The following is a 123,762-nucleotide window of genomic DNA, read 5'->3' as shown; positions in this document are numbered from 1 at the left end:
ATTATTTTGCTACCCCCCTTTTTTTGCACTGCAGTGCATTTTTCTATTTTTTGGAACACTATTTTTGTAACACTAATTTTGAACACTATTGTTTGTAGTATTGTTTATTAGTTTTTTGCTTGATGCACTTGCTACAGTTGTACTTAGGCTAATTCTGTTTTATTAGTATACACTCTTATTCTGGTGTACCACTCACACTGATCACCTGTTATTACCTCTGTTTTTATTGTAATTATCAGCTTTGGCCCTTTGAGCCGCTTCTGTAAGATATTCCTGTATTTGTAATTTTATTTATATGTGCTTTTTACATTTTTTATATATAGTCTTTTATTACTGATGCTTTTTAACATGGTTCATTAAATAATCTTCTTTTATCTCTCTGTGAGTATATTTATCCCTTGGCCTCTTGTTGGCGCTGTATTCACTTCTTACTACTTGTGCATATTTTTTGGAGGTTGGTTAGGATCTCTGTTTGGATACAGCTTAGGGATTACCTTAGCGCTTGTACACACACACCCTTTTTCACTCCTAGCGGTCCTAAGGCCGCGGGGTATAGCAGTAGCCCCTTACCTAGACGACATTCTGATACAGGCGTCGAATTTTCAAATCGCCATGTCCCATACGGACATTGTTCTGGCATTCCTGAGGTCTCATGGGTGGAAGGTGAACGAAGAAAAGAGTTCTCTATCCCCTCTCACAAGAGTTTCCTTCCTAGGAACTCTGATAGATTCTGTAGAAATGAAGATTTACCTGACAGAGGCCAGTTTGTCAAAACTTCTAAATTCCTGCCGTGTTCTTTATTCTACTTCTCGCCCTTCAGTGGCTCAGTGTATGGAAGTAATCGGCTTAATGGTAGCGGCAATGGACATAGTGCCGTTTGCCCGCCTACATCTCAGACCGCTGCAACTTTGCATGCTCAGTCAGTGGAATGGGGATTACACAGATTTGTCCCCTCTACTAAATCTGGATTAAGAGACCAGGGATTATCTTCTCTGGTGGCTATCTCGGGTCCATCTGTCCAAGGGTATGACCTTCCACAGGCCAGATTGGACAATAGTAACGACAGATGCCAGCCTTCTGGGCTGGGGTGCCATCTGTAACCCCCTGAAGGCTCAGGGCTCGTGGACTCAGGAGGAGGCACTCCTTCCGATAAACATTCTTGAACTAAGAGCGATATTCAATGCTCTTCAGGCTTGGCCTCAGCTTTCAGTCGGACAATATCACGACTGTAGCCTACATCAACCATCAAGGGGGAACAAGGAGTTCCCTAGCAATGTTGGAGGTTTCAAAAATAATTCTATGGGCAGAGGTTCACTCTTGCCATCTATCAGCTATCCATATCCCAGGAGTAGAGAACTGGGAGGCGGATTTTCTAAGTCGGCAGACTTTTCATCCGGGGGAATGGGAACTCCATCCGGAGGTATTTGCACAGTTGATTCAACTTTGGGGCAAACCAGAACTGGATCTCATGGCGTCTCGTCAGAACGCCAAGCTTCCTTGTTACGGATCCAGGTCCAGGGATCCCAAGGCAACGCTGATAGATGCTCTAGCAGCGCCTTGGTCCTTCAACCTGGCTTATGTGTTTCCACCGTTTCCTCTGCTCCCTCGTCTGATTGCCAAGATCAAGCAGGAGAGAGCTTTGGTGATTTTGATAGCACCTGCGTGGCCATGCAGGACTTGGTATGCAGATCTGGTGGACATGTCATCCCTTCCACCATGGACTCTGCCGCTGAGGCAGGACCTTCTACTTCAGGGTCCATTCAACCATCCAAATCTATCATAAGATATGGTGTAGATATCTTCATTGGTGTGAATCCAAAGGAGTAAGGTAAGGTCAGGATTCCTAGGATATTATCTTTTCTCCAAGAAGGATTGGAGAAGGGATTGTCAGCTAGTTCCTTAAAGGGACAGATTTCTGCTCTATCTAATTCTTTTGCACAAGCGTCTGGCTGATACTCCAGATGTTCAGGCGTTTTGTCAGGCTTTAGTTAGAATCAAGCCTGTGTTTAAACCTGTTGCTCCGCCATGGAGTTTAAATTTAGTTCTTAAGGTTCTGCAAGGGGTTCCGTTTGAACCTTTGCATTCCATAGATATTAAACTTTTATCTTGGAAAGTTCTGTTTTTAGTAGCTATCTCCTCGGCTCAAAGAGTTTCGGAATTATCTGCTTTACAATGTGATTCCCCTTATCTCATTTTCCATGCAGATAAGGTAGTGTTATGTACCAAACCTGGTTTTCTTCCTAAGGTGGTATCTAATAAAAATATCAATCAGGAGATTCACTATGTCCTAATCCTTCTTCAAAGAAGGAACGTCTATTACACAATCTTGATGTGGTTCGTGCTTTAAAATTTTATTTACAAGCTACGAAGGATTTTCGTCAAACATCTGCTTTGTTTGTGGTCTACTCTGGACAGAGGAGAGGTCAAAAGTCTTCGGCATCTTCTCTTTCTTTTTGGCTAAGAAGTATAATCCGTTTAGCTTATGAGACTGCTGGCAAGCAGCCTCCTGAAAGAATTACAGCTCATTCCACTAGAGCGGTAGCTTCCACATGGGCTTTTAAGAATGAGGCTTCTGTTGAACAGATTTGTAAGGCGGCGACTTGGTCTTCGCTTCATACTTTTTCTAAATTCTACAAATTTGATACTTTTGCTTCTTCGGAGGCTATTTTTGGGAGAAAGGTCTTACAGGCAGTGGTGCCTTCCGTTTAAGCGCCTGCCTTGTCCCTCCCTTCATCCGTGTCCTATAGCTTTGGTATTGGTATCCCACAAGTAATGGATGAATCCGTGGACTGGATACACCTTACAAGAGAAAACAAAATTTATGCTTACCTGATAAATTTATTTCTCTTGTGGTGTATCCAGTCCACGGCCCGCCCTGTCATTTTAAGGCAGGTGTTTTTTATTTTTAAACTACAGTCACCACTGCACCCTATAGTTTCTCCTTTCTCTTGCTTGTCTTCGGTCGAATGACTGGGAGTGGCAGTTAGGGGAGGAGCTATAAGACAGCTCTGCTGTGGTTGTCCTCTTGCAGCTTCCTGTTGGGAAGGAGAATATCCCACAAGTAATGGATGAATCCGTGGACTGGATACACCACAAGAGAAATAAATTTATCAGGTAAGCATAAATTTTGTTTTTTCCCTCCCTCTCTAGTGACTCTTGAGGGGAAGACTCCACATCTTGGGTATTGATATCCCATATGTCACTAGCTCATGGACTCTTGCCAATTACATGAAAGAAAACATAATTTATGTAAGAATTTACCTGATAAATTCATTTCTTTCATATTGGCAAGAGTCCATGAGGCCCACCCTTTTTATGGTGGTTATGATTTTTTGTATAAAGCACAATTATTTCCAAATTTCCTTTGTTGATGCTTTCTACTCCTTTCTTTAGCACCCCACTGCTTGGCTATTCGTTAAACTGAATTGTGGGTGTGGTGAGGGGTGTATTTATAGGCATTTTGAGGCTCATGGACTCTTGCCAATATGAAAGAAATGAATTTATCAGGTAAATTCTTACATAAATTATGTTATTTTGCCTCCTTAAAAGGTGTTATGGGTGAGTTCTTATGTTTAATTAACCACAGTATTTCACATGTATCTTTATTTATTGCAAAGCCTGTGAAGGCCTTAAAGGATTCTAAAACATTAATAATTATAGGAAGATTGTTTTGGAGGTTTTGAGTGAAGATGAGGTCATCCGCATATATTGCTTGTTAAATTTTATACTTTCCAATATCAATACCCTCCAAATTTTGCCTAAGAAATACAGCTAGTGGCTCTAAGGCCAGATTAAAAAGGAGAGGGGATAAGGGGCAGCCTTGTCTTGTCCCCCATTGTAGAATAAACTTATCCAATACTGAAGCATTAATAACCAGGGCAGCTAACGGACAGGAATATAATAATGAAATAATCTGAAAAAAATTACCTAGCATACCAAAGTTTCTAATAGCTGTAAACATATGATCCCAAAGTAAAGAATCAAAAGCCTTTTGTGTGTCTATAGATATAACTGCTGCATAAACTATTAAGGCTATGCCTACCTTATCCCTTGTTTCATAATAATTTATCGCTATTTCCAATTTCCTGATGTTATTCACTAGTGTCCTTCCTTTAATAAACACCGTTTGATTCGGATGAATGAGTGAACCTATAACCATTTGGAGTCTATTTGCCAGTATATGTGTTAAAATTTTATAGTCAACATTTAAAAGAGAAATGGGCCTATATGAGTCCATTAATTCCCTATTTTTTCCTTGTTTTGAAATTAAAATTATTCTAGATTCAGTAAAGTAACTAGAGGGGGAGTTACCTTCTATAAAAAAAGAATTATATACTCTATTTAGTAGAGGGGTAATTTCATCACCAATAATTTTATATAGTTCTCCTGGTAGGTCATCAGGACCTGGAGCCTTATTAAGCTTTAATTTCTTTATAGTTTTTTTAATTTCATCCTCCAGAATCAGCGACTTTAACAAATCCAAATCTTCCTTTGCTATTAAAGGTAGTTTAATTCCACCCCAAAACCGATCTTTCTTTTGTTGATCTACTACCTTATCCTGATAGAGTATTTTGAAATATTGATGAAATTCACCTGAAATATCTTGAGGGGGAGTAAGTGTTTTATTTTTTGTTTTAATAGATGTTATTACTTTGCTTGCTTTACGTGTATTCACCATTTTTGCAAGATATTTTCCTATTTTGTTACCATACTGCATAAAATTACTATTTATCTTCAACTCACTCTGGGTTTCTTTCAGAATATGCCAGGTGTCCCTTTGCTTTTTTGCTTCTAAGTATTCTAACCAATTAGTTTTATAATTATTCTTAACATACTTTTGATATTTATTTATAATCTGATTAGTGAGTTGAATCCAGTGGGTATTATTTTTCTTCTTTAATCTGACTGCAAACTAGTATCTCCCCCCTTATAACTGACTTAAAAGCTTCCCAGATAGTTTCTAAATTCGTAACTGAGTCAATATTCCTGTTCTAGTAATCAAGCCATTTAATAGCCTTTTACAGCAGCCCAGCTCGATGTCTCCAGAAAGGGGATTACTAGACCTCAGAGAAAAAGGAAACAAACACAAATACATGCAGTACATGTGTGAGGCTGTACGGCAAACAATTTATAATGAGACACAGATAGCGTCAGAATACTCACAAAAGTAGCGGCACTCTGTTGTGCCAAGTAAAGAAGTCTGGGCCTTTCACAGCAGCCCAGCTCTCTGTTTATACTTCAGGTCACCTTGTTCCAACTCAGCCCTAGTTACTTTATGAGCCACATAAAAGAAGAGATTTCTGTGCTCCCTCTATGTCTTCCTTCCTCCTTACTGCAAATATCCCCTCAGTCAGCTATAACTTAACGCAATTGCTGTCTGTTCCATGGATTGAGATGATTATTGTTTGTTACTAGCTAGCCCTTTCCCTAAGTAGGGTAAGTTAGACTGCCCCAGGCAAAGTATAAGTGGGGGGAGAAAAATGGGAGAGGACAAGACTCCACAGTCCCTATATATATTGGGGGGCTTAGGGCTGCATAGGTTGTAACCTGTGCAACTTAGTGGTAACCACGCATTTTCCAATTGGAAACCACTCCCGGCATGTTTGCGGGAGAGGGACAGCAACAAGGTAATTAAAGTTAACTCACTTTTCAAAATAACAAAAAGAAAACAATAACTTCACCTTGTGCTGTCTTCTCACTCAACCGCACCTCACCTAGGGAGTGTTCTGGCCCACTTGCGAGTGACTCATGGAGGGGGCTTTCAGTCTGCCGGCTGTGGATCCCGACTATCCAGACTATCCCCGTGCGAGCTTCGCCTAAATGCTGGCGTCTCGCCTAGTCCTTCCTTGGCGCAGCTCTCTAGCGCCTCCGTCAAGCGTGCACGTCAGTGCGTGGAACACGCCCCCCAGATAATCCCTTTATTACCCATTCCCCCGGAAATTAAAGTGTGTTAACTTCCATTTGGTTGCTCAGGGGTTCATTATTCTTATAATAGCCTAATGATTCCTATGTTAGCTAATGTTATGTTAGTGCGACTATATGGGCAGTTGCGAGGGTCAGACCATGCTGACAGGTCGTTTCCTTGCTTATGGCCACTTTGTCCCACTCAAGTCACTAAGAAGGAAAGCATTCTTAGCACTGGGAGGTAGGTCTTCTGGAAGGCGGTCTTTTAGCCTGTGATTGCGCGCTTTCTAAGATAGTGGTGCATTTTCTGATTCCGATCACGTGTCACGTTATTTCCTGTCAGAGGAGACCGGAGCGGGTGCGTTTCAACTGTGTCTCTATTGCTGCATCACAGTTGTGACTCCGCTGGTCAAGAGGGGGCAGGTAGGTGCGTCAGCTATACGCTGAGGTGTAGAGGTCTTGAATTCTGTCTAATTACTCTCCCAATTGTTTTTCTATTTTTAACACCTAAATTAGAATTTTAGTTGCCGCTTCCTTATTGAACCCTTTATGTGGACACAGATTGTCCTTGGAGAGCTATACTTCTTAAAGGGACAGTGCAGGATTAAATCCTTTTTGACATTAAAGTATTTTTATTTCAGTATGGACCAGGAAATTACTACTATAGATCAATGCAAGTTTTGCTTTGATAACCAAGTTGAACCTCCCCTGCCTTTCTGTTCCTCATGCATAGAGAGGACTCTGTTACATAAAGATAGACTTTTTGCTCCTGAGCCACCATTCTCTCAGGGTGATGCTGTTCAGGCAACACCACAGCTTTCTCCTCCATCGTCCCAAATCTTAATGGCGTCCAATGCAGTGCCATGCGGTTCCTCTCAATCTCCTGGAGGAGTCTATTTGCAAGCAGAAATTGCCGCCCGGATATCTTCTGCAGGATCTGCGGTATTAGCTGCTATTCCCATGCTACAGTGAAAACGCAAGAGGAAATTTAGAGATTCAGATAGAAATGTTTCGGCTACCCAAGTTGCTCTCTCTCATAAGTCTGATGAGGAAGATACGTTGGTAGCCTCTGAGGGTGAAATCTCAGATTCAGACAGTAATTCCTTCATCTGAAGCTGAAGTTGTATCCTTCAGATTTAAGCTTGAACACCTCCGTGTCTTGTTAAAGGAGGTTTTGGCTACCTTGGATGACTCCGATACCTCTGTCGTTGTCAACCCTAGGAAATCTAGTAAACTTAATAAGTACTTTGATGTTCCTTTCTCTGTGGAGGTGTTTCCTGTGCCAGACCGTGCTACGGAAATTATTGCACAGGAATGGGAGAGACCTGGGATGCCTTTTTCCTTGTCTCCGGTGTTTAAAAAGATGTTTTCCTGTGGCAGACTCCATTAAGGAGTCGTGGCAAACGGTGCCCAAAGTGGAAAGGGCAATTTCTACTCTGGCTATGAACTACTATTCCTATTGAGGATAGCTGCTCCTTTAAAGATCCAATGGACAAAAAGGAGGCTTATTTGAAAAGGATGTATGTTCATCAAGGTCTCCAATGGCAACCTGCGGTGTGTATTGCTACTGTGACAAGTGCGGCAGCCTATTGGTTCAACGCATTGTCTGAGTCTCTTCAGGGAGAGACTCCCTTGGAGGAGCTCCAAGACAGGATAAAGGCTCTTAAGTTAGCCAATTCCTTTATTACTGATGCTTCGTTGCAGGTTATTAAGTTGGGAGCCAAAATATCTGGTTTCGCTGTATTAGCGCACAGAGCCTTGTGGCTGAAATCTTAGTCATTGGATGTTTCATCTAAGTCCAAGCCTTTTGGCGATTCCTTACAAGGAGAAGACCTTGTTTGGACCTGGTGTGGCGGAAATTATTTCCGATATCACGGGTGGTAAAGGGTCTTTCTTCTATAAGGTACGACGAGTCCACGGATTCATCCTTTACTTGTAGGATATTATCCTCCTGCTAACAGGAAGTGGCAAAGAGCACCACAGCAGAGCTGTCTATATAGCTCCTCCCTTAGCTCCACCCCCCAGTCATTCTCTTTGCCTACTCTAAGTACTAGGAAGGGTAAAGTGAAAGAGGTGATAAAATATTAGTTTTTAATTTCTTCAAGCAAGAGTTTTTTGTTTTAAATGGTACCGGTGTGTACTATTTACTCTCAGGCAACAGATGGATGAAGACTTCTGCCTGGAGGATGATGATCTTAGCATTTGTAACTAAGATCCACTGAAGTTCCCACAGAGGCTGAGGGGTACAGGAAACTTCAGTGTGAGGAACGTTTTCATGCTATACAGCAATGAGGTATGTTCAGTCATATTTTCTGTAGAGACTGTGTATTTCAGAAAGGCTGACAGTATCCCCATGAGGGTAAGGGTAAGCAGTAATCCTAAGAGCTATAGAAGGGCATTACTAAGCTTGCATAAGGGGCTAATTAAAAAATGGTTGACACTCAGTTTTTGAATGTTCGTGGGCAAACGTTTTGTGAACTGGGAGTGCTGTTAGCGTTTTTTGAGCAATATCGTTTTGTGGCACTTTATTGAGGGTACACTTGGCTTATTTTTTGGGTCTCAGACCCACATGGCTAGTTTAAAACCGTTCTGGTGCAGTTCTTTGAGGCTGTAAAGACATAGAGTGTGATGGGCAGGGCCTATTTTCACGCCTCAGATGCACAGTTGTTATCTCTCAGCAAGCAGCAAGCTCCAACTCCTGAGGGCCCTTGTGGATGTTTTGGGCCATATCGAAGCTTTAACCCCATATTTACAATCCCTAAGGGCAGGTAGGCGCCACAGCAGGGCTGTGGCAAGGTGCTGGGGGTGTTTTTTCCGGATTTAGGTCTTATTTTCAATCCGGTTTGCACAATAAAGGGTTAAATGTTAAATTCTCTCGTGGGGCAAAGTTAACTACACATATTGAGTCTGCTGTCAAAAATTTGAAAAATTTGGTGTATTTTAAAGCAGTTTTGCAGAACGTGTATGCTTTTTTTCTCTTAAAGGCGCAGTACCGTTTTTTAAGATTATTTTTTCACTAAATAAAGTGTTTTCATGCTTGTTTGTGGTCATTACTAGCCTGTTCAACATGTCTGACGTTGAGGAAAGTCAATGTTCAATATGTTTAGAAGCCATTGTTTAACCCCCACTTAGAATGTGTCCCTCATGCACTGAAAGGTCAATAAATTGCAAAGAACATATTTTAGCTACTAAAAGTATGTCGCAGGATGATTCTCAGTCAGAAGGGAATCAGGTTATGCCATCTAATTCTCCCCAAGTGTCACAACCATTAACGCCTGCACAAGCGACGCCAAGTACTTCTAGTGCATCTAATTCTTTCACCCTGCAAGATATGGCCGCAGTTATGAATACTACCCTCACAGAGGTTTTATCTAAGCTGCCTGGGTTGCAGGGGAAGCGCAGTAGGTCTGGTGTGAGAACAAATGCTGAGCCCTCTGACGCTTTATTAGCCATATCCGATGTACCCGTACAATGTTCTGAGTTGGGGGTGAGGGATTTGCTGTCTGAGGGAGAGACTTCTGATTCAGGAAAGATGTTCCCTCAGACAGACTCAGATATGACGGCTTTTAAATTTAAGCTAGAACACCTCCGCTTGTTGTTCAGGGAGGTTTTAGCAACTCTGGATGATTGTGACCCTATTGTAGTTCCAGAGAAATTGTGTAAAATGGACAGATTTCTAGAGGTTCCTGCCTACACTGATGTTTTTCCAGTCCCTAAGAGGATTTCGGACATTGTTACTATCCTTAGTAACTCCTGTGGGATAGACCAGGTATTCCGTTCGCTCCCCCTCCCTAAGGTGGAGGGAGCTATTTCTACCCTGGCTAAGCATACAACTATACCTATTGAGGACAGTTGTGCTTTCAAATATCCTATGAATAAAAAATTAGAGGGTCTCCTAAAGAAAATATTTGTTCATCAGGGTTTTCTTCTCCAACCTATAGTGTGCATTGTTCCTGTAACTACTGCAGCTGCTTTTTGGTTCGAGGCTCTGGAGGAGGCTCTTCAGGTTGAGACCCCATTAGATGATATTCTGGATAGAATTAGGGCTCTCAAGCTAGCTAATTCTTTTATTACAGATGCCGCTTTTCAACTGAATAAATTAGCGGCAAAGAATTCAGGTTTTGCCATTTTAGCACGTAGAGCGTTATAGCTTAAGTCCTGGTCTGCTGATGTGTCATCAAAATCTAAGCTTTTAGCCATCCCTTTCAAAGGTAAGACCCTATTCGGGCCTGCACTGAAAGAGATCATTTCAGACATCACTGGAGGGAAAGGCCATGCCCTTCCTCAGGATAAGACAAATAAGATGAGGGCCAAACAAAATAATTTTCGTTCCTTTCGAAACTTGAAGGGTGGTCCCTCTACCTCTTCCCCTGCTGCAAAATCAGAGGGGAATTTTGCTCAATCCAAGTCAGTCTGGATACCTAACCAGACTTGGAATAAAGGTAAACAGGCCAAGAAGCCCGTTGCTGCCACCAAGACAGCATGAAGGGGTAACCCCCGATCCGGAACCGGATCTAGTAGGGGGCAGACTTTCTCTCTTTGTATAAATAGACAATAAGATAGGAGCGCCAAAGGAGGCAAGGCCAAAGGTTAAGGGAATAGATGGTATAATGTAGTCAGAATTAGAATTAGGATTAGAATTAATCCTCTATGATGGTGGACCACAAAGGTTGTGTTAGTCCTACCTAATGTCTTAGTAAATTCGTTAAAAGCGTGAAGTCCAAGCGTTTGGCGCTTTGGATTGGGGGGTAGGGTCACATGTACTGTGAAGACATATATAGGTGCAGGTCAATTTATATTACAGTGGAGAATTGCTATATATGGGAATACTAAATGACACAGAACATACGTCTTCCAAATAAAATATCACAGTTTAATACAGTTTCATACAATTCGATACAAGTTACACAAGAAAATATGGATCCATAACAGTGTTAAAAAGGTTTAAAAACAATATGGCGGTAAAATCCTAAAATTCTAAAACAATTAGAAATGGGTGAAGTCTATCTAACAAGATCTCCACGTATGTGAGGGGGAGGGCAAAAAAAAGGAACAGCTGTACAGCATATATTAAATATTCTAATAGAATAACAATATAAATATGGCGGTGAAAAAATAATAATGATGATAATACAGAAATGAACAAATGATAATACACAAATGAACAAATATGTAGTTAGAAGAAATGTGATCTCTAGACAGACGTGAAGGCAGTCCAAATTAGTGTAAAGTGGTTCAATCCGTAAAAGAACACAAAAAAGTTCAATGGTTATTTAGAATAAAGTTCACAAAAAAGTTTTCCAAGGTGTATAATCCTTTTTGAAAAAAACGTGATGTCTCAAAAAGATGATAGAAAAATATCCAAAATATAAAAATATATAAATGTGACTGGTGTGTGCACAAACTAGTGAACGTGATCACTGAAAAACCAAAAATTGTTTAAACTTCAAAAAGCCTGTGGTTCTTGGTAGAGTGCACAAAAATATAAAAATCAAAAATGTAATGCAAAAATTAGAAAAAATATATAGAAAAGAACTTGGGGAATCCTCAAAACCTGTAAACAAAAGATAACAACATAGTGTGATATTGTTATAAATAAGCAATAGTTAAAAGGGATAAGGCCTTTCTCAAGACTAACATATGGTGTGGGTGAGCACCAACCTTTATACCTTTTTTCTATCCAATCGTGATCTTCCAAAATTGCACCAAAATTTTGCGCCAAAATTTTGGCGCCAAATAATTGTTGTTCCGGGATTGTGACCCGGTAGTGTTACCCCGGAAGTGTCTTGTGGACCTTACTTTTGTTGTTTGTCCAAATAGAGTAATATAGTAATGAAGGCCTATTTGTGCTTTTAAAGCTCTTATGTGTGACCATTATTGTTTTCATTATATCGGTGTAACCCCTTTTCGTTTAGAAGTCTAAACCGCTTCCTGTTGGTGGGTGTGTTTGCACCGGATGTGGTATTACGTAAAACCGGAAGTCGGGGAATCGTACACTTCCGGTTCGGTCGTTAGACCTTTTGTTGTTGTGTTTAGACCTTGGTCATGTTGCATTAAAGCGGAAGTGAGGATTTACATACTTCCGTTTTGGTCGTTAGACCTTTACTGTTAATTTCTTCCGGGTAATAATAAATTTTGTATTTTATTTTATGTTTTGAGACTTTGATTGGTTAGAAAATAGAAAATAGATTATAGATTAGAGTGCCATTATGTGGCTAAATCTAACCTTAGCTCCATAATTGGAGAGAAGAATTTTTTGGAAGGTTGTTCTGTTTTTCTATGGCGTACAAAATTCCTTTGGACATGCAAAAGGGGACTGAAGACTAAGAACTTCCTCTCTCACAATTCCAATAACAAATACGAGATCAAGAACTTGATAAGATGCAGTACTAAAGGTGTGATCTACATAATACAATGTAGCTGTGGCCTCCAGTATGTCGGTCAGACCTCGAGATGCCTAAAAGACAGAATACGAGAACATATATTACAGATCGAACATGGCAACACCGACACTACCCTATACAACCATTTTTCCATCCACCATAGAGGGAACATCAAGGACCTCAGATACTACGGAATACAGATAATAAAACCCAACTGGAGGGGAGGCAATTATGAAAGAAAACTCTTGATTGCCGAATCAAGATGGATCTTTGACTTAGACTGTCTTCATCCAAAGGGTCTAAACAACAAGGAAGACCTTTGCCATCTACTAAGTCTAAAGCAATAACAACACAAAGAGAAAAAGACATCCCCCCAAGGTCTGATGGAAGTCCCCCTCTAAAAAAGCAAGCGACACAAACATGAGGGACCCAATCAGAGAACTTACTCTACTGTTTCCGCAACAATTTTTAGATCACCATTACACATAGGACATGTGATACTATGCTGTTAGCCTATAGTAACACAGGCCACATTATTGTCCAGTTCAACACACCTACACTTACTGCATAGCTCCAGGAATATCAGAAAGTCTCACATAGGAATAGTATGGTAGACCTCCACACACAGAACCACAATCTTTAGATCGAAATATCTATTAGACACCTCATCATGTGTTCAATAACACACAACCCAATCCTCCAATCCTCACCCAGTACACATAACGACCTAATTTTCCACCATCTAACAACTTCTCGCTCCACCTCCTACTACATAGGTTGGGCTTATGCTTAAACTAAACCCAAATACTACATACCACAGGATTTTATGATCAAACATATTATTTTATGATCAAACATATTATTTTCAATATGTGACTTTTTAAGGCATATAGGTGCAGGCAGAATTCCTATAAGTCCAAAGGAATTTTGTACGCCATAGAAAAACAGAACAACCTTCCAAAAAATTCTTCTCTCCAATTATGGAGCTAAGGTTAGATTTAGCCACATAATGGCACTCTAATCTATAATCTATTTTCTATTTTCTAACCAATCAAAGTCTCAAAACATAAAATAAAATACAAAATTTATTATTACCCGGAAGAAATTAACAGTAAAGGTCTAACGACCAAAACGGAAGTATGTAAATCCTCACTTCCGCTTTAATGCAACATGACCAAGGTCTAAACACAACAACAAAAGGTCTAACGACCGAACCGGAAGTGTACGATTCCCCGACTTCCGGTTTTACGTAATACCACATCCGGTGCAAACACACCCACCAACAGGAAGCGGTTTAGACTTCTAAACGAAAAGGGGTTACACCGATATAATGAAAACAATAATGGTCACACATAAGAGCTTTAAAAGCACAAATAGGCCTTCATTACTATATTACTCTATTTGGACAAACAACAAAAGTAAGGTCCACAAGACACTTCCGGGGTAACATTACCGGGTCACAATCCCGGAAGAACAATTATTTGGCGCCAAAATTTTGGCGCAAAATTTTGGTGCAATTTTGGAAGATCACGATTGGATAGAAAAAAGGTATAAAGGTTGGTGCTCACCCACACCATATGTTAGTCTTGAGAAAGGCCTCTACTGCAGGCCGAAACGCGTTGACAAGTATATGGTGAGCATTATCCCTTTTAACTATTGCTTATTTATAACAATATCACACTATGTTGTTATCTTTTGTTTACAGGTTTTGAGGATTCCCCAAGTTCTTTTCTATATATTTTTTCTAATTTTTGTTCTAATTTTTGCATTACATTTTTGATTTTTATATTTTTGTGCACTCTACCAAGAACCACAGGCTTTTTGAAGTTTAAACGATTTTTGGTTTTTCAGTGATCACGTTCACTAGTTTGTGCACACACCAGTCACATTTATATATTTTTATATTTTGGATATTTTTCTATCATCTTTTTGAGACATCACGTTTTTTTCAAAAAGGATTATACACCTTGGAAAACTTTTTTGTGAACTTTATTCTAAATAACCATTGAACTTTTTTGTGTTCTTTTACGGATTGAACCACTTTACACTAATTTGGACTGCCTTCACGTCTGTCTAGAGATCACATTTCTTCTAACTACATATTTGTTCATTTGTGTATTATCATTTGTTCATTTCTGTATTATCATCATTATTATTTTTTCACCGCCATATTTATATTGTTATTCTATTAGAATATTTAATATATGCTGTACAGCTGTTCCTTTTTTTTGCCCTCCCCCTCACATACGTGGAGATCTTGTTAGATAGACTTCACCCATTTCTAATTGTTTTAGAATTTTAGGATTTTACCGCCATATTGTTTTTAAACCTTTTTAACACTGTTATGGATCCATATTTTCTTGTGTAACTTGTATCGAATTGTATGAAACTGTATTAAACTGTGATATTTTATTTGGAAGACGTATGTTCTGTGTCATTTAGTATTCCCATATATAGCAATTCTCCACTGTAATATAAATTGACCTGCACCTATATATGTCTTCACAGTACATGTGACCCTACCCCCCAATCCAAAGCGCCAAACGCTTGGACTTCACGCTTTTAACGAATTTACTAAGACATTAGGTAGGACTAACACAACCTTTGTGGTCCACCATCATAGAGGATTAATTCTAATCCTAATTCTAATTCTGACTACATTATACCATCTATTCCCTTAACTTTGGCCTTGCCTCCTTTGGCGCTCCTATCTTATTGTCTATTTATACTACAGCATACACCGCAGACTTTTTTGGGGATCCGCTTTAGATAGGAGCCACAGGTCACCCTATACACAAGCGCTAAAAGTAAAACCAATTTGCTCTGACTTTCTCTCTTTGCTCAGGCTTGGGCAAGAGACGTTCAGGATTCCTGGGCTTTAGAAATCGTAACCCAGGGGTATCTTCTAGATTTCAAAGATTCTCCTCCAAGGGGGAGATTCCATCTTTCTCAATTGTCTGCAAACCAGACAAAAAGAGAGGCGTTCTTACGCTGTGTAAAAGACCTATATACCATGGGAGTAATCTGCCCAGTTCCGAAAGCAGAACAGGGGCAGGGGTTTTACTCCAATCTCAAGATCCTAAACAAATTCCTCAGAGTCCCATCTTTCAAGATGGAGACCATTCGGACTATTTTACCAATGATCCAGGAGGGTCAATATATGACCACCGTGGACTTAAAGGATGCGTATCTACATATCCCTATCCACAAAGATCATCACCAGTTCCTCAGGTTCGCCTTTCTGGACAAGCATTACCAGTTTGTGGCTCTTCCCTTCGGGTTGGCCACAGCTCCCAGAATTTTCACAAAGGTGCTAGGGTCCCTTCTGGCGGTTCTAAGGCCGCGGGGCATAGCAGTGGCGCCTTATCTGGACGATATCTTAATTCAGGCGTCGACTTACCAACTAGCCAAGTCTCACACGGACATCGTGTTGGCTTTTCTAAGATCTCACTGGTGGAAGGTGAACGTAAAAAAGAGTTCACTTATCCCTCTCACAAGAGTTCCATTCCTGGAAACTCTGATAGATTCGGTAAACATGAAAAATTTTCTGACGGAGGTCAGGAAATCAAAGCTTCTAACCACCTGCCGATCTCTTTATTCAATTCCTCGGCCGTCAGTGGCTCAGTGTATGGAGGTAATCTGACTAATGGTAGCGGCAATGGACATAGTTCCGTATGCTCGCTTGCATCTCAGACCACTGCAACTATGCATGCTCAAACAGTGGAATGGGGATTATGCAGATTTATCTCCTCAGATAAATCTGGATCAAGATACCAGAGACTCTCTTCTTTGGTGGTTGTCACAGGATCATCTGTCCCAGGGAGTGTGTTTCCGCAGGCCAGCGTGGGTCATAGTGACGACGGACGCCAGCCTATTGGGCTGGGGTGCAGTCTGGAATTCCCTGAAAGCACAGGGTTTGTGGACTCAGGAGGAGGCTCTCCTCCAGATAAATATTCTAGAACTGAGAGCGATTCAACGCGCTTCAGGCGTGGCCTCAGCTGGCTTCGGCCAGATTCATAAGATTCCAGTCGGACAATATCACGACTGTAGCATATATCAATCATCAGGGGGGAACAAAGAGTTCTCTAGCGATGATAGAGGTTACCACAATAATTCGATGGGCAGAGACTTACTCTTGCCATCTATCAGCAATCTATATCCCAGGAGTGGAGAACTGGGAAGCAGATTTTCTAGGTCGTCAGACTTTTCATCCGGGGGAGTGGGAACTCCATCCGGAGGTGTTTGCACAATTGATTCAGCAATGGGGCACACCAGAATTGGATCTGATGGCGTCTCGTCAGAACGCCAAACTTCCTTGTTACGGGTCCACGTCAAGGGATCCTCAGGCGGTACTGATAGATGCTCTAGCAGTACCCTGGTCATTCAACCTGGCTTATGTGTTTCCACCATTTCCTCTCCTTCTTCGTTTGATTGCCAGAATCAAACAGGAGAGAGCTTTGGTGATTTTGATAGCACCTGTGGGGCCACACAGGACTTGGTATGCAGACCTGGTGGACATGTCATCTCTTCCACCATGGACTCTGCCACTGAGACAGGACCTTCTGATTCAAGGTCCGTTCCAGTATCCAAATCTAGTTTCTCTGCGGCTGACTGCTTGGAGATTGAACGCTTGATTTTATCCAAGCGGGGTTTCTCTGAGTCGGTCATAGATACCTTGATTCAGGCTCAAAAGCCTGTCACTAGGAAAATTTATCATAAGATATCGCGTAAATATCTTTATTGGTGCGAACCTAAAGGCTACTCATGGAGTAAGATCAGGATTCCTAGGATTTTGTCCTTTCTCCAAGAAGGATTGGAGAAGGGGCTATCAGCTAGTTCCTTAAAGGGACATATATCTGCTTTATCAATTCTTCTACACAAGCGTCTGGCGGATGTTCCAGACGTTCAGTCGTTCTGCCAGGCTTTAGTTAGAATCAAGCCTGTGTTTAAACCTGTTGCTCCACCATGGAGTTTGAATTTAGTTCTTAAAGTTCTTCAAGGGGTTCCGTTTGAACCTATGCATTCCATAGATATTAAGCTTCTATCTTGGAAAGTTCTGTTTTTAGTTGCTATCTCTTTGGCTAGAAGAGTTTCTGAACTATCTGCATTGCAACGCGACTCGCCTTATCTTGTTTTCCATGCTGATAAGGTGGTTTTGCGTACCAAACCTGGATTCCGTCCTAAGGTTGTTACTAACAGGAATATCAATCAGGAAATTGTTGTTCCTTCTCTGTGTCCTAATCCTTCCTCTAAGAAGGAGCATTTGTTGCACAACTTGGACGTGGTTCGTGCTTTGAAATTTTACTTACAAGCAACCAAAGATTTCCGTCAAACATCTTCTTTGTTGTTGTCTATTCTGGAAAACGTAGAGGTCAAAAAGCTACGGCTACCTCTTTCTTTTTGGCTGAAAAGCATCATCCGTTTGGCATACGAGACTGCTGGACAGCAGCCTCCTGAAAGGATTACAGCTCACTGTACTAGAGCGGTGGCTTCCACATGGGCTTTTTAAAATGATGCTTCTGTTGAACAGATTTGTAAGGCTGCGACTTGGTCTTCGCTTCATACCTTTTCCAAATTTTACAAATTTGATACTTTTGCTTCTTCGGAGGCTATTTTTGGGAGAAAAGTTCTTCAAGCAGTGGTGCCTTCTGTTTAACCATCTGTCTTGTCCCTCCCGTTCATCCGTGTCCTGTAGCTTTGGTATTGTATCCCACAAGTAAAGGATGAATCCGTGGACTCGTCGTACCTTATAGAAGAAAAGTAAATTTATGCTTACCTGATAAATTAATTTCTTCTATGGTTCGACGAGTCCACGGCCCGCCCTGTCATTTTAAGACAGATTATATTTTTTTATTTTAAACTTCAGTCACATCTGCACCTTTTAGTTTCTCCTTTTTCTTCCTGTACCTTCGGTCTAATGACTGGGGGGAGGAGCTATATAGACAGCTCTGCTGTGGTGCTCTTTGCTACTTCCTGTTAGCAGGAGGATAATATCCCACAAGTAAAGGATGAATCCGTGGACTCGTCATACCATAGAAGAAATTAATTTATCAGGTAAGCATAAATTTACTTTTTCTTCCACAAGATAAGAATAAGTCGAAAAGATGTCAGAGTAATTTTCGTTCCTTTCGTAACTTCAGAGGTAAGCCTTCCCCTTCCAAGCAGGAACAGTCCAAGCCTTCTTGGAAACCCAATCAGTCTTGGAACAAGGGGAAGCAATCAAAGAAACCCACAGCTGACTCTAAATCAGCATGAAGGGTTTGCCCTTGATCCGGGAGCGGATCTAGTGGGGGGCAGACTTTCCCAATTTTCTCAGACATGGGTACGGGATGTCCCGGATCCCTGGGCCGTGGGCATAGTATCTCAGGGTTACAAGTTGGAATTCAAGACTTTTCCTCCCTGGGGCAGGTTCCACCTCTCAAGGTTATCTGCAGACCAGATAAAAAGAGAGGCGTTCTTGAAATGTGTATAGGATCTCTTCTCCCTGGAAATTACAGTTCCAGTCCAGGAACAGTGTCTAGGTTTCTATTCTAATCTGTTCATGGTTCCCAAAAAAGAGGGAACTTTCAGACCTCGTCTAGACCTGAAGTGTCTAAACAAATTTCTTAGAGTACCGTCCTTCAAGAAGGAGACGATCCGTTCCATTCTTCCTTTAGATGCGTACCTTCATATTCCCATGCACAGGGATCATCACAAGTTCCTGAGATTTGCCTTTCTAGAGAAACATTTTCAGTTTGTGGCTCTTCCGTTTGGCCTTGCCACAGCTCCCAGAATTTTCTCAAAGGTTCTGGGGGCTCTCTTGGCAGTAAACAGGTGTCTGGAATTGCAGTGGTGCCCTACCTGGACGACATATTGGTTTAGTCGCTGTTTTTTCAACATGCAAACTCTCACACAGAGATCTTGTCTTTTTTTCTAGGTTCCCACGGATGGAAAGTGAATCTGGAGAAGAGTTCCCTTGTTCCAGCTACAAGTGTGGTTTTCTTAGGGACCATAATAGATTCCCTATCAATGAAGATATTTCTGACGGAGGTCAGAAAAACAAAGATTCTTGCCTCTTTTTACAGTCTACTGTTCGGCCATCAGTGGCTCAATGTATGGAGGTAATTGGTCTGATGGTTGCTTCCATGGACATCATTCCCTTTGCTCAATTCCATTTGAGAGCTCTGCAGTTATGCATGCTCAGTCAATGGAACAGAGACTATGCGGATCTGTCTGAGGATAGATCTAGATCAGTCGACAAGACTCTCCCCCATGGTGGCTTTCTCAGGAACATCTGTCTCAGGGGACATGCTTTCGGACTAAACAATATAAGAAATTAATAATAGTGTTTTATAGTATTTCCACTAGACAACCACACTATATCAATAAAACCTAAAACAATTGATATTAGAGAAATGTGGGGAATGTTGAAAGCGTGGTTGCGCCTATAAATGCTCGCCCTTACAAAACCAGCAAATAAGTCTAAAAGTGGATTAACTAAAACTACAACTAAAGAGAAATAATATAATTAATAAATTTAATACCTATATAGATTTGCAAAAATGTATCAGATCACTAACTTTAAAGAGGTATTTTTCTAAAACACCAGTTGAAAAAGCTATTATAGATACAACTGTCCAACAGACAAATAAGATTAAACATTCAGGACTCAAAAAGAAATCAACTTTCTATCCAAAACATGAAAAGGGTCCTTTTCTGGAAACCTTTGAAAAATTAGTTTTAGATGATTTAAAAGAAATGAAAGAACAGAAGATAAGTCAGAAAGACTATATTTTAAATAAAAGACAAAGAGATACACTTGAATCTTTGGAAAAAAAATAGAGAAATAATCATTAAACCCGCGGACAAGGGCGGAGGTATAGTCCTACTCGAAAGTTTACAATAAAATCTGTAGAGATCTCATAGGGGATACTAATACATATAAAAAATGTGTAAGAAATCCAACTAGCTTTTATAAATTAGAACTTAAAATGATTCTAACTGAAGCAAAAAATAATGACATCCTAAATGACCAAGAATTCAATTATCTTTTACCACAATACCCGAAAGTTCCATTGTTTTATATTTTACCCAAAATCCATAAGTCCATAACAAACCCACCAGGACGACCAATAGTTTCTGGTATAGGTTCACTAACTTCAAATCTATCGGAATACATTGACCTTTACTTTCAGAAACATGTAACCAATTTGGATAGCTACCTTAAAGACTCGACACATGTAATAAAACTTTTAGAACAAATTACATGGGAGGAGAATATGTGGCTTGTGACGTCACGTCATTGTATACTTGCATCAGACATATAGATGGTCTAAGAGCGGTAGATTATTATTTAGAGTCAGACGAAGATTTAATTTTACCACACAGAAATTTTATCTTGGAAAGTATTAAATTTATTTTAACACATAATTATTTTAATTATGAAGACGCTTTTTATCATCAAATTTGTGGGACAGCTATGGGGACCAGGTTTGCTTCAAGTTACGCAAACCTTTTTATGGGTTTTCGGGTAAATTATTTTCTTTCCAATGCGTCAGTTGGAGCGAACCTGGTCTCCTATAAAAGATATATAGATGACATTTTAATTATTTGGAGAGGACAAACCCCCAATTCGAGTCCTTTTTAAAAAAAAAGATGAATGAAAATGATTTTAGTTTAAATTTTACATATGATATTAATAAAGCAAAGATAATATTTTTAGATTTAGAAATTTTTATTGAGGACAATAAGATTAACACAAAAACACATTTTAAACCAGTGGACAGTAATAAGTATATTCATGCAGATAGCTGTCATCTGCACACATGGAAAAACAATATACCAAAGGGACAATTTTTACATATAAGAAAAAATTGCACTAATGAAAAAGATTTCTTGGAACAATCAACAATTCTTAAAAATAAGTTCATTGAAAGAGGATATGTGTCAGGGTTTTTTCCCTGTTGTGTTTGCCATGTGCTGCTGGCAGCCATTTTACTCACCTTTCTTCCTGACTATGGTGCATTGTGGGAGATGCTGCTCAATTCCTGCACTTCCTTTTATGGCCATACTGATGTTCATCATTCATGTGAGACATGATGCAGTCTCAGAATTGTGATGTCATCACTTATTATTTAAAGGGCCTCTGTTCAGTATGCTTTGCCTTTGCGTTGTCTCAGACCTGTTTGTGAGAGTTCCTGTGTATTACCTGGCTGCCTGATGTCCTTCCTGGTTCCTGATCCCTGGCTTGTTCATGACTCTGCTGTTTTCCTTGTTCCTGATTCCGGCTCGTCTGACTATTCGCTCACACCTAAGGTCCTGTTGGGGGCAGACCTTGGGTGGTTTATCCTCGTCCCCGGAACCGCTTAAGGAGAAATCTTTGGTCACGGTTGTCCTTTCCTGGGTGGACTCCTCCATAGTCACCCAGGCTCTTGTTGACTCCGGTGCTGCGGGTTATTTCATTGACAGTGCTTTTGTATTAAAGCACTCCATTCCTGTTTTGCCTCAGTCCATTCCGCTTGCTATTGAGGCCATTGATGGCAGGCCCCTTCAGCCCGCACCCGTTACTCACGAAACTGCTCCGTTGTCCATGGCTGTTGGGGCTCTCCATTTTGAAACCCTCCAGTTCCAGGTGATAAACTCTCCGTATTTTCCGGTTGTTCTGGGTTATCCCTGGCTCCAAAAGCAAAATCCCAGTCTCGACTGGCGCAGGTCTGAAATTTTGTCGTGGTCCCCGCAATGTATTTCCACTTGTCTTTGGAAACCAGTTAAAGTCTTGTGCACTTCTTCAGTATCTCAATTGCCAGAGGAGTACCGAGAGTTCCTAGACGTGTTTGACAAGGTGCGTGCCGGTACGTTGCCTCCTCACCGGTCTTACGATTGTGCCATAGACCTGCAACCCGGAGCCATTCCTCCTCGGGGCCGGGTGTACCCTCTGTCTTTTGCAGAGAATTGTGCTATGGAGGAGTATGTTGCCGATGCTCTGTCGCGGGGGATCATGCGCAAATCCTGCTCTCCTGCAGGGGCTGGCTTCTTCTTTGTGAAGAAAAAGGGTGGTGAGTTAAGACCATGTATCGATTATAGGGGTCTTAATCGTCTTACCATTAAAAATGCTTAACCTATTCCGCTTATTACGGAACTCTTTGACCGCCTCAAGGGAGCTACGGTCTTTTCTAAACTTGATTTGAGAGGAGCGTACAATCTTGTTAGGATTAAGGAGGGCCACGAATGAAAAACAGCCTTTAACACCAGGAGCGGGCATTATGAGTATCTGGTAATGCCCTTTGGCCTATGTAATGCTCCTGCTGTTTTTCAGGAATTTATTAATGATGTCCTATGAGATATGTTGCAACAGTGTGTTGTGGTGTACTTAGACGACATCCTCATACACTCACCCACACTTGAGGCTCATCGTTCTGATGTTACATGGGTTCTTCAGAGACTACCTGAGAACGGCCTGTTTTGTAAACTCGAGAAATGTGAGTTCCATCAGACTCAAGTAACCTTCCTAGGTTATGTTATCTCTGTAGCAGGGTTCTCCATGGATCCTGACAAGTTATCTGCAGTTCTGCAGTGGCCTCGCCCAGTTGGTCTTCGGTCTATTCAACGTTTTTTGGGGTTCGCCAATTACTATAGAAAGTTTATTAAAAACTTTTCTTCCTTGGTCAAACCTATCACAGACATGACCCGTAAAGAGAATGATCCACTCCATTGGTCACCTACTGCCATTAAGGCCTTTGATAGTCTTAAGCCTGCCTTTGCTGCCGCTCCAGTTCTGGCTCATCCTAACCCTGTCCTGCCTTTCGTTCTTGAGGTCGATGCATCTGAGACTGGAGTAGGTGCCCTCTTGTCTCAACGTCCTATGCTTGACGGTTCCTTGCATCCGTGTGGTTTCCTTTCTAAGAAATTGTCTCCAGCGGAGTGCAATTATGAAATTGGCGACAGGGAATTACTGGCCATAATTTTTGCGCTTAAGGAATGGAGGCATCTTCTCGAGGGTACTAGCGTGCCAGTGCTCATTCTTACTGACCACAAGAATTTAACTTATTTATCTGAAGCAAAACGTTTGTCGCCCCGACAGGCCAGATGGGCGCTATTTTTGTCTCGGTTTAATTATGTGGTCTCCTACCTGCCTGGTAGTAAGAATGTTAGGGCTGATGCCCTCTCTCGACAATTTTCACCTCTGACCATATTTTTGCTACCATACATACTATTTTGACTTCTCCCTTGGGGGTGGAGATCCTGGCTGCACAAACCAATGCACCGCCTGAGAAACCTAGTGGTAAGTGTTTTGTTCCTGAGAATCTTCGAACTAAACTTTTGCACACTTACCACTATCCTAAAGCCGCAGGTTACCCAGGCAAGAACCAAATGATTTGGTCTGTCACTCGACAATTCTGGTGGCCAGGTCTTCGTTCTGATGTTGCTGCATATGTTGCCTCCGGCTCAGTTTGTGCACAGAATAAGACTCCTCAATGTATTCCTGTGGGTCTTCTTCAACCTATTGCTAATGGTGAGCGTCCTTAGACACATCTTTCCATGGACTTCATTGTCAAGCTCCCTGTTTGCAATGGCAATACTGTTATCCTTATGGTGGTTGACCATTTTTCTAAAATGTCACATTGCATTCCCTTGATGAAGCTGCCTACCGCTCAGGAGCTTGCTTCAATTTTTGCCCGGGAGGTCTTCCGTTTACATGGGTTACCCAAGGAGATAGTGTCAGACCGGGGTAGCCAGTTTGTCTCCAGATTTTGGCGTTCCTTTTGTGCTCAAATGGGGATCCAGCTTTCCTTTTCCTCTGCATATCACCCTCAATCCAATGGGGCTGCGGAACGGTCTAATCAAGCTCTGGAACAGTTCCTCCGTTGCTATGTCTCAGATCACCACAATAATTGGTCTGAACTGTTACCTTGGGCAGAGTTTGTTCGTAATAGTGCTATTAATGCTTCCTCCAAGATATCCCCGTTCATGGCGAATTATGGGTTTCAACCATCCTTGTTGCCCGATTCATTCATGTCTCAGGGTATTCCGGCTTTGGAGGATCATCTCCGGCAACTCCGTTCCACGTGAACCTTCGTGTGCCTTCCAATAAATTTGCTCCCCGTTATGATGGTCCTTTTCGAATACTCTGACGGGTTAATCCTGTGGCCTACGCTCTTGACCTTCCTCCTGCTTTGCACATCTAGAATGTTTTTCATGTCTCCCTCTTGAAACCATTGGTTTGTAATCGGTTTACCACTGTGTTGCCTCGTCCCCATCCTATCTTTTTTTACAACCATGAGGAGTATGAGGTCAGCAGCATTATTGACTCTCGTATGTCCAGGGGCCGTGTACAGTATTTGGTTCACTGGAGAGGCTACGGTCCGGAGGAGCGTTCTTGGGTTCCCTCCTCTGATGTTCATGCTCCCGCCCTCCTCCGTGCCTTCCATGCCCGTTTCCCCAAAAAGCCTTTGTCCTCCCGCGGGGGAGAGGTCGTTGAGGGGAGGGTACTGTCAGGGTTTTTTCCCTGTTGTGTTTGCCATGTGCTGCTGGCAGCCATTTTACTCACCTTTCTTCCTGACTATGGTGCATTGTGGTTGATGCTGCTCAATTCCTGCACTTCCTTTTATGGCCAGACTGATGTGCATCATTCATGTGAGACAGGATGCAGTCTCAGAATTGTGATGTCATCACTTATTATTTAAAGGGACTCTGTTCAGTATGCTTTGCCTTTGCGTTGTCTCAGACCTGTTTGTGAGAGTTCCTGTGTATTACCTGGCTGCCTGACGTCCTTCCTGATCCCTGGCTTGTTCCTGACTCTGCTGTTTTCCTTGTTCCTGAATCCGGCTCGTCTGACTATTCGCTTTGGCTCCTGACTTGGCTCGTCTGACAACCAGCTCTGGTTTTGATTCCTGGCTTATTTGACTTTATATTATTTTTTGCTATTAATAAGGTGTGATTATCTTTGCACTTCTCGTCTCAGTCTGATTCCTGACACCCTGACAATATGAAAGTACTTCTATTGATAAAGAAATAAATAGGATAACTGAAAAAAATAGGAAAGACATTATATATGGTTTAGAAAAAAGAAAGAAAAAATAACTTTTGTACCGCTGGTAACTCAATATAATAATAATTACAAAAAAGTGGAAAGAATCATTAAAAAACATTGGAACATTCTAAAGTTAGATAAAAAAATAAAAGGGATAATAAGTGACACTCCAGATATTGTTTATAGAAAGGCTAATAATTTAAAGAACAGGCTAGCACCAACAGATCTGAAAAGACAAACAAATAAAAAGATAGATAAGTACCTACTTGGAGAAGACCTAAAAGGTTTTTTTCCGTGTCTAGCATGCAAAGCCTGCAGACATTCAGAAAAAAAGAAAAAATTTCACTCAAATATAACTGGTAAAGAATATGAAATTAAAACCCTAATAAGATGCACTGACAAAAACATTATTTACCTTATTAACTGTAAATGTGGGAAACAATATATAGGAGAGTCTACTAGACCCGTAAGAGAAAGGGTTAGAGAGCACATTTTATCAATTGAAAATGCGACAGAAAAAAGAAATGAAGATCTTCCAGTGCCTAAACACTTTTTAGCTTGTAATAATTGTAATTTAAAGCATTTTAAATATATAGCTATAGATAAACTAAATCCAGACTGGAGGGGTGGTAATGTACAAAATGAGCTACTTAAATTAGAATACAAGTGGATTTATGAATTAGAGACTAAGGGCTAGATTTATCAAAGCGGAGGCGTACAGGGGCACGTATACGCGCCCCTGTTCACCTCAGCTCGCCTGTGGCAGGGCGAAATTACCCGCAGGTAATCAACATTGCACACTAGCGCAATTTTGCTCTCGCGTGCAATCCCGCCCCCTGCCCACGCACAGCCAATCACGCGCGGGTAGGAGCTGTCAATCTCCTCAGTCGGACTCGACCGAGGAGATTGAATTTCGCCACCTTAGAGGTGGCGAAGAGCTTAGGGAAGCAGCGGTCTGGTGACCGCTGCTTGATAAATCACGGCAAGCAAGTTCATGTGAGAACTTGCAGCCGTAGGGGCTTGATAAATCGAGCCCTAAGTACCCTAAGGGTCTTAACATAGATTTCCACCTGACCCATTTTTTAGAATATATTTTTTTTTAAATTAGGTTATTATTTTTAAATTAGGTTATTTTTTGTCTATGTATTAGTACTGTATATTTTTTACTATGTTCCAGTCTCTTAAATGTGTGTATATAAAATTAGTTTGTGTATTTCTGTTGATGAATTAATGGATACGGTTATTACTGTTTTAAGGGGTTTTTTTGTTTGTTTTTTATATGTGTGGAAGTAGAATTTTGTGAGTTTTTGGAGTACATAATAGTTCCTTATTATATAGGAATATGCTGATGAGTATGCATGCTATATATTACTTATATTATGTATGCTATTGGTATAGATAATCGTATAGTTCGGTTATCGGTTTTCTATAGAATAGATGTAGAGAGATTATTCTCAAATTGTTCAATATTTCTCCTTTTTTCTTCCTCTCTACATGATTTAATTGTTTTAATTATTATTATTTTTATTTCTCTTGTAAAGGTGTATCCAGTCCACGGGTTCATCCATTACTTGTGGGATATTCTCCTTCCCAACAGGAAGCTGCAAGAGGACACCCACAGCAGAGCTGTCTATATAGCTCCTCCCCTAACTGCCACCCCCAGTCATTCTCTTGCAGCTCTCGACAAGAAAGGAAGCATCAAGAGATATGTGGTGACTTAGTGTAGTTTTTACCTTCAATCAAAAGTTTGTTATTTTTAAACGGTACCGGCGTTGTACTGTTTTTACTCTCAGGCAGAAATTGGAAGAAGACTTCTGCCTGGAGGTTTGATGATCTTAGCGGTATGTAACTAAGGTCCATTGCTGTTCTCACACATAACTGAAGAGTATGGAAAGAAAACTTCAGTTGGGGGGACGCTCTGCAGATTGCCTGCTTTGAGGTATGTTCAGTATATTTTTTTCTAGAGAGATAAGGTCTAGAAAATGCTGACAGAGCCTTGTATATTTGAGGTAAGCCTGATACAGTGATTTAACAACAACTGGGATCATGCTTACAAAAAGGGATAATATTCATGTTAAAACCTATATTACTTAGTGTAAAAACGTTTGCATGATTTATAAATAAAAACGTTTTTTCTCTGAGGGTGGTAAATCTTTATTTGGGGCCTAATTTCCACATGGCTTGTTAGATTTCTCCTAGGAGTACTTTTTTAAGGCCCTCTGACTTTGAGTGCATGGTGGGAGGGGCCTATTTTCGTTTTCAGTCTGAGACATCCAGCTTCCCTGAAGGAGTCCTCTGGCTTATAGGACCTCTATAGAGAGTTTTGTTCCTGCAAAAATCGTTTTTAAGGGGAGTGTGTTTGAGTGTTTGTTAACAGGTTTTAAGTTTTTCTAATTCGTTTTTGGGCCTGAGGGGTTAATCATCCATTTGCAAGTGGGTGAAATGCTGCTTTAGTCCCTTATACACACTGTAAAAATTTCGTAGAGTTTACTACTTTTTTTCACTGTTTTGCAGTTTGTGGTAGTTTTTTTCTCTTAAAGTCACAGTACTGTTTTTTATTATTGCTTTTTTCACATTTATTAAAGTGTTTTCCAAGCTTGCTAGTCTCATTACTAGTCTGTTAAACATGTCTGACATAGAGGAAACTCCTTGTTCATTATGTTTAGAAGCCATTGTGGAACCCCCTCTTAGAATGTGTACCAAATCTACTGACCTTTCTATAAGTTATAAAGACCATATTATGGCTTTTAAAGATTTATCACCTGAGGTTTCTGAGACTGACAAAAGGGAGGTTATGCCATCTAGCTCTCCCCACGTGTCAGAACCTATAACTCCCGCTCAAGGGACGCCAAGTACATCTAGCGCGTCCAATGCGTTTACTTTGCAAGACATGGCGGCAGTTATGAATCATACCCTTACTGAGGTATTGTCCAAACTGCCAGGGTTACAAGGAAAGCGAGACAGCTCTGGGGCTAGAACAAATACAGAGCTCTCTGACGCTTTAGTAGCTATGTCTGATATACCCTCACAATGTGCAGAAGTTGAAGCAGGAGAGCTTCTATCTGTGGGTGACTTCTCTGATTCAGGGAAGGCGTTACTTCAGTCTGACTCTGAAATGACAGCATTTAAATTTAAGCTTGAACACCTCCGCGTGTTGCTCAGGGAGGTTTTAGCGACTCTGGATGACTGTGACACCATTGTAGTCCCAGAGAAATTGTGTAAAATGGACAAATACTTTGCAGTGCCTGTTTACACTGATGTTTTTTCCAATCCCTAAGAGGTTTTCAGAAATTATTACTAAGGAATGGGATAGACCAGGTGTGCCGTTCTCTCCCCTTCCTGCTTTTAAGAAAATGTTTCCTATAGATGCCGCTACACGGGACTTGTGGCAGACGGTCCCTAAGTTGGAGGGAGCAGTCTCTACCCTAGCTAAGCGTACAACTATTCCTGTCAAGGACAGTTGTGCTTTCCTAGATCCTATGGATAAGAAATTAGAGGGTTTCCTTAAGAAAATCTTTATACAAAAAGGTTTTATTCTCCAGCCTCTTGCATGCATTGCCCCAGTCATTGCTGCAGCAGCTTTCTGGTTCGAGTCTCTGGAGGAGGCTTTACAGGTAGAGACCCCGTTGGATGATATCCTTGACAGGCTTAAAGCTCTTAAGTTAGCCAATTCATTTATTTCTGGCGCCGTTTTTCATTTAACCAAGCTAACGGCTAAAAATTCAGGTTTTGCCATTCAGGCACGTAGGGCGCTATGGCTTAAATCCTGGTCAGCTGATGTCACTTCAAAGTCTAAACTTCTCAATATCCCCTTCAAAGGGCAGACCCTATTTGGGCCTGGACTGAAGGAGATCATTTCTGATATTACTGGAGGAAAAGGCCACGCCCTTCCCCAGGATAGGTCCAACAAGTTAAGGACCAAACAGACTAATTTTCGTTCCTTTCGAAACTTCAAGAGTGGCGCAGCTTCATCTTCCTCTTCTACAAAACAAGAGGGAAATTTTGCCCAGTCCAAACTAGTCTGGAGACCTAACAAGGCTTGGAACAAGGGGAAACAGGCCAAAAAGCCTGCTGCTGCCTCTAAGACAGCATGAAGGAGTAGCCCTTGATCCGGGACCGGATCTAGTGGGGGCAGACTTTCTCTCTTCACCCAGGCTTGGGCAAGAGACGTCCATTATCCCTGGGCTCTGGAGATTGTTTCCCAGGGATATCTTCTGGATTTCAAAGCTTCATCTCCAAAGGGGAGATTTCATCTCTCACAATCATCTGCAAACCAGATAAAAAGAGAGGCATTCTTACATTGCGTTCAAGACCTACTAGTTATGGGAGTGATCCACCCAGTTCCAAAGGAGGAACAGGGGCAGGGCTTCAATTCAAATCTGTTTATAGTTCCCAAGAAAGAGGGAACTTTCAGACCAATCTTGGATCTCAAGATCCTAAACAAATTTCTCAGGGTCCCATCCTTCAAGATGGAGACTATTCGAACCATCCTACCTATGATTCAGGAGGGTCAATATATGACTATCGTGGATTTAAAGGATGCTTATCTACATATTCCGATACACAGGGATCATCATCAGTTTCTCAGGTTTGCCTTCCTAGACAGGCATTACCAGTTTGTGGCTTTTCCCTTTGGGTTAGCCACAGCACCAAGAATCTTTACGAAGGTTATAGGGTCCCTTCTGGCGGTTCTAAGACCGTGGGGTATAGCAGTAGCCCCTTACCTAGACGACATCCTGATACAGGCGTCAACTTTTCAAATCGTCAGGTCCCATACGGACATTGTTCTGGCATTCCTAAGGTCTCACGGGTGGAAGGTGAACGAAGGAAAGAGTTCTCTCTCACCTCTCACAAGAGTTTCCTTCCTAGGAACTCTGATAGATTCAGTAGAAATGAAGATTTATCTGACAGAGGTCAGGTTGTCAAAACTTCTAACTTCCTGCCGTGCTCTTAATTCCATTTCTCGTCCGTCAGTCCTCGTCCTCCTTCCGATAAACATTCTGGAACTAAGAGCGATATTCAATGCTCTTCAGGCTTGGCCTCAGCTAGCTGCGGTCAGGTTCATCAGATTTCAGTCAGACAACATCACGACTGTAGCCTATATCAACCATCAGGGGGGAACAAGGAGCCCCCTGGCAATGTAGGAGGTTTCAAAGATAATTCTATGGGCAGAAGTTCACTCTTGCCATCTCTCAGCTATCCATATCCCAGGAGTAGAGAACTGGGAGGCGGATTTTCTAAGTCGGCAGACTTTTCATCCGGGGGAGTGGGAGCTCCATCCGGAGGTATTTGCCCAGTTGATCCAACTTTGGGGCAAACCAGAACTGGATCTCATGGCGTCTTGTCAGAACGCCAAGCTTCCTTGTTACGGGTCCAGGTCCAGGGTTCCCAAGGCAGCTCTGATAGATTCTCTAGCAGCGCCCTGGTCCTCCAGCCTGGCTTATGTGTTTCCACCATTTCCTCTGCTCCCTCGTCTGATTGCCAAGATCAAGCAGGAGAGAGCTTCGGTGATCTTGATAGCCCCTGCGTGGCCACGCAGGACTTGGTATGCAGATCTGGTGGACATGTCATCCTTTCCACCATGGACTCTGCCGCTAAGGCAGGACCTTCTACTTCAAGGGCCCTTCAAACATCCAAATCTAATTTCTCTACGTCTGACTGCTTGGAGATTGATTCTATCAAAGCGTGTTTTTTCCGAATCGGTCATTGATACCTTAATTCAGGCTTGAAAGCCTGTCACCAGGAAAATCTATCATAAGATATGGTGTAAATATCTTCATTGGTGTGAATCCAAGGGTTACTCATGGAGTAAGGTCAGGATTCCTAGGATATTATCTTTTCTTCAAGAAGGATTGGAGAAGGGTTTGTCAGCTAGTTCCTTAAAGGGACAGATTTCTGCTCTGTCTATTCTTTTGCACAAACGTCTGGCTGAGGTTCCAGACGTTCAGGCGTTTTGTCAGGCTTTAGTTAGAATCAAGCCTGTGTTTAAACCTGTTGCTCCGACATGGAGTTTAAATTTAGTTCTTAAAGTTGTTCAAGGGGTTCCGTTTGAACCTTTGCATTCCATAGATATTAATCTTGGAAAGTTCTGTTTTTAGTAGCTATCTCCTCGGCTCGAAGAGTTTCGGAGTTATCTGCTTTACAATGTGATTGCCCTTATCTGATTTTCCATGCAGATAAGGTAGTGTTACGTACCAAACCTGGGTTTCTTCCTAAGGTGGTATCTAATAAGAATATCAATCAGGAGATTGTTGTTCCTTCACTATGTTCTAATCCTTCTTCAAAGAAGGAACGTCTATTACACAATGTTGATGTGGTTCGTGCTTTAAAGTTTTTTATTTACAAGCTACGAAGGATTTTCGTCAAACATCTGCTTTGTTTTTTGTCTACTCTGGACAGAGGAGAGGCCAAAAGGCTTCGGCAGCTTCTCTTTCTTTTTGGCTAAGAAGTATAATACGCTTAGCTTATGAGACTGCTGGCCAGCAGCCTCCTGAAAGAATTACAGCTCATTCTACTAGAGCAGTAGCTTCCACATGGGCTTTTAAACATGAGGCCTCTGTTGAACAGATTTGTAAGGCGGCGACTTGGTCTTCGCTTCATACCTTTTCTAAATTCTATAAATTTGATACTTTTGCTTCTTCGGAGGCTATTTTTGGGAGAAAGGTCTTACAGGCAGTGGTGCCTTCCGTTTAAGTTCCTGCCTTGTCCCTCCCTTCATCCGTGTCCTAAAGCTTTGGTATTGGTATCCCACAAGTAATGGATGAACCCGTGGACTGGATACACCTTACAAGAGAAAACAAAATTTATGCTTACCTGATAAATTTATTTCTCTTGTGGTGTATCCAGTCCACGGCCCGCCCTGTCATTTTAAGGCAGGTGTTTTTTTTTAATTTTTAAACTACAGTCACCACTGCACCCTATAGTTTCTCCTTTTTTTCTTGCTTGTCTTCAGTCAAATGACTGGGGGTGGCAGTTAGGGGAGGAGCTATATAGACAGCTCTGCTGTGGGTGTCCTCTTGCAGCTTCCTGTTGGGAAGGAGAATATCCCACAAGTAATGGATGAACCCGTGGACTAGATACACCACAAGAGAAATAAATTTATCAGGTAAGCATAAATTTTGTTTTTTTTTTTAAATAAAATGCAATCCCTCTAAGTGTATATACATATATATAAATAATTATTTTTAATTATCTTTAGGTATTCATGGACTAATAAATATATCAATATAAATAATCTTATCATTCTGAGTGTATAAACATATATATAAATAAATATTTTTAGGTATTCATTGACTAATAGATATTCTGTTTTATTATATGATATTAAATAAATTGGAGCCTCTTTAAATGTATCCTCTTTTTATTCCCTTGAGATGCATAAATTGATTACTTTCAACTTTTGGGCTTACAATTGTATGTCAAATAAGGCATATAGCATTCATCCGTTTTTTTAATAATATAGCAAATACACTGTTAACCAATCAGCAACGTTTAGATAAAATAAATAGAATCCACAGAGAAGACAATTTAGATTGCTTGAAAAAGGCTGCAGCAGCATCTGAAATGCATAGCGTTTATCTTTCCATTCAACTAACGAGAGAATCTGGGGAAACAGTTTTTAGGACACCCGGAAATTGCAACGAAGAGACGACGGAAGGATTATTGAACGGACCCCCCTGAGGTCTAAGCTCATTTCCGCCAGCGTGCCAAGGGACGCTACAAATAAACAGAGCGGAGTTAAACCGGCATCAAAAACCTAGAGGGGACCTACAGGAGATTGTTTCTTCAAACTGCAAAGTAAGACTTTGATTGCTATTATATAAACATCATTTAAGGAATTACGAAGAAAAAGCATTTATCTGCTGAGGTTTCTTCAAAGACTAATGTGAACACTATTTGTAGATCAAGTTTATGGAAAGTTTTGCCTTAATCTAATTACAGTGTCTATATTCCATATACACTATAAAGACATTGTTATTGGATTCTATAAGCCTTTATGTATTTATAGGTATCAGATCACTGTTTAATCATTCGTGGTTCTTTTACAAGTGTACTTGCACAGAATACTAATATAAGTGTCTTTTTCTATATTATAGCTCTAAGCGATACATTTTTTCGATTTTAAGATTCATTTTAGAATACCGTAGTGAGTGTTTTTAACTGTTTATTTTTGTGAGAAAATAGTGTATATATAGGTGTATCTAGTTATTTTATGACTGGCGAGTCATCCATTTATAGAGTAGTAATTTATTTTTAAGACATAAAATATTTGATATCATACAGAGGTTATATATAAAATCAAATTAAGGTGATACATGTTTTATTTTTACAATTATTTATTTTATTATGTATGACATATTTACATTTCTTATACAATAAAAATTTATTATATTATTTCTCTTTAGTTGTAGTTTTAGTTAATCCACTTTTAGACTTATTTGCTGGTTTTGTAAGGGCGAGCATTGACATGCTTTCGGACACCTTCCTGGGTGATTGTGGCCACGGATGCCATCCTGCTGGGCTGGGGAGCAGTCTGGGAATTGTTAAAGGCACAGGGACTCGGGAGGAGTCTGCTCTCCCCATAAACATCTTGGAGTTGAGAGCGATTTTCAATGCTCTGATGGCTTGGCCTCAGTTGTCCCTAGCCCAGTTTATCAGGTTCTAGTCTGACAACATCACCTCAGTTGCTTACATCAACCACCAGGGAGGATCTTGGAGTTCCTTAGCCATGAAAGAGGTGGCTTGGATTATTCAGTGGGCGGAAACTCACAATTGCTTTCTGTCTGCCATCCACATTCCAGGAGTGGCCAACTGGGAAGCGGATTTTCTGAGCAGACAGACTTTTCATCCCGGGGAGTGGGAGCTCCATCCGGAGGTGTTCTCCAGCTGGATCTGATGGCATCTTGGCAGAATGCCAACTTCCAAGGTACGGTTCAAGGTCGAGGGATCCACAGGCTGCTTTGTTAGATGCTCTGGTGGTCCCTTGGGATTTCAGGCTGGCAAACCTGTTTCCTCCGTTAGCTCTCCTTCCGCGAGTCATTGCTCGTATCAAACAGGAGAGAGCGTCTGTGATTCTAATAGCCCCTGCATGGCCTCGCAGGACCTGGTATGCAGACCTAGTAGAAATGTCATCTCTCCCACCTTGGAGACTGCCTCTGAGGGAGGACCACCTACTTCAGGGTTCCTTCATCCAAATCTCGTTTCTCTGAAGCTGACTGCTTGAAGATTGAACGCTTAGTTCTGTCTAAGCGTGTTTTTTCTGAGTCAGTCATTGAGACCATGATTCATGCTCGCAAGCCTGTTACTAGGATGATTTACCATAAGATATGGCTTAAATATCTTTATTGGTGTCAATCCAAGGGCTACTCTTGGAGTAGGGTCAGGATTTTGTCTTTTCTCCAGGAAGGTCTGGAGAAGGGTTTGTAGGTCAGTACCCTGAAGAGTCAGATTTCTGCTTTATCTATTTTGCTACATAAGCATCTGGCAGATGTGCCAGAGATGTACAATCTTTTTGTCAGGCCATGGTCAGAATCAGACCTGTGTTTAAGTCTGTTGCTCCTCCTTGGAGCCTTAACCTTGTTCTTAGTTTTGCAGTAGGCTCCGTTTGAGCCTATGCATTCCATAGATATTAAGTTATCTTGTAAGGTTTTGTTTCTTATTGCTATCTCTTCTGCTCGGAGAGTCTCAGAACTCTCGGCTTTGCAGTGTGATTCACCTTATTTTATCTTTCATGCCGATAAGGCGGTTCTCCGTACTAAGTTTGGTTTTCTTCCTAAAGTTGTTTCGGATAGAAATATTAATCACGAAATTGTTCCTTCTCTATGTCCTAATCCTTCTTCGCATAAGGAACGTTTGTTGCACAACCTGGATGTTGTGCATGCTCTAAAATTCTACTTACAGGCGACTAAGGATTTTCGCCAGTCCTCTGCCCTGTTTGTTTCTCTGGGAAACGTAAGGGTCAAAAAGCTACTGCTACTTCTCTTTCTCTCTGGTTGAGAAGTATAATTCATTTGGCTTATGAGACTGCTGGACAGCAGCCTCCTGAGAGAATTACAGCTCATTCCACTAGGGCTGTCTCTTCTTCTTAGGCTTTCAAAAATGAAGCTTCTGTAGAACAGATTTGCAAGGCGGAAACTTGGTCTTCTCTGCATACTTTTTCCAAATTTGATACTTTTCCTCAGCTGAGGCTTCTTTTGGGAGAAAGGTTCTTAAAGCGGTGGTGCCTTCTGTTTAGGTCTACCTGTCTTGTCCCTCCCTAGTCCTCTGTGTACTCTAGCTTGGGTATTGGTTCCCAACAGTAATTGAGGACGCCGTGGACTCACCATATCATAGGAAAGAAAACAAAATTTATGCTTACCGGATAAATTTCTTTCTTTCTGGATATGGTGAGTCCACTGCCCCGCCCTTTTACTTTAAGACAGGTTTTTTTACTAAACTTCAGGCACCTCTAAACCTTGTGTTACTCCTTTTTTTCTCCATTTACCTTCAGTCAAATGACTGGGGTTTGTGGGAAGGGGAGTGGTGCTCTTTGCCTCCTCCTGCTGGCCAGAGTGATAATTCCCAACAGTAATTGAGGACACTGTGGACTCACCATATCCGGAAATAAATACATTTATCAGGTAAGAATAAATTTTGGTTTTGGCTACTTAGGACGACTCCGACCCACCTGTCGTTGTCAACCCTAAGAAATGAAGTAAACCTTATAAATACTTTGATGTTCCTTCCTCTGTGGAAGTGTTTCCTGTTCCAGACCGTGCTACGGAGATTATTGCGCAGGAATGGGAGAGGCCTGGGATACCTTTTTTCCCTGTCTCCTGTTCTTAGAAAAGTTTCCTGTCGCTGACTCCAATAAAGATTCTTGGGGTACGATTCCTAAAGTAGAAGGGGCCATTTCTACTCTGGCTAAGAGAACTACTATTCCTATAGAGGATAGCTGCTCTTTTAAGGATCCAATGGATAAAAAGCTGGAGGCTTATTTAAAGAAAATCTATGTTCAAGGTCTTCAATGGCAACCTGCAGTTTATATTGCCCACTGTGTCTAGTGCAGCAACTTATTGGTATGATGCCTTGTCTGATTCTCATCAAGTAGAAACTCCTTTAGAGGCGATCCAAGACAGGATTAAGGCTCTCAAGGTAGCCAACTCCTTTTTTTCTGATGCTTCTATGCAAGTTATCAAACTGGGAGCCAAGATATCTGGCTTGTTGGTGCTAGCTCGCAGGGTGTTGTGGCTGAAACCTTGGTCAGCAATGTTACGTCGAAGTCCAAGCTTCTAGCTCTTCCTTATAAGGATAAGACCTTGTTTGGACCTGGTCTAGCAGAAATAATGTCATGTCTGACATTACTGGTGGGAAAGGGTCTTTTCTACCACAAGGCAAGAAGAATAGACCTAAAGGATGTCAAAGTAATTTTCGTTCCTTTAGTAACTTCAAAGGAAAGTCTTCCTCTCCCTCTTCCAAGCAGAAATAATCCAAGTCTTCTTGGAAACCCAATCAGTCTTGGAACAAGGGGAAGCAATCAAAGAAACCCACAGTTGAGTCTAAATCTGTATGAAGGATTTGCCGCAGGTCCAGGATCAGATTAAGTGGGGGGCAGACTTTCTCTGTTTTATCAAGCATTGATACGAGATGTCCCAGATCCTTGCGCCGTGGACATAGTACCTCAGGGTTACAAAATAGAACTCAAAACCTTTCCTCCCAGGGGCAGGTTTCTCCTCTCAAGATTGTCTGTAGACCAGATGAAAAGAGAGGCATTCTTGAATTGCGTTCGGGATCTTTCTTCCTAGGGGGTGATAGTTCCAGTTGCTGTAAGAGAACAGGGCCTGGGATTCTATTCAAATCTGTTTGTGGTTCCCAAAAAAGAGGGAACTTTTCGTCCTATTCTAGACCTAAAGTGTCTCAACAAGTTTCTCAGGGTACCGTCCTTCAAAATGGAAACCATTCTTTCCATTCTTTCCTTGGTCCAAGAGGGTCAGTTCATGACGACCATAGACCTGAAGGATGCATATCTTCATGTTTCCATTCACAGGGATCATCACAAGTTCCTGAGATTCGCCTTTCCTGACAAACATTTTGTGGCTCTTCCGTTTGGCCTTGCCACAGCTCCCAGAATTTTCTCAAAGGTTCTGGGGGCTCTCTTGGCAGTGATCAGGTCTCGGGGAATTGCAGTGGCGCCATACCCAGACAACATATTGGTTGAGGCACCATCATTTCAACAAGCAAACTTTCATACAGAGATCTTGTTGTCTTTTCTAAGTTCCCACGGTTGGAAAGTGAATCTGGAAAAGAGTTCCCTTGTTCAAGCATCAAGGGGGGTTTTCTTATGGACCATAATAGATTCCCTATATATGAACATTTTTCTGACCGAGGCCATAAAATCCAAAATTCTCTCCTCTTGCCTTTATCTTCAGTCTACTGTTCGGCCATCAGTGGCTCAATGTATGGAGGTAATTTGTTTGATGGTTGCTTCCATGCACATAATTCCCTTTGCTCGATTCTATTTGAGAGATCTGCAGTTATGCATGCTCAGTCAATGGAACAGGGACCATTCGGCTCTGTCTCAGAGGAAAGATCTAGATCAGTCGACAAGAGACTCTTTTGGTGGCTTTCTCAGGAGCATCTGTCTCGGGCACATGCTTTCCTCCACCTTCCTGGGTAATTGTAACCACGGACGCCAGCCTGCTGGGCTGGGGAGCAGTCTGGGACTCGTTAAAGGAGCAGGGCCTATGGACTCGGGAAGAGTCTGCTCTCCCCATAAATATCTTGGAGTTAAGAGCGATTTACAATGCTCTGATGGCTTGACCTCCGTTGTCCTTAGCCCGGTTTATCAGGCTCCGGTGGGACAATATTACCTCAGTGGTTTACATCAATCACCAGGGAGGAACTCTGAGTTCCTTAGCCATGAAGGAGTCAGCTCGGATTGTTCAGTGCCCAGAAGCTCACAATTGCTGTCTTTCTGCCATCCACATTCCAGGAGTGGACAACTGGGAAGCGGATTTCCTGAGCAGACAGACATTTCATCCCGGGGAGTGGGCTCTTCACCCCGAGGTGTTCTCCAGGTTAACTCTCAGATGGAGGGTGCTGGAGTTGGATCTGATGGTGTCTCTGCAGAATTCCAAACTTCCAAGGTACGGTTCAAGGTCAAGAGACCCGCAGGCCGCTCTAATAGATGCTCTGATGGTTCCTTGGGATTTCAGTCTAGCATACCTGTTTCCCCAGTTTTCTCTACTTCCTCAAGTCATTGCTTGTATCAAACAGGAGAGAGCATCAGTAATTATAATAGCTCCTGCATGGCCTCGCAGGATCTGATATGCAGACCTAGTGTAGATGTCATCTCTTCCACCTTGGAGGTTACCTCTGAGGAAGGACCTTCTAACTCAGGGTCCATTCTTTCATCCAAATCTCGTTTCTCTGAAGCTGACTGCCTGGAGATTGAACGCTTAGTTCTGTCTAAGTATGGGTCATTGAGATCTAGAATTTTGTCTTTTCTCCAGGAAGGTCTGGTGAAGGGTTTGTCAGTCAGTACTCTGAAATGTCAGATTTCTGCATGATCAATTTTGTTACACAAGCATCTGGCAGATTTGCCAGATGTGCAATCCTTTTGTCAGGCCCTGGTCAGAATCAGGCCTGTGTTTAAATCTGTGGCTCCTCCTTGAAGCCTTAACCTTGTTCTTAAATCTGGGGATTATGGGTAGGGGAGTGACATTTAACAGCTTTGCTGTGGTGCTCCTTGCCTTCTCCTGCTGGCCAGGAGTGCTATTTCCACTAGTAATTGATGACATATCCGGAAATAAAAACATTTATCAGGTAAGCATAAATTTTGTTTTTGTATTTTTTAATAGACTCTTATGTTAATCGGCACTTTTAAAAATGTTTAAAAGAAATTGTTTTGGTTCTCTGGATTCTATTATTTCTACTATTACTGTAGATAAGTAAGCTTTTCTTCCTCAAGACAAAAAAAGTAAAAAGGTAAATTTAAGGCTCCCAATCATTTTCGTTGCTTTCTTCAGAATAGAGAACAGAAAACTGACTCTTCCCTTAAACCCTCTGGCTCGTTCTGGAGACCCACTTCAAACTGGAACAAATCCAAACAAAACAAGCAATCTAATCCAGCCTCTAAGACTGGTAGTGGGCAAATTAAAACTTTTCCAGAAAGCTTGGTTACAATCTGTCCAAAATCCCTGGATTCAAAACATTTATTTCTTCTGCTAACAGGAAGTGGCAAAGAGCACCACAGCAGAGCTGTCTATATAGCTCCTCCCTTAGCTCCACCCCCAGTCATTCTCTTTGCCTACTCTAAGTACTAGGAAGGGTAAAGTGAAAGAGGTGATAAAATGTTAGTTTTTATTTTCTTCAAGCAAGAGTTTTTTATTTTAAATGGTACCGGCGTGTACTATTTACTCTCAGGCAGCAGATGGATGAAGACTTCTGCCTGGAGGCTGATGATCTTAGCATTTGTCACTAAGATCCAGAGCAGTTCCCACAGAATGGCTGAGGAGTGCAAGAAACTTCAGTGTGAGGAACGTTTTCATGCTATATAGCAGTGAGGTATGTTCAGTCATTTTTTCTAGAGAGACTGTGGTATTTCAGAAAGACTGACAGTATCCCCATGAGGGTAAGGGTAAGCAGTAATCCTAAAGAGAAGAGGGGTATTACTAAGCTTGCATATAGGGGCTTATAAAAAATGGTTGACACTGAGTTTGAATGTTTGTGGACTGGGGGTGCTAATAACGTTTTGGGCAGTAATGTTTTTGAGACTTTATTGAAGGGTACACTTGGCTTCTTTTTTGGGTCTAAGAACCCACATGGCTAGTTTGAGACCGCTCTGGTGCGGTTCATTTGGGCTGAAAAAACATTGAGTGAGATGGGCGGGGCCTATTTTCGCGCCTCAGTTGCGCAGTTGTATTTGCAAAGCAAGCAGCAAGCTCCAACTCCGGTGGGCCCTTGTGGAAGTGTTGGGCCAAATCGAAGCTTTAACCCCGTTTTTCCAATCCCTGAGGGCAGGTAGGCGCCACAGCAGGGCTGTGGCAAGGTGCAGGGGGTGGGTTTTTTTTTGGATTTAGGCCTTATTAACTATCCGGTTCTTCACAGTAAAGGGTTAACTGTTCCTTTCTTTGTGGGGCAAACTTAGCTGCGTAATTTGAATCTAATATCAAAATATTGAAACGATTGATGTAATTTAAAGTAGTTTTGCAAAGCGTGTATGCTTTTTTTCTCTTAAAGGCGCAGTACCGTTTTTTAAGATTGTTATTTTTTCACTAAATAAAGTGTTTTCAAGCTTTTTCAACATGTCTGACATTGAGGAAAGCCAATGTTCAATGTGTTTAGAAGCCATTGTGGAACCTCCACTTAAAATGTGTCCCTCATGCACTGAAAGGGCAATAAATTGCAAAGAACATATTTTAGCTACTAAAAGTATGTCGCAGGATGATTCTCAGTCAGAAGGGAATCAGGTTATGCCATCTAATTCTCCCCAAGTGTCACAACCATTAACGCCCGCACAAGCGACGCCAAGTACTTCTAGTGCATCTAATTCTTTCACCCTGCAAGATATGGCCGCAGTTATGAATACTACCCTCACAGAGGTTTTATCTAAGCTGCCTGGGTTGCAGGGGAAGCGCAGTAGGTCTGGTGTGAGAGTAAATGCTGAGCCCTCTGATGCTTTATTAGCCATATCCGATGTATCCTCACAATGTTCTGAGTTGGGGGTGAGGGATTTGCTGTCTGAGGGAGAGATTTCTGATTCAGGAAAGATGTTCCCTCAGACAGACTCAGATATGACGGCTTTTAAATTTAAACTAGAACACCTCCGCTTGTTGCTCAGGGAGGTTTTAGCGACTCTGGATGATTGTGACACTATTGTAGTTCCAGAGAAATTGTGTAAAATGGACAGATATCTAGAGGTTCCTGCCTACACTGATGTTTTTCCAGTCCCTAAGAGGATTTCGGACATTGTCATTAAGGAGTGGGATAGACCAGGTATATTAAGGACAGTTGTGCTTTCAAAGATCCTATGGATAAAAAATTAGAGGGTCTTCTAAAGAAAATATTTATCATCAGGGTTTTCTTCTGCAGCCTATAGCGTGCATTGTTCCTGTAACTACTGCAGCTGCTTTTTAGTTCGAGGCTCTGGAGGAAGCTCTTCAGGTTGAGACCCCATTAGATGATATTCTGGATAGAATTAGGGCTCTCAAGCTAGCTAATTTTTTCATTACAGATGCCGCTTTTCAACTGGCTAAATTAGCGGCAAAGAATTCAGGTTTTGCCATTTTAGCGCGTAGAGCGTTATGGTTTAAGTCCTGGTCTGCTGACGTGTCATCAAAATCTAAGCTTTTAGCCATCCCTTTCAAGGGTAAGACCCTATTCGGGCCTGAACTGAAAGAGATCATTTCAGAAGTCACTGGAGGAAAAGGCCATGCCCTTCCTCAGGATAAGACAAATAAGATGAGGACCAAACAAAATAATTTTCGTTCCTTTCCAAATTTCAAAGGTGGTCCCTCTACCTCATCCCCTGCTGCAAAACAAGAGGGGAATTTTGCTCAATCCAAGTTAGTCTGGAGACCTAACCAGACTTGGAACAAAGGTAAACAGGCCAAGAAGCCCGCTGCTGCCACCAAGACAGCATGAAGGGGTAACCCCCGATCCGGGACCGGATCTAGTAGGGGGCAGACTTTCTCTCTTTGCTCAGGCTTGGGCAAGAGACTTCAGGACTCCTGGGCTTTAGAAATTGTAACTAGGGTTGCACCGATACCGATACTAGTATCGGTATCAGTGCCGATACCAAGTATTTGCATGAGTACTTGTACTCGTGCAAATGCACCGATACTTAAACCGATACCTCCAATATGCCATCTTGTGGCGTTTTTCAAGCTGTATGTTCCCATTTCATTTTAAGATGGAGTGGAGACTTAACTAAAAATTGTTCACTTTTGTTCTGCTAATATAAATTGCTGTTATTTGTATTATTGTACGTCAGAGCAGTGCTCCAAAAGCTGCTACTTTACAGCTGGAAGTCTACCTGGGAGAGATCACTGTACCTACCTCATTCAGACAAACCCCTGAAGTACTGGGCAGTTAATAAACTGAGATTTAACGGTCCAAAATATCTTTCTGACCCATGCTGTAGTGTGAAAAGTGAAAGACTGTTCAGCTTAGTGTCAAACGTCCTTACTGATAGCAGAAACAGACTTATAGCTGAACATGCAGAGATGCTTCTGTTCCTTAAGAACTTGCCACTAACTTTTGAAAAATTATTCTAATTGCTAGATTGCCTGTTATACTGCTAGTTCTCATCTTAAACAATTGTGCTCAAAGCATACTGTACTCTGAGATAACATCCTTAGCCAGGGCTGGACTAAGAATAAAATCCATACCTGGAAAAATATGAAGAGCAGCCCTATTTTCTGTTAAATTAGTAGAATGCAAATGCTACATTTTTCTCAAAGGGGATTACTGGGATACTCCTTCCCCAATATTATTTTCATAATTAAATTATCTTACTTTGTATTAAGTACAAATGTCAGATTGATGTTATATAGGCACCCTACAACCCAATTGCATCCAGTAATCACCTCTTTAAATTGTAGCTTTCCAGTTCCAGCTGCTGCAGCTGTTATTTATTGTTGTTATTATTAATATATTTTATTGTAATATTATGTATTTTTAAACATGTTCTGTGAACTTTGTGACAACAAGCACATAAAACTTTTATTATATGTCTTTTGAGATATAGTTCATAATTATAAAGAAGCGATCTTAAATCATTAGTCTGTATTGTGCTTGGTAAACTGCCATGACATTAAAAAAAAGTATCGGTAATTGGTATCCGTGAGTATTTGAAAAAAAAGTATCGGTACTTGTACTCGGTCTTAAAAAAATGGTATCGGTGCAACCCTAATCGTAACCCAGGGGTATCTTCTAGATTTAAAAGATTCTCCTCCAAGGGGGACATTCCATCTTTCTCAATTGTCTGTAAGCCAGACAAAAAGAGAGTCGTTCTTACGCTGTGTAGAAGACCTATATACCATGGGAGTGATCTGCCCAGTTCTGAAAGCAGAACAGGGGCAGGGGTTTTACTCCAATCTGTTTGTGGTTCCCAAAAAAGAGGGAACCTTCAGGCCGATTTTAGATCTCAAGATCCTAAACAAATTCCTCAGAGTCCCATCCTTCAAGATGGAGACCATTCGGACTATTTTACCAATGATCCAGGAGGGTCAATATATGACCACTGTGGATTTAAAGGATGCGTATCTGCACATCCCTATCCACAAAGATCATCACCAGTTCCTCAGGTTCGCCTTTCTGGACAAGCATTACCAGTTTGTGGCTCTTCCCTTCGGGTTGGCCACAGCTCCCAGAATTTTCACAAAGGTGCTAGGGTCCCTTCTGGCGGTTCTAAGGCCGCGGGGCATAGCAGTGGCGCCTTATCTGGACAATATCTTAATTCAGGCATCAACTAACCAACTAGCCAAATCTCACACGGACATTGTGTTGGATTTTCAAAGATCTCACGGGTAGAAGGTGAACGTAAAAAAGAGTTCACTTATCCCCCTCACAAGAGTTCCATTCCTGGGAACTCTGATAGATTCGGTAGACATGAAAATTTTTCTGACGGAGGTCAGGAAATCAAAGATTTTAACCACCTGCCGAGCTCTTCATTCCATTCCTCGGCCGTCAGTGGCTCAGTGTATGGAGGTAATCAGACTAATGGTAGCGGCAATGGACATAGTTCCGTTTGCTCGCTTGCATCTCAGACCACTGCAACTATGCATGCTCAAACAGTGGAATGGAGATTATGCAGTTTTATCTCCTCAGATAAATCTGGATCAAGAGACCAGAGACTCTCTTCTTTGGTGGTTGTCACTGGATCATCTGTCCCAGAGAATGTGTTTCCGCAGGCCAGCATGGGTCATAGTTACGACGGATGCCAGCCTATTGGGCTGGGGTGCAGTCTGGAATTCCCTGAAAGCACAGGGCATGTGGACTCAGGAGGAGGCTCTCCTCCCGATAAATATTCTAGAACTAAGAGTGATATTCAACACGCTTCAGGCGTGGCCTCACCTGGCTTTGGCCAGATTCATAAGATTCCAGTCGGACAATATCACGACTGTAGCATATATCAATCATCAGGGGGGAACAAAGAGTGCTCTAGCGATGATAGAGGTTACCAAAATAATTCGATGGGCAGAGACTCACTCTTGCCATCTATCAGCAATCTATATCCCAGGAGTGGAGAACTGGGAAGCGGATTTTCTAAGTCATCAGACTTTTCATCCGGGGGAGTGGGAACTCCATCAGGAGGTGTTTGCACAATTGATTCATCAATGGGGCACACCAGAATTGGATCTGATGGCGTCTCATCAGAACGCCAAACTTCCTTGTTACGAGTCCAGATCAAGGGATCCTCAACCTGGCTTATGTGTTTCCACCATTTCCTCTCCTTCCTCGTTTGATTCCCAGAATCAAACAGGAGAGAGCTTCAGGGATTTTGATAGCACCTGCGTGGCCACGCAGGACTTGGTATGCAGACCTGGTGGACATGTCATCTCTTCCACCATGGACTCTGCCACTGAGACAGAACCTTCTGATTCAAGGTCCGTTCCAGCATCCAAATCTAGTTTCTCTGCGGCTGACTGCCTGGAGATTGAACGCTTGATTTTATCCAAGCAGGGATTCTCTGAGTCGGTCATAGATACCTTGATTCAGGCTCGAAAGCCTGTCACTAGGAAAATTTATCATAAGATATGGCGTAAATATCTTTATTGGTGCGAATCCAAAGGCTACTCATGGAGTAAGATCAGGATTCCTAGGATTTTGTCCTTTCTCCAAGAAGGATTGGAGAAGGGGCTATCAGCTAGTTCCCTAAAGGGACAGATATCTGCTTTATCAATTTTACTGCACAAGTGTCTGGCAGATGTTCCAGACGTTCAGTCGTTCTGTCAGGCTGTCAAGCCTGTGTTTAAACCTGTTGCTCCGCCATGGAGTTTGAATTTAGTTCTTAAAGTTCTTCAAGGGGTTCTGTTTGAACCTATGCATTCCATAGATATTAAACTTCTATCTTGGAAAGTTCTGTTTTTAGTTGCTATCTCTTTGGCTCGAAGAGTTTCTGAACTATCTGCATTGCAATGCGACTCGCCTTATCTTGTTTTCCATGCTGATAAATAGGTGGTTTTTCGTCCCAAACCTGGATTCCTTCCTAAGGTTGTTACTAATAAGAATATTAATCAGGAAATTGTTGTTCCTTCCCTGTGTCCTAATACTTCCTCTAAGAAGGAGCGTCTGTTGCACAACTTGTACGTTGTTTGTGCTTTGAAGTTTTACTTGCAAGCGACCAAAGATTTCCGTCAAACATCTTCTCTGTTTGTTGTCTATTCTGGAAAGCGTAGAGGTCAAAAAGCTACAGCTACCTCTCTTTCTTTTTGGCTGAAAAGCATCATCCATTTGGCATATGAGACTGCTGGACAGCAGCCTCCTGAAAGAATTACAGCTCACTCTACTAGAGCGGTGGCTTCCACATGGGCTTTTAAAAATGATGCTTTTGTTGAACAGATTTGTAAGGCTGCGACTTGGTCTTCGCTTCATACTTTTTCCAAATTTTCCAAATTTGATACTTTTGCTTCTTCGGAGGCTATTTTTGGGAGAAAAGTTCTTCAAGCAGTGGTGCCTTCTGTTTAGGCATCTGTCTTGTCCCTCCCGTTTATCCGTGTCCTATAGCTTTGGTATTGTATCCCACAAGTAAAGGATGAATCCGTGGACTCGTCGTACCTTATAGAAGAAAAGTAAATTTATGCTTACCTGATAAATTAATTTCTTCTGTGGTACGACGAGTCCACGGCCTGCCCTGTCATTTTAAGACAGATTATATTTTTTTTATTTTAAACTTCAGTCACCTCTGCACCTATTAGTTTCTCCTTTTTCTTCCTGTACCTTCGGTCGAATGACTGGGGGGTGGAGCTAAGGGAGGAGCTATATAGACAGCTCTGCTGTGGTGCTCTTTGCCACTTCCTGTTAGCAGGAGGATAATATCCCACAAGTAAAGGATGAATCCGTGGACTCGTTGTACCATAGAAGAAATTAATTTATCAGGTAAGCATAAATTTACTTTTTTCAGGGATATCAAATTGGATTCAAAATAAGCCCTACAGGAATGTTTTTTTCTAACCCAGGCTTTTCTTCAATCTGTCTCAGATATGGGAGTAATTGTTCCAGTTCCCAAACAGCTGATGCCACGTTACAGGAAGTGATGCGGTTCACTGATTTGACGGGTTCGCTACTTTGTCCGAACACCTGCAGTCTTTGAAACTTTGTTTAAGATCTTGAAGCTGCGACACAGTTTGCACATACCTAATTTATATAGCCGTGATTTGTAAAACTAGCAGTGGCTTTCTTTTTATTAATTATAATTATTATAATAATAATACAAGCTTCAATCCAGGTTTTTTTAGTCAAACTATGACTGATTTGTAAATAAAGTAACTGTGCTTCATGCTGCTGTGGATTTGACTTCTGAGTTAAATACATACTGGTCAGTGTCAAAGCGTGTTTAAAGACAGGAGAAGAATTACATGTTGCAAACATTTATTTTTCCAAATAAGTTGCATTGCACATCAAACTGAGAGATGTTACTGACCTGTATGGCTTTAAATCATAAGTCAAGCGGCACAGAGCACAGTGAATCTGTGGGCTGTGATCCGTCTGCTGTTTAGTGGCAATTAAAAAACGCATTATTAAATAAATCAGTAGTATAGGTAAACGGCAAGTAGAAGAGAACAATTTGTCTTTTGCTTGTGAAGATTGGCAAATAAGAAGGTAGACTGATAGCCTCAGTACAGTGCTAAGCACATTCTGACCAAAAGGCACTAGCACTAAGAACAAAAACTGCTCAACACAGTACCGGGGCTGGAGCAGGTAATATGATATAAAATCTGAGATGTCAAACAAAATATTTTCAGAGAAAGAACATTATATTTATTTTATGCTCAGCACTAGTATATTTAACTAACCAGCAATTTCGATTAAAATGTATTCTTAACTTGGGTAAACTGTCTCTTTAATGGCATAGTTCTCTGACTTTGTGATTAACACTATGATTCAGGCTCGCAAGCCTGTTTCTAGGAAAATTTATCACAACGTTTGGAAAACTTCTATCTCATGGTGTGCCACCCATGATTATTCCTGGCATTCTTTTGGAATTCCTAAGTTTCTTCAGTTTTTGCAGAATGCTCTTTCTGTGTTATTTCATAGGAAGATTGCTAACTTTCCTGATGTTTGTTTTATTCAGGCTTTTCTCCTTCTTGGAATCTTAACCTGGTATTAAAAGTTTTATAGGCTCCTCCTTTTGAGCCTAATCATAAATTGGACACTGAACTACTTTCATGGAAATTTGTATTTATTTTGGCCATCTCTTCTGCTAGAATAGTTTCTGAATTGTCTGCTTTCTCTTGTGAGTCTCCTTATCTGATTTTCCATCAAGATAAAGCTGTTTTGCGGACTACATTTCAATTTTTTCCTAAAGTTGTTTCCTAATATAATATGTAATAGAGTAACTGTCATTCCCTCCTTGTGTCCTATTCCAAATAATGCTACTGAAAAATCTTTACATTCTTTGGATGTTGTTAGAGCATTGAAATATTATGTTGATGTTACTCAAGATTTCAGACAGACTTTTAACCTGTTTGTTCTTTTTTTCTGGCTTTAAAGGCCAGAAGGCCTCTGCTATTTATTTATTATCATTTATTTGTATAGCACCGCCAAATTCCGTAGCTTTAGTTTCTTGGTTGAAACTTTTGATTCACAAAACTTATTTGGAGGTGGATCAGCCTCTGCCACAGAGAATTGCAGCTCATTCTACTAGCTCGGTTTCAAGAATGAGGCTCCAGTTGATCAAATTTGTAGCCACTTAGTCTTCTCTGCATACCTTTTTACAAAATGTTACTATTTTGATGTTTTTGCTTTGTTAGGCAGTTGTCTGCCTGTAGTTTGATAAGTGTGGTTATATTTTGAGTTTTTCTTATAAAATATATTAATTTGGGTTACATATTTAATTTCTCTTGTTATTACAGCGCTACGGAATTTGGCGGCGCTATACAAATAAATGATAATAATAATTGTATCCCTCACTTTATTGTTACTCATGGACTTCCACATCTTGGGCATTATATCCCATACGTAACGGCTCGTGGACTCATGCCACCTGATAAATGAATTTCTTTGACTCCACAGCCCCCACACGTTATAACCCCGTGGGGGTTATATTTTCTTCTTAAACGGGAAGAGTCCACAGCTGCATTCATTACTTTTGGGAATTCAGAACCTGGCCACCAGGAGGAGGCAAAGACACTCCAGCCAAAAGCTTAAATACCTCCCCCACTTCCCTCATCCCCCAGTCATTCTTTGCCTTTCGTCTCAGGAGGTTGGCAGAGATGTGTCAGAAGATTAAAGATAGTCTCTCATGGAGGGTAGTACTCTTCGAAATGGGACTGGAGTTTTAAGTAATCCTGTCAGCCTCTCAGAGAGAGCATGGGTGAAAGTTAGAGTCTGGAGATGCAGGGAGAGTCTTTCTGCAAAATCATCCTGACTCATATTAACAGCTCCTGGGCAATCAGCGTTGACGAGTTTCGCTGCCTGCCTTTATTCACTCAGAAGTGAGGCTACTATCTGTCACACTTGAATGGCCGTGTTCCTGTTCCACGGCGTAGATTCCAGTAAGATTGTTTCATTTTATTTCAATATGTGAATGTAATGTTAAACAAAAGAAGTCAGGGTCCCAGTGGGACTCCTTTATCTTTAGAAATCAAGGGTTAATATCTCTTGAGGGGGTTATTGAACAGGAGAGACTTTAATCATGTTTGTTATGTGATTTTGTCTGCTATTGTGTAGTGATACTTGGGCTCATGGTTATTCGGACATTTTGGCTTACACGTTGACTTTTGTGACCGGGTGTGGTCACGTTGTATTCCATTTCCACACATTGACCAAGTGACGACAGAAAGAGTCTGTTTGTTGTCTGGTTCACAGGAGGTGGTGAGTGCCCTAGCCATTGGAGGTGTAAGGTGCCGTTAGTGTTTATCCATAAGTACAATCTCCAAGTTATGGAGGATTATAAGTATATGTCTTGCGAAGAGTATGAAATGGCCAGGGTTATCCATGCCCATTAGTTATGTTTCGATTGCCGTTCTAGAGTACTCTCTTCCCCGAGGGAATTTAGAGTGTGCTGAGCCATCCGCCCCTGAGGATTCTATGTCCCAAGATGCGTGTGTGCCAGAACCTACCTTTGTTATGCAAGCAGGTGTCCCTAGGGCCGTTACTCCTCCGGAAGGCGGCCTGTTTCCTCCAGAGGTTACAGCACGGTTCCGCATGGCCATATCTATGGCGCTGGTGCATTTATATCTTTCTAGTGAAGTGTTTTTAAGATACTGTCCATGTTCTGTTAACCAGGGTTCGTCGGGCGTGGGATCACCTGAGTCAGTTAGACCTTCTGGGGAATCTATGGCCTCTGAGGCCCCACCCTCGGGGCCGGGGTCGTCCATTGATCTGGCGGGGAAACATTTTGCCTTCCATTATAGACTGGCACGTCTTCGTGTCCTACTAAGACATGTTTTGGCAGTGCTGGAGGATTCCAGTCCTACTGGGCCGAGGGATCCTCGGTCTGCGGTGCCAGATGGCAAGCTGGGTTAGACGTATAGGGATGAAGACAATCTCTTTAATGTCTTCGTATTTCTTTTAAGTATCTGTTCCAGTTCTGAGCTTGGGAGGATGGGGCCTCTAATCGGCTGGTCCAGTTGGCGTGCCACTTTCCTTGGTCATTCACCTTCAGGTGCTGCCTTCATTTTATTTAAATCCGGTTAGGATATATTTGATTTATTTTAGGAAGCTCATGTCTGCTATAATTTTCCATTTGGGAACTTTTCTTCTCTGCAACTGATACTTGCGCTTTTGTGGTCACGTGCGCACTTCTTTGGAAGCTGCACATTTATATATCAGACCTAAGTTATGATTCTAGTTTGTTTTCAATACCTTTGGGGCTTCGATTTTTCTTGGACCTTGGACAGTTCAGGTGTTCCTTGTACCAGGCAGGTACTGGTCGGTCGCTAGCTGCTGTTCCTTAGGGTTCATGTCAACCACGGGGTGCCGGTTATCCTCTCGGGTGTTGAGTTGTTTACTTGTTGGAGTGTTCGTTTGTTGTTTACTTATCCATTAATTGAGGAGGTGTTTTGTTTTCTTATACGTCAACTTGCTCCTCGTCTTCAATGAACAGAGTGTCGGAAGGATTGTATAGGTCCTCTGCCGTCCCTTATGTGGGGATCCGTCTACGACTCCTCGTGGGTCCTGGAGGTTTTTTTGGCCTCGGTACCGAGGTTCTCCATTCCCAAGGGGTTTTGGAGTTTGGGATGACCGCGGGACAGTTGGGGTACCAGTTTGGATAACTATTTTCATTTCAATCTTGGTATTTTCCGGGTGTCTGTTTTTCTTGTGACCTAGTCGCAGGTACTCCTTGAGGTTGCGGGGACTGGTTCTCCCTTTTTGAGTGGTCTGGTCATCTGTGGTCCGGGAGTTCGGGTATGTCCGTCTCCCCTTTTTTCAGTTTCTCGCAAGCTCCCATAAGTTGGAGCGCAGGGGTTGGGTTTCCCCCGTTTTTTTCTTGGCATCCGCCTCTGGTCCCCTTCTCAGCGGGATTTCTGGGGTTGTCTGTTATTCCTGGTACAGGTTTTTTTGGGGAGGCTGATCCTGTGAGGATCTGTAACTTTCCATCTAAGGGGCGTATTACACTCGCAGGTATAGTCTAGTGGGTCGCCTAGTTTTCCACATGGTTAGGGTGGTGTATTGAATCCTGCTACTGTGGTATGTCTCCATTTTATGAAGACCTACCTCTGGTAAAACCCGGGGTTTACAGAACATCTAGGAGCTTTTCGTTTCTGGGGTTGCAAGCGGAGGATGCAGGGTTCGGCTCCACCTATTGGTGCGAAGTGCCATCTCTGGGGCCTGTCTAGATGTCTTCTATGATATTGGTCTGAGTCTCTTGCGAGCATCCAATGTTCAAGGCCACGGGGGTGTGGAATGCTCTACCTAGAATGCCCCTCTCCGTATGAGGCAACTTGGTGGTTTCTCAGGACTTATGGCCTGTCCTGGGTTTTGGTGGGTCTGGCCTAGGACCATGTCTCTTGTCTGAGTTTTTGGGGTCCAGGTCGCTGCACTTGGTCCTTGGTGGTTCAGTTTCAAGGCTTGGGATTTAGAATGTCCGCTTTTCCCTTAGGAGGGTTGGTTTTATCTCTCATGGGAGATTTGGTATCGGCCTGAAGGTTGGTTTGCTGCCTTCAGATGGATCTGCAGTTGTCGCCAGGGGCAACTTTTGCATTCAGGTGGGCTTAAGGTTTTTTGTCTCAACTGAGCTGGTAGTACTGACCGTTGGGTTATTACTCAATGGTAGTGTTTTACCATTCTCTTTGGTCTCTTCACCTTGTCTACGGCTGGGGAAATGGTCCCCTTGGCTCTTGTCCTTTTGGGGAGGATTTGGAAGTATACAGTTTCCATGGAGACCATGTGGGTCCTTATCTTCTCGTTCAAGGATTCTTTTCTTCCCTTATTGCACGTGGGATGTCATGGGGGCTGGCTCTGGTACTAGTCTGTGTCCTATCTCCCCTTTTGGGATTGTTCCTCTAAAGAGGAATTTGAGCATGTAGAGCCAGCTGTGGTAGCCTGTTTAGCTTTTGCTAGCTAGCAAGTTGAAGGTTTGCAGTTTGAAACCAGCGGCATCTACTTGCACTTGGTATGTGTGCTCGCATGCCTTTTATCGTGGCAGTTGCTAGTAATTGGTCAGAGTGGGTTAGTTAGTCTTAGGACCTCCGTTCTTCCTGAGGTGTGTGTTACCAGCCCCTTTTTGGGTTGTGTCCGTTCCTTGGAGTGGAGGTCAGAGATCCGTTTGCTCTATTGGGTCTGACCGTGTACTTGCTCTTGACCCTGCTATCCTCCCTGGGGGGAGGTTTATGGGTGTTCCTTTCTCCACTGTTTGCATTACTGCTGGTGTTGGATGTCTCTGGGGGCTGGATTTCCTAGCGGGAGTTTCCATTGATAATTCGGCACTCTGCTGCCCTGGAGCTAGAACTTTGCGAGTTCTGTCAGTGTGTTCTGTGTTTCAGAGTGAGCTCTTTTTTTCCTTGGGACAGTTTGTTTTCCATCTTGTCGGTGGCCTCCGGGTTTTCCTTCGGTCCTGATATGGTTTTCCTACCTATATATAGCTAGTTTTAGCGGTTGTGTCTGCTAGACTAGGGTTCAGTGGGGAGTTTGTGGCTTCCTTGGAGCACCATTAGTTATATGGTGCTGTGTCAGAGGATCTGAGGTTGGATTTTGTTCTTCCTCGCGATCACTCTCTCATAGGTTGGGAGTGTCTCTTGGGAGAGGGAGAGTTCTTTTCCTTGGGTGGTTGTCCTGTAAACACCTTCGTTCACTTGTCTTGGGTCCTATTCCGTTGGACCTTTGGATCTCATTTTGGGTACTCCGTTCTCCCCTTGGGGGGTAGGTGGAGGTGCCCTTCCTTCGGATAAGTTTGTGCGATTTGGGAGCCTTGCGGGACTTGGCTCCTTGGAGGCATTGTGCTCAGTGGAATCTAAGGATTTTGAGTGGTCTCCACCATGGCATGCCCTGGTTGTTTAACTGATGGGCAGTTAATATTTCAGTTTTTATGGGTAATTTCAGGCTGTGGTGCCCTTCGAAGGAGCCACCTTCTGTACCCACCCTTTGTTTGCATTGTGTCCTCTATAGCTTGGGTATTGTTTTCCCAAAAGTAATGAATGCAGCTGTGGACTCTTCCCGTTTAAGAAGAAAAACTTAAATTATGCTTACCTAATAATTTTCTTTTCTTCTGATGGGAAGAGTCCACAGTTTCCCGCCCGCTTTTATCGATGTGGCGGCTGTGTGTTTCTTCTTCTGGCACCTTTTTTCACCCTGATATTTCTCCTACTGTTCCTTGTTCCCTTGGCAGAATGACTGGGGGATGAGGGAAGTGGGGGAGGTATTTAAGCCTTTGGCTGGGGTGTCTTTGCCTCCTCCTGGTGGCCAGGTTCTGAATTCCCAAAAGTAATGAATGCAGCTGTGGACTCTTCCCGTCAAAAGAAAAGAAAATTATCATCTAAGCATAATTTAAGTTGTTTTTTTTAACACATCTTTTTTCTCTGCTGCTCATTTTGGCTTTTACTCCTAAGCACCTCACCACTTGGCTATACGTCAAACAAAGGTATGAGTGAGGTGGGAGGGGTTTTATAGGCTTTTGAGGTTTGGGAAACCACCAACTTTAGCATCCAGACTTTCTCCCAGTTTAGTCACATCCAATTCAGCTCCGAAACAACCTGGTTACGTAGTAAAGGAAATTTCAGATCCCATCTTACTAATTGTTTAAAATGTGATACAATGGATTTTGTAGACTATTATAAAAGTAATGTGACAGGAGAATCCTTTCCTTTCAGATCTCATTTTATGCTACGTGTCTGACCGAGAATATAGTATATCTGTTGGATTGTCAAATCTGTGGAGCCCAATATGTGGGTCAATCCTCTAGAGCCCTTAGATCACGTACAAGGGAACATCTGAGAGATGTCAAAAATTTCAATAAGGACTTTACAAATTTACCACAATTCAGAATAAAGGTCATTGATTTGGCCAAAACTTCCCAAAGAGCTGGGAACAGAGCCAAAATTTTGGCTATAAAAATAACTTTTTTGGATCTATAATTTTAAAACAAAACTAACATTAGGTATGAATTTAGAGTGAGACATGTGATATTTTGTAGATTTGAAAAATGCATATGCTTTCTTTGTTTTTTCCATTTATCAAGTTATCGTTAAAGTATGTTCGTTTTGATTCTTAAGTAAACTTAAAATTTGAAGTGTTTATTTATCAGCTTAGTTTAAATTGGTAAATTTATCCGGACATTGCTTAAAACCTTGGTCTGCGGATGTGTCATCTAAGTCTAAACTTTTAGCGATTCCTTACAAGGGAAAGACCTTGTTTGAGCCTGGTTTGACGGAGATAATTTCTGATATTTCGGGAGGGTAAGGGACATTTGCTCCCTCAGGATAAGAGAAAAGCAATCCAAGAAGCCTGCTGTTGAGTCAAAGACAGCATGAAGGGCCTGCCCCCGATCCGGGACCGGATCTTGTGGGGGGCAGGCTTTCCTTCTTCACTCAGGCCTGGGTTTGAGATGTTCATGGACATTGTGTCCCAGGGATACAAACTAGAGTTCAATACCTTTCCTCCCAGGGGCAGGTTTCTGCTTTCAAGATTATCTGTAGACCAGACAAAAAGAGAGGCATTCTTACACTGTGTACGGGACCTCTCCGACTTGGGAGTGATAGTTCCTGTTCTATTGCAGGAACGGGGTCTGGGGTTTTATTGCAACCTGTTCGTGGTTCCCAAAAAGGAGGGACCCTTCAGACCAATTTTAGATCTCAAAGAGTCTAAACAAGTTTCTCAGAGTGCCGTCCTTCAAGATGGAAACTATTTGTTCCATTATTCCTTTGGTCCAATAGGGTCAATATGACCACGGTGGATTTAAAGGACGCATACCTGCATGTTCCCATCCACAGGGACCATCAGAAGTTTCTAAGGTTTGCATTTCTAGAACAAACTCTTCCAGTTCATGGCTCTTCCATTCGGTCTTACCACAGCTTCAAGATTTTTCTCAAAAGTTCTGGGATCCCTGCTGGCGGTGATCCGATTGCGGGGCATTGCAGTGGCACCTTATCTGGATGACATTCTGGTTCAGGTGCTTTCCTTTCAACAAGCAAGATCACACACGGAAATGTTATCTTTCCTGCAATCTCATGGATGGAAGGTGAATTTGGAAAAGAGTTCCTTAGTTCCAACTACAAGGGTACTTTTCTTGGGAACCATAATAGACTCCTTATCAATTAAATTTTTTCTGATAGAAATCAGGAAATCAAAGATTTTTGATTCTTGCCTAGCGCTTCAGTCCTCTCTTCGGCCATCAGTGGCTCAGTGCATGGAGGTAATTGGGCTGATGGTAGCGGCAATGGGCATCATCCCGTTCGTCCGTTTCCACCTCAGACCTTTGCAGTTAAGCATGCTCAGGCAGTGGAACAGAGATTATGCAGAACTGTCTCTGCGGTTACACCTGGAGCTGAGACAAGGGATTCTCTACTTTGGTGGTTGTCTCAGGATCATCTCTCCCAGGGAACCTGCTTTCGCAGACCTTCCTAGGTGATTGTGATAACAGATGCCACCATTCTGGGATGTGGAGCAGTCTGGGGCTCTCTAAAGGCTCAGGGAACATTGACTCGGTCGGAGTCTGTTCTTCCCATAAACATTCTGGAATTGAGAGCAATCTTCAATGCTCTCCTGGCCTGGCCTCAGTTAGCTTCGACCTGGTTCATCAGGTTCCAGTCGGACAATATAATATCAGTGGCTTACATCAACCATCAGGGAGGAACTCGGAGTTCCTTGGCCATGACAGAGGTAGCCAGGATCATTCACTGGGCGGAGACCCACAATTGCTGTCTGTCTGAGATCCACATTCCAGGAGTGGACAACTGGGAGGCGGACTTCCTGAGCAGGCAGACCTTTCACCCGGGGGAGTGGGAACTCCATCTGGAAGTGTTTCCCAGCCTGATTCTCAAATGAGGTCAGCCGGAATTGGATCTCATGTCATCTCGGCAGAATGCCAAGCTTCCGAGGTACGGGTTGAGGTCAAGGGACCCTCAGGCTGTACTGATAGACGCTCTGGCGGTACCTTGGAATTTCAGTATCGCATACCTATTTCCTCCGTTTGCTCTTCTACCTCGAGTCATTGCTTAAATCAAGCAGGAGAGGGCATTGGTGATCCTCATTGCACCGGCGGGGCCTTGAAGGATTTGGTATGTAGACCTGTTGGACATGTCATCTCTTCCACCTTGGAGACTTCCGTTGAAGAAGGATCTTCTACTTCAAGGACTGCTTGGAGATTGAACGCTTAATTTTATCCAAGCATGGATTTTCGGAATCGGTCATTGAGCCCATGATCAAGGCTCATTAACCTGTGACTAGAAAGAGTTACCATAAGATATGGCGTAAAGATCTATATTGGTGTGAATCCAAGGGTTACTCTTGGATTAGAGTTCAGATTCTTTGAATTCTGTCCTTTCTTCAAAAAGGTTTGGAGAAGGGTTTATCGGCAAGTTCCCTAAGGGGTCAAATATCTGCCTTGGTCAGGATCAGGCCTGTATTCAAACCAGTTACTCCTACCTGGAGTCTTAATTTAGTTCTTAAAGTTCTTCAAGGGGCTCCGTTTGAGCCGATGCATTCCTTAGATATTAAGTTGTTATCTTGGAAGGGTTTGTTTCTTGTTGCTATTTCATCTGCTCGTAGAGTGTCAGAGCTCTCGGCATTACAGTATGAGTCTTCTTACCTTATTTTTCATTCAGATAAGGTGGTTTTACATACTACATTTGGGTTTCTTCCTAAAGTAGTTTCAGACCGGAACATTAATCAGGAGATTGTTGTTCCTTCCTTGTGTCCTTATCCTTCTTTTCAGAAGGAACGGCTTCTGCACAATCTAGTCATGGTACGTGCATTAAAATTCTATTTACAGGCGACTAAGGATTTTCATCAGTCTTCTGCTCTATTTGTGGTTTTCTCTGGGAAACGTAAGGGACAGAAAGCTACGGTTACTTCTCTTTCCTTATGGCTGAAAAGTATAATTCGCTTTGCTCATGAAGCTGCTGGACAGCAGCCTCCTGAGAAAGTTACGGCTCATTCTACGAGGGCTGTTTCCTTTTCCTGGGCATTCAAAAATGAAGCTTCTGTGGAACAGATTTGCAAGGCTGCCACTTCGTCCTCTTTTTCACACTTTTTCAAAATTCTATAAATTTGATACTTTTGCCTCGGCTGAGGCCACTTTTGGGAGAAAGGTTCTTCAAGCAGTGGTGCCTTCCGTTTAGGTTCCCTGTCTTGTCCCTCCCTTATCATCTGTGTACTCTAGCTTGGGTATTGATTCCCAATAGTAATTAGATTATCCGTGGACTCATCGTGTCATTAGAAAAAAAACAAAATTTATGCTTACCTGATTAATGTATTTCTTTCTTGACACGATGAGTCCACGGCCTGCCCTGTTCTTAAGACACGGGGTATGTTATAAACTTCAGACACCTCTGCACCTTGTTGCTTCCTTTCTCTCTTTTACTTTGGTCGAATGACTGGGGTTAGAGGGAAGGGAGGTGATATTTAACAGCTTTGCTGTGGTGCTCTTTGCCGCCTCCTGCTGGGCAGGAGTGATATTCCCAATATTAATTAGATGATCCGTGGACTCATCGTGTCAAGAAAGAATTAAATTTATCAGGTAAGCATAAATTTAGTTTTTTCTAACTTTGACCCCCAAAATCTGTTACACATCTACAACCACCAAAAAACTCCCATGCTAAATAGTTTCTAAATTTTGTCCTGAGTTTAGAAATACCCAATGTTTACATGTTCTTTGCTTTTTTGCAAGTTATAGGGCAATAACTACAAGTAGCACTTTGCTATTTACAAACCATTTTTTTTTTCTCAAAATTAGCGATAGTTACATTGGAACACTGATACCTGTCAGGAATCCCTAAATATCCCTGGACATGTATATATATATTTTTTTAGTAGACAACCCAAAGTATTGATCTAGGCCCATTTTGGTATATTTCATGCCACCATTTCACCGCCAAATGCGCTCAAATAAAAAAAATTATTCACTTTTTCATAAACTTTTTCACAAACTTTAGGTTTCTCACTGAAATTATTTACAAACAGCTTGTGCAATTATGGCACAAATGTTTGTAAATGTTTCTCTGGGATTCCCTTTGTTCAGAACTAGCAGAGTTATATGGCTTTGGCGTTGCTTTTTGGTAATTAGAAGTCCGCTAAATGCCACTGCGCACCATACGTGTATTATGCCCAGCAGTGAAGGGGTTAATTAGGGAACTTGTAGGGTTAAGTTTAGCTTTAGTGTCGTAGACAACCCCAAAGTATTGATCTAGGCCCATTTTGGTATATTTCATACCACCATTTCACCGCCAAATGCGATCAAATTAAAAAAAAAAATTGTTACATTTTTCACAATTTTAGGTTTCTCACTGAAACAGCTTGTGCAATTATGGCACAAATGGTTGTAAAAGCTTCTCAGTGATCCCCTTTGTTCAGAAATAGCAGACATATATGGCTTTGGCGTGGCTATTTGGTAATTAGAAGGCCGCTAAATGCCGCTGCGCACCACACTTGTATTATGCCCAGCATTGAAGAGGTTAATTAGGTAGCTTGTAATGTTAATTTTAGCTTTAGTGTAGAGATTAGCCTCCCACCTGACACATCCCACCCCCTGAACCCTCCCTGACCCCCCTCAAACAGCTCTCTTCCCTCCCCCACCTCACAATTGTCACCGCCATTTTAAGTACTGGCAGAAACGATAGGCGCCATCAATGCCCGATACAGAGAGGGCCACAGAGTGGCTCTCTCTGCATCGGTGTCCAAACAAAGGTGTTACAGTGATGCCTCAATACCGAGGCATCACTGCGACACCTTGAAAGCGGTTGGAAGCAATCATGATTGCTTCCACCGCTTGAAACCCCTTCAAATCTATTGTAGAAAAACTGACCGATGGTCTCCTTCTTGTAGGATGGTATCTATAAGAATTTGATCAGCGTCTTTAGATCCATTATTGGTCTTAAAGTCCCATTTTTTGGGGGACAATAAATAGATTTGAGTAAAAACCCTTTCCTTGATACTGCAATGAGACTAGGACAATCACTCCCATGTCCTCTAAATGTCTTACACACTGCAGAAAAGCCTCTCTTTTCTGGTCTTCTGGAAATGTGGGATTGAAGAAACCTCTCTCTTGGACGAAGAGATTTGAATCCAATTCTGTACCTCTGATACACAATCTCCAGTACCCAGGGACTCTGAACAGCCTGAGCCGTGCATCCTGAAATCATCTGCCCTCTACGGGAGAAAGATCCGGATCAGGGGCCGCACCTTCATGCGGTTTTTGAAGACTTTGACTGCTTGGATTTTAACCAGATTGGATTTGGTCTCCACGTAGCTCTGGAAGACTCATTCTTTTGAGATGATGCCGATCTTTGATTCTTGTTCTGACGAAAGGAACATAAATGATTTCCAGATTTTCCCTTTGGTCTGGACCTCTTTATTCTGAGGCAAAAAGGCTCCCTTGCCCCCAGTAACCGTGGAAATACAATCTATTGATTCTTACCCTTAAACGCCAAAGTCAAGAGTATGGATTTGGATACCATATCCATCTACCAGGACTTAAGCCAGAGAGCCCTTCTGGCGAAAACAGCCAAAGCTTTGTTCTTGGCATTAATACGAACAATCTGAATAATTGCGTCACAAATGAAGTAATTTGTCCCCTTTAAATCCTGAATATGGTTCTGAATATCCTTAAAAAAAGATCAGATAAGGAGTCACACCAAAAGGCTGCGGCTCCCACCAGAGCCGCAATACTGACTGTGGGTTTAAAAAGTAAATCGCCCTGTAAAAAACACTTCCTAAGATTACCTTCAAGCTTCCTATTCATAAAATCCTTGAATGATGTACTATCCTCTAGAGCAGGGTTCTTCAAACCACGAGACGTGACCTATTACTGGGTCGCAAGCACCTGTTCCCTCTAGTACAGGTTCATGCATAAGGGGGCGTTTCTAAATTCTGCAAAAATGCACCTCTGGTTTGCAGGAACAAGCTATTAACAGTCATCCCTGTACTAACCTGTGGAAACAGCAGGAGGAGGAGCGCCCTCTGCTAGGTAGGAGGCTGTGCCCTACACTAGTACATAACTACTGATCCGATTTATCCTCTGGCATCCAATTTCTTTTAATTTGTTTCTCCTGCGTTATCTCTAAACTCAGCTTGTTTCCCCCTCCTCTCCTGCTCATGTTACTTGTGGTTTGTATATTCGGTGGGTAGATCTAGCTTCTGCACTCCACCACATACGATTGCAGGGACATCGTTATAAAATTTGTTTCTGCCAGCCACATGACACTTCAGCAACATGACAATTCAGCTGCATTCCTGCCTGTGAAATTTGACAGGTAAGTGCAACTCTGCTACAAGTAAGATGTCAGCTTTTTTTTTTTTACCAGTGTTTATGCCCCTCCATTTGCTTTGTGTGTGTATTATTTACTGCTTGTCACATGTGCTCAGTTTTAGGCACATGTGACAAGCAGTGTATCACACAATGGCTATTGCTCTCGTTTTTTTTTGTTTTTTGCTATATTATTATCATATGAACTTCACAGTAGCTATTCTCATGCTATAAGTCAGTCCTCTCATACAAGAAATGTCTTAATATTGTATGATATATATATATATATATATATATATATATATATATATATATATATATATATATATATATATATATATATATATATATATATATATATATATGTACATACAGTGGATATAAAAAGTCTACACACCCCTGTTAAAATGTCATGTTTCTGTGATGCCAAAAAATGAGACAAAGATAAATCATTTCAGACCTTTTTCCACCTTTTAATGTGACCTATAAACTGTACAACTCAATTGAAAAACAAACTGAAATCTTTTAGGTAAAGGGAAATAAAAAACTAAAATAATATGGTTGCATAAGTGTGAACACCCTTTTATAACTGGGGATGTAGCTGTGTTCAGAATTAAGCAATCACATTCAAAATCATGTTAAATAGGAGTCAGTATTATTTATTTATTTATAAAATATTTTACCAGGAAGGATACATTGAGATTTCTCTCATTTTCAAGTATGTCCTGGGTCCACAAATCATTGCATTGATACAATAGGGTACAATAAAATTAAAAAACAATAATAATACACAATAGATGCAAAAATTTTTACATAGAACAGGTAAGAAATATATAATCAACCATGACAGGTGCATTCTGTTTTGAGATATGTAGAGAGGGATCTCTTAAAGGATGTTAGGCTTGGGGAAGATTTGAAAGTGTGTGGGAGGTCATTCCATAACTGTGGCGCTCGGTAGGAAAAGGAGGATCGAGCTGCTTTCTTTTTGTATTGAGGCAAGCTAAATAATGTGCTGGTACTGGATCGGAGGTTATAGGAGGTGGGAATAGCTGGGGAGAGCATTCTGCTCAGGTAGGGTGGGAGCTTTCCAGAAAGGCACTTAAACACAAGGCAGGAAAGATGGAGGGTGCATCTGGATTCCAGCGTCAGCCAGTTTAGTTCTTTTAGCATGTCACAATGGTGGGTCTTATAGTTACATTGTAGCACAAAGCGGCAGAACGAGTTATACAATGTATTAAGTTTATTAAGGTGATTTTGCTGTGCAGGTGCGTATACTACATCCCCATAATCCATGATAGGCATCCGCATTTGCTGTACAATCTTTTCCTTTACTGTAGGGCTGAGGCAAGATTTGTTTCTGTACAGGGCACCTAATTTTGGAGTTAAGAACTGGAGTTGTATCCATGACACTACCACCTAGAATGCTCTACTAACAACATGAAGCACTGTTCTAACCCTCCATCTCATCTCTCTACAGGTATGCATCTATCCTGCTTCCTTTATCTGCCTGGTTGCCCCTCTGTATCCCTTTAATTTGCTAAAATACACTGGTATGCATCTCTCCTGCTTACTTTTTTCTGCCTGGTTGCCCCTCTGTATCCCTTTAATTTGCTAAAATACACTGGTATGCATCTCTCCTGCTGTCTGGATTTATGATTTTTTGTTAGATGTGTTATCAGTTCCTTTGTACAATATCTGTGTGCTTCCCAACCATTTGTCTTCCCCCAATCTAATTTGCAAGTGTGTATAACTCCAGTCTCCTAACTAGTCTGCCTGTGCACAGCTGTCCTGATTCAAATCATTACTATTTATATAGAAATAAGTGAACACTTGGCTCTGTGATGCCTTGGCTCTTTGTGCCCTGTGCTTCTAAGTGCCCTGTGTTACAAGTGCCGAGTTAAGAACTGGTGTTAGAAACTGGAGGGGGAAACTGCAGTCCCACTAACAGGTAAAACTTACTAACTATACACCTGCACGATGCTTTCCATGTCTTTTCTGCTATTTCTGTCTGCCCTTTTCCTAAAAATCACTGCACTTCCCTGTAGCAACAATAACCCACACACTATCCTTATCTCACCCTCACTCCTCTCATCCCCTATGCTCTCCTCTCATGAACTACTTTGTCTCCTTAGAAATACTTCCCCATCTAACTCTCCTGTGTCTAATCATACCCGCTTCTACAAGTCCCCCTCTCACCTTCTGTCACTCACACTCCTCCTACTGCTTGCTGCTGGTGACATCTCTCATAACCCTGGCCCTGCAGCAATAACCACACTTTTACACTCTCACTCAGTCCCCCACTGCAAAAACTTTAGGTCACGCAATCCTAACAATCTCATCTCTATTAACACACAGCGCTTATCCCCTCTCTTTTCTTGTGCTCTCTGGAATGTATGCTCTGTCTGTAACAAACTCACAACTGTTCATGACCTTTTTATTTGTAATGCTTTCAATCTTCTAGCTATTACTGAAACCTGGTTATCATCTTCTGACACTGCTTCCATTGCTGCTCTCACGCACGGTGGTTTCCACTTTAGCCACACACCTAGGCCAGGTGATAGACATGGTGGCGGTGTTGGAATCTTACTCTCCCCCTCCTGCTCCTTTCAGCACCTGCAGCCTCATCCATCTCTCTCCTTTTCCTCCTTTGAAGTTCACTGCATCCGACTATTATCCCCCCTCTCTCTCAGGGTGGCAGTTATCTATCGCCCCCCTGGACCAACCTCCCAATTCCTTGATAACCTCGCTGCCTGGCTTTCTCACTTTCTCTCTACAAATACACCTGCTTTAATCCTGGGGGACTTCAACATCCCCATTGATAACCCATCTGCCCCTGCTGCCTCTAAACTTCTCTCACTCACAAACTCCTTTGGTCTCTCACAATCCACCATATTCCCTACTCACCGCGACGGACACTCTATTGATCTAGTATTCTCCTACCTCTGCTCTCCCTCTGACGCCACCTGTCTCCCATTTCCCATCTCAGACCACCATCTGCTCACCTTTAAGCTTAATATACAGGCTAAACCTACTTCTCCCCCTCACCCCCGCACCTGTAGAAATCTGCACACTGTGGATCCTCTACAACTCTCCAGCCTTATTCAAAAACACCTCCCCCACACTTCCACAATATCCTGCCCTGACCTTGCTACAATCCACTATAACAATACTCTCTCCTCAGCACTGGACACTTTCGCTCCTCCCCAAATACGCAAAACCCCACGTCGTCAGCTCCAACCCTGGCACTCCAACCAAACACGCTACCTGCAAAAATGCTCCCGTGCTGCTGAACGTGCCTGGAGGAAATCCCGCTCTGAATCAGATTTCCTTCACTATAAGTTCATTCTTTATTCTTACTCCTCTGCCCTTCACTTAGCCAAGCAAACCTACGTCTCTTCTCTTATATCTACTCACTCCACAAACCCCAAACGTCTCTTCTCCATTTTCAACTCTCTCCTTTACCCACCTTCACCACCCCCTTCATCTGCCTTTAGTGCTCAAGACCTGGCAGACTACTTTTTCAACAAAACAATTACTATCCGAAATAATATCCCAACACAAGTCTGCAACCTTCCATCTCCGCCCCCGGCAACTCCCTCCACCCCTCTCAGCACCTTCCCCCCTACCTCTGAGAATGAAGTGAGTTCCCTATTGTCTTCCTCACACCTCACTATCTGCCCACTTGACCCTATCCCTTCACATCTAATACCGTCTCTGTCTTCTACCCTCACTCCAGCTCTTACTCACATATTTAACCTATCCCTTACTACCGGTTCATTCCCATCTTCCTTCAAACATGCAAAGGTCACCCCCATCCTCAAAAAACCCTCCCTCGACCCCAATTCTCCTGCAAACTACCGCCCCATATCACTGCTTCCGCTAGCTTCAAAAGTCCTGGAAAAACTAGTCTTCGATCGCTTAACCCACTGCTTGTCCTCCAACTCACTGCTTGACCCCTTACAATCTGGCTTCTGTTCCCAACACTCAACTGAGACTGCCCTCACCAAAGTTACTAATGATCTTCTTTCTGCTAAAAAAAATGGCCACTACTCAATACTTATCTTACTTGATCTGTCTGCTGCCTTTGACACAGTTGACCATCCCCTTCTCCTACGGACTCTCAGCTCCTTTGGCCTCTCTGACACAGCCCTTTCCTGGATCCACTCTTATCTCTCTAATAGGTCATTTTCTGTCTCCTTTGCTGGTGGCAACTCCTCTCCATTGCCTCTGTCTGTTGGAGTACCTCAAGGCTCTGTTCTGGGTCCCCTACTATTCTCTATTTATACATCCTCACTGGGAAAACTTATCAGTAGCTATGGCTTAAACTACCACCTCTATGCTGATGATACCCAGATCTACCTATCCGCCCCTTCACTCTCTCCTTCTGTCCTTGCTCACATCGGTGTCTGCTTATCTGGCATTTCTTCTTGAATGGCCTCTCACCACCTAAAAATCAATATGTCCAAGACTGAGCTCCTTCTAATCCCCCCCTCTAATTCTACCCCGGTTCCTAACTTTTCAATCACTGTTGGTGATACCACTATCTCCCCATCATCCCAAGTCCGTGTCCTAGGAGTTACACTTGACTCCAATCTGTCCTTCATTCCCCACATCCAATTGCTCTCTTCCTCCTGTCGCAACCATCTACGCAATATCTCCAAAATCCGTCCATTTCTGAGTGCTGAAACTACTAAACAGCTAATCCACTCCCTGGTAATCTCCCGACTTGACTACTGTAATAACCTACTAACTGGCTTCCCTCTCTCCCGCCTCTCCCCTCTTCAATCCATCCTAAATGCCTCTGCTAGGCTAATCCACCTCTCCCGACGCTCTGTATCTGCTGCACCTCTCTGCGAGTCCCTTCACTGGCTACCCATCCACAGCAGAATTAAATTCAAAATTCTCATCCTGACCTACAAAGCCCTTACCAACGTAGCCCCCCCCCCTACCTGTCCTCACTCATCAAGAAATATACCCCAGCCCGCCCCGTAAGATCCAACAATGACCTGCTCCTTGCATCTTCTACCATCACCTCCTCCCATGCCAGGCTACAGGACTTCTCTCGTGCAGCACCAACCATCTGGAATGCAGTTCCCAGAGCTGTTAAACTTTCCCCTAACCTTTCCTCCTTTAAGTGCTCCCTAAAGACCTTTCTGTTCATGGAAGCCTATCTCTAAATCAGGAAAAAATTAATTCTACCTGCCTAACTGCTGCCCCATCTAACTCCACACTAACATCATTCTCACCTTTGCAGTCCCCACCTCCTGTTTCTCACCCTTCTACCATCTAGATTGTAAGTTCCCACGGGAACAGGGCCCTCAATTCCCCCTGTATTTGTTTTGTTAAACTTTGGTGTCTTATATATTGTATTGTACTGTACTTTTATCTTTGTACCCATGGACAGCGCTGCGGAATCTGTTGGCGCTTTATAAATAAAGAATAATAATAATAATAATAATAATAAAGTTTAGATGCAAGTTTTTCTATGTGGAGGCCAAAAGATAGATTAGGGTCTAAGAACATACCCAAGTATTTGAAATGAAAGAGTGGACTGCGGTTAGCATGCAATTGGATTTTGTTTTGATGCGTAGATGGGAATTTTGTAATTTGTGTAATTTAGGCCCAGTTCCAAAGATCATTTTGACAGTTTTGTCAGTGTTTAGGAAGAGTTTGTTTTTTGAGATCCACTTTTCTACCTCTGTGAACTGGTCTTGGAGTACTGCCTCAAGCTGCGACAGATCAGATTTGTTTGCATAGATTACCGTGTCGTCTGCGTACATGTGTACAGTTGAGGATTTGCAGACATAAGGCAAATCATTTATAAATAACTAGTGTTAAAGCTTAAATTGTTATGTTATTCTTTATTAAAAAGAAAACTTATAAAAATTAAAATAGACATGAGATCTTATTTTAATATAAAGTGAATTAAAATAAAATAAAGTTTAAAAATGTACATGAAGAATATTGCTATAATTAATTCATAAATACATGTAACTAAATAAACAGACAAAACCCTATTTATTTAAAGTATATTTCTTTAAAAACAATGTTTTTTGTAAAAATGGTATCACTGTTTGGTAACATTTTTCCTTGCTTGGAACCTTGTAGTATCTTAATTTTTACATCAGATGATGTTCGAACTCGAGACAATGCAACATAAAGTTGTCCATGACTGAACACTGGCTCAACTTTGTCTAATGTTTGACCTTGTGATTTGTTAATGGTCATTGCAAAACCAAGTTTGATTGGAAACTGTCTCCTTCGTAAAATGAATGGTAGTTCAGTATTGTCAGGGGCTAAATCTATTCGTGGGATAAAAACCATCTGGTTTTGAGCTGTTCCTGTGAGCACCTCTGCAATTATTAGATTGGGCTTAAGATCTTTAACTATTAATCTTGTTCCATTGCACAGACCTCTTTTTGTGTTAAGATTTCTAAGCAACATAATAATACTTCCCAATTTAATTTTTAGCTTATGAAGAGGCATTCCTGATGGAGTTAATTCATTCAGAAATTCTATGGGATAGTTTTGAGTATCTTCATCTGTCTGATCGTCAATTGAATCTGAACTTAGGTATGTTTTTTCATCACCATCGAGTATATTTAATACATGCTCATTGATTTGATCAACATGAGCATTTTTTGTACACAAAATTGCCTTTTTTGAAAAATTTGGAAGATCAGATGGAAGAAGTCTTTTTCCAAAAATTTCAGATATGATACAATCGTGGCATATTAATTTGGAAGCTTTTGGGCAGCTTCTTTGAATGTGTGACAAACTTGTCCATTAACAGTGCGTAGGTCCCTAAAGGATTTTGCTCCTTTTACGTGCAGGAGTAGTAACCTCAAACAAAATCTCTCTAAATCCGATGAAAGATTAACATAGTACAATCGGCCAATTGTTGTATCTGCTCCTCTTTGTCTTGGATTCCACTTACGGGTTTTTACATCAAATACATAGGGGCCCATTTATCAAAGGGCTTGCGGACCTGATCCGACACTGCGGATCAGGTCCGCAAGACCTCGCTAAATGCGGAGAGCAATACCCTCTCCGCATTTAACATTGCACCAGCAGCTCACAAGAGCTGCTGGTGCAACGCCGCCCCCTGCTGACTCGCGGCCAATCGGCCGCCAGCAGGTAGGTGTCAATCAACCCGATCGTATTCGATCGGGTTGATTTCCGGCGATTTCTGTCCGCCTGCTCAGAGCAGGCGGACAGGGTTATGGAGCAGCGGTCTTTAGACCGCTGCTTCATAACTTGTGTTTCTGGCGAGTCTGAAGACTCGCCAGAAACACGGCCCTTCAAGCTCCATACGGAGCTTGATAAATGGGCCTGATAATGTTGAGGAATGTCAGAGTAATAAAATGCCCGTGCAGCATGAGTCTCATCATTCAACTTGAAGTATGCTGTCAAAGTGGTATCCCTGTCTTGGGCCTTCTCTGCAGCTAATTGTATGTTATCATTATAAAAATATACATCTTGTTCACCTGGAAGATGAACTTGAAGTCTTATTATTGTATGTGTTTGATGGTGCATCAGAAAACCATACAATCTCCAAACAGCTTCAGGAGCACTGACATATCTTGAATCTAAAAAATGTTGTATTTCATCATGCTGTAGTGTGGCATGTTCCTTAATGGAAATATTTGCACAATCATAACCTTTGTATACATATTTGAAGAGATATTTAACACTTTTGATAGAAACACAACTCTCAACATTTATATGGCAATTGTATTTCAAGCAGAAGTATGGGCTATATGGAATTACCCAAGAATTGTCAATTTTTCTCCCATTGACAATTTCTGTGGTCTCATTTTTTCGCCTCCGGTATCGAGGATATCCATCAACATTAAGTAAAGTTTGTTCTTGAAATTATTTAGGAAAATTTTTGCTGCAGTTGCCACCCACCATGCACAGAGAATTTAAATTATGTTCCCCACAGGGACCGTTTATCATATGCTTTATTACAATAGCATGTAGCCGGGGATAAAGGTGTTCATCTGGAATTTCGGCTGATATATATTTGTCAATGGTTTCAGCATCATTTGGCTTGTCTTCAGCTTTCAATATTAAGAGGATATGAGCATGTGGTAGACCTCTTTTTTGGAACTCTATAACATGCACTTTTGCGCAAGGACTTCCAAGAACATGTTTGTTCAAGATATCATGCAAAAGAGAATTTAATTTGAGGTTAAAAACTCTTGCAACCAAATCTGGTCTGAACTCCACTGCTTGACCTTCTAACACATTTTCGACTATCTCAGGCCATTTAGGGTTGCAGGTCATGGTGATGAAGTAATCAGGTTTTCCATATTTTCTGACAATGGCCATAGCATCATGATAGTTTTGGGCCATATTTCGGGGACTTCCCTGAAAGGATGAAGGCAAAACAACAGCTTTTCCAGGCATTAAGCCCTGTGCAGCAGCTTCACTTTGAATATAATCCATTAATCCTGTATATTTTTCAATGCGAAGTTTAGATTGATTTTGACGGATATAGTTGAGTCTATTAGCCTCAGTTTTGACATAAGCATCAACAAAGTACTGCTGTGTTAACTTGCCGGCACTAAGGAAGGGATTAAATTGATCCCTTATTGAAATCCTGTACGAATAGTATTTCATTTGACTAACTCTTATCCTCGGATTGGTGGTTGTTCTTCTTTCTACATTATTAATTGATGTTGGCCTGTAGTTAAGAGCGATATTTGAACCCCAACTTTGGTCACCATATGGGAATAACAAAGGATACAGCAATGGTTCAAGATTAGGATCTAAGACACTTATTCTTTCTGTTTTTTTTTTGTTTTATCTATAGAGCGGCAATGAATAAGAAGAGGTGGTTCACCATCAGTATTTTGGAAAATAACAGCAACCTCATTAACTTTTTGTGCGTTATATCTTCGGCAATCTGATGTTCTGTCTTGAAGAATTAACATTGAAACTTCAGAAGGTTGAACTCCATTTAAAGAGGCTTCATGGATGCATTCTTGCTCTACCTCATAGAGCATTTTACATGCCTCTGCGAAAGGGTTACACTGAGACAAATATGAACTTAACTCCCTCAAAAGCTCAACGTGACACCCGAATTTTCTTTTAGCGCTGCTCTTTGGTCTGCAGCTTCCTCAGGACTTAAAATGTATAGCTGTGCAAATTTTCGTTGATCATCATTTTCTGGATGCAAGGCACCAGATCGGTGATAGATTTGTCCATTTATTCTGAAGCAATATGGTCCATATCCTGGAGGTGGTGCAATGTTTGCTCCCATTGATGCAAAAGCCAATGCACTATTGATTGAACGGATATTTTGCATAAAATTCTTTGAATGTGTGTGATGTCCGGTCATTAGTTGTTGGATCAGTGGTGAAATTCGTATATCAGGTAATGTGATTTTGCCTTTATTGCAACATTTATTAAAGAGCTTATCACTTGGTTGTTCCTCTAGAAAATGCTTAGCCATGCAGAAGTTGCACAAAACGTTAAGTTGACCACATGTGTGCATCTGTACATTGTCTTCAATAAATAGTGAATGGTTGTACGTTGTGTTATCTTGATTAGTGATGTTTTTGCGAATATTTTTTATACATTCACAATTGTTTACCCTTTCAAGAGCTTTTTCAGCGTCGGTCATATTTTTTCTACGGGCAGCAGAACGTGATCGTTGCATATCTCGTTGGAGATCTTTTTCCTGAACTGTCATATTGGCTCTTGAAATTCGCTTGTTTGCAGTATTCTTATTACGTTGACTTGCCCTTTGTTGTTCAGTCATATGTGTCCGACTTATACGAAGACCTTCATTTCTTCTGCGTTTAACGTTTTCTGCATCTTCAGGTGTTAAAATTCTCTTAGGAGGCATTTTGTGGTTTTGCACTTTTATCTGCTTTTGTTTTGCAGGCTCTTTGTATCACACTTTTATTTCTGTCTAACACAGTCTCTTTATAATTTGAGACTATTTTTTTTTTGTTATATTTTAGTTTGTTTGTTTTAAAGTTTTTATTTGTGTGCCCTCTTTATTTTTTTTAGGCACTCTTTATTTGTCCTTTTATTATTTTTTAACAATCTATTTATTTGGCCTTTTATTTGTTTTAGGCAGTATTGTTTTTTGTTTTTGTTTTATGCAGTCTTATGGAATCTCTTTTTAGGTAGTCTTATGCACTTTTTTGTTTTGTTATAGGCAGTTTTATGTACTCTTTTTTTTTTTTTTTTTTAGACAGTCTTCTGTGCTTTTTTTTTTTTTAGGCAATCTTATGCACTCTTTTTTGTTTTAAACAGTCTTATGTGCTTTTTTAAGGCACTTTTTTGTTTTAGACACTCATATGTAGTGTTTTTTTTAGGCAGTCTAATGTACTTTTTTAATTAGGCACTCTTTTATGTTTTAGACACTTATGTATTTTTTTAAATCAGTCTAATGTACTCCTTTTTTCTTAGGCACTCTTTTTTATGTTTTAGGTACTCATGTATTTTTTAAGTCACTCTTTTTCTTGAAGCAGTCTTATGTAATCTTTTTTTAATAAGGCAGTCTTAAGTACTCTTTTTTTAGGCACTATTTTTCTTTAAGCAGTCTTTTGTACTTTTTTAGGCAGTCTAAAGTTCTCTTTTTTTCTGCACTCTTTTTTTGTTTTAGGCACTCTTATGTAGTCTTATTTTAGGCACTCTAATGTACTCTTTTTGGCACTCTTTGTTTTAGACAGTCTTATGTATTTTTTAGGCAGTCTAATGTACTCTTTTTAAGCACTCTTTTTTTTAAATTTTATTCAGTCTTATGTATTTTTTTAATTTTAGGCAATCTTATGTAGTCTTTTTTTTTAGGCAGTCTTATGGGTTTTTTTTGTACTCTATTTGTTTTAGGCACTCTTATGTAGTCTTATTTTAGGCAGTATAATGTACTCTTTTTTTAGGCACTCTTTTTTGTTTTAGGCAGTCTTATGTACTTTTTTTGTTTTAGTCACTTTTTTTTTTTTTTTAAACAGTCGTATGTGCTATTTTTTAGGCACTCTTTTTTTGTTTTAGACACTCTTATGTAGTCTTTTTTAGGCAGTCTAATGTACTCTTTTTTAGGCACTCTTGTTTTAGGCAGTATAATGTACTCTCTTTTTTTTAGGCAGTCTAAAGTTTTTTTTTGTTTTTTTATGTAGTCTTATAGTTTTTTTTTATGTCTTTTTTTTTAGGCAGTCTTATGTATTTTTTTTAATTTTAGGCAGTCTTATGTATTTTTTTAATTTTAGGCAGTCTTATGTTTTTTGTTTTTTTTAGGCAGTCTAATGTTTTTTATTTTTTTTAGGTTCTCTTAGGCACTCTGTTTTAGACACTTTTTTGTGTATTTTTATTAATGCAGTGCAATGTACTCTTTTTTTTTTTTAGGCACTTATTTTTAATTTTTAAAATAGTGTAATGTGCTTTATTTGTTGCAGTCTTATTTACACTTTATTTTTTTAATATATGCACTTAGGCTCTGTCAGTAGTCTTAGGCACTATTTGGCTCTGTCAGTAGTCGTATGCACTATCCACAAAGTTAACTCTTTTCAGTTCTATTGCACAGTTTTTTTTTTTTAAACTGTGTTACACACTATCCACAGACTTAACTCTATGTTAGGCACTATCCACAGACTTAACTCTAACTATGTTAGGCACTATCCACAGACTTAACTCTATGTTAGGCACTATCCACAGACTTAAATCTAACTATGTTAGGCACTATCCACAGACGTAACTCTAACTATGTTAGGCACTATCCACAGACTTAACTCTAAATATGTTAGGCACTATCCACAGACTTAACTCTAAATATGTTAGGCAATATCCACAGACTTAACTCTAACTATGTTAGGCACTATCCACAGACTTAACTCTGTTCAGTTCTAGTGCAAAGGTTTTTTTTTTTAAACTATGTTAGGCACTATCCACAGACTTAACTCTATGTTAGGCACTATACACAGACTTAACTATGTTAGGCAATATCCTCCACAGACTTAGCTCTAACTACATTAGGCACTCTCCACAGAATGGCACAGTTTTTTTTTAAATGTGAAGCTCAGTGCTTTTAACTCTATGTTAGGCACTATACACAGACTTAACTATGTTAGGCAATATCCTCCACAGACTTAGCTCTAACTACATTAGGCACTATACACAGAATGGCACAGTTTTTTTTTAAATGTGAAGCTCAGTGCCTTTTATATTGAGTAGGTAATAATGGAATATGTACAGCGCCAGTAAAGGCTAAGGGATAAATATAAACACTAAAAACGAAATATACCTGCTAAGGCTGAACAAGAATTTATTACAATTCAACAGTATTGGTACCAATAGATAAAATGAGTAAAAAACAGTTATTAAAACAGTTGTTAAAAACAATGGTAAGGTGGAGTGTTGTGCTGATACACTCACAAAGTGCAAATAGCAATTGGATCCAAGGGGTGGAAAACTAAAATGGTGAAATCCACATTTGCTTGTGGATACACAAATAAACAAATTGTGTAAGCAACATAAAAATGTATGCGACTTAAATGTGCAACATGATAGTGCAAATGTTGTGCAACATAAGTGAGAGTAATTGTGATCACTATGTGTATAAAAGATAAGGAAAAAACGATTCACATCAAAAATGCAAAAAATCACAATAGATATAATATATTAAAAAGTCCCAATGACACTGCAGTGCAAAAAATAACAATAAATCACATGTGAATAACTGCCATTGAGTGGCAAATGTGGAAAAAGGGTGGTATACCCAAGGCAAAAAAGAGGAAATCCAGTGAAAAAACAAAAATGAAAATAAAAATCAAAAACCAGATACAAAAATGATGTTCAACAAAAGATAAAAAAGAACAAAAAAGAACAAAAAGAGTATTGTAATCCAAAAAACAGTAAATTAAAAGGAAATCACATGAAGGAACCTGGAATCCTGAGGGGAAGAGTTCCCAGGCGAATCCTAACAACGGTCAGGTCTTAGTCCAATGTCCTAGAGATGTCCCTGTAAAAAAAGGAGTACCATAGCGTAACAAGTCCTCAAAGTGGTTAAAATACTTGGAATAATGCTTACCAACAGGTCTACGCGTTTCGGCCCCAAAATAAGGCCTTTATCAAGACTTGATAAAGGCCTTATTTTGGGGCCGAAACGCGTAGACCTGTTGGTAAGCATTATTCCAAGTATTTTAACCACTTTGAGGACTTGTTACGCTATGGTACTCCTTTTTTTACAGGGACATCTCTAGGACATTGGACTAAGACCTGACCGTTGTTAGGATTCGCCTGGGAACTCTTCCCCTCAGGATTCCAGGTTCCTTCATGTGATTTCCTTTTAATTTACTGTTTTTTGGATTACAATACTCTTTTTGTTCTTTTTTGTTCTTTTTTATCTTTTGTTGAACATCATTTTTGTATCTGGTTTTTGATTTTTATTTTCATTTTTGTTTTTTCACTGGATTTCCTCTTTTTTGCCTTGGGTATACCACCCTTTTTCCACATTTGCCACTCAATGGCAGTTATTCACATGTGATTTATTGTTATTTTTTGCACTGCAGTGTCATTGGGACTTTTTAATATATTATATCTATTGTGATTTTTTGCATTTTTGATGTGAATCGTTTTTTCCTTATCTTTTATACACATAGTGATCACAATTACTCTCACTTATGTTGCACAACATTTGCACTATCATGTTGCACATTTAAGTCGCATACATTTTTATGTTGCTTACACAATTTGTTTATTTGTGTATCCACAAGCAAATGTGGATTTCACCATTTTAGTTTTCCACCCCTTGGATCCAATTGCTATTTGCACTTTGTGAGTGTATCAGCACAACACTCCACCTTACCATTGTTTTTAACAACTGTTTTAATAACTGTTTTTTACTCATTTTATCTATTGGTACCAATACTGTTGAATTGTAATAAATTCTTGTTCAGCCTTAGCAGGTATATTTCGTTTTTAGTGTTTATATTTATCCCTTAGCCTTTACTGGCGCTGTACATATTCCATTATTACCTGTTCTTTCCTTTTGGGGGTTGGTTAGACCCTTTATTTGTACTCAGCACAAGGGAATATCTTAGCGCTTGGCTACCACACCTCACTTTTTATATTGAGTAGCTTGCGCTCCCTCGCGCTCCCTATCTCGTGCCACAGGCTGTTTCTATCAGCTTGCCTCGCAATCCCCAGACCTCACAGCTGTTCAGCTTGTATGCTGTGTACCTCGCGCACGCCTGCTGTCACTCACCTCACCTCCCACGCTGTTACTGGCCTCGCTGTACCTTGCGCACGCCCGCTGTCACTCACCTCACCTCCCATTCTGTTACTGTCCTCGCTGTACCTCGCACACGCCCGCTGTCACTTGCCTCACCTCCCATGTAGCGCGCGGCCGCTTCTCACAGCTGTTACTCTCGCTCCAAGCTGACACTGATCAAGGCCAGGTATGTTTGTCACGTGCAGTCTCTACTGCGCATGACTGCATCTGACAAACATACTTGGCCAATTATTATATAGGATGTGAATAGTAGAGGGCCGAGAATGGAACCTTGGGGAACACCACACGTGACTGGGAGAGGGAGGGAGTCACTGTTAGAAACAGAGACATATTGTGATCGATCTGATACATATGATCTAAACCAGGTTAATGGACGATCAGCAATACCAGAGTTTTTTAGTTTGAGCAGTAGTATGTCGTGGTCCACTGTGTCAAAAGCCTTAGCAAAATCAAGGAAAATAGCTCCAGTTAGGTCTCCTTGTTCCATGCCAGTTTGGATGTCGTTGCAAACTTTTAGGAGGGCAGTTGTAGTGGAGTGATTCGGTCTAAAACCTGATTGATCAGGGGTCAGATAGTTAGAAAGTTGGTAATACTCGCATAATTGCGTATGGACGCATTTTTCTAAGATTTTTTACAATACTGGGAGCAATGATATAGGGCGATAGTTACAAACCAACGTTAACTCCCCACTTTTATGAATAGGCACTACTCTTGCAGTTTTCCAGAGTTTATGTATGTATCCAGACACCAAGGATTCGTTAATTAGGGTTGCGACAGGCTTAGCAATTGCTGGCGCACTGAGCTTCAACAGCATTGCTGGTATTTGATCAGGTCCAGACTGGTTTTTCATTGTTAGATTATTAAGGTGTTTCTTAACGACATTGATGGGTACCGGTCTAAAATTGAACTTCTCTATATTGGGTCTTTGCTGTTTTAGTGGGGCCTGACCCACATTTGTAGCTTCAGGATGCGTGCCATTTATTAGTTTGTCAATCAGGGTGGTGGAGCATCCGACAAAATAATTGTTAAAGGCATTTGCTACTTCTAAGGGGAGTTGCAGGTTTTGGTTATCCACATTGACAGTGGAGGGTTGGGAGTGGATTGGTGGATTTTGTAAGTTATTTAAGAGTTTCCAAAACTTTCTAGGGTTAGATATGTTATTGTTCAGATTTTCACAGAAATATTGTGCCTTAGCCAATTTTGTTTGTTTAGTGCATATATTTCGCCATTGTCTATATACACAGTGATCATTCATAGAGCCAGTATGCTTGAACTTTGACCACAATGAATCCCGAAATTGGTACATTTGAATGAGGTCAGCTGTGATCCAATTCAAGTGTGCTCCTTTTACTCTCACCTTACGCAGCAGGGCATGTAAATTCCAAACTTGTAGGAGTTCAGACTGAAAGAATTCAACTGCAGAGTCTAGATCTGGGATTAGGTTTAATCTGTGCCAGGGGAGGTTCTTGATGTCATTTAGAAATGATTGAATATTAAAATATTTGAAGGACCTGGTGATTTTAACCTTGGGAGAGGATTTAGTAGCCTTTATTTTGCGCACGCAGTACACTAAGCAGTGGTCATTGAAATTGTTAGGGAGAACACCTGCCTCCTGGATTCGGTAAGGAGAAGTGGAGAGAATCCAGTCGAGCAGGGTATGATTATGGCTTTTGATGTTTATGCGAGTTGGGGAGGACATTAATTGCGTTAGCTGCAAAGATTTAAACAGCGAGCGACAACTGTTATTTTTTGGATTCCGCCAATCAATGTTAAAATCTCCAAAAACCAAAATTTCACTTTTTGGGTTTTGAGCTATGGATTCACTAAGGAGCTGTGCTATGTCTGAAATGGAATGCACAGGGGAGCTAGGTGGGCGGTAGATTCCTGCAACAATGATTGATTTACTGCAAGGGATCTCAATTTTGCCAGAAAGGAAATCAAAGGTGGCAGGAGAGCTAGATTTTTGTATGGGGGTGAACTTTGTGGAATTGTCAACATAAATTACAATGCTGCCTCCTCTCTTTGCTCTGTCAATTCTATGGCATGAATACCCATGAATTGCAATGGCAGAGTCAGGTATTTTTGCAGTTAGCCATGATTCAGAGATCACAAGAATTTTTGAAGAAAACAATTACAGTACACACCTGTCATCATTTAAAGTACATCTTATTAACCCCAAATAAAGTTCAGCTGTTCTAGTAGGTCTTTCCTGACATTTTGTTAGTCGCATACTACTGTAAAAGCCATTGTCCGCAGAGAGCTTCTAAAGCATCAGAGGGATCTCATTGTTAAAAGGTATCAGTCAGGAGAAGGGTACAAAAGAATTTCCAAGGCATTAGATATACCATGGAACACAGTGAAGACAGTCATCATCAAGTAAAGAAAATATGGTGCGACAGTGACATTACCAAGAACTGGATGTCCCTCCAAAATTGATGAAAAGACAAGAAGAAAACTGGTCTGGGAGGCTGCCAAGAGGCCTACAGCAACATTAAAGGAGCTGCAGGAATATCTGGCAAGTACTGGCTGTGTGGTACATGTGACAACAATCGCCCGTATTCTTCATATGTCTGGGCTATGGGGTAGAGTGGCAAGATGGAAGCCTTTTCTTACAATAAAAAACATCCAAGCCCGGCAAAATTTTGCAAAAACACATCTGAAGTTTCCCAAAAGCATGTTGCAAAAGCTGTTCTGGTCTGATGAAACCAAAGTTGAACTTTTTGGCCATAATTCCAAAAGATATGTTTGGTTCAAAAACAACACTTCATATCACCAAAAGAACACCATACCCACAGGGAAGCATTGTGGTGTCAGCATCATGCTTTGGGGCTGTTTTTCTTCAGCTGGAACTGGGGCCTTTGTCAAGGTAGAGGGAATAATGAACAGTTCCAAATACCAGACAATATTGGCACAAAACCTTCAGGCTTCTGCTAGAAAGCTGAACATGAAGAGGAACTTTATCTTTCAGCATGACAACGACCCAAAGCATACATCCAAATCAACAAAGGAATGGCTTCACCAGAAGAAGATTAAAGTTTTGGGATGGCCCAGCCAGAGCCCAGACCTGAATCCAATTCAAAATCTGTGGGGTGATCTGAAGAGGGCTGTGCACAGGAGATACCCTCCCATTCTGACAGATCTAGAATGTTTTTGCAAAGAAGAGTGGGCAAATCTTGCCAAGTCAAGATGTGCCATGCTGAAAAACTCATACCCAAAAAGACTGAGTGCTGTAATAAAATCAAAAGGTGCTTCAATAAAGTATTAGTTTAAGGGTGTTCACACTTATGCAACCATATTATTTTAGTTTTATTTCCCTTTACCTAAAAGATTTGTTTTTCAATTGAGTTGTACAGTTTATAGGTCACATTAAAGGTGGAAAAAGTTCTGAAATTATGTATCTTTGTCTCATTTTGTTACATCACAGAAACCTGACATTTTAACAGGGGTGTGTAGACTTTTTATATCCACTGTGTATATATATATATATATATATATATATTTTTTTTTTTTTTTTTTAAATAGAAAGAGAGAAAAAGTACCCTTATTTATCCAGCAACAAACTATGTAATGAACAGTTTAGTACTAGTCTCTGGATTCAGTATGGGTCAAAATTACAATATATAAAAATAAGAAACATACTCTCTAAAGTGCGTGAATAATTCTGTTTATATAAGCATCACAGCAATACAATGTGTTATAAGCATTACCCCCAAATGTCAGAGCTATTAATTCACAACCCGGGTTGTAGATAAGAGTTCATAGGTTAGTCCGTTGGTACTCCGGTATATTTGAAATTATAAATCATAATGCCACTTAGTAGCATATTTTGTAATGCAGCAGAATGGAAATCAACGTTAATGCAGGTGCGGCACCAATATTCACAACACTCTCAATGCAGGATTGTAACTTGTATCAATTTCAGCAAGATATCATAAAATGGCAACTTCACAATACCATATATATCTTGATTGTAACAGCTTTGTTCAGCATATTCTTACACGATAAACAAGTACCTGTTCCCTTGGTGTGTATATTATATATATATATATATACTGTGTGTATATTATATATATATATACTGTGTATGTATATATATATATATATATATATACTGTGTGTATGTGTGTGTGTGTGTATATATATATATATATATATATATATATACACATATATATTGTATTATGTATATATATATATATATATATATATATATACTGTGTGTGTGCGTATATATGTATATATATATATATACACATACATATATACTGTGTGTATGTATATATATATATACATACATACATATATACTGTGTGTATATATATATATATATATATATACTGTGTATATAATATATATATATATACATATATACTGTGTGTGTGTATGTGTGTGTATATATATATATATATATATATATATATACACATATATACTGTGTGTGTATATATATATATATATATATATATATATATATATATATATACACACATATATACTGTGTGTGTTGATATATATATATACACATAAGCCTGATGCTGACACCACCATGCTTCCCTGTTGGTATGGTGTTCTTTTGGTGATATGCAGTGTTGTTTTTGAACCAAACATATCTTTTGGAATTATGGCCAAAAAGTTCAACTTTGGTTTCATCAGACCAGAACAGCTTTTGCAACATATATATATATATATATATATATATATATATATATATATATATATATATATATATATACACAGCTTATATATATACACAGCTGATATTTGTGTTACTATATGAATTGTGAACTTGCTTGTTTTGACAGAGTGTAACGAGTGAGGAGCTAATAAGAGACATTGTTTCTAATCCAATTTGTCTGCAATCGTAAGGTCCTAACTTAACCAATCATTAAGAACAGCACCTTTTGGTAATATATATTACTTGAGAATTGCTCTTAAGAAAAATTATTATGCTAGCCTAGCAATATTCACACTTTTGTTTTAGGAATTTATTTAAAGTTTATGTGTAGAACTTTTTAATTACCAGGGAGACGTCCCTTTTATAATTTGGAATCATTTTAATGTTTGAATAAATTGTTAAATATATGATATTAGTGTTGATATCTTTCACTCAAAGCGCCTCCCTTTACCTTCCCTTTTTTTCTCAATGTACTATTTCTTGCCTTGTGAGTGGTCATTTTTATCCAGAAGATTCTTACCTGTGGAATACATTTTTTTTTCCTATTAAAATCATATGTGTATAAATTTAATAGTGAAATAAGCTAATAAAAGCAAGAGTGTATTTTTAAAGGAATATATCCTTTATGTGCCAGCAATGGTTGTTTGAATCAGCAGCAGATTTTATTTGTATGATGTAGCTTTTAAATATTTTAGGTTAACATGTTTTGCTGCTTATTTTTTTTTTGTTTCAGAAAAGTAAACCAAAATTGTTTTTATTTTAAAAAGTGAGCATGGTACATCTCTTTCAATGTAAAATCAGGTGATTGATTCTGAGCTATGTTATGTATAACTCAAATGCCAATATTTAGGCTATTTTTAAGAATGACCCGCTCACTGCAATAGCCTTAAATGTTTTACAAAACATATTTGAAATGTGTTATAGATGCAATAACATGTAAAAATCTGAACATATATCAGCTCACCAACTATTTTTCTTTCATGTAATTGGTAAGAGTCCATGAGCTAGTGACGTATGGGATATACAATCCTACCAGGAGGGGCAAAGTTTCCCAAACCTCAAATGCCTATAAATACACCCCTCACCACACCCACAATTCAGTTTTACAAACTTTGCCTCCTATGGAGGTGGTGAAGTAAGTTTGTGCTAAGATTTCTACGTTGACATGCGCTTCTCAGCATTTTGAAGCCCGATTCCTCTCAGAGTACAGCGAATGTCAGAGGGATGTGAAGGGAGTATCACCTATTGAATGCAATGGTCTTCCTAACGGGGATCTATTTCATAGGTTCTCTGTTATCGGTCGTAGAGATTCATCTCCTACCTCCCTTTTTAGATCGACGATATACTCTTATATATACCATTACCTCTACTGATTCTCGTTTCAGTACTGGTTTGGCTTTCTACTACATGTAGATGAGTGTCCTGGGGTAAGTAAGTCTTATTTTCTGTGACACTCTAAGCTATGGTTGGGCACTTTTATATAAAGTTCTAAATATATGTATTCAAACATTTATTTGCCTTGACTCAGGATGTTCAACGATCCTTATTTCAGACAGTCAGTTTCATATTTGGGATAATGCATATGAATAAATCAATTTTTTTCTTACCTTAAAATTTGACTTTTTTCCCTGTGGGCTGTTAGGCTCGCGGGGGCTGAAAATGCTTCATTTTATTGCGTCATTCTTGGCGCGGACTTTTTTGGCGCAAAATTTTTTTTTTCTGTTTCCAGCGTCATACGTGTCGCCGGAAGTTGTGTCATTTTTTTTGACGTTTTTTTGCGCCAAAAGTGTCGGTGTTCCGGATGTGGCGTCATTTTTGGCGCCAAAAGCAGTTAGGCGCCAAATAATGTGGGCGTCTTTTTTGGCGCTTAAAAAATTTGGGCGTCACTTTTGTCTCCACATTATTTAAGTCTCATTATTTATTGCTTCTGGTTGCTAGAAGCTTGTTCACTGGCATTTTTCCCATTCCTGAAACTGTCATTTAAGGAATTTGATCAATTTTGCTTTATATGTTGTTTTTTCTTTTACATATTGCAAGATGTCCCAGATTGACCCTGAGTCAGAAGATACTTCTGGAAAATCGCTGCCTGGTGCTGGATCTACCAAAGTTAAGTGTATCTGCTGTAAACTTGTGGTTTCTGTTCCTCCAGCTGTTGTTTGTAATGAATGTCATGACAAACGTGTTAATGCAGATAATATTTCCTTTAGTAATGTTACATTACCTGTTGCTGTTCCATCAACATCTAATACTCCTGTTCCTGTTAACATAAGAGATTTTGTTTCTAAATCCATTAAGAAAGCTATGTCTGTTATTCCTCCTTCTAGTAAACGTAAAAGGTCTTTTAAAACTTCTCATTTTTCAGATGAATTTTTAAATGAACAGCATCATTCTGATTCTGATAATGATTCCTCTGGTTCAGAGGATTCTGTTTCAGAGATTGATGCTGATAAATCTTCATATTTATTCAAAATGGAATTAATTCGTTCTTTACTTAAAGAAGTCTTAATTGCATTAGAAATAGAGGATTCTGGTCCTCTTGATACTAAATCTAAACGTTTAAATAAGGTTTTTAAATATCCTGTAGTTATTCCAGAAGTTTTTCCTGTCCCTGATGCTATTTCTGAAGTAATTTCCAGGGAATGGAATAATTTGGGTAATTCATTTACTCCTTCTAAACGTTTTAAGCAATTATATCCTGTGCCATCTGACAGATTAGAGTTTTGGGACAAAATCCCTAAGGTTGATGGGGCTATCTCTACTCTTGCTAAACGTACTACTATTCCTACGGCAGATAGTACTTCCTTTAAGGATCCTTTAGATAGGAAAATTGAATCCTTTCTAAGAAAAGCTTACTTATGTTCAGGTAATCTTCTTAGACCTGCTATATCTTTAGCGGATGTTGCTGCAGCTTCAACTTTTTGGTTAGAAGCTTTAGCACAACAAGTAACAGATCATAATTCTCATAGCATTGTTAATCTTCTTCAACATGCTAATAACTTTATTTGTGATGCCATCTTTGATATCATTAGAGTTGATGTCAGGTATATGTCTCTAGCTATTTTAGCTAGAAGAGCTTTATGGCTTAAAACTTGGAATGCTGATATGTCTTCTAAGTCAACTTTGCTTTCCCTTTCTTTCCAGGGCAATAAATTATTTGGTTCTCAGTTGGATTCTATTATCTCAACTGTTACTGGAGGGAAAGGAACTTTTTTACCACAGGATAAAAAATCTAAAGGTAAATTTAGGTCTAATAATCGTTTTCGTTCCTTTCGTCACAATAAGGAACAAAAGCCTGATCCTTCATCCACAGGAGCGGTATCAGTTTGGAAACCATCTCCAGTCTGGAATAAATCCAAGCCTTTTAGAAAAACTAAGCCAGCTCCCAAGTCCACATGAAGGTGCGGCCCTCATTCCAGCTCAGCTGGTAGGGGGCAGATTACGATTTTTCAAAGAAATTTGGATCAATTCAATTCACAATCTTTGGATTCAGAACATTGTTTCAGAAGGGTACAGAATTGGCTTCAAGATAAGGCCTCCTGCAAAGAGATTTTTTCTTTCCCGTGTCCCAGTAAATCCAGTGAAAGCTCAAGCATTTCTGAAATGTGTTTCAGATCTAGAGTTGGCTGGAGTAATTTTGCCAGTTCCAGTTCTGGAACAGGGGCTGGGGTTTTATTTGAACCTCTTCATTGTACCAAAGAAGGAGAATGCCTTCAGACCAGTTCTGGATCTAAAAATATTGAATCGTTATGTAAGGATACCAACATTCAAAATGGTAACTATAAGGACTATCCTGCCTTTTGTTCAGCAAGGGCATTATATGTCCACAATAGATTTACAGGATGCATATCTGCATACTCCGATTCATCCAGATCACTATCAGTTTCTGAGATTCTCTTTCCTAGACAAGCATCACAGTTTGTGGCCCTGCCGTTTGGCCTAGCAACAGCTCCAAGAATTTTTACAAATGTTCTCGGTGCCCTTCTGTCTGTAATCAGAGAACAGGGTATTGTGGTATTTCCTTATTTGGACGATATCTTGGTACTTGCTCAGTCTTCACATTTAGCAGAATCTCATACGAATCGACTTGTGTTGTTTCTTTGAGATCATGGTTGGAGGATCAATTTACCGAAAAGTTCATTGATTCCTCAGACAAGGGTAGCCTTTTTAGGTTTCCAGATAGATTCAGTGTCCATGACTCTGTCTCTGACAGACAAGAGACGTCTAAAACTGATCTCAGCTTGTCGAAACCTTCAGTCTCAATCATTCCCTTCGGTAGCCTTATGCATGGAAATTCTAGGTCTTATGACTGCTGCATCGGACGCGATCCCCTTTGCTCGTTTTCACATGCGACCTCTTCAGCTATGTATGCTGAACCAGTGGTGCAGGGATTACACAAAGATATCTCAATTAATATCTTTAAAACCGATTGTTCGACACTCTCTGTCGTGGTGGACAGATCACCATCGTTTAGTTCAGGGGGCTTCTTTTGTTCTTCCGACCTGGACTGTAATTTCAACAGATGCAAGTCTGACAGGTTGGGGAGCTGTTTGGGGGTCTCTGACAGCACAAGGGGTTTGGGAATCTCAGGAGGTGAGATTACCAATCAATATTTTGGAACTCCGTGCAATTTTCAGAGCTCTTCAGTCATGGCCTCTTCTAAAGAGAGAATCGTTCATTTGTTTTCAGACAGACAATGTCACAACTGTGGCATATATCAATCATCAAGGAGGGACTCACAGTCCTCTGGCTATGAAAGAAGTATCTCGAATACTGGTATGGGCGGAATCCAGCTCCTGTCTAATCTCTGCGGTTCACATCCCAGGTGTAGACAATTGGGAAGAGGATTATCTCAGTCGCCAAACGTTACATCCGGGCGAATGGTCTCTTCACCCAGAGGTATTTCTTCAGATTGTTCAAATGTGGGGACTTCCAGAAATAGATCTGATGGCTTCTCATCTAAACAAGAAACTTCCCAGGTATCTGTCCAGATCCAGGGACCCTCAGGCGGAAGCAGTGGATGCATTGTCACTTCCTTGGAAGTATCATCCTGCCTATATCTTTCCGCCTCTAGTTCTTCTTCCAAGAGTAATCTCCAAGATTCTGAAGGAATGCTCGTTTGTTCTGCTGGTGGCTCCAGCATGGCCTCACAGGTTTTGGTATGCGGATCTTGTCCGGATGGCCTCTTGCCAACCGTGGACTCTTCCGTTAAGACCAGACCTTCTGTCGCAAAGTCCTTTTTACCATCAGGATCTCAAATCCTTAAATTTAAAGGTATGGAGATTGAACGCTTGATTCTTAGTCAAAGAGGTTTCTCTGACTCTGTGATTAATACTATGTTACAGGCTCGTAAATCTGTATCTAGGAAGATATATTATCGAGTCTGGAAGACTTACATTTCTTGGTGTCTTTCTCATCATTTTTCCTGGCATTCTTTTAGAATTCCGAGAATTTTACAGTTTCTTCAGGATGGTTTGGATAAAGGTTTGTCTGCAAGTTCCTTGAAAGGTCAAATCTCTGCTCTTTCTGTTCTTTTTCACAGAAAGATTGCTAATCTTCCTGATATTCATTGTTTTGTACAAGCTTTGGTTCGTATAAAACCTGTTATTAAGTTAATTTCTCCTCCTTGGAGTTTGAATTTGGTTCTGGGGGCTCTTCAAGCTCCTCCGTTTGAACCTATGCATTCATTGGACATTAAATTACTTTCTTGGAAAGTTTTGTTTCTTTTGGCCATCTCTTCTGCTAGAAGAGTTTCTGAATTATCTGCTCTTTCTTGTGAGTCTCCTTTTCTGATTTCTTTCATGTAATTAGCAAGAGTCCATGAGCTAGTGACGTATGGGATATACATTCCTACCAGGAGGGGCAAAGTTTCCCAAACCTTAAAATGCCTATAAATACACCCCTCACCACACCCACAATTCAGTTTTACAAACTTTGCCTCCGATGGAGGTGGTGAAGTAAGTTTGTGCTAGATTCTACGTTGATATGCGCTCCGCAGCAAGTTGGAGCCCGGTTTTCCTCTCAGCGTGCAGTGAATGTCAGAGGGATGTGAGGAGAGTATTGCCTATTTGAATGCAGTGATCTCCTTCTAAGGGGTCTATTTCATAGGTTCTCTGTTATCGGTCGTAGAGATTCATCTCTTACCTCCCTTTTCAGATCGACGATATACTCTTATATATACCATTACCTCTGCTGATTCTCGTTTCAGTACTGGTTTGGCTATCTGCTATATGTAGATGAGTGTCCTGGGGTAAGTAAGTCTTATTTTCTGTGACACTCCTAGCTATGGTTGGGCACTTTGTTTATAAAGTTCTAAATATATGTATTCAAACATTTATTTGCCTTGACTCAGAATGTTCAACTTTCCTTATTTTCAGACAGTCAGTTTCATATTTGGGATAATGCATTTTAATTTAACATATTTTACCTTAAAATTTGACTTTTTCCCTGTGGGCTGTTAGGCTCGCGGGGGCTGAAAATGCTTCATTTTATTGCGTCATTCTTGGCGCGGACTTTTTTGGCGCAAAAATTCTATTTCCGTTTCCGGCGTCATACGTGTCGCCGGAAGTTGCGTCATTCTTTGACGTTATTTTGCGCCAAAAATGTCGGCGTTCCGGATGTGGCGTCATTTTTGGCGCCAAAAGCATTTAGGCGCCAAATAATGTGGGCGTCTTTTTTGGCGCTAAAAAATTTGGGCGTCATTTTTGTCTCCACATTATTTAAGTCTCATTATTTATTGCTTCTGGTTGCTAGAAGCTTGTTCACTGGCATTTTTTTCCCATTCCTGAAACTGTCATTTAAGGAATTTGATCAATTTTGCTTTATATGTTGTTTTTTTTCTTTTACATATTGCAAGATGTTCCACGTTGCAACTGAGTCAGAAGTTACTACAGGAAAATCACTGCACAGTGCTGGAGCTACCAAGCTAAGTCTGCTATAAACTTTTGGTATCTGTTTCTCCAGCTGTTATTTGTATTGCATGTCATGTCAAACTTATTAATGCAGATAAAATTTCCTTTAGTACTGTTACATTACCTGTTGCTGTTCCGTCAACATCTAATTTTCAGAGTGTTCCTGATAACATAAGAGATTTTATTTATTTTAAATCCATTAAGAAGGCTATGTCTGTTATTTCTCCTTCTAGTATACATAAAAGTCTTTTAAAACTTCTCTTTTTTTCAGATGAATTTTTAAATGAACATCATCATTTTGATGCTGATAAATCTTTGTATTTGTTCAAGATGGAATTTATTCGTTCTTTACTTAAAGAAGTGTTATTTGCATTAGAAATAGAGGATTCTGGTCCTCTTGATACTAAATGTAAACGTTTAAATAAGGTAGTTATTCCAGAAGTGTTTTATCTCCCTGATGCTATTTCTGAAGTAATTTCCAGGGAATGGAATAATTTGGGTAATTTATTTACTCCTTCTAGACGTTTAAGCAAATTATATCCTGTGCCATCTGACAGATTAGAGTTTTTTGGGACAAAAATCCCTAAGGTTATGGGGCTGTCTCTACTCCTGCTAATGTACTACTATTCCTATGGCAGATAGTACTTCATTTAAGGATCCTTTAGATAGGAAAATTGAATCCTTTCTAAGAAAAGCTTACTTATGTTCAGGTAATCTTCTTAGACCTGCTATATTTTTAGCGGATGTTGCTGCAGCTTCAACTTTTTGGTTAGAAGCTTTAGCGCAACAAGTAACAGATCATAATTTTATAGCATTATTATTATTCTATAACATGCTAATAATTTTATTGGTGATACCATCTTTTGATATCATTAGAGTTGATGTCAGGTATATGTCTCTAGCTATTTTAGCTAGAAAAGCTTTATGGATTAAACTTGGAATGCTGACATGTCTTCTAAGTCAACTTTGCTTTCCCTTTCTTTCCAGGGTAAATAATCATTTCGTTCCTTTCCTCACAACAAGGAACAAAAGCCTGATCCTTCATCCTCAGGAGCGGTATCAGTTTGGAAACTATTTTCAGTTTGGAATATATCCGAGCTTTATAGAAACCTATAGCCAGCTCCTAAGTACCTATGAAGGTGCGGCCCTTATTCCAGCTCAGCTGGTATGGGGCAGATTACGTTTTCTTCAAAGAAATTTGGATCAATTCCGTTCTTAATCTCTGGTTTCAGAAACATTGTTTCAGAAAGGTACAGAATTGGCTTCAAGTTAAGGCCTCCTGCTAAGAGATTCTTTTCTTTCCCGTGTCCCAGTTAACACAGCAAGGCTCAGCATTTCTGAAATGTGTTTCAGATCTAGAGTTGGCTGGAGTATTTATGCCAGTTCCAGTTCTGGAACAGGGGCTGGGGTTTTATTTTATCTCTTCATTGTACCAAAGAAGGTCAATTCCTTCAGACCAGTTCTGGATCTATCATTATTGAATCGTTATGTTAGGATACCAACATTCAAGATGGTTACTGTAGGACTATCCTGCCTTTTGTTTAGCAAGGGCATTATATGTCTACAATAGATTTACAGGATGTGTATCTGCATATTCCGATTCATCCAGATTACTTTTAGTGTCTGAGATTCTCTTTTTAGACAAGCATTACCAGTTTTGTGGCTCTACCGTTTGGCCTAGCCTCAGTTCCAAGAATTTTTTTCAAAGGTTCTCGGTGCCCTTCTTTCTGTAATCAGAGAATAGGGTTTTGGTATTTCCTTATTTGGACGATATCTTGGTACTTGCTCAGTCTTCTCATTTTCGTAGAATCTCATACGAATCGACTTGTGTTGTTTCTTCAAGTTCATGGTTGGAGGATCAATTTACCAATCAGTTCATTGATTCCTCAGACAAGGGTAACCTTTTTAGGTTTCTAGATAAATTCAGTGTCTATGACTCTGTCCTTGTCAGACAAGAGAAGTTTAACATTGATATCAGCTTGTCAAAACCTTCAGTCACAATCATTCCCTTTGGTAGCCTTATGCATGGAAATGTTGGGTCTTAGGACTGCCGCATCAGATGCGATCTCCTTTGCTTGTTTTCACATGCGACCTCTTCAGCTCTGTATGCTGAACCAATGGTGCAGGGATTACTCAAAGATATCTCAATTTATATCTTTAAACCGATTTTACGACACTCTCTGACATGGTGGACAGATCACCATCGTTTAGTTCAGGGGGCTTCTTGTTCTTCCGACCTGGACTATAATCTCAACAGATGCTAGTTTTACAGGTTGGGGAGCTGTGTGGGGGTATCTGACGGCACAAGGGGTTTGGGAATCTCAGGAGGTGAGATTTCCGATCAATATTTTGGAACTCCGTGCAATTTTCAGAGCTCTTCAGTCTTGGCCTCTTCCGAAGAGAGAGTTGTTCATTTGTTTTCAGATAAGACAATGTCACAACTGTGGCATACATCAATCATCAAGGAGGGACTCACAGTCCTCTGGCTATGAAAGAAGTATCTCGAATTTTGGTTTGGGCGGAATCCAGCTCCTGTCTAATCTCTGCGGTTTATATCCCAGGTATGGACAATTGGAAAGCGGATTATCTCAGTCGCCAAACGTTGCATCCGGGCGAATGGTCTCTTCAACCAGAGGTATTTCTTCAGATTGTTCAAATGTGGGAACTTCCAGAAATAGATCTGATGGCTTCTCATCTAAACAAGAAACTTCCCAGGTATCTATCCAGATCCCGGGATCCTCAGGCGGAGGCAGTGGATGCATTTTCACTTCCTTGGAAGTATCATCCTGCCTATATCTTTCCGCCTCTAGTTCTTCTTCCAAGAGTAATCTCCAAGATTCTGAAGGAATGCTCGTTTGTTCTGCTGGTAGCTCCGGCATGGCCTCACAGGTTTTGGTATGAGGATCTTGTCCGGATGGCCTCTTGCCAACCGTGGACTCTTCCGTTAAGACCAGACCTTTTGTCTCAAGGTCCTTTTTTCCATCAGGATCTGAAATCCTTAAATTTAAAGGTATGGAGATTGAACGCTTGATTCTTGGTCAAAGAGGTTTCTCTGACTCTGTGATTAATACTATGTTACAGGCTCGTAAATCTGTATCCAGAGAGATATATTATAGAGTCTGGAAGACTTATATTTCTTGGTGTCTTTCTCATCATTTTTCTTGGCATTCTTTTAGAATACCAAGAATATTACAATTTCTTCAGGATGGTTTAGATAAGGGTTTGTCCGCAAGTTCCTTGAAAGGTCAAATCTCTGCTCTTTCTGTTCTTTTTCACAGAAAGATTGCTATTCTTCCTGATATTCATTGTTTTGTACAAGCTTTGGTTCGTATAAAGCCTGTCATTAAGTCAATTTCTCCTCCTTGGAGTTTGAATTTGGTTCTGGGGGCTCTTTAAGCTCCTCCATTTGAACCTATGCATTCATTGGATATTAAATTACTTTCTTGGAAAGTTTTGTTCCTTTTGGCCATCTCTTCTGCCAGAAGAGTTTCTGAATTATCTGCTCTTTCTTGTGAGTCTCCTTTTCTGATTTTTCATCAGGATAAGGCGGTGTTGCGAACTTCTTTTGAATTTTTACCTAAGTTGTGAATTCCAACAACATTAGTAGAAACATTGTGGTTCCTTCATTATGTCCTAATCCTAAGAATTCTAAGGAGAAATCGTTGCATTCTTTGGATGTTATTAGAGCTTTGAAATATTATGTTGAAGCTATTAAGTCTTTCCGAAAGACTTCTGGTTTATTTGTTATCTTTTCCGGTTTTAGAAAGGCCAGAAAACTTCTGCCATTTCTTTGGCATCTTGGTTGAAATCTTTATTTCATCTTGCCTATTTTGAGTCGGGTAAGACTCCGCCTCATAGGATTACAGCTCATTCTACTAGGTCAGTTTCTACTTCCTGGGCGTTTAGGAATGAAGCTTCGGTTGATCAGATTTGCAAAGTGGCAACTTGGTTCTCTTTGCATACTTTTACCAAATTCTACCATTTTGTTGTATTTTCTTCTTCTGAAGCAGTTTTTGGTAGAAAAGTACTTCAGGCAGCGGTTTCAGTTTGAATCTTCTGCTTATGTTTTTCATTAAACTTTATTTTGGGTGTGGATTATTTTCAGCAGGAATTGGCTGTCTTTATTTTATCCCTCCCTCTCTAGTGACTCTTGTGTGGAAAGATCCACATCTTGGGTAGTCATTATCCCATACGTCACTAGCTCATGGACTCTTGCTAATTACATGAAAGAAAACATAATTTATGTAAGAACTTACCTGATAAATTCATTTCTTTCATATTAGCAAGAGTCCATGAGGCCCGCCCTTTTTTGTGGTGGTTATGATTTTTTTGTATAAAGCACAATTATTCCAATTCCTTATTTTATATGCTTTCGCACTTTTTTCTTATCACCCCACTTCTTGGCTATTCGTTAAACTGAATTGTGGGTGTGGTGAGGGGTGTATTTATAGGCATTTTAAGGTTTGGGAAACTTTGCCCCTCCTGGTAGGAATGTATATCCCATACGTCACTAGCTCATGGACTCTTGCTAATATGAAAGAAATGAATTTATCAGGTAAGTTCTTACATAAATTATGTTTTTTCATCAGGATAAGGCGGTGTTGCGAACTTCTTTTGAATTTTTACCTAAGGTTGTGAATTCTAACAACATTAGTAGAGAAATTGTGGTTCCTTCATTGTGTCCTAATCCTAAGAATTCTAAGGAGAGATCATTGCATTCTTTGGATGTAGTTAGAGCTTTGAAATATTATGTTGAAGCTACTAAAAATTTCCGAAAGACTTCTAGTCTATTTGTTATCTTTTCCGGTTCTAGGAAAGGTCAGAAGGCCTCTGTCATTTCTTTGGCATCTTGGTTGAAATCTTTAATTCATCATGCTTATGTCGAGTCGGGTAAATCTCCACCTCAAAGGATTACAGCTCATTCTACTAGGTCAGTTTCTACTTCCTGGGCGTTTAGGAATGAAGCTTCGGTTGATCAGATTTGCAAAGCAGCAACTTGGTCTTCTTTGCATAGTTTTAAAGCAGTTTTTGGTAGAAAAGTACTTCAGGCAGCTGTTTCAGTTTGATTCTTCTGCTTATAATTTCAGTTTTTTTCATTATAAGATTTAAACTTTGTTTTGGGTGTGGATTATTTTCAGCGGAATTGGCTGTCTTTATTTTATCCCTCCCTCTCTAGTGACTCTTGCGTGGAAGATCCACATCTTGGGTAGTCATTATCCCATACGTCACTAGCTCATGGACTCTTGCTAATTACATGAAAGAAAACATAATTTATGTAAGAACTTACCTGATAAATTCATTTCTTTCATATTAGCAAGAGTCCATGAGGCCCACCCTTTTTGTGGTGGTTATGATTTTTTGTATAAAGCACAATTTTTCCAATTCCTTATTTTTTATGCTTTCGCACTTTTGTCTTATCACCCCACTTCTTGGCTATGCGTTAAACTGATTTGTGGGTGTGGTGAGGGGTGTATTTATAGGCATTTTGAGGTTTGGGAAACTTTGCCCCTCCTGGTAGGAATGTATATCCCATACGTCACTAGCTCATGGACTCTTGCTAATATGAAAGAAATGAATTTATCAGGTAAGTTCTTACATAAATTATGTTTTTTAGAAATATTTTTCTTACCTGGGGTTTAGTCTTTTTTCAAAATTGACTACATTTTTCTTGCAGTTTGTGGGCAGTATTAGGCCCGCGGGTGCGCCAAATGCTAGACTTTATTTCATCATTGTTGGCGCGAAAGTACGTTCGTTGACGTGAGTTCGTCATTTCCGGTGTTGTAGTTGACGCCGAGTCTTTACACATGGTTGCGTCGTAAGTGACGCGAGTGTGTCATTTCCGGATGTTGTTGGCGCCAAAAAAATTTCAGTTACGTTGTACGTCATTCTTGCCGCCAAATTTTTTCATTAATTTAATACCCCATTGCTATTTGCCTCTTGCCTTTTTCTATGTCAGAGGGCTATGCTATTTGCATTTTTTTTCCCATTCCTTAAACTGTCATATAAGGAAATTGACAATTTTGCTTTATATGTTGTTTTTTATTTTACATTTTGCAAGATTTCTAAATCTGATCCTGCCTCATAAGTATCTGTTGGAACTTTGCTGCCTGATGTCGGTTCTACTAAAGTTAAGTGCATTATATTTCCGAATGTCATTTGTATTGGTTATCATGATAAACTTTTACATGCAGATATTGTGTCCATCAGTAAATAGTACATTGCCTGTTGTTGTTTATTCAACTTTTAATGTACATGTTATACCTATGAAATTTAAAGAATTTGTTATTGATTTTATTCAGAAGGCTTTGTCTGCTATTCTGCCTTCTAATTAATATAAAGGTCTATTAAAACTTCTCATAAGGTTGATGAAATTTCAAATGACCAACAACATAATGAATTATCCTCCTCTGATGAGGATCTATCTGATTCAGAAGATCCTTCCTCAGATATTGACACTAACAAATCTATTTATTTATTTAAAATTAAGTATTTTCGTTCTTTGTTAAAGAAGTGTTAATTATTTTGGATATTGTGGAAACTAGTCCTCTTGATATTAGAACTAGTATATTATGTTTTTAAACCTCCTGTGGTTACCCCAGAGGTTTTTTCCTGTTCCTGATGCTATTTCTGATATGATTTCTAAGGAATGGAATAAGCCGGGTACTTCTTTTATTCCTTCTTCAAGGTTTAAAAATTGTATCCTTTTACCAGCAATTTCTATAAAGTTTTGGGAAAAGATCCTCAAAGTAGATGGGGCTATTTCTACTCTTGCTGAACGTACCTTTATTCCTTTAGAAGATAGTACTTAAGTTCCTTTAGATAGGAAACTTGAATCTTATCTAAGGAAAGCTTATTTATATTCAGGTCGTCTCAGGCCTTAAATTTCTTTGGCTCATGTTGCAGCTGCATCAACATTTTTGTTGGAGAATTAGCGCAACAAGAATTGGATTCTGATTTATCTAGCATTGTTCGCTTACTGCAACATACTAATCAGTTCTAATGCCATTTTTTGATATCATCAAGTTTGATGTTAGATCTATGGCTTTAGCTATTTTTAGCAAGAGGAGTTTGAGGCTTAAATCTTGGAATGCTGATATGACTTTTTAAGTCTAGATTGCTATATCTTTCTTTCCAAGGTAATAAGAGACCTAAGGGTAAATATAGAGCTTCTAATCATTTTCGTTCTTTTTTTCAAATAAGGAACAAAAACCTATTCCTTCCCTATGGAATCTGTTTGCACTTGGAAAACTTAATTAATTGGAATAAATCCAACCCATTTAAGAAACCAAAAGCCAGCCCTTAAGTCCGCATGAAGGTGCGACTCTTATTCCAGCTCAGCTGGTAGGGGGCAGATTAAGGTTTTTTTCAAGGATGTTTGGATAAATTCTGTCCAAAATCAATGGTTTCAGAGTATTGTCTCTCAGGGGTATCGAATAGGATTCTGAGTAAATCCTCCTGTGAGAAGATTTTTTTTCTCTCACGCATCCCAGTTAATCCAGTTAAAGCTCAGGCTTTCCTGAAGTGTGTTTCAGACCTGGATTTCAGGGGTAGTCATGCCAGTTCCTTTTCAGGAACAAGGTCTGGGGTTTTATTCAAATCTATTCATTGTCCTAAAGAAGGAAATTTAATTCAGACCAATTCTGGATCTGAAAATTTTGAATCGTTATGTAAGAGTACCAACTTTCAAATGGTGACTTTAAGGACTGTTCTGCCTTTTATTCAGCAAAGACTTTTTAGGTCCACAATGGACTTGCAGAATGTATACCTTCATATTTCGATTCATTCAGATCATTATCAGTTCCTGAGATTCTCTTTTCTAGACAAGAATTACAAATTCGTTGCTCTTCCATTTGGACTAGCAACCGCTCAAAGAATCTTTTTTAAAGGTTCTAGGTGCCCTGCTTTATGGAAACCAGAGAGCAGGGTATTGTGGTGTTTCCTTATTTGGACGATATCTTGGTACTAGCTCAGTCTTTACGTTCTGCAGAATCTCACATGAATCAACTAGTGTTGTTTCTTTGAAAACATGGTTGGAGGATAAATTTACCAAAAAGTTTCTTGATTCCTTAGACAAGGGTCACCTTTTTAAGGTTTCCAGATAGATTCAGTGTCCATGACTCTGTCTCTAACAGACAAGAGACGTTTGAAAGTGGTTGCAGCCTGTCTGCGCCTTCAGTCTCAGTCATTTCCTTCAGTGGTTATGTGCATAGAAAATTTAGGTTTCATGACTGCAGCATCGGACGTGATTCCCTTTGCTCATTTTCACATGAGACCTCTCCAGCTTTGTTTGCTGAATCCATGGTGCAGGTATTATACAAATATATCACAATTAATATCCTTAAATCCCAATGTTTGACACTCTCTGACGTGGTGGTTAAATCACCAGCGTTTAGTTCAAGGGGCGTCTTTGTTCAGCTAACCTGGACTACGATCACTACAGATGCAAGTCTTTCAGGTTGGGGAGCTGTTTGGGGATCTCTGACAGCACAAGGGGTTTGGAAATCTCAAGAGGCGAGATTACCATTCAATATTTTAGAACTCCATGCAGTTCTCAGAGCTCTTCAGTTTTGGCCTCTGTTGAAGAGAGAACCGTTAATTTATTTTCAAACAAACAATATCACAGACAGTGGCATTTGTCAATCAGCAGGGTGGGACTCACAGTCCACAAGCTATGAAAGAAGTATCTTGGATACTTGCTTGGGCGGAATCCTGCTCCTGTCTAAATTCTGCGGTGCATATCCCAGGTATAGACATTGGGAGGCGGATTATCTCAGCCGTCAGACTTTACATCCGGGGGAGTGGTCCCTCCATCCAGATGGGTTTTCTCAGATTGTTCAGATATGGGGTCTTCTAGAGATAGATCTGATGGCCTCTCATCTAAACAAGAGACTTCCCAGATGCCTGTCTAGGTCCAGGGATTTTCAGGCGGAAGCAGTGGGTGCGCTGACACTTCCTTGGTGTTATCAACCTGCTTATATTTTCCTGCCTCAAGTTCTTCTTCCAAGAGTGATTTCCAAAATCATCATGGAACAATCGTTTGTGTTGCTGGTGCTTCAGCATGGCATCACAGGTTTTGGTATGCGGGTCTTGTTCAGATGTGCAGCTGCCAACCTTTGCCACTTCCGTTAAGGCCGGACCTACTATCTCAAGGTCCGTTTTTCCATCAGGTTCTCAAATCATTAAATTTGAAGGTATGGAAATTGATCGCTTAGTGCTAAGTCATAGAGGTTTCTCTGACTCAGCGATTAATACTATGTTACAAGCTCGTAAATCTGTTTAGAAAGATTTATTATCGAGTTTGGAAGACTTACATTTCATGGTGTTCTTCTCATAAGTTCTCTTAGCATTCTTTTAGAGTTGCAAGAATTTTACAGTTTATTCAGGATGGTTTGGATAGGGGTTTGTCTGCAAGTTCCTTGAAGGGACAAATCTCTGCTCTTTCTGTTTTAATCACAGAAAGATTGCTAAACTTCCTAATATTCACTGTTTTGTACAGGCTTTAGTTAGTATTAAGCCTGTCATTAAATCAATCTCTCCTCCTTGGAGTCTTAATTTGGTTTTGAGGGCTTTACAGGCTCCTCCATTTTGAGCCTATGTATTATTTGGACATTTATCTACTTTCTTGGAAAGTGTTGTTCTTTTTGGCCATCTCTTCTGCTAGAAGAGTTTCTGAGCTATCTGCTCTTTCTTGTGAGTCTCCTTTTCTGATTTTTTCATCAGGATAAGGCAGTTTTGCAGACTTCTTTTTAATTTTTACCTAAGGTTGTGAATTCTATCAACATTAGTAGAGAAATTGTTGTCCCTTCCTTGTGTCCTAATCCTAAGAATTCTTTGGAAAGTTCCTTACATTCTTTGGATGTGGTAAGAGCTTTGAAATATTATGTGGAAGCTACTAAAGATTTCAGGAAGACTTCCAGTCTATTTGTTTTATATTTCTGGTCCTAGGAAAGGTCAGAAGGCTTCTGCTATTTCCTTGGCTTCTTGGTTGAAACTTTTGATTCATCAAGCTTATCTGGAGTCGGGTCAGGCCCGCCTCAGAGAATTACAGCTCATTCTACTAGATCAGTCTCCACTTTGTGGGCTTTTAAGAATGAAGCTTCAGTCGATCAGATTTGTAAAGCGGCAACTTGGTCCTCTTTGCAGTCATTTACTAAATTCTACCGTTTTGATGTATTTGCTTCTTCGGAAGCAGTTTTTGGTAGAAAAGTTCAAATGAAATAAACTTATATTTTTGGGTTGTGGATTAATTTTTTTCAGCAGATTATGGCTGTTTTTATTTTATTCCCTCCCTCTCTAGTGACTCTTGAGTGGAGATCCACATCTTGGGTATTGATATCCCATATGTCACTAGCTCATGGACTCTTGCCAATTACATGAAAGAAAACATAATTTATGTAAGAACTTACCTGATAAATTCATTTATTTCATATTGGCAAGAGTCCATGAGGCCCACCCTTTTTATGGTGGTTATGATTTTTTGTATAAAGCACAATTATTTCCAAATTTCCTTTGTTGATGCTTTCTACTCCTTTCTTTATCACCCCACTGCTTGGCTATTCGTTAAACTGAATTGTGGGTGTGGTGAGGGGTGTATTTATAGGCATTTTGAGGTTTGGGAGACTTTGCCCCTCCTGGTAGGATTGTATATCCCATATGTCACTAGCTCATGGACTCTTGCCAATATGAAAGAAATGAATTTATCAGGTAAGTTCTTACATAAATTATGTTTTTTTTTGTATAAAGCACAATTATTTCCAAATTCCTTTGTTGATGCTTTTTACTCCTTTCTTTATCACTCCACTACTTGGCTATTCGTTAAACTGAATTGTGGGTGTGGTGAGGGGTGTATTTATAGGCATTTGAGGTTTGGGAAACTTTGCCCTTCCTGGTAGGATTGTATATCCCATATGTCACTAGCTCATGGACTCTTTCCAATGTGAAAGAAATGAATTTATCAGGTAAATTCTTACATAAATTATGTTTTTAAAGGGTCATGAAAACAAAAGTTTCATATCTGATTCAGATATATAATGCAATATTAAACAATTAAATTATTTATTTTTCCTTCTTTCTTCAGCTATCCTTTGTGGTTAAAATAGCAATGCACATGGATGAGCCAATCACACGAGACATCTGTGCAGCCAACAAGCTGCTGAACCTATTTAGATATGCTTTGCAACAAAGGATATCAAGAGAATGAAGCAGATTAGATAATAACGTTTCAATTTAAGGTTGAGTAAAACTGCATGCTTTAATTAAATCATGATATGAGAAATATGGGTTTTATGTCACTTTAACCACAGTGTAAAGTTCATTAAGCTCTATTTGCCAGTTCTATTTGAGATCTGATAATACAATGCTTACAACAATATAATACACTGACTCTTTAAAAACAAGAAAACAAGCACTAAGGGTGTTTTATAAATTAAAAAGGAGAGACTCAACATTGAGCATCAAACATGCTACAAATTTATTTAAAACCACTGCAAACAAGTAAACAGTGTTTGTAAAGTATATTACGCAAACGCCATATTTAAAGCATAATCACAATGCATGCACAAATATATGGGTATCGCAACAAATATAATTTATATTTACCTTATAAATTATTTTATTTTATGGCAGTGAGAGTCCATGAAATCCATTCATAACCTATGGGAAATACTGCACCTGGCCACCAGCAGGAGGCAAAGACACCCCAAACAGCACATTAAATATCACTCCCACTTCCCCTACCCTCTCAGTAGTTCAAGCCAAGGATAAGGAAAATTAGAGAGATACAAGGGGTAAAGAGGTGCCGAGACTGCCACCACTACACTAATACAGGATGGGTTTGTGGACTCACACTGCCAAGAAAGAAAATAATTTATCAGATAAGCATAGTAATATAGTACAGTGATTTTCAACCTTTTTTTTGCCGTGGCACACTTTTTTACATTAAAAAATCCTGCGGCACACCACCATGCCAAAATTTTACAAAATCACACATTGTAGCCTAATACAGTATATATATATATATATATATACACACACACACACTGTACTGTGCTGTCATGCCTCCTACAAACTATAAATGACATATTGGGGCATATCTATCAAGCTCCAGATAGAGCTTGAGGCCCCGTGTTTCTGGCGAGCCTGCAGGTCTAAAGACCGCTGCTCCATAACCTGTCCGCCTGCTCTGAGCAGGCAGACAGACCGCCGCAATTCAACCAGATCGAGTACGATCGGGTTGATTGACACCCCCCTGCTGGCGGCCCATTGGCCGCGAGTCTGCAGGGGGCGGCATTGCACCAGCAGCTCACAAGAGTATTGCTCTCCGTATTCAGTGAGGTCTGGCGCGGATCAGGTCCGCCATACTTTGTTATAAAGGGGCCTTTGACATTCATTCACAAACAATCATAATGATTGTCTGTGAATGAATGTCAATATGTCATGGTTGTAAATGATGCCTGATGAGCCTGTCACATACCTCCCAATATTTCAAAATTTGAAAGAGGGACACCCCCGCTGGCTGGAACTGTTCTGGAGGAGGAGCAAAGCTGCGCCAGCATTCATGGGGGATTGAAGTGTTGCGTTGTGTAGAGCCGGCCCTAGACACGTGTTGTGGTGGGTGGGGGTTCCTTCCAAGTGTGAACACGGGTTGGGGGAGCGAGCTGCCACTACACTGTTACCCTCAGTCATCATCTCACTCAAAATAAAAAAAACGGCTCAGAATAAAAAACAAGCAAAATTTAAAAAATATGTCACACTGTTGTCAGTCTGCCGCGGCACACCTGAGGATTTCTCACGGCACACCAGTGTGCCACAGCACACTGGTTGAAAAACACTGATATAGTAGATGCCTCTTTTTTTTTTATTATATAAAATATTTTTATTGAGGCAATAAAACAAGTCAGAGTACAAACACGGCATAAAGGACAATATCTCAGACAGTAGTACATGACAGTAATTCCTCATTTCAAACATAAATACACTGAACAGTAATGGGAACATGGTATTGACCTTAGTGATGCCTCATTTGTGTAGTTAAATAACAGAGCATGCAAGCGTCAACAATGTAAAGTAGATCCACTCATGGGATCTGGAAACTGGTACTCATCAGGAGACATAGTTCTCGGACTCAAAGATTCTCAATATGGGTCATATAAGGCAGAAATCAAATGCTACATAGTTGTAATCGACTAAGATATGCAGTGTGAAAATTCTTAAATTTTAAAGCGGGAATCATCTGGTGGACATTTCGTGGTGATGGGGGGTGGAAATAACCAGAAGAACTGCTGCTGGGAGGTGGGGCATGAGGGAAGGGAGAGAAAGGGAGTAGATGCCTCTTTTAATACATGCTAGTATCGTATTAGCCTTAGAAGCCGCTGCCCTGCATTGTGCACCCATATTTAGCTTTTCTTTCATGTAATTAGCAAGAGTCCATGAGCTAGTGACGTATGGGATATACATTCCTACCAGGAGGGGCAAAGTTTCCCAAACCTTAAAATGCCTATAAATACACCCCTCACCACACCCACAATTCAGTTTTTACAAACTTTGCCTCCGATGGAGGTGGTGAAGTAAGTTTGTGCTAGATTCTACGTTGATATGCGCTCCGCAGCAAGTTGGAGCCCGGTTTTCCTCTCAGCGTGCAGTGAATGTCAGAGGGATGTGAGGAGAGTATTGCCTATTTGAATGCAGTGATCTCCTTCTACAGGGTCTATTTCATAGGTTCTCTGTTATCGGTCGTAGAGATTCATCTCTTATCTCCCTTTTCAGATCGACGATATACTCTTATATATACCATTACCTCTGCTGATTCTCGTTTCAGTACTGGTTTGGCTTTCTACAACATGTAGATGAGTGTCCTGGGGTAAGTAAATCTTATTTTCTGTGACACTCTAAGCTATGGTTGGGCACTTTGTTTATAAAGTTCTAAATATATGTATTCAAACATTTATTTGCCTTGACTCAGAATGTTCAACTTTCCTTATTTTTCAGACAGTCAGTTTCATATTTGGGATAATGCATTTGAATTAATCATTTTTTCTTACCTTCAAAAATTTGACTCTTTTTTTCCTGTGGGCTGTTAGGCTCGCGGGGGCTGAAAATGCTTCATTTTATTGCGTCATTCTTGGCGCGGACTTTTTTGGCGCAAAAATTCTTTTCCGTTTCCGGCGTCATACGTGTCGCCGGAAGTTGCGTCATTTTTTGACGTTATTTTGCACCAAAAATGTCGGCGTTCCGGATGTGGCGTCATTTTTGGCGCCAAAAGCATTTAGGCGCCAAATAATGTGGGCGTCTTATTTGGCGCTAAAAAATAAGGGCGTCGCTTTTGTCTCCACATTATTTAAGTCTTATTTTTTCAGTGCTTCTGGTTGCTAGAAGCTTGTTCTTTGGCATTTTTTCCCATTCCTGAAACTGTCATTTAAGGAATTTGATCAATTTTGCTTTATATGTTGTTTTTTCTCTTACATATTGCAAGATGTCTCACGTTGCATCTGAGTCAGAAGATACTACAGGAAAATCGCTGTCTACTGCTGGAGCTACCAAGCTAAGTGTATCTGCTATAATTTTTGGTATCTGTTTCTCCAGCTGTTGTTTGTATTGCATGTCATGACAAACTTATTAATGCAGATAAAATTTCCTTTAGTACTGTTACATTACCTGTTGCTGTTCCGTCAACATCTAATTTTCAGAGTGTTCCTGATAAACATAAGAGATTTTATTTTTTAAATCCATTAAGAAGGCTATGTCTGTTATTTCTCCTTCTAGTTTACATAAAAGTCTTTTAAAACTTCTCTTTTTTCAGATGAATTTTTAAATGAACATCATCATTCTGATACTGATAATGGTTCTTCTGGTTCAGAGGTTTCTGTCTCAGAGGTTGATGCTGATAAATCTTTGTATTTGTTCAAGATGGAATTTATTCGTTCTTTATTTAAAGAAGTATTAATTGCATTAGAAATAGAGGATTCTGGTCCTCTTGATTCTAAATCTAAATGTTTAAATAAGGTTTTTAAATCTCCTGTAGTTATTCCAGAAGTGTTTAATCTCCCTGATGCTATTTCTGAAGTAATTTCCAGGGAATGGAATAATTTGGGTAATTCTTTTACTCCTTCTAAACGTTTAAGCAATTATATCCTGTGCCATCTGACAGATTAGAGTTTTTTTGGGACAAAATCCCTAAGGTTATGGGGCTGTCTCTACTCCTGCTAAATGTGCTACTATTCCTACGGCAGATAGTAATTCATTTAAGGATCCTTTAGATAGGAAAATTGAATCCTTTCTAAGAAAAGCTTACTTATGTTCAGGTAATCTTCTTAGACTTGCTATATTTTTAGCGGATGTTGCTGCAGCTTCAACTTTTTGGTTAGAAGCTTTAGCGCAACAAGTAACAGATCATAATTTTATAGCATTATTATTATTCTATAACATGCTAATAATTTTATTGGTGATACCATCTTTTGATATCATTAGAGTTGATGTCAGGTATATGTCTCTAGCTATTTTAGCTAGAAAAGCTTTATGGATTAAACTTGGAATACTGATATGTCTTCTAAGTCAACTTTGCTTTCCCTTTCTTTCCAGGGTAATAAATTATTATTTCAACTGTTTCTGGAAGGAAGGGAACTTTTTTTCCAAAGGATAAAAAATCTATGGTAAATTTAGGTCTAATAATCATTTCGTTCCTTTCCTCACAATAAGGAACAAAAGCCTGATCCTTCATTCTCAGGAGCGGTATCAGTTTGGAAACTATTTCCAGTTTGGAATATATCCAAGCCTTTTAGAAAACCTATAGCCAGCTCCTAAGTACCCATGAAGGTGCGGACCTTATTCCAGCTCAGCTGGTATGGGGCAGATTACGTTTTCTTCAAAGAAATTTTGATCAATTCCGTTCTCAATTTCTGGTTTCAGAACATTGTTTCAGAAAGGTACAGAATTGGCTTCAGTTAAGGCCTCCTGCTAAGAGATTTTTTTCTTTCCCGTGTCCCAGTTAACACAGCAAAGGCTCAGCATTTCTGAAATGTGTTTCAGATCTAGACTTGGCTGGAGTAATTATGCCAGTTCCAGTTCTGGAACAGGGGCTGGGGTTTTATTTTATCTCTTCATTGTACCAAAGAAGGTCAATTCCTTCAGACCAGTTCCGGATCTATCAATATTGAATCGTTATGTAAGGATACCAACATTCAAGATGGTTACTGTAGGACTGTCCTGCCTTTTGTTTAGCAAGGGCATTATATGTCTACAATAGATTTACAGGATGTGTATCTACATATTCCGATTCATCCAGATCACTTTTAGTGTCTGAGATTCTCTTTTTAGACAAGCATTACCAGTTTTGTGGCTCTACCGTTTGGCCTAGCCTCAGTTCCAAGAATTTTTTTCAAAGGTTCTCGGTGCCCTTCTTTCTGTAATCAGAGAACAGGGTTTTTCGGTATTACCTTATTGGACAATATCTGGGTACTTGCTCAGTCTTCTCATTTTCGAAGAATCTCATACGAATCGACTTGTGTTGTTTCTTCAAGTTCATGGTTGGAGGATCAATTTACCAATCAGTTCATTGATTCCTCAGACAAGTGTAACCTTTTTAGGTTTCTAGAATAGATTCAGTGTCTATGACTCTGTCCTTGTCAGACAAGAGAAGTTTAACATTGATATCAGCTTGTCAAAACCTTCAGTCACAATCATTCCCTTTGGTAGCCTTATGCATGGAAATTTTAGGTCTTAGGACTGCCGCATCAGATGCGATCTCCTTTGCTCGTTTTCACATGCGACCTCTTCAGCTCTGTATGCTGAACCAATGGTGCAGGGATTACTCAAAGATATCTCACTTAATATCTTTAAACCGATTATACGACACTCTCTGACATGGTGGACAGATCACCATCGTTTAGTTCAGAGGGCTTCTTTGTTCTTCCGACCTGGACTATAATCTCAACAGATGCAAGTCTTACAGGTTGGGGAGCTGTGTGGGGGTATCTGACGGCACAAGGGGTTTGGGAATCTCAGGAGGTGAGATTTCCGATCAATATTTTGGAACTCCGTGCAATTTCAGAGCTCTTCAGTCTTGGCCTCTTCTGAAGAGAGAGTTGTTCATTTGTTTTCAGATAGACAATGTCACAACTGTGGCATACATCAATCATCAAGGAGGGACTCACAGTCCTCTGGCTATGAAAGAAGTATCTCGAATTTTGGTTTGGGCGGAATCCAGCTCCTGTCTAATCTCTGCGGTTCAAATCCCAGGTATGGACAATTGGAAAGCGGATTATCTCAGTCGCCAAACGTTGCACCTGGGCGAATGGTCTTCACCCAGAGGTATTTCCTCAGATTGTTCAAATGTGGGAACTCTCAGAAATAGATCTGATGGCTTCTCATCTAAACAAGAAACTTCCCTGGTATCTGTCCGGATCCAGGGATCCTCGGGCGGAGGCAGTGGATGCATTATCTCTTCCTTACAAGTGTCATCCTGCCTATATCTTTCCGCCTCTAGTTCTTCTTCCAAGGGTATTCTCTAATATTCTAAAGGAATGCTCGTTTGTCCTGCTGTTAGCTCCAGCATGGCCTCACAGGTTTTGGTATGCGGATCTTGTCCGGATGGCCTCTTGCCAGCTGTGGACTCTTCCGTTAAGACCAGTCTTTCTGTCTCAAGGTTCTTTTTTCCATCAGGATCTCAAAACCTTAATTTTAAGGTGTGGAGTTTGAACGCTTGATTCTTGGTCAAAGAGGTTTCTCTGACTCTGTGATTGATACTATGTGACAGGCTCGTAAATCTGTATCTAGAGAGATATATTATAGAGTCTGGAAGACTTATATTTCTTCAGGATGGTTTAGATAAAGGTTTGTCCGCAAGTTTCTTGAAAGACAAATCTCTGCTCTTTCTGTTCTTTTTCACAGAAGGATTGCTAATCTTCCTGATATTCATTGTTTTGTACAAGCTTTGGTTCGTATAAAACCTGTCATTAAGTCAATTTCTCCTCTTTGGAGTTTGAATTTGGTTCTGGGGGCTCTTCAAGCTTCTCCTTTTGAACCCATGCATTCTTTGGTCGTTATATTACTTTCTTGGAAAGTTTTGTTTCTTTTGGCCATCTCTTCTGCCAGAAGAGTCTCTGAATTATCTACTCTTTTTTGTGAGTCTCCTTTTCTGATTTTGCATCAGGATAAGGCGGTGCTGTGAACTTCTTTTGAATTTTTTACCTAAGGTTGTGAATTCTAACAACATTAGTAGAGAAATTGTGGTTCCTTCATTATGTCCTAATCCTATGAATTCTAAGGAGAAATCATTGCATTCTTTGGATGCTGTTAGAGCTTTGTAATATTATGTTGAAGCTACTAAGTCTTTCCGAAAGACTTCTAGTCTATTTGTCATCTTTTCCGGTTCTAGAAAAGACCAGAAAGCTTCTGCCATTTCTTTGGCATCTTGGTTGAAATCTTTATTTCATCATGCCTATGTTGAGTCGGGTAACACTCCGCCTCAAAGGATTACAGCTCATTCTACTAGGTCAGTTTCTACTTCCTGGGCGTTTAAGAATGAAGCTTCAGTTGATCAGATTTGCAAAACAGCAACTTGGTCCTCTTTGCATACTTTTACTAAATTCTACCATTTTGATGTGTTTTCTTCTTCTGAAGCAGTTTTTGGTAGAAACGTACTTCAGGCAGTGGTTTCAGTTTGAATCTTCTGCTTATGTTTTTTCATTAAAATTTTATTCTGGGTGTGGATTATTTTCAGCAGGAATTGGCTGTCTTTATTTTATCCCTCCCTCTCTAGTGACTCTTGTGTGGAAAGATCCACATCTTGGGTAATCATTATCCCGTACGTCACTAGCTCATGGACTCTTGCTAATTACATGAAAGAAAACATAATTTATGTAAGAACTTACCTGATAAATTCATTTCTTTCATATTAGCAAGAGTCCATGAGGCCCGCCCTTTTTTGTGGTGGTTTTGATTTTTTTGTATAAAGCACAATTATTCCAATTCCTTATTTTATATGCTTTCGCACTTTTTTCTTATCACCCCACTTCTTGGCTATTCGTTAAACTGAATTGTGGGTATGGTGAGGGGTGTATTTATAGGCATTTTAAGGTTTGGGAAACTTTGCCCCTCCTGGTAGGAATGTATATCCCATACGTCACTAGCTCATGGACTCTTGCTAATATGAAAGAAATTAATTTATCAGGTAAGTTCTTACATAAATTATGTTATCTATTACTTCTCCCAAATTATATTTTCTTTCAAATGGCAGTGAGAGTCCACAAAATCCATTCATAACCAATGGAAACCAATACCCAAGTGATGGAGTCCCCGGAAATTTTAGGGAGGGAAAGGCATCACTGCTTGAAGAACCATTCTCCCAAAAGATGCCTCTGCCTGGGTCAAAAACATCAAATCTGTAAAATTTTGTGAAAGTATGTAATGAGGACCAAGTAGCAACCTTGCATATCTGTTAAACTGAGGCCTCTTCTTGAAGGCTCAGGAAGAAGACACCGCACAAGTAAAATGTACTATAATCCATAATGAAGGCTGCTGACCCACTTCTATATAAGCCCTGCAAATCAAACTTCTGAGCCAGATGGATAGGGTAACAGCTGTGGCTTTCTGACCCTTGCGCTTATCAGAATACAGGATAAACAAGGAAGATGATTAACAAAGTTCCTTAGTAGCATTAAGGTAAAACTTTTAAGCTTGAACATCTAGATTATGTAATAACCTCTCCTTGGAGGAGGTTGGATTAAGACAAAGAGAATGAACAACAATGTGCTATCCTTCAGAGGGATAGTAGTGCATTTAGCCAGGGTGGAAATGGCACCATCTACCTTAGGGACAGTATTCCACATTTCATAATGGCTATCCGGTACAGGAAACATTTTATTAAAGCTTGGAGAAGGAGAAAAACTGGACACCGGGTTTTTCCCACTCCTTAGTTATGTCTGCCATCAATAAGGGTACTGGGAACACCTCAGGGGTTTTCAACAGAAGTTTTAAACCCCATATCTAATTTATGTACCTGCTTTTCCTCTGAGGGCTTTGACTTTCGCCTAGAGTGCTTAATACCTCCTTAAGTAAATATCTTATTTGTTCCATTTTAAATCTAAAATTAATCTCCTGAGAATCCCTTTCCAATTCTTCAGAGGAGTTAGAGGATGAAAGTTCTCCTTCAGAACTAGCTAAGGAATCGTCATCTTCAGAAAGCAGCATATGGCTAACTACGGCAGCTCCCACAGAACTGCTGGTTCTAGATTCAGAGGAACAGTGCTTAACTTTCCTCTTCCTTTTACCTGAAACTGGCATAGCACTTAGGGCAGCCTAAACTGCCGATTGTAACTTGGCTGCAAAATCATGAGGAAAATAGGACTGAGTTTGAGACACGGGGTCACAGAGAATAGCATGTGCCAGACTAGGGGCTGCCATTTGCGGTTTTAATACTGGCATACTGAGGTCTGCGAGTCTGCAGAATGTCCAGGGGTAGAATAAGATGCGGGAATACCGTGGACGTCTGTATAACAGGGCCCCCTGAATGAGACTGTAGCACAGATGATGTAAGGCATGAGAGGCATAATTGAGCAGGATGACACAGTTTGTGACCTGCATTGCATACATTTATTGGAATCAAATAGGGGGATGGGGCAACTCTCCTCCTGACTAGGTTCTATTGAGGAGTCATCCATCTTGTACTATGGGATGTAATGTATAATTAGCACAGATGCGCACCCCAAATAAAGTGAGCATAACCCCATGTAGTTAACACAATGACAGCAGGACTCCCGCGCTGTCTTGCCACTCTGTAGTGATCATGAGTGGTTGCGCACTTGCAGGAGAGTGAAGGGCAGGGAAAAGCATCAAAACTGTGTATCCGCCCACCGCCACAGGTCATGTGCGCTAAAGAAACTAATAGTCCTTATTAATGCTTAAATTTAACAGTGTGGTCCTAGGAAACAAGAGCCCAAGTCTAGCCCCTACTTCACAAACTGCTCCAAAACATATTGCTGCGGCGAGCACCGGGTCCAGAACGGCAAGTCCAGTCAGAGGACCCGGTGCCCTCATGAAGGTCCCCTTCTCTTGCAGATTGTCCCATGCAGTCTTGTTGTAATGCAGATTAAATATAGCATCCTTCTCTGGGAGGGACCCTGTATCTATGGCCATTTTGTAGCCTTGTGTTCATGCAATCTGAATGCTCACCCAACATAGCCCCCTTCACTAAGACAGTCCTTTTAATATATGGCTCTCTTATAGCCTTGTTTCCATGCAATCTGATACCCCCTATCTTCTTAGACAACAAGCCATTAGAAAGGGAAAATTAAAAGAGGACTTACCCAGCTTCTTGCATGCTGAAGGAGTACTGTAACACAAAGGAAAATCAGTGTAACTCACAGTCGCCTAGATTTAGAGTTTTGTCTGTAAAAACCTGCGGGGCTAACGCTCCTTTTTTTTCCAGCACACCCTTAAGCCAACGCTGGTATTACAAGTTTTCTGAATGGCTGCGTTAGCCTCATAAAAGTGAGCGTTGAGCATAATTTAGCTCCACTTCAACCCTCAATACCAGCGTTGCTTACAGTAGTGGTAAGCTGGAAAAACGTGCTTGTGCATGATTTCCCCATAGTATACAATGGGGCTGAGCTGGCTGAAAAAAAAACTAACACCTGCAAAAAAGCAGCGTTCAGCTCCTAACGCAGCCCCATTGTTTCCTATGGGAAAACACTTTTAATGTCTACACCTAACACCCTAATATGAACCCCTTACCTTACACTTATTATCCCCTAATCTGCCGCCCCCGACATCCTCGCCACCTGCATTATATTATTAACCCCTAATCTGCTGCTCCGGACACCGCCGCCACCTACATTATAGCTATGAACCCCTAATCTGCTGTCCCTAACATCGACGACACCTATATTATATTTATTAACCCCTAATCTGTCCCCCCCCAACGTCGCCGCCATCTACCTACACTTATTAACCCCAAATCTGCCGACCGGACATCGCCGCCACTATAATAAATGTAATAACCCCTAAACTGCCGCACTCCCACCTTGCAAACATTATAATACATTTTATTAACCCCTAATCTGCCCCCCCAACGTCGCTGCAACCTACCTACAATTATTAACCCCTAATCTGCCACCTCCAACGTCGCCGCTACTATAATAAAGTTATTAACCCCTAAACCTAAGTCTAACCCTAACACCCCCCTAAATTAAATATAATTTAAATAAATCTAAATAAAATTACTACAATTAAATAAATTAATCCTATTTAAAACTAAATACTTACCTATAAAATAAGCCCTAATATAGCTACAATATAACTAATAATTACATTGTAGCTATTTTAAGATTTATATTTATTTTACAGGCAACTTTGTATTTATTTTAACTAGGTACAATAGCTATTAAATAGTTAATAAGTATTTAATAGCTACTTAGTTAAAATAATTACAAAATTAACTGTAAAATAAATCCTAACCTAAGTTACAAATACACCTAACACTACACTATCAATAAATTAATTAAATAAATTACCTACAATGACAATGATCTAACTAAAATACAATTAAATAAACTAAACTATAGTACAAAAAAAAAACAAACACTGGGGGGACGCTTATTGGCTGCTTATTTTAGCTGCTGAAGAGTCGGGTGTTTAAATCTGTTGTTTATAGCTCGACTGTGGTGTCATTTCAGCTTTTATGTGAGATATTTCGCATATACATAATTTGCTTGTTACTTTCATCTTGTTTGCAAGACCAACTTCACTCCTAAAGTACTGGAACGATGAGGTGTGCAGCAGCGGCCTGAGAATTGGCCTGACCTCCATCTAACCCCCCCCCCCCCCTGGTGATCCAGGGTAAACGGCTAGTAAAGCTGTCTGCAATTATATTAAAAAAAAGGGGAACCATCTACTCTGCTAAAGTAACCGTAAGTTGGATCAGACAGGGGCACGCCTACATCTGCCATTAAACATGGAGGGTTTCGCCAGATGGGAAAACCAAATGGCCCAAATCATACGTGATTCTTTCCAGAGCCTAGAGGAAGAGCTGTGCAACCTCGTTACAGCCTGGCAGAATACGAATGTACCGCAATCGGGGTCCATGGATCAACCGACAAGTGAACAAAGTGACAGGTCTCCACCTTGCTTGCCGGGTTTAGATGGCAGAGAGACCATTTACTCTCATATCCGGACGGGTTTCCGACCTCCTGCAACTGTGGAGTCTCAGCCTAGCATAGGGTCGCAAGAGAGGAGATCTATGGCTTCCCATACTACCACAGAGAAACAGGGCCATACTACACGCACAATGCTGAAGTCGCTGCGGGGTGAAAGAGGACTCAATCTTATTCATCTACCCCTGGCTATAGCTACTAGCGGTAGCGCAGAGGGAAGGAAACTTTGCTCCGCTTATGAAAAAACGGAGATATGTGACAGCAAGAGGCCTACTAGGATCTGGGTGTCAGGGTTATCAATCTCTTCTCCCAAGGCCCTATAATCTACTGAGAGACCCTCATGCAGAGCCAAGTGGCATAGGATAACTAAAAGGTGAAGATTTAGACTATTGTGCTGGGTATTAGACTGGTGGTGATGAGGCGAGAGGATTTACAGTGAGTTGCTATTACTTCACAGCAACATTCTTATTAACTTGAGTCCTGTAATAGATATACCAGTGGTAGCATTTATGAGGACTTCCTGTCTGAGACTTTGCTATTGTGTACTATTGCCTGCCTAAATGTCACTATATTATGTCCCTGGGGGACTCCTATACACTAGCAGCGGGAGGGGTACAATGTTATCTCAATTATATAAGAATAGCCCTATTCTCTGTTCAATCTCAGTTAAAACTTGTTATAGATAGTAGATACCTTATACTATAATGTTTTGCTTTGTTGTGTATGTATGTATGTATATAGTAACCCTAATGACTGGAAAACCCAGAATATCTGCTTATACTGTTAGTAGTTGAATAGTAGTTGAATATGCTACCCTACCATTACGTTGCAAGATGCTTACTATACCCCTCTAACTGATATTTGGCTGTAGTAAGTTTATGCACAGACAGATGTAGTACTAATCCACAATAGACATAGTTTAGTTAATGCCTTAATCTCATTTAGTTATTTAGCCTAAGCTACATTTGATATGAGTGGTAGACATCTTATGCTATGATAACCCACTATGCTATATTCGTGCACACTAATTTCAAGGACTGCTTGGTTAACTCAAAACTCCTGTCTTCATTGCAGGTAGTTCACCCTACTCCCACAATGCATGCTGCTTACTGTATCCCTCTAATTGACATATCTCTTATGTGGGAGTGGGTTCTGACTTGGCCAGGGGATATATCATATATACACAGTAGTCATAGCTCAGTTAATGCTTTAACTCCTTTTAGCTTAAGTTGAACTTGCTATAGGTAACAGACATCATACTACTAACTCCCCTTTTTGCTAGGTTTTCAGCAATTCTACTGGCTGCTTGGAAAACTCAGAATATGTATCAAAGGGTTTCGTTGGTTTCGGTGCTACCCTGAAATCACAATATATGCCGCTTACTATTTCCCTTAACCAAAATACCTCTTTTGGATAAATAGGTACAGACACAGTCAGAGGCTGTACTATCAATCCATAACAGTCGCAGTTTAATTGCCTCTTATGTAGGAGTAAGTTCTTGTGTAGCCAGGTGTATTATTGTGTATATACTATATACAATAGTCATAGCTCAGTTAATGCTTCAACTCCTTTTAGTTCAATTTGAACTTGTTATAAGTGACGTACATCTTACGCTACTAATACTCTCTTTACTATGTTTACAGCAATTTTAATAGCGGCTTGAAAAACTCAGAATATATATCTAAAAGTCTCGTAGGTATCTGTGCTATCCTAAAATGGCAATGCAAGCTACTTACTATCTCCCTTAACCAAAATATCTCTTTTGTATGATTAAATACAGAAACAGTCAGATGTTGTACTGTCAATCCATAATAGTCACAGTTTAGTTAGTATTTATCCCCATTTAGGTACAAACCCCTGATAAATTAATGCAGCCCCGATTGAGTAATACAGTACAACTCTTGAGTAGTGCAATCCTCCATATAAATATATGTTGTCAAGTTCGATCCAACTTTATTCAGGATAGCCTTATCTTTATGTCAGTGCTCCTTAGTATGTTGCCTGTTTGCCCTAATTTATTTTATCTTTTTTTTTTTTTTTCTCTGGCTGGGGTGCTATCTGCGGCCGGGATGGCACCTCCTAGTCTAGATGATTACTAATTTTAATGTTATATAATTTTTATAGTATTAGCTTTACTATTAGCAGGCAACCTCACACTGGCAAGCTCTGGTTAATGGATTCTAGACATATGACATTGGAGACACAAATGCTTGTACTGCTACATCAGCATTAAAAATGTATTTGTTTTGTAGACCTAGATGCTTATCTGTACCCATACGGTTTATTCCTCTTTCGCCCCTACTAGAGGTGATATAGCTAAATCTCAACTTCATTTGGATACTTTGAAACTCTGCTAAAGATGGTTCCTTCCACATTATATCTGTTAATTCTAGAAAATGGGTCCACAAGTGGCCCTTTAAGTCTACGCCATGATATAACTAAAATGAGGTCCATCATTTGAGACCCATGAGTGGTCTCCTTCTGTACGTGACTACCCTCTGCAGCGTTGTGCTTCCAAATTATATGGAGGTCCAAGAGTGACCTCAGATACCATCTAGAGGGTAAATAGTGTATTTGGCAAATGATTTGTATACTAACTCTATTGTAAATTGTCAGTTGAAAATGTGGTATATTTTGAGACAAATACTTGTATGTTTTTCTGACATGTGTCACTTGTATGCCATGATTATTACCTCAATAAAAAAAAAAAAACAAACACTAAATTACAAAAAGAAAAATATTACAAGAATTTTAATCTAATTACACCTAATCTAAGCCCCCTAATAAAATAAAAAAAGCCCCCCAAAATAATAAAATTCCCTACCCTATACTAAATTACAAAAGTAATCAGCTCTTTTACCAGCCCTTAAAAGGGCATTTTGCGGGGCATTGCCCCAAAGTAATCAGCTCTTTTACCTGTAAAAAAAAAATACAAGACCCCCCAACATTACAACCCACCACCCACACACCCCTACTCTAAAACCCACCCGATCCTCCTTAAAAAAAACTAACACTACCCCATTGAAGATCACCCTACCTTGAGCCGTTTTCACCCAGCCAGGCACCACTGGTCATCCGATCCATCCAGAAGTCTTCATCCGATGGGGCAGAAGAGGACATCCGGACCGGGAGAAGGCTACATCCAAGCGGCATCTTCTATCTTCATCCATCCGGCATGGAGCGGGTCCATCTTCAAGACATCCGACGCGGAGCATCCTCTTCTTTCCACGGCTGACAACTGAATGAAGGTTCCTTTAAATGACGTCATCCAAGATGGCGTCCCTCGAATTCCGATTGGCTGATAGGATTCTATCAGCCAATCGGAATAAAGGTATTGGCTTAACTTCAATCCGATTGGCTGATTGGTTCAGCCAAAAAAATTGACCTTGCATTCTATTGGCTGATCCAATCAGCCAATCGGATTGAACTTCAATCTGATTGGCTGATTAAATCAACCAATCAGATTTTTCCTACCTTAATTCCGATTGGCTGATAGAATCCTATCAGCCAATCGGAATTCGAGGGATGCCATCTTGGATGACGTCATTTAAAGGAACCTTCATTCAGTCGTCGGCCGTGGAAAGAAGATGGATGGGGGGGCAGATTAGGGGTTAATAAAATTTATTATAGTGTTTGCGAGGCGGGATTGCAGCGGTTTAGGGGTTAATACATTTATTATAGTGGTGGCGATGTCCGGTCAGCAGATTAGGGGTTAATAAGTGTAGGTAGGTGGTGGCGACATTGGGGGGGGCAGATTAGGGGTTAATAAATATAATATAGGTGTCGGCGATGTTAGGGACAGCAGATTAGGGGTTCATAGCTATAATGTAGGTGGCGGCGGTGTCCGGTCGGCAGATTAGGGGTTAAATAATTTTATTATAGTGTTTGCAATGTGGGGGGGCCTCGGTTTAGGGGTTCATAGATAGTTTATGCATGTTAATGTACTTTGTAGCACTGTAGTTAAGAGCTTTATGTTCCGGCGTTAGCCCATAAAGCTCTTAACTACTGACTTTTTTATGCGGTAGGAGTCTTGGAGGTAGAGGCTGTACCGCTCACTTCTTCCAAGACTCGTAATACCGGCGTTAGGCAAATCCCATAGAAAAGATAGGATACGCAATTGATGTAAGGGGATTTGCGGTAGCCAAAAGTCGCGGAAGAAAAGTGAGCGGTACACCTGTACCTGCCATACTCGTAATACCAGCGGGTATTAAAAAGCAGCGTTAGGACCCCTTAACGCTGCTTTTTAAGGCTAACGCAGAACTCTAAATCTAGGTGAGTGTTTGCCTACGAAAGGGAGGAAGCAGCATAACCCTGGAGGGAGGTTCTTTAAATTTGATAGACATACTAATCTCGCATAGAGAAAAATTGGTGAATGATATTGGCAAAAAGATTGAAAATACACAAAAAAACAATAGAGAGCTTCAAAGACCACTCTGAATATAATACACTCAAAATAGAACAATCAAAGTTACAGATGAGTTTCAGGATGAACTAATTTTAAAGAAAAACAAAAAGAAAGATAGAGATGAAGATGATTAAGCTAGGGGAATAGTCTATTCTTTTAACAAAGCTGACAAGGTTGATAGTAATGAACAACCTTGGATACAGGTTCAACACAAAAATAGACATTATAACAGCAATCACAACAAAAGTAAAAATAATAACTATAACCGACATAAAAGACAAAATGAAACAGGAGGTCCACAGAAACCATTTAATGCACAAAACAGAGCAGTGCATCATGGGGTACAGCTTGAAAATATATTTGCACCTCTTTCTGACCAAGCCAACACCTATCAGAATAGATCTCATTATATTTCTGGAGGTATACACCAACATACACAACATCAATATTCGCCTTATAAGAACTTCAGAAATGAACTGCCCAGCACTACCCATTTCCCGGGAGGTAACCCACTGGATAGTAGGGATGACACAATACAGGGAGCATCTAACTCCTTTTTAGGGGATGCAGTACCACTAGCCCTATTGTTGAGGAAAGATAGACACCAAGCCCAACACCAACAAATAGGCAGAAACAAAAAAATATACACAAACGGGGAAGGGGGCATACCACCAAGAAAAAGAAGTTACAACAATTAGGTAAAGGGATTTTCTTCTTAAATGGAAAGAGTCCACAGCTGCATTCATTACTTTTGGGAAATAAGACACTGGCCCCCAGGAGGAGACAGACACCACAGCCAAAGTTTTAAATACTCCTCCCACTCCCCTCATCCCCCAGTCATTCTTTGCCTTTTGTCCCAGGAGGTTGGTAGAGAAGTGTCAGAATTTTTAATTTTTGTTTTTTGTCTCTTATGGAGGGTAGTACTTTTCGGCATGGGATAGGAGTTTTAAGCAGTCTTGTCAGTCTCTCAGTGAGGGCTTGGATAAAAGTCCAGAGATGCAGGGAGATTCTTTCTCTTGACTTACTTTATAGATATAAGCATACTCTAACAGCACCATGATTACATATTTTGAATAATAACTTCTGTTTTGTATTGTGATCAATATGTGTTGTGTCCTAAACAACATTACTGTACATTGCACAAATGGATCGATGTGACACATGGCTTTGGTTCGATTTGTCACCAGTTGTTATTCCAAATGTTGTTTGTGTGTATTCTTTTAAAAACATTGATCAATGGGTATATTTAGATATGCAATAGAATCATATGAGATGAATTGTCTGTCTAATATAGTCAGAAATTAAACATATGTTAAAGACATCTTTTTCTTCAGAATCACCTTGATTCACTCATGCATTTATTCTTCAGATTAGTGATCTATTCTTCACATTTCTAAGTCTATTATTCTGAAAAATCGATACTTATGTGATTTAGTGATGTCCAAACTGTGTTCACTAATACATATCTATATCATTCATAGATATAGTTGTTGTGGGGAGCCCAGAGGGATCCAGCACTGATGCTGAGCTGCCTTTGCAGGCTTCTGGTAAGTCCATTGACTCATTCATATGTAATTGAAGGTGTATTTGTAATCAATATTATGATCATGATTCTGATGAAGCATTACATTTGACTAAAACATATAATTTACTCCTCTGATTATATATCGATTTTATTTGAATATTGAAAGATTAAGATCTCAAAGCTTCTTAGTCTATACCTTTCTTCTTCAGAAGATAGATAGCATATGTTTGTTTTGATTATAAATTTTGACAACAATCATCAAGTGAGACACACACATGAGAACTCTTAAATGTTCCATGTACTCTGCTTTTGTGATTTTTTTAAAAATACAGACACTAAAATGAAATTCTTACTCATTGAGAATAACAAATCTATGTAATTTGTATGCTCCATAAAAATGATGTAAATCATAACTTTGGCTCAGTATATCTTTAATGCAACATTGATGTGTGTCTTTGAGCAACAGTAACATATGTTCTAATATCTGATATTAACGTGTACACAACATGTTATTTGATTGATGTAACATGTGGGACGGAGGAGGAAGAGGCTCCCTTGGAGTCTGATGGTATGTCAAATATATCTAACATGTATCCAACATGTATTATTTGTTGTAAACATTCTCTGGTAGAAAATTGAGTCTACAGCTTTGGCACTGTAAAAAGTATTATTCCTTTTTGTTTAGAATACACTACTGCCCCATTTCTATACCATGCAGCCTGAACATATGCTTGTATTATTCTTTCATCTATATATGATTTTTAATTAATGACATCATGATGTCACATGCATATTCCAGGCCAAACCACAATAATCATTTTCTTATTGTACAGACAGTCATTGCAATTCATCTGAGTGCCTATATGCATACCATATCCTTATGTCATCATTGTTTATAAATTCTACACCACTTCTAAGTATATATAAAACATAATCATGTTGAAATGCCTTGATTTGATTTCATGATGTATGAGATGTTAATATATTTTTACGTGATCAAGGATGCGCCTTTTATTGTATGACGTTTTTACACAATCAAGGATGCGCCTTTTATTGTATGGCGTTTTTACGCGATCAAGGATGTGCCTTTGATTGGATGGCATTTTTACGCAATCAATGAAGCGCCATGTTAATGAAGACGTCACATGCCAAGATGTAAAAAGCGTCTGATTGGATTACATAGTCCCGCAATATTTGATTTTGCACGTAACCCACGTTTGTGAATGAGAAGCCAAGTTTAAAACCATGGCGAGTATGGATTGTGTGAATCATGTACATTGTTGACCCATAGCTGATAAAGAACACAACATTCTCTTTTGATGGCTGTCTTGTTGAATAAACAAATTAAAGCAAAATGTTTTCCTGCATAAGATATTTTGAGGCAAGTGCGAATCCATGGATATAGTCCATCTTGTTTAATATGTTTATCAACAATATGTTCCTTTATATGAATAATGACTGTGTTGTGTATAAAGATGCGCTATTGTATTTGAATCAAGTAATCAATATGCATTGACCTTTATCATATGCTAAATATATGAGATGCCTACTTTTTCAAGATGCTATGTCATGGTATTTTTTATTAAAGGGTCATTATACACTCATTTTTAAAAAACATATATGTTTTTTCTATCTATTTATATAGTCCTTTTTTTATAATCAATGTCTATTTTTGATTATGTTTAAATAGCATTGCAGTGATTTTCTGACTCCTCCCCAAGCCTCAAAGTTTGATGTGAGTACCATCAGCTACCTTCTCCAGCTTGCTCCTGTTTGTGTAAAGGGTCTTTTCATATGCAAATGAAGGGGTATTGTCTTATTTCCCACTTGGAATGGGGTTTCCAGCTATCTTTTCAACATAGCTAAACATATTTTCTAAGTAAGTCTTTAAACCGTTTTCTCATGGATTTTGATATCAGTATGTGGTCATCTGGTTGTTTATAGTAGTATCTATTACATGCAGTTGTCTGAAAATGATTGTATACTGTCCCTTTAATGTAAATGTTGAGTATTGTGTCATGTATGAGTTCCACATTGTTTAATCTCCAAATATATTAGTGTGAGCATATATTTCTAAAGTAACTCATAAAAGGACCTGAAACCATATTCCTTCTAAATTTAATGTCTTACTTAAAAAAATTCAAACACAATAATGTCTCTTTAAGAAATAGACTTTATTTAACACGTAATTAGAAATCCTATTCCAATATTTTCTTGTTTGAACAAGTACATGTAGATATACCAACAATCAAAGAATTAGCATATTTAATTTTTTAAAGGGACAGTCTTGAAAAACAATAATGATTTTAATGTTGAAAAATGCAATTTCTCTTGTAAGATATATCGAGTGCACGGATTCATCCTTACTTGTGGGATATTCTCCTTATCTACAGGAAGTGGCAGAGAGAGCACCCACAGCAGAGCTGTCTATATAGCTTCCCCCTTAGCTCCACCCCCCAGTCATTCTCTCTGCCTGCTTAACTGCTAGGAAGGGCAAAGAGCTATGTGGTGACTAAAATGTCGTTTTTTACTTCTCAAGAAAGAGTTTATTATTTTAAATGGTATCGGTGTGTACTATTTACTCTCTGGCAGAAAAGGGATGAAGATTTCTGCAAGAGGGATGATGATCTTAGCACTTTGTAACTAAGATCCACTGCTGTTCTCACAAGGCCTGAAGAGTATAGGACAACTTCAGTTGGGAGAACGGTTTGCAGACTAAGCTGCATATGAGGTATGTTCAGTCTATATTTTTCTAGACAGACTGTGTTAAATCTAGAAAAGGCTGACAATATCCCCATGAGGGAAGGGTAAACTGTATTCAGATACTTTAACAGGAATTTCAGCTTGCTTGCAAGGGCTCATTAGTTACTGGTGACACTGTTAGGAAAAAAACGTTTTATTTTTTTATGCATTTATAAAGTTTTTTGAAGGGACTAAAGGGGTCATTGTGGCTTGGTTTTGAGTTTTGTAACTCACATGTTTAATTAAGAGACACTCTGGTGTTTCTCTGGTAGGCCTCAAAACATCGAGTGAGGTGGGAGGGGCCTATTTTCGTGCCTCAGTTGCACAGTTTCCTTTCCCCTGAGACATATCACTGCTTCTCCTGTCGTTGCTGCTATGTTTGAGGGTTGTTAAAGAGGTTTTTCCCCCCACAAATCATTCTGAAGGGCAGGTAGGAGCCACAGCAGAGCTGTGGCATGGTGCTGAAAGTCTTTTTTACTGGGGTTAACTTTTTTTTTCAATCCGTTTTTGCCATTTAAGGGTTAATTGTTTATTTGCATAGCTGTGCAAAGTTACTAAGCCTTTAAAATGCTACTGTAAAAATTTCGTTAAGTTTACTGCTTTTTTACACTGTTTTGCAGAACTGGTACAGCTTTTTTTCTCTTAAAGGCACAGTACCGTTTTATTTCTAAGTGTTTTTTTACTTTGATTACAGTGTTTTCCAAGCTTGCTTGTTACATTACTAGCCTGTTTAACATGTCTGACGCCAAGGAAAATCCTTGTTTAATATGTTTGGAAGCCATTGTGGAACCCCCTCTTAGAATGTGTCCCAATTGTACTGATATGTCTATAAACTATAAAGAAAATATATTAGCACTTAAAAATAGAGCAATAGATGATTCTCAGTCAGAAGTAAATGAGGGTTCGCCATCTAGCTCTCCCCAAGTGTCACAACCAGTAACGCCCGCACAAGTGACGCCAAGTACCTCTAGTGCGTCAAATTCTTTTACTTTAAAAGACATGGCCACAGTTATGAATACAACCCTCACAGAGGTTTTATCTACACTGCCTGGTTTACAAGGAAAGCGGGACAGCTCTGGGTTTAGGAAAAATGCTGAGCCATCTGACGCTTTAGTAGCCGTATCTGAAATGCCCTCACAATGCTCTGAAGTAGGGGTGAGGGATTTGTTATCTGAGGGAGAAATTTCTGATTCAGGAAAGACGCTTCCTCAGACAGATTCTGATATGACGGCCTTTAAATTTAAGCTTGAACACCTCCGCTTATTGCTCAAGGAGGTATTAGCGACTCTAGATGATTGTGACCCTATAGTGGTTCCAGAGAAATTTTGTAAAATGGATAAATACTTAGAGGTTCCTGTTTACACTGATGTTTACACTGATGTTTTTCCAGTTCCTAAGAGGATTGTGAATATTATTACTAAGGAGTCTAATATAGTCAGAAATTAAACATATGTTAAAGACATCTTTTTCTTCAGAATCACCTTGATTCACTCATGCATTTATTCTTCAGATTAGTGATCTATTCTTCACATTTCTAAGTCTATTATTCTGAAAAATCGATACTTATGTGATTTAGTGATGTCCAAACTGTGTTCACTAATATATATCTATATCATTCATAGATATAGTTGTTGTGGGGAGCCCAGGGGGATCCAGCACTGATGCTGAGCTGCCTTTGCAGGCTTCTGGTAAGTCCATTGACTCATTCATATGTAATTGAAGGTGTATTTGTAATCAATATTATGATCATGATTCTGATGAAGCATTACATTTGACTAAAACATATAATTTACTCCTCTGATTATATATCGATTTTATTTGAATATTGAAAGATTAAGATCTCAAAGCTTCTTAGTCTACACCTTTCTTCTTCAGAAGATAGATAGCATATGTTTGTTTTGATTATACATTTTGACAACAATCATCAAGTGATACACACATGAGAACTCTTAAATGTTCCATGTACTCTGCTTTTGTGATTTTTTTAAAAATACAGACACTAAAATGAAATTCTTACTCATTGAGAATAACAAATCTATGTAATTTGTATGCTCCATAAAAATGATGTAAATCATAACTTTGGCTCAGTATATCTTTAATGCAACATTGATGTGTGTCTTTGAGCAACAGTAACATATGTTCTAATATCTGATATTAACGTGTACACAACATGTTATTTGATTGATGTAACATGTGGGACGGAGGAGGAAGAGGCTCCCTTGGAGTCTGATGGTATGTCAAATATATCTAACATGTATCCAACATGTATTATTTGTTGTAAACATTCTCTGGTAGAAAATTGAGTCTATAGCTTTGGCACTTTAAAAAGTATTATTCCTTTTTGTTTAGAATACACTACTGCCCCATTTCTATACCATGCAGCCTGAACATATGCTTGTATTATTCTTTCATCTATGTATGATTTTTAATTAATGACATCATGATGTCACATGCATATTCCAGGCCAAACCACAATAATCATTTTCTTATTGTACAGACAGTCATTGCAATTCATCTGAGTGCCTATATGCATACCATATCCTTATGTCATCATTGTTTATAAATTCTACACAGGCTTGCTGTATTGATTCTCTGTTAAAGTAACATTGTCTGTTTAAGTATAATAGCTAACCAAGCTATTTTCTAAATTATTTGCTTTGCAAGGGTTGCATTTTTATTTTAAAAAAAGGAAATAACTAAATAACTTTATTTCTAGCATTCCATTTTTTTTGTTGTTTTTCTGTCTGTGTGGGTAATTAGGGGTGGGATTATTTTCACCTGTTTGGGCCTTGGAAGCCTATAAATTTAGCACATTTACTCTGTGAGCTTGCTCTTTTAGGCTTGCTGTATTGATTCTCTGTTAAAGTAACATTGTCTGTTTAAGTATAATAGCTAACCAAGCTATTTTCTAAATTATTTGCTTTGCAAGGGTTGCATTTTTATTTTAAAAAAAGGAAATAACTAAATAACTTTATTTCTAGCATTCCATTTTTTTTGTTGTTTTTCTGTCTGTGTGGGTAATTAGGGGTGGGATTATTTTCACCTGTTTGGGCCTTGGAAGCCTATAAATTTAGCACATTTACTCTGTGAGCTTGCTCTTTTAGGCTTGCTGTATTGATTCTCTGTTAAAGTAACATTGTCTGTTTAAGTATAATAGCTAACCAAGCTATTTTCTAAATTATTTGCTTTGCAAGGGTTGCATTTTTATTTTAAAAAAAGGAAATAACTAAATAACTTTATTTCTAGCATTCCATTTTTTTTGTTGTTTTTCTGTCTGTGTGGGTAATTAGGGGTGGGATTATTTTCACCTGTTTGGGCCTTGGAAGCCTATAAATTTAGCACATTTACTCTGTGAGCTTGCTCTTTTAGGCTTGCTGTATTGATTCTCTGTTAAAGTAACATTGTCTGTTTAAGTATAATAGCTAACCAAGCTATTTTCTAAATTATTTGCTTTGCAAGGGTTGCATTTTTATTTTAAAAAAAGGAAATAACTAAATAACTTTATTTCTAGCATTCCATTTTTTTTGTTGTTTTTCTGTCTGTGTGGGTAATTAGGGGTGGGATTATTTTCACCTGTTTGGGCCTTGGAAGCCTATAAATTTAGCACATTTACTCTGTGAGCTTGCTCTTTTAGGCTTGCTGTATTGATTCTCTGTTAAAGTAACATTGTCTGTTTAAGTATAATAGCTAACCAAGCTATTTTCTAAATTATTTGCTTTGCAAGGGTTGCATTTTTATTTTAAAAAAAGGAAATAACTAAATAACTTTATTTCTAGCATTCCATTTTTTTTGTTGTTTTTCTGTCTGTGTGGGTAATTAGGGGTGGGATTATTTTCACCTGTTTGGGCCTTGGAAGCCTATAAATTTAGCACATTTACTCTGTGAGCTTGCTCTTTTAGGCTTGCTGTATTGATTCTCTGTTAAAGTAACATTGTCTGTTTAAGTATAATAGCTAACCAAGCTATTTTCTAAATTATTTGCTTTGCAAGGGTTGCATTTTTATTTTAAAAAAAGGAAATAACTAAATAACTTTATTTCTAGCATTCCATTTTTTTTGTTGTTTTTCTGTCTGTGTGGGTAATTAGGGGTGGGATTATTTTCACCTGTTTGGGCCTTGGAAGCCTATAAATTTAGCACATTTACTCTGTGAGCTTGCTCTTTTAGGCTTGCTGTATTGATTCTCTGTTAAAGTAACATTGTCTGTTTAAGTATAATAGCTAACCAAGCTATTTTCTAAATTATTTGCTTTGCAAGGGTTGCATTTTTATTTTAAAAAAAGGAAATAACTAAATAACTTTATTTCTAGCATTCCATTTTTTTTGTTGTTTTTCTGTCTGTGTGGGTAATTAGGGGTGGGATTATTTTCACCTGTTTGGGCCTTGGAAGCCTATAAATTTAGCACATTTACTCTGTGAGCTTGCTCTTTTAGGCTTGCTGTATTGATTCTCTGTTAAAGTAACATTGTCTGTTTAAGTATAATAGCTAACCAAGCTATTTTCTAAATTATTTGCTTTGCAAGGGTTGCATTTTTATTTTAAAAAAAGGAAATAACTAAATAACTTTATTTCTAGCATTCCATTTTTTTTGTTGTTTTTCTGTCTGTGTGGGTAATTAGGGGTGGGATTATTTTCACCTGTTTGGGCCTTGGAAGCCTATAAATTTAGCACATTTACTCTGTGAGCTTGCTCTTTTAGGCTTGCTGTATTGATTCTCTGTTAAAGTAACATTGTCTGTTTAAGTATAATAGCTAACCAAGCTATTTTCTAAATTATTTGCTTTGCAAGGGTTGCATTTTTATTTTAAAAAAAGGAAATAACTAAATAACTTTATTTCTAGCATTCCATTTTTTTTGTTGTTTTTCTGTCTGTGTGGGTAATTAGGGGTGGGATTATTTTCACCTGTTTGGGCCTTGGAAGCCTATAAATTTAGCACATTTACTCTGTGAGCTTGCTCTTTTAGGCTTGCTGTATTGATTCTCTGTTAAAGTAACATTGTCTGTTTAAGTATAATAGCTAACCAAGCTATTTTCTAAATTATTTGCTTTGCAAGGGTTGCATTTTTATTTTAAAAAAAGGAAATAACTAAATAACTTTATTTCTAGCATTCCATTTTTTTTGTTGTTTTTCTGTCTGTGTGGGTAATTAGGGGTGGGATTATTTTCACCTGTTTGGGCCTTGGAAGCCTATAAATTTAGCACATTTACTCTGTGAGCTTGCTCTTTTAGGCTTGCTGTATTGATTCTCTGTTAAAGTAACATTGTCTGTTTAAGTATAATAGCTAACCAAGCTATTTTCTAAATTATTTGCTTTGCAAGGGTTGCATTTTTATTTTAAAAAAAGGAAATAACTAAATAACTTTATTTCTAGCATTCCATTTTTTTTGTTGTTTTTCTGTCTGTGTGGGTAATTAGGGGTGGGATTATTTTCACCTGTTTGGGCCTTGGAAGCCTATAAATTTAGCACATTTACTCTGTGAGCTTGCTCTTTTAGGCTTGCTGTATTGATTCTCTGTTAAAGTAACATTGTCTGTTTAAGTATAATAGCTAACCAAGCTATTTTCTAAATTATTTGCTTTGCAAGGGTTGCATTTTTATTTTAAAAAAAGGAAATAACTAAATAACTTTATTTCTAGCATTCCATTTTTTTTGTTGTTTTTCTGTCTGTGTGGGTAATTAGGGGTGGGATTATTTTCACCTGTTTGGGCCTTGGAAGCCTATAAATTTAGCACATTTACTCTGTGAGCTTGCTCTTTTAGGCTTGCTGTATTGATTCTCTGTTA

General features: G+C 39.9%; 1 protein-coding gene across 1 annotated transcript; it reads right to left on the bottom strand.

Moving 5' to 3' along the window:
- Positions 1 to 12,181: 12,181 nt before the first annotated feature.
- Positions 12,182 to 69,351, bottom strand: LOC128647340 (uncharacterized). Its single transcript, XM_053700124.1, is given in 4 exon segments — positions 12,182 to 12,361; positions 66,464 to 66,997; positions 67,709 to 69,132; positions 69,189 to 69,351. Coding segments are annotated over 4 exon segments (2,301 nt in total).
- Between the last annotated feature and the right edge of the window lie 54,411 nt (positions 69,352 to 123,762).

The sequence above is a fragment of the Bombina bombina genome, chromosome 2 (genome assembly GCF_027579735.1).
Source record: "Bombina bombina isolate aBomBom1 chromosome 2, aBomBom1.pri, whole genome shotgun sequence".
Lineage (NCBI taxonomy): Eukaryota > Metazoa > Chordata > Amphibia > Anura > Bombinatoridae > Bombina > Bombina bombina.
This window is presented reverse-complemented; position numbering and strand designations above follow the sequence as displayed.